Consider the following 144,179-nt stretch of genomic DNA (forward strand, 5'->3'; position numbering starts at 1 on the left):
TGGCCAGGCTCTATGGCGGAGGAGTCAGGATTCCTAAGCCAATCCTGCCGGGAAGTGGGGCCCCCATGCCCCACGGAAGAGGAGGTGGGGCTATGTACCACAGATGAGAGGAGGTGGGGGCCTGAATCCAGTGTGAGAGGACGGGCCAATGCGTCCTACAGGCTGGTAGAAGAGGTGGGGCCACAGAGCCCTGTTTTAGAGGAGTCAGGGTCCCTTGCCCAGATTGAGAAGAGGTTTAGCCCATGCAACCCACCCCCCGCCCACCGCTAGAGCAGGCGGGACTACCGCACCATGCAAGAGAGGAGGTGGGATGGTCACGCCCTATGGGGCAGCACCCTGGACCCCTGAGAGAATCCTGGGTGGAGGTGGGGTCCCATGCCCTGCAGAAGAGGAGGTTGGGCCCTGTACCCTATATGAGAGGAATTGGGGGCCCGAATCTAGTGTGAGAGTAGGTGTGCCTGCTGTGCCCTGCTTGAGAGGAGGAAGGGCCATTGCGTCCCACCCACTGTTAGAGAAGGTGGGGCCCCTTTGGCAGAGTGAGAAGAGGTTTAGCCAATGCACCCCCACACTGTTAGAACAGGCGGGGCTGCCGCGCCCTGCATGACGGGAGGTGGGATGGCCACACCCTAGGGGGAAGGGTTTGGGAATCCTGAGCCAATAGTGGGAGGAAGTGGGGCCCCCATGCCCCCCGGAAGAGGAGGTGCGGCCCTGTACCGTACATGACAGGATGTGGGGGCCCGAATCCAGGCTTAGAGGAGGTGGGCCTGCCGTGTCCTGCGTGAGAGGAGGCGGGGCCCCTTGCCCAGAGTGACAGGCGATTTAGGCAATGCACCCTCCCCACCATAAGAGCAAGTTGGAGTGCCGGTCCTTGTTGAGAGGAGGTGGGATGGCCACGGCCTCTAGGGGAGGAGCCAGGACTCCTGAGCAATCCTGGGACAAAGTCTGGCTCCTATGCCCCGCGGAAGAGGAGGTGGGGCCTCGTACCGTACACAAGAGGAGGTTGGGACCCGTATTCAGGTGAGAGCAGGTGTGGCTGTTCTTCCCTGCATGAGAGGAGGAGGGGCCATTGCGTCCCACCCACTGTTAGAGGAGGTGGGGCCACTACAATCTCTTTGGGAGGAGGCAGGGCCCCTTGCCCAGAGTGAGAGGAGGTTTAGCCAATGCAATCTCACACCGTTAGACCAGGCGGGGCTGCCACGCCCTGCATGAGGGAAGGTGGGATGGCCACGCCATAGGGGGGAGAGTTTGGGACTCCTGAGCCAATAGTGGGAGGAAGTGGGGCCCCCATGCCACACGGCAGAGGAGGTGCGGCCCCATACCGTACATGACAGGATGTGGGGGCCCGAATCCAGCCTGAGAGGAGGTGGGCCTGTCGTGTCCTGAATGAGAGGAGGCGGGGCCCCTTGCCCAGAGTGAGAGGAGGTTTAGCCAATGCATCCGCACACCGTTGTTAGAATAGGCGGGGCTGCCGCGCCCTGCATGAGGGGAGGTGGGATGGCTACACCATAGGGGGGAGGGTTTGGGACTCCTGAGCCAATAGTGAAAGGAAGTGGAGCCCCCATGCCCCACAGAAGAGAAGGTGGGGCCCCTTGCCCTACATGAGAGTAGGTGGGGGCTCAAATGCAGCGTGAGAGGAGGTGGGGCTTCCGTGCCCTACCTGATAGTAGGGGGGGCCCCTAGCCCACAGTGAGAGGAGTTTAAGCGAGTGCACCCACCCCACTTCTAGAGCAGATGGTGCTGTTGCGCCCTGGATGAGCGGAGGTGGAATGGCTATGCCCTATGAGGGACCACCCCGTCATGTGGGCTCTGGGCTTGTCACATGGCTGGTCACCTGGGCCCTGGGCTGGTCACGTTCCTGGTAACATGGGCTGGTTATGTAGTCACGTGGCTGCTAAGGTGATGGTTACCCAGCAGTAATGATTGTCAGGTGAAGATCATGTGATCATCACGTGGCTGCTCACCTCGGCTAGTTACATGGTCACGTGATTGTCACATAGCTGGTCATGTGCAGGTCATGGGATGATCATGTGGTGGTCACCTGAAGGTCACGAGGAGGTGACGTGGAGGGCACAAGATGGTCACGTGGCAGTCATGTGATGGCCTCCTGAAGGTCACGTGATCATCGTGTGGCAGTTACAGGGCAGTCACGTGATGGTCATGTGGCCGGTCCTGTAGCGATCGTGTGGCAGTCACGTGATAATCAGGTTATGGTTACAGGGCCAGTCACGTGGGCAGGTCACGTGACCTCAACATGACCATCACGTGACATCAACGTCATTGCTACGTAACCTCCACGAGACTACCACGTGATCACCAGGTGACCTCGACTTGACAGCCACGTGATTGCCACGTGACTGGCCACGGGAGCATCCCGTGACCACCAGGTGACCCTGATGTGAACAACATGTGACCGCCAAGTAACCATCACGTGGCCACATAACCAGCCCATGTAAGCAGCCCACGTGACCGTTACTTGACCAGGTGACCTCCCACGTGACAATTCCACAGCCATTGACCTTGACCCAACCCTAACTGTAACCGTAGCCCTAATCCTAGCCTTAACCCTAAACCATAACCCTAAACCACAGGCCACGTGACCAGCCACCTGACCAGCCCACAGCCAACATAACCAGCCATGTGACCAGCCCACAGCCCACATGACCGGGTGGTCCCTCATACGGCATAGCCATCCCACCTCCCCTTGTGCAGGGCGGGACAGCACCCTCTGCTCTAGCAGTGGGGGGGGTGCATTGGCTTTACCTCCTCTCACTGTAGGCAAGGGACCTCCCATCCTCTCACGGAGGGCACGGCAGCCCCCCCCTCCTGTCACTCTGGATTTGAGCACCCACTTCCTCTAATGTAGGGCAAAGGGCCCCACCTCCTCTTCCGGGGGGGATGGGGGCCCCACTTCCTTTCACGATTGCCTCAGAAGTTCCGGCTCCTCCTCCATAGGGCGTGGCCATCCCACCTCCTCTCATGCAGGGCGCAGCAGCCTCACCTGCTCTAACAGTGTTGAGACTGCATTGGCTAAATCTCCTCTTACTCTGCACAAGAGGCCCTGCCTCTTCTCAAACAGGTCATAGTGGCCCTACCTCTTCAAATAGTGGAAGGGACGCAATGGCCCCTCCTCCTCTCACGCAGGGCACGGCAGCCACACCTGCTCTCACGCTGGATTCAGGGCCACACCTCCTCTCATATAGGGTATAGGGCCCGATTTCTTCCTCCAAGGGAAATGGGGACCCATTTCCTCCCAGGATTGGCTAAGGAGTCCCAGGTGCTCCCCTATAGGGCGTGGCCATCCCACCTCCCCTCATGCACGGAGCGAAAGCCCCACCAACTATATGGTGGGGAGGTGCATTGGCTAAAGCTCCTCTCACTCTGGGCAAGGGGCCCTGCCTCCTCTCACGCATGGCACAGGAGGTCCACCTCATCTTACGCTGCATTTGTGCCCGCACCTCCTCTCCTGTATGGTTCAGGTCCCACCTCATTTTCCGTGGGGCATGGGGGCCACACTTTCTCCCAGGATTCGCTAAGGAGTCGGCTCCTTCCCCCATAGGGCGTGGCCATCCCACCTCCCCTTAGGCAGGACGCGACAGCCCCACCTCTCTAACGGTGGAGGGGTGGGTAAAACCTCCTGTCACTCTGGGCAAGGGGCCCTGACTCCTCCCACGCTGCATTTCGGCCCCACCTACTCTCATGTAGGGTACGGGGCCACACCTCCTCTTCCATGGGGCATGGGTGCCTCACTTCCTCCCAGGCTTGGCTCAGGAGTCCCGGCACCTCCATCATGGGGCGTGGCCATGCCACCTCCCTTTATGCAGGGTGTGACAGCCCCGCCTGCTCTAACGGTGGGGGTGGTGCATTGAGTAAACCTCCTCTCACTCTGGGCAAGGGGCCCTGCCTCGTCTCAAACAGGGCGTTGTGACCCCACATCCCTCTAACAGTGGGTAGAAAGCATTGGCCCCTCCTCCTCTCACGCAGGAAATGGCAACCCCACTTCCTCTCATGTAGGGTATGGGGCCCCACCTCCTCTTTCGCTCGGCATCGGGGCCCCACCTCCTCCCAGGATTGGCTCAGGAGTCCTGGCTCCTCCCTCATAGGACGTGGCCATCCCACCTCCCCTCAGGCAGGGCCCAGCAGCCCCGCCTGCTCTAACGCTGGTGGCGTGCTTTGAACAAACCTCCTCTCACTCTGGTCAAGGGGCCCTGGCTCCTCTCAAGCAAGGCGTTGTGGCACCACCTCCTCTAAGAGTTGGTGGGAGGCATTGCCCCTCCTCCTGTCACGCAGTGCACGGCAGCCCAACTTCCTCTCATGCTGGATTCCGGCCCCCATCTCCTCTCACATAGGCTATGGGGCCCCACCTCTTCTTCCGCGGGGCAAGGGAGCCACACTTCCTCCCAGGATTGGCTAAGGGGTCCTGGGTGCTCCCCCATAGGGCACGCCCATCCCACCTCCCCTCATGCAGGGAGTGAAAGCCCCGCCGACTATAACCGTGGGGGGTGGTGCATTGGTTAAACCTCCTCTCATTCTGGGTAAGGGGCCCCGCCTCCTCTCACGCAGGGTACAGCAGGCCCACCTCCTCTTACGCTACATTTGTGCCTGCACCTCCTCTCATGTATGGTTCAGGTCCCACCTCCTCTTCCGTGGGGCATGGGGGCCCCACTTCCTCCAAGGATTGGCTAAGGATGCCCAGCGCCTCCACCATAGGGCATGGCCATGCCACCTCCCTTCATGCAGGGTGTGACAGCCCTGCCTGCTCTAATGGTGCATGGTGTGCATTGACTAAACCTCCTCTCCTTCTGGCCAAGGGGCCCTGCCTCCTCTCAAGCAGGGCTTTGTGGCCCCACATCCTCTAACAGTGGGTGGGAAGCATTGGCCCTCCTCCTCTCACGCAGGAAATGGGAACCGAACCTCCTCTCATATAGGGTACGGGGCCCCACCTCCTCTTCCGAGGGGCAAGGAGGCCACACTTCCTCCCAGGATTAGTCAGGAGTCCCAGCGCCTCCCCATAGGGCGTGGCCATCCCACCTCCCCTCATGCAGGGCGCGAAAACCGCACCTACTCTAATGGTGGGAGTGTGCATTGCCTAAAACTCCTCTGACTCTAGGCAAGGGGCCCGGCCTCCTCTCACGCAGGGCAAAGCAGCCCCACCTCCCCTCACGTTGGATTTGGGCCCTCACCTCCTCTTATGTAGGGGACGGGGACCCATGTTTTCTTCCGCAGGCATGGGGACCCCACTTGCTCCCAAGATTGGCTCAGGAGTCCCAGCGAATCCCCCAAAAGGCATGGCCATATCACCTCCCCTCATGCAGGGCGCGACAGCCCCGCCTGCTCTAACGCTGGGGCGGTGCATTGTCTAAACCTCCTCTCACTCTGGGAAAGGGGCGCGGCCTCCTCTCATGCAGGGCACAGCAGGCCCACCTCCTGTTATGCTGCATTTGCGCCCGCACCTCCTCTCATGTATGGTTCGGGCCCCAGCTCCTCGGGCCCCACCTCCTCTTCCGTGGGGTATGGGGGCCCCACTTCCTCCCAGAATTCGCTCAAGAGTCCCGGCTCCTCCCCCATAGGGCATGGCCATGTCACCTCCCCTCATGCAGGGCAGAACAGCACCTCCTGCTCTAACAGTCGGGGAGGGGCGGTGGATGGCATAAACCTCCTCTCAGTCTGAGCAAGGGGCCCCACGTCTCTTCCGGGGGGTCATGGGGGCCCCACTTCCTCCCACTATTGACTCAGGAGTCCCTGCACCTCCCACATAGGGCGTGGTAATCCCACCTCCCCTCATGCAGGGTGCGGCAGCCCCGCCTGCTGTAACGCTAAAGGGGTGTATTGGCTAAACCTCCTCTAACTGTGGGCAAGGGGCCCCGCCTCCTCTCACGCAGGGCACGGCAGCCCCACCTCCACTCAGGCTGGGTTCGTGTCCCCACGTCTTCTCATGTAAGGTATGGGGCCCCACTTCTTCCGAGGATTGGCTCAGGAGTCCCGGCTCCTACCCCCATAGGGCGTGGCCATCCCACCTCCCCATATGCAGGGTTCGGTAGCCCCGCCTGCTCTAACGCCGCGGGTTGCATGGGATAAACCTCTTCTGACACTGCGCAAGGGACCCCCGCCTCGTCTCACAGAGGGCACAGCTAGCCGACCTCCTCTCATGCCGCATTTGGGCCCCCACCTCCTCTTCCGTGGGGCATGGGTCGCACTGCCTCCCAGGATTGGCTCAAGAGTCTGGGCTCCTCCCCCATAGGGCGTGGCCATCCCACCTCCCCTCACCCACAGCGCGGCATCCCCGCCTGCTCTAATGGTAGGGGGATGCATTCGCTAAACCTTCTCTTACTTTGGGCAAGGGGACCCACCTCCTCTAACAGTGGGTGGGACGCATAAGCCCCTCCTCCTCTTACACAGGGCATGGCAGCTGCACCTCCTCTAACGCTACATTCGGACCCCAACCTCCTGTCATGTAGGGTACGGGGCCCCACCTCATCTTTCCTGGGGCATGGGGGAGGGCCTACTTCCTCCCAGGATTGTCTCAGGAGTCCCGGCTCCTCCCACATAGGGCGGGGCCATCCCACATTCCCTTATGCAGCCTGAGGCAGCCCCACCTGCTCTAACGGTAGGGGTATGCATTGCCTAAACCTCCTCTCACTATGGGCAAGGGGCCCCGCCTCCATCACGCAGGGCATGGCAGGCCCCCATCCTCTCACGCTATATTTGGGACCACACTACCTCTCATGTAGGGTACAAGGCCCCACTTCCACTTCAGTGGAGCAAGGGGATCCCCACTTCCTCCAAGGATAGGCTCGGGAGTCCGGGCTTCTCCCCCACAGGGCGTGGCCACCCCACCTCCCATCATGCAGGGCGCAACAACCCCACCTGCTCTAACTGTGGGGGTGTTGCATGGCCTAAACCTCCTCTCCCTCCGGGCAAGGGGCCCCGCCTCCTCTAATAGTGGGTGGGACACATTAGTCCCACCTCCTCTCACGCTGCATTTGGTACCCCATTGCCTCCCAGGATTGGCTCAGGAGTCCCGGCTCCTCCCCCATAGGACGTGGCAATCCCACCTCCCCTCACGCACAGCAGGGCATCGCCGCCTGCTCCAATGGTGGGGGAATGCATAAGCTAAACCCCCTCTAACTGTGGACAAGTGCCTCTCACGCAGGGCACGGCAGGCCCACCTCTTCTCACACTGCATTTGGGTCCCCACGTTCTCTTCCGTGGGACATGGGTCCCCTCTGCCTTTCAGGATGGGCTCAGGAGTCCTGGCTCCTTCCCCATAGGGCATGACCATCCACCTCCCCTCATGCAGGGCGCGACAGCCCCGTCTGCTCTAAGGGTGTGTGTGTGTGGGGGGGGTGCATTGGCAAAACCTCCTCTCACTCTGAACAAGGGGCCCCGCCCTTTCTAACAGTGGGTGGGATGCATTGGCCCCACCTCCTCCCACGCAGGACACAGGGGGCCGACTCCTGTCAAGCAGGGCGTTGGTGCGTCGTCGTCTCCTTTCACAGAGGGCAGAGTCCCCGCCCTCCTCTGATGCAGGGCACGGGTCCCCTCCTCTTCTGTAGGGGGGGCGCCTTGGCCCCTCCTCCTCTCACGCAGGGCACAACCACCCCACCTCCTCTCACGCAGGGCACGGAGAGCTGCCTTCTGTCAAGCACGGCCCAGGTGCCCCGCGTCCTGTCACGCAGGGCTTGGCGGCACCGCCTCCTCTGATGCAGGGCATGAGGCCCCTCTTCTTCTGTGCGGGAAGGCACATTGGCCCCTCCTCTCCTCACGCAGTACACAGCAACCCCACCTTCTCTCACGCAGGACACGGTGGGCGGCCTCATATCAACCAGTTTGCAGGTGCCACACCCCCTCTGATGCAGGCACAGGGCTCCCCCTCCTCTCAAACGTGATTCAAGCCCCCGCCTCCTCGTATATAGGGGACGGGGAACCACCTCCTCTCCAGTCGGGCATGGTGGCCCCAATTCCTCCCAGGCATGGCTCAGGAATCCTGGCTCCTCCCCCATAGGGCGTGGCCATCATACCTCCCCTCAAGCATGGCGCAACAGCCCCGCCTGCTCTAACGATTGGGGGGTGCATTAGGTAAACCTCCTCTCACTCTGGGCAAGGGGCCCTGCCTCCTCTCAAGCAAGGCGTTGTGACCTCGCCCTTCTAATAGTGGGTGCGACACATTGACCCCTGCTCCCCTCAGGCAGGGCACAGAGGGCCGCTTCCTGTCAAGCAGGGCGCAGGTGCGTCGCATCCTCTCACACAGGGCATGATGGCACCGCCTCCTATGATACAGGGCAAGGGGCCCCTCCTCTTCTTTCAGGGGAGGCGCATTGGCCCCTCCTCCCCTCACACAGGACACAACCACCTAACGTCCTCTCACGCAGGGAATCGAGGGCCGCCTCATGTCAAGCAAGGCGCAGGTATCCAGCCTCCCGTCATGCAGGGCATGGAGGGACCGCCTCCTCTGATGCAGGGCACGGGGCCACTCGTCTTCTTTGGGGGCAGGCACATTGGTCCCTCCTCTCCTCATGCAGGACACAGCAACCCCACCTCCTCTCACACAGGGTAGGGAGGGCCGCCTCACATCAACAAGTTCCAAGGTGCCACACCCCCTCTGATGCAGGCACAGGGCTCGCCTTCCTCTCACACGTGATTCAGGTCCCCACACCCTCATGCAGGGTATGGGGAACCACCTCCTCTCCTGTCGGGCATGGGGGCCCCAGTTCCTCCCGGGCATGGCTCAGGAGCCACCGCTCCTCCCCGATAGGGCATGGCCGTCACACCGCCCCCCATGCAGGACGCAGCAGCCCCACCTGCTCCAACGGTGTTGAGAGTGCATTGCCTAAACCTCCTCTCACTCGTGGCAAGAGGCCCCGCCTTCCCTCAAGCACGGCGTTGTGTCCCCGCCTCTTCTAACAGTGGGTGGGATGTGTTGGCCTCTTCCACCCTCACGCAAGTCACGGGCTACCCCTCCTCTCACACACGATTCGGGCCTTCACCTCGTCTCATGCAGTATATGGGGCCCCACCTTCTTTCCGCGGGGAATCGGTGCCCCACTTACTCCCAGGATTGGCTCAGGAGCCCTGGCTCCTCCCCCATAGGGCGTGGCCATCCCACCTCCCCCATGTAGGCTGCGACAGCACCGCCTGCTCTAAGGGTGTTGAGAGTGCATTGCTTAAAACGTCTCTCACTCTGGGCAAGGGTCCCTGTCTCCTCTCAAGCACCGTGTTGTGGCCCCACCTCTTTTAACAGTGGGTGGGACATGTTAGCCCCTCCTTCCCTCAAGCAGGGAATGCGTCCCCACTCCTCACGCAGGACACGGCAGCCCCACCAAAGCTCATCTGTTGGCTGTCCAACGTTCTCTAAATCCCAGAGGTGGGAACTGACCTACAGAACAGGGCTCATCTGTGCGCTGTGTCAGGTTCTCTAAGTCCCTGGAAGGGACCAGCTGAAGACCAGGGCTCATCTCTGGGCCATATCAGGTTCTGTAAATCCCTTGGGGACTGGTGTACAGACCAGGGCTAAACTGTTGGGATGTCCCAGATTCCCTAAATCCCTGGGGGGACAGGCCTCCAGGCCAGGACTCATCTGTGGGATGTCCCAGGTTCCCTAAATCCCAGGGGGGCCTGGCCAATAGAACAGGGCTCATCTGTACACTGTTCCCTAAATCTTGAGGGGACTGGCCTACAGACCGGGGCTCATTCTTGGGATATCCTAGGTTCCCTAAATCCCTGGGGGGACTGGCCTACAGACCAGGACTCATCTGTTGGCTGTCCCACATTTTGTAAATGCCAGGAGGGGGGACTGGCCTACAAAACAGGGCTCATCTCGGCAGTCTCAGGTTCCCTAAATCCCTGGGGGCCTGGCTTACCACCAGGGATCCTCTGTGGGCTGTCCCAGGTTCCCTAAATTACTGGGGGGACGGGGATATAGAACAGGGTCATTTGTGGGCCATCCCAGGTTGCCTAAATTCAAGGGGGGACAGGTCTACAGGCCAGGGCTCCGGTGTGGCCTGTCCCAGCTTGCGCAAAACCCTTGAGGACTGATTTATACACCAAGGTTCACCTGTGGGCTCTCCCAGTTCCCTAAATCCCTGGGGCAGACTGGCCTAAAGACAAAGGCTCATATGTGGGATGTCCCAGGTTCCCTGAATCACTGGGGGGAGTGGTCCACGGACCAGAGCTGTCCCAGGTTCCCTAAATACATGGGGGGACTGGCCAAAAGACAAGGTCTCATCTACAGGATATCCCATGTTCCCTAATTTCCTCAGGGTCTGGCCTACACACCAGGGCTCATCTGTGGTATGTCCCACGTTCCCTAAATCCAAAGGCGCAACTGGCCTACATACCAGGGCTCATCTGTCGGATGTCCCAGGTCTTTAAATACCTGGGGGGACTGATCTACAGAACAGGGCTCATCTGTCGGTGGTCCCAGGGTCCCTAAATCCCTGTTGGGGAGTGGCCTACAGCCCAGGGCTGCTCTGTGGGAGGTCCAAGATTCCCTAAATATCTGGATAGGACAGGCCTATAAACCAGGGCTCATTTGTGGGATGTTCCAGGTTCTGTAAATCACAGATGGGGAGGAGTGGCGTACAGACAAAGGCTCAACTGTGGGATGTCCCAGGTTGCCCAAATCCCTTGGGGACTGATTTACAGATCAGGGCTCATCTGTGGGCTGTCCCAGTGCCCTAAAACCCTGGGGACTTACCCACCAGGGCTCATCTGTGTGATTTCCCAGGTTCCCTAAATCCCTGGGGTGGACTGACTTGGAGAGCAGGGCTCTTCCGTAGGCTGTCCCAGGTTCCCTAAATCCCTGGGTGGGAACTGTCCTACACATCAGGGCTCACCTGTGGGATATCCCAGGTCCTTCAATCCCTCAGTGTACTGATCTAGAGATGAGGGCTCATCTATGGGCTGTCCCAGGTTCCCTAAATCCCTGTTGGAGAGTGGCTTACAAACTAGAGCTTATCTGAGGGCTGTGCTAGTTTCCTTAAATCACTGAGGGGACTAGCCTACAGACCAGGGCTCATCTGTGGGCTGTGCCAGGTTCTGTAAATCCCTGGGGGAAACTGGCCTACAGACCAGGTTCATCTGTTGGCTGTTCTAGGTTCCCTAAATCCCAAGGAGGGACTGGTCTATTAGCCAGGGCTCATCTGTGGGCTGTCCCAGGATCCCTAAATCCCTGGGGAGACTGTCTGCAGACCAGGGCTCATCTGTGTGATGTCCCAGGTTCCCTAAATACTTGGAGAGAATGGCCTTATGACCAGGGCTCATCTGTGGGCTGTTCCAGTTTCTGTAAATCCTTGGCAGTGAACAGACCTACACACCAGAGCTAATCTGTGGGCTGTCCCAGGTTCCTTAAATCCCTGGGGGGACTGTATAGACCAGGGCTCATTTGTGGCATGTCCCAGGTTCCTTATATCACTGGGGGGACTGCCCTACAGACCAGGGCTCTTCTGTGGGCTGTGCCAGGTTCCCTGAATCCCAGGGGGGAACTGGCATGCACAACAAGGCTCAACTGTGGTATGTCCCAGGTTGCCCAAATCCCTTGAGGACTCATTTACAGACCAGGGCACATCCGTAGGCTGTTCCAGTGCCAGAAATCCCTGGGACAGACTGGGCTACAGACCACGGCTCATCTCAGTGATGTCCAAAATCTCTAAATCTCTGGGGGGACTAGCCTACAGACCAGAACTGTCCCAGGTTCCTCAATCCCTGGCAAGACTGGGTTACAGAGCACAGCTCCCCTATGGGCGGTCCCAGGTTCCCTAAATCCCTGGGGGTGGGACTGGGCTACAGACCAGGGCTCATCTGTGGGCCATCCCAGGTTCCCAGAATCCCTCCCATACTGGCTTAAAGACTAGGGCATAATTCTTGGATGTCCCATGTTCCCTAAATCCCTGTGGGTCTGTCTTACACACCACGTCTCATCTGCAGGATGTCCCATGACCCTAAATCCCTGGGGGGAACTTGTCTACAGACCAGGGCTCATCTGTGGGTCTACCAGGTTCCCTAAATCCAACAGGGGACTGGCCGGTAGGCCAGTCTGTAGACCAGGGCTCATCTGTGGGATGTCTCATGTTCCCTACATCCCAAGGAAAACTGGCCTACAGACCAAGGCTCATCTATTGGCTGTCCCAGGTACCCTAAATACTTGCGGGGTCTGACCTACACACCAGCGCTCATCTGTGGGCTGTCCCAGGTTGCTGAAATCATTGTGGGACTGTCTACAGACCAGGGCTCATCGGTGGGCTTTCCCAGGCTCCCTAAAACCCAGGGGGGTCTGGCCTACGCACCAGGGCCTATCTGTGGAATGTTTGAGGTTCCCTACATTCCAAAGGGGACTGGCCTAGAGACAGGGCTCATCTGTGGTCTGTCCCAGGTTCCCTAAATCCTTGGGGAGGGACAGCCATACACACCAGAGCTCATCTGTGGACTGTCCCAGGTTTTCTAAATCCCTGGGTGGACTGTCTATAGACCACGGCTGATATGTGTGATATCCCACGTTCCCTAAATCGCAGAGGAGACTGGTCTACAGACCACGGCTCCTCTATTGAAATGTCCTAGGTTTCCTGAATCTCTGGGATACCGGCCTACAGACCAGGCCTCAACTATGGGATGTCCCACGTCCCGTAAATCCCTTGGGGGGCTGGCCTACACACAAGGGCTCATCTGTGGGATTTCCCAGGTTCCCTAATAATTCCCTGGGGAGGACTAGCCTAAGAACAGGACTCATCTGTGGGAAGTCTCAGGTCCGTAAATCCCTTGGAGTACTGATCTACAGACCAGGGCTCATCTGTGGGCTGTCCCAGGTTCCCTAAATCCCTGGAGAGACTGTCTGTAGACCAGGACTCATCTGTGGCCTGTCACAGGTTCCCTAAGTCCCTGGGGTGACTGTTCTACAAAACAGGGCTCATCTGTGCAGTGTCCCAGGTTGCCAAAATCGCTGGTGGATTGTGTACAGGCCAAAGATCATCTGTGGGCTCTCCCAAGTTGCCTAAATCCCTGGAGGGAGGACTACAAACCATGGATCATGTGTGGTATGTCCCATGTTCCCTAAATCACATGGGGGCCTGGTCTGCAGACCAGGGCTCATCTGTGGACTGTCCCAGGTTCCCTAAATCCCTGAGGTGACTAGACTACAGACCAGAGTTGTCCCAGGTTTCCTAATGCCCAGGGGGCATGGGCCTACCCACCAGGGCTTATCTTTGGGATGTCCCAGGTTAACTAAATCCCTGGGGTGGACTGACTTGGAGAGCAGGGCTCCTCGGTGGGCTGTCCCAGGTTCCCTAAATCCCATTGAGGGACTGCCCTACAGACCAGGGCTTATTTGTGCGCTGTCCTACGTTCCCTAAATCTGTGAGGGGGTACCAACATACACAACAGAGCTCATTTATCGGCTGTCCCAGGTTCCCTAAATCCCTGGAGGGACTGGCCTTATGACCAGGGCTCATCTATTTGGATATCCCAGGTTCACTGAATCTCTGGGGTACTGGCCTATAAATCAGGCCTTAACTCTGAGATGTTTCATGTTCCCTAAATCCCTGGGAGTACTGGCCTACAGACCAGGGCTCATCTGTGGGATTTCCCATGTTCCCTAAATGCCTCGGGGAACTGGCCTACACACCAGGGCTCATCTTGAGATGTCCCAGGTTCCCTGAATCCCTGGTGTACTGGCCTACAAATCAGGGCTTACCACTGGGATGTTCCAAGTTGCCTAAATCCCTGGGAGGTCTGGCATACAGACTAGGGCTCATCTCTAGGATTTCCTATGTACCCTAAATTCCTTGGGGCAGTGACCTACTCACCAGGGCTCATGTTGTAATGTCCCAGGCTCCCTAAATCCCTGGAGGGACTGGCCTGCACACGAGGACTCATCTGTGAAATGTCCCAGGTCACTAAATTCCTGGTCAGAATGATCCAGAGACCAGGGCACACCTGTGGGATGTCCCAGGTTCCCTAAATCCTTGGGGGTACCTGTATACAGACCAGGGCTCATCTCTGGGCTGCTAAGTTTCCCTAAATCTCTTGGGGGCACTGGCCTAAGGACCAGGGCTCATCTGTGGGCTGGACCAGGTTCCCTAAATCCCTGGGGGTACCTCTATACAGATCTGGGCTCATCTCTAGGCTGTTGAAGTTCCCTAAATCTCCTGGGGGCACTGGCCTAAGGACCAGAGCTCATCTGTGGGCTGTCCCAGGTTCCCTAAATCCCTGGGGGGACTGGTCTACAGACCACGGCTCATCTATGCAAATTATCAGGTTTCCTAAATCACCTTGGTGGAACTGGGACACTGAGGGACAGTCTCAGAAACACTTCCAGAAAAAGAAAACTGGAACCGAAGGGAAAGACACATTTTTCTCCCAGTTGGGGATGGTGGTGAAGTGGGCCTGGTGGATCGGACTGTCAGGGAGAAAGGTGTATTTCCTGATTTGGGGTTAACGGTGATGACCTGGGAGCGTGTGGCTGCTGCAAAACACATGGTAAAACACACGGGAGTACTTACCGTGAAGTAGCAGACCTCACACAGCAATGACGCTGGAGACTCTGAAGGAGGGATACAGAGGACTTTGCCCTGCGAAGGCACGTTGCCTGGAAGGATGAAATTCCTGTAGGGAAACTACGTTTGTGAACAACCACCTGAACACCCTACCAGTAAAACAGAGATGACAACGAACTCCCTCACAGAGGCTGAGCCAGACCCACATCCAGCTCAGAGTATGATACCCTATTAGGGTGGAGAGGCCACCGCGTGGACGTCAGACCCGTGGCCACCACGTCCTGGGCGTGGGGGACCTCAGTGTCGTGACAACTGTGGGTTCCCCATTTCCAAATGTCCACACGGAGCCCCTCCCGGGTCTTTGAGGACTGGCCGCCCCTCAGCAGGCAGCTGCGGACAGGAAGGCGGTGCCCGTGGGGCTCGGACAGGAAGGTTGAACTCACCCTGGGGGCCTCACGTCTGAGTGAGGACAAGGAGGTCGCACTCGCTTCGGGTCTGAGGCCCGGCCAGCAAGCGGCAGATGGCTAGTACTGGGAAAGCTAACATGGCGGCACTGCGTCCTCTCACGCCACCTGTAATGCCGCATGCAAAGCCGCGGGGCATGACGGGCGCTCCGCCCCCTGCCAGCCGGCACCGGCCCTGCAGCCCTCGGTGCTCATGAGGGGGGGGCGGTGGAGAGCACTCCCTCCTGGCCTTGCTGGAGAACCAGTTAAAATCCAAGTTCAGCATCTTCGGAGCCAGGATCTGGAAATTCAAACTCAGATGGGCTCACTGTCCTGTGTCTTTCAGGAAAATGGGGAGGCCCCTGGGAGGGGCTTGTGCTGAAAGGGCCCCACCTAAAAGGGGTCTCACCTGGGAGGGGGATCACCTTTAACAGTCTCATCAGAAAGGGGCCTTATGTAAAAGAGGCCTCTGCTGAAAGGACCCTCAGCTGGAAGGGCCTCACCTAAAGGGGACTCACCTGACGGAGACCTGCACTGAAAGTGTTCTCGGGTGAGTGGGTCTCACCTGAGAGGAGCCTCACCTGGGGGGGGGGGGTCCTCAGCTTAAAGGGCCTCACCTGTAAGGCACCTCTTCTCTTCTCGGAGATCCCTCACCTGAGAGGCCCCTCAGCTGAAAGGGCTTCAGCTGAAAAGGGTCTCGGCTGAGAGCGTCCCTCAGCTGAAAAGGACATCACCTGACAGGGTCCCCAACTGAGAGGGGCCTCACCTGGGAAGGGCCTCAGCATAAAAGGGCCTCAACTGAGAGGTGTCACACCTGAAAGGGGCCCTCAGCTGTGAGTGCCTCAGCTGACGTAGCTACTGAGAGGACCTCACCTGAGCAGGCTTCACTGAGAGGCCTCACCTAAAGGAGCCTCATCGGAGAGGTGACTCACCTGAAAGCGGCCAAAGTTGAAGGGGCCTTACCTGAAAAGGACTGAAAGGGGCCTCACCTGACAGGGCCTCAGCTGGAGGGACCTAGCTAACAGGGCCTCACCTGAAAAGGACTTCACCTGAGGGGGCCCCAGCTGACAGCAGCCTCACCTGAGAGTGGCCTCAGCTGAAAGGGCCTCACCTGAAATGGCCTTTCCTGAGAGGGTCCGAAGGGACCTTGGCATTGCAGACAACCACGTGGCCATGGCAGATTCAGCGGCTGCCGATGCTGATGTCCTTGGTGCCGTAATAATACTGCACTGCAGGCCCCTGAGCGCCAGGGCCCAGGCTCACCCACCCGCGTCCCAGGACCTCAGGTCCCGGCTGCCCCCCAGAGCCGGCTCCCCCCCCATCCGCCAGGGGCTGCCCCACATGCTAGACAGGGTGGGCTCACCCAGTGCATGACTGTGGGGTCCCGCAGCGCCTTGCCCATGAGGTGACCCAGCAGTGTGTTGGTGCGCAGGAAACGTAGGCGGACGTTGGTGGCTTTGGTGAAGTTGCGCAGCAGTGGCGAGTAGGAGTAGTTCATGGCCCCTGGGCACTCATTCACCAGGGACACCATGATCTGCAGAAGGTGTGGACGGTGAGGCCAGGTGTGGCCGCCAGGAGCAGACCGGCAGAACCCACCACTACGCTGTCCTCGGACTCACCTCGCCATTCTCCAGGGACACTATGCGTGAGTACTCAGTGGTGCAGATGGCGTCGTCATCCCACGTGACCGCGGCCCAAACCGCTCCAGGCAGCCCCTCTTGGAGGCTGCAGGAAAGGGCTGGAAAAGGAGTGCTGAGGCCACCAGAAAAGCCCGTGGGCCAAGAGGCGGGGCCCCTGGGCTCCCTGACTTCCCTGAGCCTGAGCATCTGGAAGACTGCCTCTTGGACTGGTCACCTGAGCCTGAGCCCGGCCACCTCATCTTGAGGTGGGAATGCTGTGCCCTCGACAGGTCACCCAGCCAAGGCTCCACCAGCCAGTGGGACTTGGGGAAAAGGTCACTGAACCCTGCTGAAGGAGGAGCTCCTGCCCCGCCGGCCACGCTGGGTGTGCACAGCTGCACCGGCTCACCACCTACACCCCTGCACCCCTCTCCCTGGGACATGTCTAGACAGCAAGTATCTCCCGCTCCCCTTGGAGGACTGTCTTCATGTCCTTCCTTGGGGCAGTCCCCCACTGCCTGTCAGAGAACTGCCCCTCCTCCACTCTCGGGCCAGGGAGTTTTGGGGGACACGTGACCAGGCCGCCAAACTGGAGCATCCCCATCCTGCCAACCTGACCCATCAGGGTGGCAGGTGGCCAAAGGCAGCCGGTGAGTGAGTTCCAGGACCCGGCTCTCCTGACACAGGCAGCTGAGCTGGGAGGAAGCCAGCTGGGAGCCACCAGGGACCTGTGTCACCACCACAGGGAGCTGTCAAACATGAAGGCAGCGCAGAAGGAGCCAGGAGATGGCACCGAGATTCCTGCCACCACCAGCCCCTGGGCCTAGCTGTGCTGAAAGTCGGGGGTGACCTGATGAATTCCCCTTTGCTTCTCGGTCCTCACACAGATGGTCCTGACCCACACAGGGGTTGGGCATGAGGGCCGGGCTGGTGACCGAGACCTCAAGAAACCATGGTCACAGCGGCCCCGCTGCCCAAGTTTGCAAACTTGATGAGCACATAGGCCACGTGGAAAACTTGTGGGGACCGAGGGTATCAAGGTGCCCCTGCCAATCGGGAGGGCCACAGCAGGTGATGCAAGACACAGGTGCCCCACAGGGGCATATGTGGATTTGCCTGCCAGGGGCAGAAGGACCCAGGGGACAGGCCTGCACTGTGGACAGTGATGAAGATAGTTACCATCCCTCTGAGAAATCCCCTCCCGAGCCTGGGGTGTGTTGGCCGGAAGCTCGGGGTCACACTGATCCTTCAGGCTCTGTGGTTGCAGACAGAGCTCACTGGGGGAGGTCCCAGGCAGTGGGCCTGGCCAAGGTGGAGACACAAGCACATTCCAGTGTCCCCACAGCATGATGTCTGGCCAGGACAGGTGGCCAGACAGTGCCCCCACCACCAAGCAAGTCCAGCCCCCAGAACATCTGACAGTCAGTGCCGTCCCAGGACGGGCTCTGTCCTGTCACCCACTGACTGGCCCCCAGCCACTGAGTCCCGGGCCAGGTGGAATGAAGCAAGTTGGGACCCAGTGCTGCCATCAGAGCCCTGGGGGGAGACAGATTGGCAAATGGGCCCTTCTAGTGCTGAGCCAAGCTGGGAGGCCTCACTAGCCCAGGACTGGGGGCTGCAGCTTCCCTGTGGCCCTGGGCTCATGGGATAGCCCTGGCCCAGGGCAAAGGGAAACTGTTCCTCAAGATGCACCTGGAACCCCCAGGCCCTGCCCAAGGGGCCTGGGCCACCTCTCCTGCTTTCTCCCCATGTTGGCCCTGCCTGATCCCAGGGAGGTGCCCGTAGCCTTATTTCTCATTGTTCTAGCTGGAGGACCACATCTTGGGCCATCTCCTATGCCTGTGCCTGGGACTTAGTAGGGTCATTCCTCAGCACAGCCTTCGTAGGGCACTTTGGACACTGCCTCCGGGAAGCCCTCCCTGACTGCAGCCCATCCACCCCACCCTCGGCCCTGGGCATCCTCTCGCTGGTCATCACTGCCCCAAATGGGCATCTGCACACACCCATGATTGTCCCACTGGCCCCATGCCTACATCCAAGGCGCACATGCGCCCATCAGCCCAACAGTGTATGCTGGGCCCAGCTCGTCAGATCACCCAGGCCTGTTGGGACGAGCCCCTGAAGCAGCAGAGGCTCTTGGGGGCTGAGGGTCCTTCTGGGCTGGGGGCTGGGGGTGAGCTCATGCTGCCACAGGTGCCCCCCAAAGCCCCCAGGGACTTAGCACTGGGCAGGTCCACCCCCACCCACCACAGTAGTGGCTCCCTGCGGGTGAAGGCTATAGCCCCCCAGGAGAGGTCTCTGGCCCCTGAAAACCATCAAGGGCGACAGGCTGACCATGGAGTAGGGTAGGGGGGCACAGAGATCCTCCCAGGAGAGGACGAGTGCCTTGGTGGGACCCCACCGTCACAACCCCGGTGTGCATGTCCCATGTAGATGTCCCCACGTCCCATCCACCTGGGGGGCAGCCAGTGTCTAGGCTCAGCCCCCACATGACAATGAGGAGGGGGTGTAGTTTCCAGGGAGGGTGACAGGGCCCTACACACACACACACACTGCAGTGCAGGAAACAAAGGGGAAAAGGCCCCGGGGGCCTGCCGGGAGGTCCCTCCATCTGCCCCCCATCTGCATAAGAACCCAGCTCCCAACAGGAGTGGGGGGCTCCCGACACAGGGCAGAATCTCAGCTGGCGCGGACCCCTGCTCACAGGTGGGCTCTGAGCTGCCCGCCAGGCCTCTGAGGGTGACTTCAGACCCCAGGGTCCCCCGGCACCTTCTGTTCCAGGGGATTTCTCTGCATAGGTGCTGCCGGGGACCTGGAGGTGCTGTTGGCCTATGGGTCTGCAGGAGAGAGTGGGGGTCCCTCCAGGGCTGCTCAAGGCCCGCAGTCACCCTTCCCAGACTGAGTTGGCTTGCGGCTGCTGTGCTGTCCCCTATGGAAGGACCACAGGCCCCTTATGGCTCCAGCCCTTGAGGGGCACATGCTGCCCAGAGTCCAGGCAGGACAGGGTTCCAGGACCCCAAGACACACCAGGCCTGAGTCCTGCTGGGAAATCTTGGCATTGCAGGGACACCGAGTGGAACCCAGCGTGGCCCCCAGGGGGTGGGGGTGGGGGCACAGCTTATTCACCCGCTGCTAGGCTCTGAGGTCATCCTCCCCTCCCCCATGGGTGGGGACAGAGGGACCAGCACTGTCCGGCCAGGCAGGGCTTCCAGTGTCTTCGGGAACCAACCCTACACCCAGCCTCACACCTTGGGCTCAGCAGACCCCTGTGGGCCCAATGCAAAGGCACTCCAGGAAGCCCGCACGCTGGGGCATTGACACAGCCTGTTCCTGGGGAACTGGCAGCACAGCCCCCCACCAAAGTCTCCCTAGGAGAAGGAAGGACCCCGCGGGCCCTGGGACCTGCCCCTGTCTTTTCCTGAGCACTGGGAAGGCTGCACCCTCCGATGTCCCTCCCCTCGCCTTTCCTGCAGGCTGGTGGCATTTTTCCCAGCTGAGAGCACTTGCACAAAGATTGACTGGCAGACACCGATCAATTGGCAGGGAAGGGCAGCATGGAAACTTTGCCCCCACACTGCTGGGATCCCGGCATGGGAGTACAAATACTTGTTAGAATTCTTGCTTTCACTTCTTTTGGGTATATACTCAGAAGTAGAATTGTTGGATTATATATTAATGCCATGTTAATGTTTTGAGCTACTGCCATATTGTTTTCCACAGCAGTGGTGCTATCTCACATTACCACCAGCAATGCACAAAGCTTCCAGTTTCTCCATAACATTATTATCTTCTCTTTTTTGGGTAATAGCCATCCTAATGCCTAGGAAGTGGTATCTCAGTGTATGTGTGTGTGTGTGTGTGTGTGTGTGTGTGTGTGTGTTTTGAGATGGGGTCTTGGTATGTTATCTACGCTGGTCTTGAATTCCTGAGCTCAAGCAATCCTCCTGAGTAGCTAGGACTACAGGAGCATGCCACAGCGCCTGGCTTCTCATTGTGGTTTTTTTTTTTTTTTTTTTTTTTTTGAGACAGAGTCTCATTTTATTGCCCAGGCTAGAGTGAGTGCTGTGGCATTAGCCTGGCTCACAGCAACCTCAAACTCCTGGGCTTAAGCGATCCTACTGCCTCAGCCTCCCGAGTAGCTGGGACTAAAGGCATGCGCCACCATGCCCGGCTAATTGTTTTTCTATATATACTTTTAGTTGTCCAGATAATTTATTTCTATTTTTAGTAGAGACGGGGTCTCGCTCAGGCTGGTCTTGAACTCCTGACCTCGAGCGATCCACCCACCTCGGCCTCCCAGAGGGCTAGGATTACAGGTGTGAGCCACCGCGCCCGGTCCTCATTGTGGTTTTGACTGCTTTTCCCTAATAAGTAGTAATATTGAACACCTTTTTGTGTGCTTATTGGCAACTTGTGTATCTTCTTTGGAGAAATATCTACTCAGATCCTTTGCCCATTTTTTATTTCGGTGATTTTCTTGTTGAGTTGTAGTTCTTTACATATTCTGAGTATCAATCCCTTATCAGATACATTTAAGTCATTAAATATGAAATGTCTGACTTTTTAATCAAAAGTATTGTTTATTATATCTTAAACAAGAAGTAGTACAATTAATCAAAGTATGTGCCTAAACTACTGACACAGTTTTGCCATCTTAATGGTAGCTTCTTTATGCCAGCAACGAAGAAGCCTGGAGAGCAAATGGCAATGAAATCTCAAAAGGTGTTTTCCATAGCTTGTTGAGAATTGAGTATTTTTCCTCACAAGATGTGGTCCAAACCCTGAAAGTGGTAGTCAGTTGGTACAAGGTCTGGTGAATACGGTGGATGACAGAGTTTCCAAGTCCAGCCTCTGCAGTTATAGCAGTGTTGTTTGTGCAATGTGTGGTTGAGCATTGTCTTGCAAGAGGACTGGCCTGTCTCTATCAACCAATATCACTGCTTAATTTCAAGCATCCTCATCATTTCATCCAATTGGCTGCAGTAGACATCCACTGTAATCCACTGACCAGGCTTCATGAAGCTGTAGTGGATAATACCAGCGCTGGACACCAAACAGGCACCATTAGCTTTTTTTGATGAATATTCAGTTTTGGACTGTGTTTTGGCACTGCATCTTTATCCAACCATTGTGCCAAATGCTTGCAATTGTCAAAAATAATACATTTTCCATCACACATAACAATATGGTGTAAAAATGGCTCATCTTTATGTTGTGACAGCAAAGAAAAGCAAGCTTTGGGGTGATTTCTCTCCTGACACTCATTTAATTCATGCAGAACCCATTTATCCAGCTTCTTTACCTTGCCAATTTGTTTCAAATGATCCAATGCCACTGGAACAGTAACAGCAAACCTTGCTGCTGGCTCATTCACGCATCCATTGAGATGGATTCGTTACCACTACAACTTTTAGCTCATCATTATCCACCTTGGTCTCAAGTTGCCCACGTGGCTCATTAGCAAGTCCTAAGAAATTTGAGTTGGTCTTTATTATACAAAGAAAGTAGGAGAAAGGGTATTACAAGAAACTTCTTATGGACATATTTTAGAGTAGGACTATACTTGTTTTTCACATATAGGATTTATAAAGTTTTACATACTCAAATTTATCAGTCTTTGTGTGCGTGTGATTTTTTTCCCCATTGCTTTAGGGCTTTGGATATTCTTCTCCATGCTCAATCTTACAAACAGGTGCCTATATTTTCTTATAGCTTTTGAAAAAAATCTTGTGTTTTTACAGTTGTATTACTTAAGTGATTTGGACTTTGTAAAAAGAGTGTAGTGTAATGTAAGGATATATTTAATTTTTACAGAGACAAATTTTCCACTCCAGTTTGTTGACTGATCCATGCTTTCTCTATTTATATAACATTTCTCAATGCAGAATCTGGAGAAGTGGTATACTGGTCAGGTGTTATGAAACACAGAGAGTGTTCGTTGGGGCAAGGAAGAATTTGGAGGGCCATGCCTAGGGGTCCTTCCCTAGGTGGTCCCGGCTCTGAAACTAGTTGATGAAAAACCATACCTCATGCCCCATTACTCTCCCTTTCCCTTCCTTCCCCTCACCACCTTAGTCTCTTGCCCTCTCTTCACAATCTAGTAGATAAATTCATAAATTCAACCTAATCCGAATTAGGTTGCATGGAAATAACTCTTTTGGTCTTCTGGACTTCCCCCCAACCTCCAGCCCCTGGCCACCAGACCCACACACACATTCACTCAGCTGAAGGACAAAAGAGATAAATAGAACCATTGTAAAGGGAAAACAGAGCCAAGGGTTAAATGCTAGGCAAAACCATTTAGAAATTCATAGATAAGTTACCTAATTTACATTAGGTTGAATGAGAGATGGTATGTGGGTACAAAAATTGAAATGATGCCCACAAAGTATAAGAGGAGAAAAATGTGCAGTTATGCAGCCACTACTTTCCTACACATATATGATGCTGTCTTACTCGAGTGGTCTCTGTGAAATATTAATATATAGAACCATACAGTCCTCTATTTTATAAATTAAGTACCAGACTTAAAAAAAAAGAAAGGCGATTCACTTAAAGCTTTTCATTGTTGGAAGTCCAATGTTCAAACCAGTTATGGCTTGCTTTTCTTCTCACATTCTTTAACCTCTCTACTAAATTTTAATGGCATATATTTATCCTTAAAATCAAAATAAGTTAAAATTATTTTGTGATGGTCTTTGAGATAGACAAAAACTCTGGGATGTATGAGAACAAGGGCTGTGAATGGTTTGAAAGATCATGTTTGACTGATGTACATCATAGACCTATTCAAGTACCACCTGTTTCTAAGTTCTAACTTAATCTTAGAGACCAGCAATGAAAGCTAATTGATAAATTGGATTAGATTCCCAAAATTTCTAGAACAGTCTCTTTCTGATGATTCTCAGGTATAGTGGTCCCCCCTTAAGCTGTAGGGGTTCCAAGACCCCCTGTGGACGCCTGAAACCAGGATACTATCAAACCTTACTTATACTATGATTTTTTCCTACACATACATGTTTATGATAAAGTTTAATTCATAGATTAGGCACAATAAGAGATTTACAACAATAATAATAAAATGGAAGAGTTATAACAAAATACTATAACAAAAGTTATGTGACTGTGGTCTCTCTCAAAATATCTTACTGTACTGTACTCGCCTATTTTCAGACCTCACTTGACTGCTGGTAACTGGAACTAAGTATAGGTGCACGTGCCCACTGATGACGAGAGCAAGACGTCTTAGCCAAAATGTCTTCCTTCCAAACTCCTGGGAGAAAGGACAAGAGGGAAAATATGCGAGCATTATAAAAGTATGCCTATCGCTGATACTTTCTTAAACCACAGGTGTGCGGGGTCTCCTCCCGTTAGATGTCAGATGCAGACTGACTGACTGATAGACAACCTACTTGGAACGCAAATTTGCGGTGCTCTTGCCAAATTGGCAAGGGCTGGTCCTGTTCTTGTTGAGGTGCTGCTTGCCTGTGCACGGAACGGGAGTGCAGCACCTGTCTGCAATTCCTCCTGACGACGGATTAAAAAGATGCTAGAACCAGGTGGCCGGTTTTGTGGCTGCAGAACCAGCGGCGCTGGGACCGCGGAGCCGGCTGCCCCTCGGCGCGCGTGCGGACGGAGGGCGCGTGCGGCTGCGCGGGAACGCGCTGAAGCGGCTGCGGGCAGCGCGCAGGAGCCGGGACGGAGCGGAGGTAGGAGCGGCGCGCGGGGCTCTGGCGGGCACAGCCCGGCCGGGCGGCAGGGACGGGCGGCCCGCGGGGACGCCAACCTTTCCGGCGACGGCGCCGAACTTCCTGCCTGGCCGCGGCCACCGCTCGGAGGACACACAGACAGTGCGGACGCGCTGCCAACATGGCGCCCCCCGCGCCCGCCTGGCGCCGGCTCAGGCCCCAGAGGCGCCGGGCGGCGGGAACCGGCGGCTCCGGAGGGAGGGCCGGGCGTGGCGGCGGCGGAGCCGGAGTATAATGGTGGGGAAAGCTCGGCGGCGCGGGGCGGAGGCCCGGGAGGACGGCGCGGGGCCTGGTCGGGCCGGGAAGCTGCATAGTCGCGTGATCACGTCCGCCGGGCCCCAAGCCGCCCGCCCGGCCAGGCCTCCGGCCGTGCGCGGTGGGGCCGGCGGCAGCGCGGGCCCGGCGTGTGGACGGCGGAGAGGAGAGGACGCTTCGCAGTCTCCGGGCGCCGTGGGCGGTGGGAGCCGCGGCGCAGGGTTGGGCCGAGGCCAGGCGGGGGTCCGTGCCTGTCCCGGGGGCTGCGGGCGATCCCGGGGGTGAGGCCGCCGCTGCCTCAACGGGTCCTCGCAGGCCTCCGGGACTGTCCCGTGGGGTCCGCCGCCCTCCTCCCGCCGGAGCTCTGGGGAGAAGCTGCCGGGCCGCGCTGGGACGAGGGGGCTCCTTGGGGACGGCCGGGCCGCGAACTGTCCTTTGCTCTGTCCTCCCTCGCGGTTTTCTTCAGAGCCAGGCTGTGGAGGCGCTTTGCGGTGTGTGCACAGCACCTGGTGTTTTACACGGCGTCCTGTGCGGGGTTGTATGTGGTGTGTACTCAGAGTCATGCTGTGTGTGCACGGCATCCTTGTCCTTAAGCTGTGTATGCAGTACCGAGTGTCATATAGAGTATTACACAGTACCCAATGCCATGTACAGTGTGTTCATAGTACCTAGTGTTCTGTACTGTGTGTACACACTGTCCTTGTCACGCTGTGTATGCAAGCGCTACCGGTTGTCTCATACAGTGTATACGAAGTACTTGGTGTCATATACAACAGTGTATACATAGTTCCGCATGTCATACATGGTGTGTAGGGAGTATTCTCGTCACTTATGCTGTGCATACGGTACTCAGTGTCATAAATAGAGTATATACATAGTACTTGGTATCATGGGGTATGTACATAGTGCCAAGTGTCATATAACGTGTAGATGGTATCCCTGTCAGGCTGAGTACGCAGTATACAATGTATCGTATATAGCATATACATAGGACTGCTGTGTATGCAGTATCTTTGTCATGCTGGGTACACAGTACTCGGTGTCATATACATTATATACATAGCATCTGGCATCACATACAATGTGTACATAGTACTTGGTGTTATATACAGTGTGTACACAGTATCCTTGTCACTTTTGCTGTGTACCCAGTTCCCATTGTCATATACGGTGTGTATGCAGGACCCACTATCCTATACATTGTATATGTAATAAGTGTTGTCATATATGGTGTGTACAGTATCCTTGTCACTTCTGCTGTGTACCCTGTGTACATAACCAGTGTTATATACAGTGTATGTGCAGCATCTGGTGTTCTATGCTGTACACATACAGTACCAGTGTGCATGCAGTACCCAGTGTCATATACAGTGTGTATGCGGTACCTGATGCTCTATGCAGTGTGTACAAGGTACCCTGCTGTCATGTACAGTATGTATGCAATACTCAGTGTCATACAGTGTGTACCTAGTACAGTACCTGGTGTCACATATAGTGTGTCTGTAGTACCTGATGTCATATTTGGTGTGTATGTAGTATCCTTGTCACATAAGCTGTGTACCCAGCACCCACTGTCAGATGCAGTGTGTACACAGTCCCCAGTGTCCTATCCTGAGTATGTAGTACCCTATGTCATACAAAGTGTAAACATTGTCCCTGGTAATAAGGATGTTTGTGAGGTTGGAAGTGATGCCCAGGTGGCCCCCTCAAGGAGCGGGCATCCTACAGGCAGGCTGGGTTTTTAGGAAGGTCCTGGGTCCTTGCTCTGCCTCACTGTGGCATTCTGCACCCCACAGTCGCTGTGTCTCATGAGGCAAGACAATTCTTAAAAATAATCTAATTTGTTTGTCCACAGGCAGAAAATTAATGTTTACTTGTTTACTTTTAAACTGAGAAGCACGGTAGTATCAGCTTACTAATAATGGAACGTTTAAACTTTTCAGATTTTGGGGTCATTGGTTCTAATTAATGGTCTGAAGTTATCAGAGAGAGAATGTTGGTTGTACTTTAAAAGTTTAAAGGTTTGAGTGCTTTCTGGTAGGCAAGGTCATATTTGTAATTCTTCTGAATGTCTGATTTGTACATGCAGGAGATAAAATACGATTTTCTGTACAGGCATATTATTTTACTTGTCTTTGACTAATTGATGCAGATTACATTACAGTCATTATTTTTGGTTGACTCATCTTTATAAGATGAACAGGATACAGAATCAGATCAGAAGATATAGTTTGTAATTATGACAGAATCAAAATATTTTTCTTATTTAAGTATGAGATTAAGAGGATTTCTGTATTTTACAATGTCTTTGTTTTCTGTAGAAATTGCTGATGTGAAAACTGAATCTCCCTTTTACATTCTCTAAATTGGGCACCTTATTTTTGCAATTACCATTTGTGAGGTATTTAAATAAGCATACATGTCCTTCCAGCTTTACAAAGAAAAATCAATTAAAATGTTAAAATTTAGCTCTTTAGTTCATACTACACATTCCTAGGATGTGGTTATGTTGGTGCTTTGAATAGATATCATCTTGCATGCTTCAGTAAATGACATATGTTTGTTTGAACTCTTACCGTTTTGTAACCCCCCCTTTTTTCTTTTTAGGGTTGCTCAGATAATGTATAATATGGGCATTCATACCCTTTGGCATACCTTAATTGAGACACTAATTGGAGCGAACTAAGAATTTTAACATTTGTAATAGAAGTATGAAATGCTGCTCTAACTTGCTTACTTAAAGCCCTAATGCTCTGATGTCAGATTGTCTTTGTCTTCCTTGTCCTTCAATTGAATTCTACACAGAGACCATCATTACATTTAAGCAAAGAGGCTGTGTCTTAAAAAAAAAAAAATGGAGAAAATAGTCTTATCCTTGATAGTTAAAAACTTTTCACTGTTTGCAAACCTTAACTTGGATTTACTATTTAATTTTTTTTACAGGGTGATAGGGGTTTTTTTGTTCGTTTGGCTTTTTTTTTTTTTTTCCTTTGTCATTAGAGGTAGCATGGCAAAATGATGAAGAGCACAGACTTTGAGACACAACAGCTCAGGTTTGAATCTCTCCTCTGTCCTTTACTAGCACAGTGACCTTGGGCAAATCACTTTAACTTGCCATGCCTTGTCTCAGTTTCCTTATAGGAAAAACAAGGGGGATAGTAATTGCAGCAAACTCATAGGGTTATTGTGAAGATTAGATGAGGTACCATTTTTAAAGCACCTGAAACAGTGCCTGGCTCATAATGAGCACAGCAAAGATAGGTAAACACAAGTTGAGCTCCTTCTTACAATACATTAATTTCAAGTTGATTTAGGAAACACAGATCCTCAACCTGTAGTCTCAATAAAGGTATTTCTGTACTGTGTTCTGATATAGGCTGTCTTGTGTTCCCAGTGACAGTCTAACCTTAAGAATTCTTTCTAAATTTGTTTTTTCTTCATTCTACTAGGAGAAGGAATATGTGTAATGCATGCCCGTCACTATTTTTTAAAAGCTGCCAGTATAAAAGTTGCCTATTAGAAATGGTAGTTTTAGTATTTGGAGCTCAAGTACCATGTACCTTAGGTTTTGAAACCTCATGTGCCCAAAGCATGGATTTAAATGAAATTCATAAATAACCTAAAACCTCATTCATCATTGATTTTGACTGTTGTTTCCTATGATAGAAGTTAGACAGTTTCTGTGTTTAGTTTGCTTTGTTTCTGCTTTGCTTTTCCTAGTGTGCTCTTATTATTTTTTTATAAGTCATATTAAGAATAGAAGGAAGAAGAAAATGGACTGTCACATACATAGAAGGTACTCAAGGTGGTTTATGAGTCAAATCTAATTCAGGAAAATAGTAATTAAACTAGTGTGGAAAGGGATGAGATCTGAAATTATGGTATGATATATTCACATACGATATGCCTTGTCTTATTAATTTGTATTTAACTCTCATGACATACATCTGAATCTCTGCTTTTGCACAGTAGTTATCTCAGAATGTTGGAAAATAAGCATTCCTTACACTCCTGAGGGCTTGTTTACCTGAAGCAATTTTAATGTTTTTTATCATGACTCAATCTTTGACGAATAATACAAATATCTGAAATACGCATTGTGAGAGTTCTTATTTTAACCATTAGTTTTAAATTAATATTTCCCCCCACATCTGTCACCCTGTCTGTAATTGTTTCAGGTTGTATGTTTTATATTTGTTTGAAACAGACTTTTTGAATAAAGAAAATCTTTGTCACCTCTTCATTTGATCGTCCTTAATCCCTTACCAACATTTTTACTAGGAATTTTCACAAGAAGTAAAAAGTAACTGATTTGAGTTCAGTGTCTACCTGTATCTGTCATGTAATAACTTTGAGTTAGTTACTTGCAGTACCACTGTCACATTTCAAAACAAGTATGAATCTGCTTTGGTGCAGAGACTTTGTGCAGAGGTTGCACTGCAGGTTATCAGTGTTTTGCCCCCCAGTAGTCTTGGTTTTTGAAATGTTTTGGTGTCTACAATTTTATAACACAGATGAGTTATAATGATATATATTAATATCATGTATTGTCCATCTACTGTATGTCAGCCACTGTGCAATTATTTACATACATTATCTCACTTAAAACCCTTATGTATTATCATCTTAAAAGCATAGCAGTCCTCCTTTAAGTTATGGAAGGTTCACCTTGTAGCACACCCCTCATCCCCTCCCATTGCAGGACAAACAGAAAAACACACAAGCAGAAGAGAAGTGGGTGAATCAGATGTTTTGAGAGAGAATGTGATCCATGTCACATGAAAGTTTGAGAATCCCTGGAATAAGAGGTAAATGATAGAAATGAAGATAATGGGAGGGACATAAGACTCTAAATCTAAATACTCAATAAAATAGTCTTTTTGAGTAATCACGGCTTAACTTTAATTTTTAAAACATACAGAAATGAATTATTGCTTTAAAGAAAGAGCTTATGTGTGTGTAGGTACCTGCTGTTATGTTTTTTCTGTAGGAAATTCATAAAAAGTTATTTAGTTTGTATTGTGAAAATGCTATATAAGCTTTAATATCAAAATTAGTTACAAATGGAAAGAAATAGTCTATAAAATAAAAATTATTTGGAATTTTTTTTAGTACTTGTATAATCCATTACATATTTTAGGAGGGAAATTTAGCAAATTAGATATTTAACTCAATTCAACAAATTATTTAGATATTTAGTTAATCTTTGTTTTTTGTATATTTTCTATTTCAGAGTAGTATTCTGATTTTTAACACAGGTTTCTTTTAGGGGAAATTTAGCATCTTGGAATGTATTTTCACAATTAAGGTGCAGGGTAAGATCTTTTAAATGTGTTTGATCAGATAGCAGTAGAAATACCCTTATGTGCAAACACTGAAGTAATTTATTCACACTATTAAGTCATTGGAAAGTTACGTTTGCACTGGGTATGTGGCAGATTGCACTTAAAGTTGGTAACATCAGCAATTGTCCAGAGTGTTTGCTCCATAAATGGCTAAAAGTTTGTCTTTATGTAAAATTAAAAAGAGAAATGATGAGGGTAATAGAATACTGTTGCATCAGAGTTTTAAAGGAGTCATATAGACTCTTATCTATGTGTTCTTCAGAGATGAGAGTGATATATTTCCAGATCACATTATCTTATACATTAGTTGGAAAATGTGTTGCTGAAAACTTGTACACAAAGTTTTATTTTTTAAACTGAATAATAAGTATAGTAGCTAAGCTAGTTTTATTTTAAATAAATGCTTTTATAGTTCAAGTTGCTTCATAATTAAATCTTTCATAAAATCACATTAAAAATTGCATTTTTGTACAAGTAGAATATATGCAATTTTAATGTCTTAACTTCATTTATTAATACATTGGTATTTATTGGAACTCTGCTATGTGCCATACACTTGCTAGGTGCTGAGGTGAACAAGATAAGAGAGTTCTTGCCATTGCAGAGTTTATAGTTCAGAGTAACACAATTACTGAAGGAAGCACAATAAAGTGTAACAAAAGAGAGTAAGTGCAGGGTACTGTGGAACAGAATCTGAAGTAAGATACATTGTATTTGAGTTAAGATTATTTGTGAGGTGTTACCACTGATGACTTAAAATTTATTCTAATTTGTAACTTTGAGATTTTACCGTATTAACCACCTGCGGGTTTTTTTTTTTTGTTTTTTTTTTTTTTTTTTTTGAGACAGAGTCTCACTCTGTTGCCCGGGCTAGAGTGAGTGCCCTGGCGTCAGCCTAGCTCACAGCAACCTCAAACTCCTGGGCTTAAGCGATCCTACTGCCTCAGCCTCCCGAGTAGCTGGGACTACAGGCATGCGCCACCATGCCCGGCTAAATTTTTATATATATATTTTTAGTTGGCCAGATAATTTCTTTCAATTTTTAGTAGAGACGGGGGTCTCACTCTTGCTCAGGCTGGTCTCGAACTCCTGACCTTGAGCGATCCACCCGCCTCGGCCTCCAAGAGGGCTAGGATTACAGGCGTGAGCCACTGTGCCCGGCCCACCTGCGGGTTTTTAAAAGCAACTTTCTTTCTTTCTTTCTTTCTTTTTTTTTTTTTTTTGAGACAGAGTGTCACTCTGTTGCCCTGGCTACAGTGTTCTGGCATCAGCCTGGCTCACAGCAACCTCAAACTCCTGGGCTCAAGCAAACCTACTGCTTTAGCCTCCCAAGGAGGTGGGGCTACAGGCATGTGCCACCATGCCCAGCTAATTTTTTCTATATATTTTTAGTTATCCAGATCATTTCTTTCTATTTTTAGTAGATCCGGGGTCTCGCTCTTGCTCAGGGTGGTCTCGAACTCCTGACCTCTAGCAGTCCATCTATCTCAGCCTCCCAGAGTGCTAGGATTACAGGCATGAGCCACCACTCCAAGCCTAAAAGCAACTTTCTTATGTTAATTTTTTACAGTACTCTGTTAAAAAGTAGACCTGTATTAAATATCAAACATATGTTCTCCAGATATTATCTGAGCATTTAAGTGAAACATAGACCCATTTAAAAGTTTTAGTGCTTTTTTTTCCAGTTTGGTCAGCTTGTATGTTAAATAAATTTAAAATATAATTCAAAGAATGTAGGATCTTCTTTCTTAGTTTAAGCATTTATCATATGGACATAAAAGCAAGATATACAAATATTTTTCAATGGATTTCTGTTGAGAGTTTGTCACATTCTCATAAGTGGAATTAAAAATACTATTTAAAAAAATTCAGTTAGATACGATGGTTTATAGCAAGAGAATCTGACTTATATACATTTTAATTTGACCATGCACATTAGATCACTTTGCAAGTCCACTTTGCAAGCAGTTTCTAGCAAGCTAAGTTTTATCACAAACAGTGCCTGTGGCACTACGGTCTTTTTTTAAAGATGTCCATCATTGAGCATCTTCCATACTAGGCAATGTATATTTTCCATTTAGTCTTCACAACAGCATCATGAAGGGAATGTTGTTACAACGATTTTACAATAAGGGAAGAGACACAGTTAAATTGCTGGCACCCAAGTTCACACAGAGATAATCAAATTGGTTTCAATCCATGTGTATGATGACTACCAAACCTGTAGTATGTTATGCTACTCTGTCTCCCTAAAACCCATCAACCTCTTGGGTCTTTGTACTGATATGCCTTCATCTTCCCAATGTATCTTTATAAGTCTGCAAAAGTATGTAATATTAACAAAATGTAAAAACTATGCTCATTCTACCTACAGAAGCAGAAGGTGGAAAGGCAGGGATATTAGGAAACTCCTGATAATCAAAACATTCCTCACATAAAATTCTGGTTAATTCCAGTTTCACTGGTGATGATAGCTGGCAATCTAAGAACAAGTGTGGGTAATTGGCTCATTTTCTTGCTGTCACTATGGTAGCTCATGTTATAAAGATAACTTGAGGCAGGAGCAGTGGAGGTGGGGAGACCTATGATCTTTATTTTAATACTTATGTAATGGAGAAAAATGTTTGAAAACACTTGGAATTAACTCCAACATTAAAGCATTCTTGTCTTCAAAGGGGAAGTCATTGTCTTGAGGAATCTTTTAACATGCCTTCTACTGGATAAGTTCAATTTAGATTGAAATAGCTAATTTCTTGAAAGCTGCGGTAAATGCTAAGGCTTCAGAATTCCATTAGGTGTGCACTGTCATCTAAAATAAAATACCCTTTCATGAGAAGCATGTGGTGAAGAGAGTAACAGACCAAGTGAGTTATAGCATCCACAGATCCAGAGCATCCTGACAGCCATCAATAGCAATGTTCCAGTGGGTTATTAAATGATTTTCTCATATTTGATAGCTATGGAAAGATTTTTAAAAAGAAATTTTTTAACAAAGGCTAAGTATAGAGAAGCTCTCTGAACTTGAAAGCTATTATGAATTTTTTACTTTTCTCTTTTTGTAGATTCTTGATTTACTTGCTTATTGTTTGTTTTTTGTATCTCAAAAGTGCATCTGAAAAATGCTGTTTGAGAGAGCAAGTCCTTAATTTTCAAATGAATTTTGACATGGGGCACTTCCCCAATTAATATAAAATATGCCCGTTTTAACTTTCCAGTCAAAAAATAAGAATAATTTATTTGGGGTTTCCATTGATGGCAAATTTAATAGGTTTTGGGAGGAGGTGTATTTACCATTAGAGATGTTGTCTTTTTAAATTATAGACAATATAAAGTCTAAAGTAATTTTTTTCTACTGTACTTATAATTTATCATTTCTCTTATATGTTTGGAAATACCAAGTTTAATATCACTTAATATCAACATACCTGAAATGTTTCTTTTGAAATACCTACTTATTTACCACTCTTCACATATATGTTCTACACAATCTTAAGAAGCCTCTTACTTGTGATTAATATTCATGTTGGTTTGTTTCAGGCAAGAAACTGCCATTTCAATCATTTGAAAGTTAAATTTTATTTTTTTTAAGGACTATTCAAATAAAATTAGTTTTAGTCCTAGTTACTTTGTTTTTTTTTTTGTTTTTTTTTTTTTTTTTTTGAGACAGAGTCTCACTTTGTTGCCCAGGCTAGAGTGAGTGCCCTGGCGTCAGCCTAGCTCACAGCAACCTCAAACTCCTGGGCTTAAGCGATCCTACTGCCTCAGCCTCCTGAGTAGCTGGGGCTACAGGCATGTGCCACCATGCCAGGCTAATTTTTTTTCTATATATATTTTTAGTTGTCCAGATAATTTTTATTTCTATTTTTAGTAGAGACGAGGTCTCACTCAGGCTGGTCTCGAACTCCTGACCTTGAACAATCCACCCTCCTCGGCCTCCCAGAGGCCTAGGATTACAGGTGTGAGCCACCACGCCCGGCCAGTCCCAGTTACTTTCAAGTGACTTAAAAGCCAAATGACCAGCACTCTAACATAAAGTTAGACTTTCTCTTGGTTCATCTGCATTTTCAGACAAATGCTGATTAAAAATGTACTATTGTAAGCCTTAGTTACAGTAGTATTTGTACCGTATTGTTTTAAATGAATTCTTTGGGATTTTAGGTGACAGTGCTACACAAGTCACATTAGGAAGAAACAATATTTAGCATGCTGGTTCTCAATCATGAGTAAGCATCTAAATTGCTTTTTAAATTCTGTTTTATAAAAACATTAAACCAGAATCTCTGGGGATGGATCTAAGCTCTAAGTTTTAAAAGTTACACTTTTTTAAATGTTTACATTTCAAATTTTTTATTTTTCTAAGTGGTATTCATGCTTTCTTTTTAAATATTTCTTTTTGGAATATATTATAGAAAATGGTGTACCCTGGGACCTTTAGCTCTAAATCTCAGAAATTCTCTTTCAAGAATCAGATCAATTAAGTTTCCTAGGGAAAAAAAGACGATAATCAAAACAACCTGGGGGGAAAAAACACAACCTGAAAAATAAGTGCATCCTGGAAGAAAGCCTTAAGTCTTTTCAGGTTCCTCGGAAATGCTACTGTGTTGCTAGGTAAGATGGATAGCAAAAGTATCATTGACTGATGTTCCCTGATGGGCTCAGATATAGCTATAATCACAGGTAAATACGTACCATATCTTGAGGTAGGTAATATTCAGGAGATAGGCTGACATCCAGTTTGAATGTCTGGGCATTCCAGTAATTGGACTGAAAAGCAGCAGTGTGGTGTTCCTGCCCCTTCTGCCCTCAGTGCTCTGGATTCCTCATAATCCTGTACGAAAATCAGAAAAGCTTGAAAGCCTTTCCCTAGGGCAGTCAGACCAGCCGTCTTGGGGTCACATCTGCAGTCCATGATGAGACAACCTCAGAAAGTTTTCCAGGCTCTGCCCTGCTCTCTGGCTAGCCCCCTCTTTTCCCTGGCGTTTGTCTGGGTTTCAGATGATTCTTCCTGTCCCTTCAGATTGGGGGTGGCATTTCCACCTACAGGTGGTTCAGTGGGTATGGCCATACAGAGGAGGAGACTCAAAGTCTTTCAGCTGAGCTCTAGAAGATTACTTACTTCCTTTGCCCTGGGAAGAAGTCCTTGAGCTGCAAGACTTACTGTGGCTTCAGCCACTACTGGACAATATCTGTGTTCACTCCTCACTAACTATTTCTCATACAAGCATTTTGAGGCTTCATAGTGATCCTAGGACCTAGACAGTTGTGATAATTTCCACAGGTTTCTTTAATTCCTCTTTAATATAGGTTCATAATTCTCCACCAGTTTCACAAAGTCAAGGTGCATGGCAGATGGGTTTTAAAGGAGGAGGGACATCTGGGAAGTGACAGGGAAGCCTCCCTGGGCTGGCACTGTTGACAGGGTGTTCAGCAGAGTCTGGTCCATGTTCTTTATTTGCTTCTCCCACTGCATGACATGGCCCTTCCCCAGGTGGCTGGATTCCCAGTGGTGTTAGTGTTCTGTCTTCTCAGTTTTTATAAAATTTGATCTTGAACAGAGTAGAAAATGTTAGGTGGCTATACTATTGTGAGTCAGTATTCTTAAGTAGGTACCATTTCATAGAATTATCCTAAATATTGTAAATAATAGGAAAGCAAAAGAATCTGAAGTATTAATCATAGAAAATAATTGGCTTTGAAAAATCTGAATTCTCTGAAAAAAGGCTAAACTGAAAATTGGCCACTTCAGTCTCTGGTCTCTGTCTCTGCAACTCAGTCCTCAGACTCCTTTTGGATTCTCTGTGCCTGCACTGTGGCCTGAGAACTGCTTCAAGGCAGTAAACTGGTTATTATTTTAAAAATATAGTTTACATTTGGAAGAGCAACACACTAGTAAAGTATAACTAAATATATTCAGTTACCTTACATTTTAAATATTTGTACTCTACATTCTGGGTATGTTTTAGTGTATATGGGGATGGATTTTATACTTTATCAAGCCTTACCCTTTAACTAGACATTATATCACTTAGGAGAATGGCACTTTATTGTGAGAAAGGACAAAAGCTGAAACAGTCTAATGACGTGCATTGTTTTCACTCTTTCACTTCCTTTTTTATGGAACCCTGCTCCTTAGGTGATGTAATGGTCACTAGTTACCTTGCCCATCCTATCTTCAAAGATAGTGAAGGGGAAATTTGAGAAATGTCATTGTGAGTGAAGGAAATAGTTTGCCAGAATTCACCCAAAGTTAGCCTGAAAGTGTTACATGACTGGCCCAGCACCATCCTGGCAGGTTTGAGTGATTAGCCATGCCTCAGGCTGTGGCCTGGGTCTTGGCAATTTCAGGAAAATAATTTAGATTTAAAATACATGGCACATGTTAATGAACTATTGTAGCACAAAAGGCTTATATAATTCTCTCTACTTTTGTGCTTGAAAAATGTCCATAACAGATACTTTTAAAAGTTAATGGTAACAGTAACAATGATGAAAACTTTCCTAGAGGGTGGGGGAAAGTCGCAAAGGAAGGGGAGACACATGGAAAAATCAGGAATCATTGAAAATTCTTTGTAAATTGATAATTTTAAATAGAAGCTACAAAAATAATCCTCTGCTCACTCCCCACTTGAACAAAGTGACATGTAAATTGGCTCCAGTGACTTTTTTCTTTAAATATACAGTTCAGTGGTTTCTAGTATATTTACAAGGTTTTGCAGCTGTTACTAGTATCTGATTTTAGAACATTTTCACTGCCCCCAAAAGAAACCCCAGATGCAATATCAGTCGTCTCCCATTCTCTTCTCACCCCAGCCCCTGGCACTCACTATTCTACTATTTGTCTCTGGATTTGTCTATTCTGGACATTTTATATGTGTGAAATCATATAATATATGGCCTTTTGTGTCTGGTTTCTTTTACTTAGAACGTTTTCAAGGTTCATCCATGTTGTAGCATGTATCACTATTTCATTCCTTTTTATGGCCGAATAATGTTTCATTGTGTCAATAATATTCCATCTGATGTAACACATTTTGTTTATCCATTCATCAGTTGATGGACATTTGAGTTTTTCCCACTTTTTGGCTATTATGAATAATAATGCTATGAATATACATGTACCTGTTTCTGTGTGGACATATATTTTCAGTTCTTTTGGGCATATATATAGAAGTGGAATTGCTGTGGTCACGTGTCAACTCTGTTTTCTTTTTGAGGAACTGCTGAACTGCTTTTGAAAGCAGCTGTACCATTTTACATTCCTACCAGCAATGTATGAGAATACCAGTTTCTCCTCATCTTTGTCAGCACTTGTTATTGTCCGGATTTCCTGACTATAGCTACCCTGGTGGTTGGGAATGGCATCTCATTGTGATTTTCATTTGCATTTCTCTAATGACTAATGATGTTGAGCATCCTTGTGCTTATTGGCTGTTTGTTGATCTTCTTTGAATAAATGTCTGTTCACATCGTTTGTCCATGTTTTAGTTGGGTTGTCTTTATATTGAATTGTAAAAACCTTTTATGTGTTTTGAGTAGAAGTCTTTTATCAGATGTAGGATTTGCAGGTCTTTTTGACCATTCTTTGGCTGTCACTTTCTTGATGGTGTCCTTTGAAGCACAAAAGTTTTTAATATTGACGTAGCCCATTTTATCCATTAAATTTTTTCTTTGGTTGCCTTTTGACATGATATGATCTCTTTTTTCTAGTTTGTTTGCATTCCACTGTGTAGATGCCTTGCACTGTATTCCACCAGTTCCTTGTGGATTTACTATTACAAATACTGCCATAAGACATGAATGTGTATGTATATCATTTTGTGATTTTGCCAGTGGGATTGCTGGGTCAAAGAGAAAATGCATATGTAATTTTGGTGGTTATTGCCACATTCCCCTCCATAAACATTGGGACATTTTCTGTTCCCACCACTGCTATATGAGAATCCCTGTTTATAGTTTTGCTAGTCTGATAGGTATTAAATAGAAATGCTATATTAGATGTAGTTTAGAAATTGGTCTTCTCTAAGAGAAATTGTCTTTCCATAACTTGACCTTTTGTGTTGTGTTTTCTGTTTGTATCTTTTGCTCATTTTTTTCATTGGGTTTTTGGGGCTTTTTCTGAAATTTTAGAAGTTTCTTTCTTTCTTTTTTTTTTTTTTTAACATACCAAGGATACTAACCCTTAATTCATAATTTAACTTGCAAAAATTTCTTTTACTTTTACCTATCCCATTTGTCATGCATATTTTTGCGTTGTTTATGGTGTATTTTGGACATGTAAAAGGTTTTAATTTTGCTTGTTTGTTTTTAGGTTTTGTGGGTTTTCTTTGTGTTTTTGTGTGTATGTGGTGGTAGTCCCATTTTTCAGCCTTTCGCTTGCTTTGTTTCTGGATTTTGAGTCATAGGAAAGGGTGAAGCAGGAGGATCTCTTGAGGTCAGGAGTTTAAGACCAGCCTCAGCCACATAGCAAGACCCTGTCTCTATAAAAAATAGAAAAATTATCTGGGTGGGGTGGCATGTGCCTGTAGTCTAAGCTACTTAACAGGCTAAGGCAGAAGGATGGCTTGAGCCCAGGAGTTTGAGGTTGCAGTGAGCTATGATGATGTCGCTACACTCTAGCTCAGGAAAGAGTGCAAGACCCTGTCTCCAAAAAAAAAAAAAAAACTGAGTCTGTCTTCTCAAGCCCTGCTACTGCTTTATCAATTAAATTTATTAAATCCTTTGTTGTCATTTAAATGATGTTCACTGTGTCTTCACCAGGAGTAGATTCTATTTCAAGAAACCACTTTCTTTGCTCATTCATAAGAAGCAACTTCTCATGTGTTAAAGTTTTATCCTGTGATTGTGGCAATTGAGTCACATCTTCATCTTCCACTTCTGTTTTTTTTTTTAATTTAAAAGGCATTCTCCATGATTTTCTAGCTTCCAGGTTGCTACTGAGAAATCTGATACCAGTTTGTTTTATGACCTCTCCTGTCACCCACCCTGCGGAGCCTTTTACCTCCTCTTCGTACCACCAGTGTTTGACTTTCCAGGTGGATGTGCTTTGCGCTTCCTTCCATTCATATGCTGGGCATTTCATGGTCTTTGTCCATTTGCAGATGCCTATTTTTCATTGGTAGGTACTTTTCTTGAATAATTTTTCCCGTTTTCATTCTGTAACTCTTGTTATTCAGATATTGTATCGCAAAGTTTTTTTCTCTTATCTCCTATTTGTGTATTTCTTGTCTTTTGTTTCTACTTTGTGTAAGATTGCCTCAATTTTATTTTCTAACCCTTTTACTGAATTTGTTTATCATATTTAAAGTTTTTTGAATATTTCTATTTAGCGTATCCTATTTATGGTTTATACGTGCAATTCCATTTCTTACTTTTCCATGATATCAATTATATGTATTCTGTTTGCTCCATGTGGCCTCTTTCTCTCTTTTGTGGAGAAGCTGGTCTCAAATGTCTGGTGATTCCTGGCTGTCTGTTTGTATTTATGAGTGAGACATTGGGAAGCTAGTTGGACATTCTTTGTGTGGGTTTTACTGTTGGGATGTCAGGTGGTCAGATGGCTTTTTCTTTAGGTTCCTTCAAATGTCAGTGTCTGAAAATTCTTTCTCTGGGATCATTTAATTTCTCCAGAAAGGTGCTGTTTGGTCTCTTGTCTGCGCCTGAGATCAGGCAACTGGAATTTGGTGGTAGAAAGGGACTTTACCTGTTCATGATTCATTAGGTAGCTTTTCCCTTAAAAGCCCCCCGATGCCCATCCCACCCACTCCAGCTTAAAATCCCCACCTTGCTCACCTATCAAAATGGTATTAAGCCCAAGCTGCCCACAGTCTGCCTTCAATCCTGCATGGCCTGATCTGAGTACAGTTCTCCACCTCCTTCATACTGATTCTCCTTATTCGCCACACTCCCGCCACTGTCCTTTCTCAGTTATGTCTTTGCATGTGTTTTCCCCTTGGCTCTTTTTCATCATTTAAGTTTTACTTCATTTATGATCTCCCTAACTTTCTATGATAGGCAGGATTGGTTAGGTTGTGCTCCAAAACAAGCAACCTCAAACCTCAGTGGTTCAAAAAATGGGTCATGCTCATTCTACCCATCCATCATGGGTTAGTGGGAGCTCTGCCTCGAATGGTCCTCATTCTGGTAGGAGGCTGACAGCAGCCACCATTGGGGCATTGCCATTGCCCGTGGTATATAGAAAAAGCGTAGCAAATCAGAGTAAGATTCATGAATCTTCAAATGCCAAGTGTCATAAATCACTTTTTTAGGGTTGTGGGGAAGTGTGACAACCCAAATAGGTGGCCAGGCAAAGATCTCAATCAGTGGAGGGTTACGAAGCCAAAGTTCAAGGACAAACCACAGAAGCACCTGTGCTATCTGAAGAGGGATTTGGAAACTCAGTATTTAAAGAGTGAGGGCATATAGAAAGAAAAAAGGGGAGAGGGTGGGCCATGATGCAAATGGTGACATTCTTGTGTTAGTGCCAGGAAATCTTCATTTTACACAAGATTAGGTAAATGTTTGAAGAGAAAAGGGAGTAAAGGAAGAATCAGTTATGCAGATGTCCCTGGGTAGCTGGAAGAAAGAATGATCTTGTCTCTGTTCTGCACTTGGGAAGATAAACTTGTAATCCACATTATTAGTGTGGAATCAAAGTGGACTTTAGTTTTAGGAGCTAGAGTTAGCCTGCAGACCTGGAAGTTACAATTTGCATGTCCTCATTGATGGGCGGCCAGCAAACAGTGTCCTTATGGATGATCTGTGGGAACTGTCCATGTAGATGCCTGAAGCCCTTTACCTTTCTGTGGCAATCTGGCCAGCAGTGTTAGTAACAGCTATTCATTTGCAAGAGGGTGTTGCATGACTCAGCATCTGGGCTTGACCTTCCCTTTTGGCATAAGGAGTTGGAGGGTCCTGAGGTTTTGATTTTCCTTTACAAGTGCAATACTGCTGTTGCTTAGGACAACTAGAAGTATTTAGTGAACAACACTGATGACCACCACAGCAACCTTGACCACCCAATCTAAAGTGGCACTCCCCATTGCCTGCTGTTTTTTTCCTTTTCTTTTCTTTTTTTCACAGGACTTGTCACTATCTGAAATCATCTTTTTGTTTTCACATTTATTGTCTGTTCCCCCAATAGCCTCAAATATTAACACTAAGCCATATAAGTATAGGAACCTTTCTGAATCATTCACCACTATATCCTGAGTACCTAGAGCAGTGCTTAGCAAATAGTAGGTGCTCAAAAACATTGGATGAATGATTCTAGGTTAATTTTTGAAATAAGCAAAATTTTACACTTCCCACTAACGGGAATACGCACTTTAATAGAACTGGGCCCTTTTCCTATTTTCTTTAATGTCCATTAAACAAAATTAGGTGTGCTTTTGTTATGAATTGCTATAGACAACTCAGTAATTTTCTTTGATAGTAATAGTTATTTTTTAAGTATTCAAAAACATTTTAGGAAAAGTCTTTAGAAATGACCATCATTAATCAATACAAACCAGAAAGTTATCGCAAAAATACAATGTATTATGCTTATAATTCCATAAACTTCCAATTGCAGTATTGATTTAGATCACTGGTAAAAAACTTTGCTGGCCCAACAACGTGGAGTGCAAAATGATGCAAAATTAGTAGTGTTGTCTAACAGCAAATATTTTCAGCTCTTAGCTATATTTTTATGAGAATACTTGTTTATCTTTGCTGAATAGGGAGATATTTATGTTATATTTAATCGTAATTTTACATGACAAGATGTAAAAAAAAAAACACCTTTTAACTTCCTTCTAGTTCTTTCTGTCCCTGCAGAAATGAATAGTCACTAATAATTATTACTCCCTTTTGCTTGTAAATGACATTCTTCCTTATGAAAGAGTTTTTCCTTCCTGTGAATAAAGAATTTTTTACATTTTGAAATTTTAGCTTTATATACTTATAGGCTGCTTTCTATTAGAAGTGTAAAATATTGGAGTTTTTAATGGAGGAAGTTTGTAACTTAATATTTGTTAGGTTTGGACACATAACCCACTTTGGATAAAACCAAAATAATTTATAGCAAGTAGAGAAACTAACAGCCTAGGTTTCATAATGTAGTTCTAAAATTTTTAGATTAACGTGATATACTCATCTTTTTAATGTAGTAAATTGTTGATAAGCTATTACAACTCAAATCTCTTCCATAATTTATGATTTTTTGTAGACTTCCATTTTTATGGAGAAATGTGTAGACAGCAAACTGCTTTAGGTCATTTTTGTATGTGATAGTGTTTTTGACATGTTCAGAATGCAAAAATTTGGCTCACACCTGTAATCTTTGCACTCTGGGAGGCTGAGGTGGGAGAATTGTTTGAGGCCAGGAGTTCAAGACCATCCTGAGAAAGAGCGAGATCCTGTCTCTACAAAAAATAGAAAAATTAGCCAGGTGTAGTGGTACACGCCTGTAGTCCCAGCGACTCAGGAGGCTGGGGCAGGAGAATCGCTGGAGGCCAGTAGTCTGAGGTTGCAGTGGGCTGTGATGACACCACTGTACACTGGCCCAGGCCACATAGTGAGACTCTGTTTCAAAAAAAAAGAAAGAAAGCAAAAATTTGAATTATGCAATCTGCACCCAAAATTTCTGTTTATATAGATTTATTTGCTTCCCCAGGATACAGTGTTGTACAGTGTTTTGGAATTATTAAATTCAGACTTTTCCATGTTAAGCTTGGATCCCATGCTGAATGGTGTAGGGTCTCTGTCCCACAGAATGTAAAGAAAGTGTCAAAACAAACTAACTCTTATGGGAACTGTGCTGTGCTCTGGCAGGTACAGTGCAGGTTGTATAGGTACAGAGGACATTTTTATGCATCAAATACTTGAGGCTAACAGAGAAGCCCTTTATAGTTCTCCACTCTTTATGATTAAGCAGGAGAAAATTGAATACTTTCTTTTCACTATTCTTTTATATTGATTTCAATAATTTTATGGCATATTCCTGAATTTCTATTTAGGAGAAGATAATTATTTTCCTTAGGATTCTTTAGATTTATAAATATTAATAAATTTTTTCAAATATGGCCAAAGTTATTAATTTGCATGTGATATACTTTTTTTGTTCTTATTAAAAACTATGTTTTCTCTGGCTTGAATTTGATCTTCTGGCTTTAAAAAAAGTTTATGTATGTCTTTCCTCTCTTATATAGTCAACCTCATCCTCTCAACTGAATCTTTTTATAGGATCTCAAGCATTTTGAAGCCTTTAGTATTTGAAATGAATCCTTTGTTGAAACATGATTAACTGAATGTGCATTCTTTCCTGAAACCCTATTGAAATGAGTGTTGGTGTGTGTGTGTGTGTGTGTGTGTGTGTGTGTGTGTGTGTGTGTGTGTGAATCCATATATAGAGACAAAAAGAATGAGATAGACTAGAGTGTAGAAAAGATGACATTTTGGAAACTGGAAAGAAAGTGGTGGAAGTGTCTTTTGATTTAGCAGGAAAGGTAAGTGCCTGAGAGGGAAGGCCAAGGAACATGCCAGTTTGAGCCTCAAAGCCATGGAAATCTCAAGAATTAGAGGCACCAGGTCCCTCTGGGGGTGGGGAAGTGAAGGGGCTGAGAATGGGGTGATTTCTCCCAGTCTGTGGTAGTTACATGCGCAGAGTCCTTCCCTAGCACCTGCAGCCAGCTCGCTACCTTTTTCTATACTGCAAAAGCCTTGAGGTGTGTTTTCTGAAAAGGGCAAATGAGAACAGTTCTCATTTAGACTGTCTTGAAAGTGGGTGATGCCCTTCTAGAAACAGGGGTACTAGGAGACAGTCTAGACTTCTACTTCTGGCCATGGCAGAGCAACTGCTAATGGACTTACATTCCCACCCTCCATGATGAAACTGGGTAAAATACACGAGGCTATTGTTTTCCGGCACTGGGCAATAGGCAGTATAAGACTGCAGTCCCGAGAGGAAGTAAATAGAGGAGATGAGCCCACAGTTGCCCTGCTCTGTGTCTGGGGAAATGTCTTGACTGGGTCTTGGAGCACTGGAGATGCGATAAGGGTTCAGAGCAGTTGTGAGTGTCAGCACGTAGTCCTGGTAATTAAAACAGTGAATGCTGGGCCGGGCGCGGTGGCTCACGCCTGTAATCCCAGCCCTCTGGGAGGCCGAGGCAGGTGGATGACTCAAGGTCAGGAGTTCGAGACCGGCCTGAGCAAGAGCGAGACCCCCATCTCTACTAAAAATAGAAATAAATGATCTGGCCAACTAAAAGTATATATATAAAAATTAGCTGGGCATGGTGGCGCATGCCTGTAGTCCCAGCTGCTCGGGAGGCTGAGGCAGTAGGATCGCTTAAGCCCAGGAGTTGGAGATTGCTGTGAGCTAGGCTGACGCCAGGGCACTCACTCTAGCCCGGGCAACAAAGCGAGACTCTGTCAATAAATAAATAAATAAATAAATGATAAATAAAAACAGTGAATGCTGGTTTAATTAGAAAGTCGGGTATGACTTTATTGAGAAGATAAGAGGAAGGATAGTGTATGTGCATTTTTGTTGGGGGTGGGTGTATGTGGAAGAGATTAATTGACTTGAGGTAGGACGTCAGTAGGTAAGGGTAGGGCTTATAAATACAGAGGTAAGTACCAAAAACCAAAACTAAAATAGAGGGCAGGGATTGCCATAGGTTAGCAGCAATAGAGGTACAGGGTTTAGGATTGTTTGATTTTTGAAAAATCATATGTACGTATTTGAATTAAAATGAGGATAAAATTTGCATAACCATAGACCTTCCTGTGCCTTCTCATCTCTTTCCAGGTCCTTTCCCATCTGCCTCCTCCCTTTGTTCAGTCTGTCTTCTGGGAAGAGCTCTATTTCTGTTTCAGTTTCGCCACCTGTCACTCACTCCTTCACCCACCCTGATCTGATTTGGAACAATATTATTTCAACAAAATAATATTACTCTTGCTAAAGTCACCAGTGACCAACAGTTTGCTAAATCTAGTGGACTTTTCAGTTCCTTTTGCTTTTTGACTTTTCAGTGATACTCTGCACTTTTTGAAACCCTATCTTCACTGGATTTCTATAGGATAGCTCTCCTGGATTTGCTCTTAGTTCTTCGGGCCTAGGTCTCTTTCTGCCATATTCTATCCTAGGGAAGTCAAATCTGCAGTTATGGTTTTGGTTACTATTCTTGGGTGTCTCACAGATCTTCAGCATGTGCTCTCCTGAACTCCCCAGCTGTATCTCCACATAGCTGCTTGGCATCTTCCCTTGGATTTCTAAAAGGCATCTGAACTTGGTCTGCCCCAAACTGAACTCAGCACACACACGCACACACCACTGCCTTCTGCAAACTTAGTCTTCATCCCACAGTCCTTACTTCAGTACCCCGTGTAAGCCAGAAATGGAAGCTTTGTCCTTGAGACTTGCCTCTCCCTCGTTCCCCATCCAAAATTAAGTCCTGGTGATGTTTTCTCTAGGCTTTTTTTTTTTTTTTTTTTTTGTAAGGCAAGCATGGAAATGAGGTTTATTGAGGAGAGAAAGATAGGATTATAGGGCAAGAGCAAGATACAGGTTTACAGAGTGTGATACATATGCCACAGATGACAACCAGACACATTGTCACAGCAGAAAAAGAGAGCTAGGCTTTTTTTTGCTTGACTTGTTTTATGACGAAATAAAATAAAAACCTTATATGAGTTAACTCCAGAAGAACTCTCTGATACATAATCCTCTTGGGATCATTGTACTTTATTCTTGATCCTAATATAAAAATATATGAAGAAAAGACCTCTTAGGACTTTTCTGGCCCCCCATGGCTCTTTAACAGTAAAATTTAGTATGTAATTAAAAAATAGCATCCAAGATTCATAGGTCTTAATATATTTAGTAACTCTTATCTATTTATCTTTATCAATTCTCTTCCTTTGTGCATGACTTATTTCTTATTAGCTTCATGCTCTTATTTTATACTGATCTTGAATTAAATTGCTGAAGGGGATGTTACAATAGGGTTATTAAAAATATTTCAAAACTGTTAAAGTGGAAATAATTAAACTCTTCAAAACAGTTTCAAGAACAGTACAAAGATATCCTGTGTTCCCTCAGCCTGATTTCCCAGTTGTTAGAAATTTACCATATCTGCCTTATCACTCTCTCTTTCTCTGTAGATACAAGTCATTTTTTTTGGAACCATTTGACAGTAAGTCACAGATATGATGTCACAGGACCCCTCAATACTTCAATGTCTGTTTCCTAAAAAATAGAGACACTTTTCTATATGAATCACATTATGCCCATCAAAATCAGGAAATTAATACAATAGCACATTCTAATCCACAAACCTCATTCAAATTTTACTGATTTTCTCCAATAAAGTCTTTTATAGATCCAGGATCCAATATAGGATCACATGTTGCATTTAACTGTCATGTCTCATTAGTTTCCTTCTATCTTGAACAGTTCTGAGTCTCTCCTTCCTTTCATGACCTTGATATTTTGGAGAGGACAGGCCAATTACTTTGCAGAATGTCTATCAGTATGTGTTTGCCTGATGTTTCCTCATGACTGGATTTAGGACATGCATTTTGAAAGGCAGCTGTGCTCACCACTATACCACCAATGTACTCAGGACATACATTTTTGGCAGGAATACCACAGAAGTGATGCTGTGTTCTTCTCAATGCATCCTATCAGAAGGCACATGATGTTGATTTGTCCCATTGCTGATGACATTTACTTTTATCATTTGGTAAGATGATATCTGCCAGACTTTGCAATGGAAAGTTAATGAATAAATATTGTCTGGAGATATTTTGAGACTATGTAAAAATCCTGTTCCTGATCACACTTTCACCCATTTATATTAGTATCCAGTTTTGCTCCTTGACCAAAACAATTATTATAAGGGTTACCAAATGGTAATCATCCCTTCCATCATCGTTCTACATTTATTAGTTGACCTTGTATTGTAAGGGAAAGCTTTCCTGCCTCTGTATCCACCCCCCATTTATTTATTAATTGATATCAGTATGGGCTCCTAGGTTCCTATTTTATTCAATGGGTTATAGACAATTGCTCTCATTATATCATTTCTTTGATGTTCAAATTGTCCCAGATTTAGCCAGTGGGAGCCCCTTGGTTAGCTCCAGTGTCATTTTGACATATCTCCATGATCTTTTGGGAATTTCCATACTTTATGGCACATGATGTTCTAGGCTTATTCAATACTTTCCCTGCCTGAGCCCTGAAATTAGCCATTTCTCTGGTTCCTTTTGAGGAGAATAGTATTTAGAAACCAAAGTCTGGATGTCTGGTATGCTCATTGCTGCTGGTATACTCATCTTTGTGTTTATGTGTATATGTATGTATGTGTGTGCATGTATACATACATACATACATATACATTTGTCCCTTGTTCCTTAGTGGGGGATTCGGTCCAGGACCTCCTATAGGTACCAAAATCCATGGATGCTCAAGTCCCTGATATAAAATGGTGTAGTATTTGCATATAACTTATGCACATCCTCTTATCTACTTTAAATCATATCTAGATTACTTATAATACCTATAATACCTAATGCAATGTAAATGTTATGCAAATAGTTGTTACATGGTTTAGGGAATAATGACAAGAGAAGAAAGTCTGTACATGTCCAGTACAGATACAATTTTTTTCTCAAATATTTTTGATCTACAGTTGGTTGAACTGTGGGGTTTACTTGGGTTTGTCAAGGAAAGGGAGGACTGAGGGGGCTGTGAAAGGAAGTGTGGAGGTGGGGAAAGAGGAGATTCACAGGGCTCAGTTGCAATCATGGAATACAGTGAAGTGCTGAGAATGAGCTTCCCTCGCTCATTTTCTTCCCTTATGGGACGGGAAAGGTCCGGGCAAGGAGATTTTAGGAATCCCAGAAGCTTTAATGTTTACTGTATTTTTAAGGCCTAGAATTTAAACAGTATTATAATCTGTAAGATTTAGAGATATGTTTCAGTTGTTCCCAAATGCTGGGGCTCATGATCTAACACAAGGTTCGTCATGAAGGTTTCCTAGGCTCATGCTGTTCCTAACAGACGAGTCCCTCCAAGCTGAGTCAGGAGAGGCCTCTTCTGTGAAACCCTCAGTCATCAGACACCCGAGTGTAGCCCCAGGGTTTTCCCCAGTCTTGCCAGACACAGGTGGAAAATCATCTGGAGGTCGGGTGACTATGTTCTTCTGTTAATCCAGAATACTGAAATTTGAATAAAATAGCAATGTTGTTTCTTAATAATGTAATAAATACCCCTGAAACTAACATCTATTCAAGAATATGATTGTTCCTAATAATTTGTGGCCCTCTGGTATCCTGTTTGCCAGCTTTTTCCATCTTACCCCAGAAGTAACTATTAATACTCTTTGCATTTTCTGTTCATGGTTTTATTTTATTGAAATGCTTTCATTTATCAATATATGCATATACAATTGGGTTTTTTAAGCCATGATTATAATAAACCAAAGTACAAACAATTAGGGCATTTAAATTCCATTTTCTATTGATCAAATTACAAACAATGCATTATTGATAAATGTTGTCTTGTAATATTTCTGTGCATTAGAATAAAACTTAAATTTATTTAAAAAAACATGTTGGCATAAGGTAGCCATTTGTTCTCCTTGGGAAAACCTTAACCTTTTCATTTTTAGACTCTCACTTTTTATGAAGTAACGAAGCAAATGGTAACTTGTATGAAGAAAGTGGTGAGGTGGATGGTAGGGAATGAGGCAGAAAGTTGGCAGAGCTACCTGCTACCTTGGTATGATCAGTAGTCAAGAGGCACTGATGATGTTACTCGCTTGTGTTAATAATAATTCAATTTGTAATCTTTTTTTCCCTTATGTTTTTATGTATTACTACAGCTAAAGAAGTAAACAGCTCATGGCACGTTTAACAAAAAGATGACAGGCGGATACAAAAGCTATCCAGCATCTTTGGGCAGCCATTGAGATTATACGGAACCAGAAGCAAATTGCCAACATTGACCGTATTACCAAGTAAGTAAATTTAAACAAACAAACAAAAAAATCCTTGTAAAATTTCATGTGAGATCTTGGGGGAAAAGTCCAAAAATACTTTATTATGCTAATCAACATATATTACAAAGGACTGAAGTCACTTTCTTTGCAGGAGTATATAGTTGTTAGAAAAACAAATATAGAAACATACACAAGCAACTTGTGTTTATAAAATAAATATTAGATAAGTAAAATATCAGTATGTACTATTTATAATAGTTTTGCAGTTATCAGAATTTTTAACTCTTGGTAACTTTATTTAGGTCTTTTATTAAAATGGATTTTAGTTAATCATTTGCTTTTATGTAGTGAAGCTGTCTAAAAATAGTATACTGTTCATTACTCATTGTAATACAGGACAAGCATGGTATGTGCAGTAAGTAAATAACATCTTGGCTGTGTGCTCATGCTTGTAATACTAGCACTTTGGGAGGCTGAGGCAGGAGGATATCACCTTAGCCCAGGAGTTGGAGGCTGCAGTGAGCTATGATGATGGCACTGTACTCTAACTGGGGCCACAGAGCCCCTCAAAGACCCTCAAAAGAAAACAAAGCAAAATTGTATTAGGTCATAGCCCACTGACAGCATTTTTAACAATTTCATTCTATATTTTAGAAATTATTAAATAAACCACTCGGTTTTGGTTTTTTTGTTTTTTGAGACAGAGTCTCACTCTGCTGCCCAGGCTAGAGTGCCGTGGCATCAGCCTAGCTCACAGCAACCTCAAACTCCTGGGCTCAAAGCAATCCTTCTGCCTCAGCCTCCCAAGTAGCTGGGACTACAGGCATGCACCACCATGCCCGGCTAATTTTTCTATATATATTTTTAGCTGTCCATATGATTTCCTTCTATTTTAGTAGAGACGGGTCTCGCTCTTGCTCAGGCTGGTCTCGAACTCCTGAGCTCAAACAATCCACTCGCCTTGGCCTCCCAGAGTGCTGGGATTACAGGCATGAGCCACTGCGCCTGGCCAAACCACTCAGTTTTTAAAAAGAAATTTCCTCCCCACCCCAGTTTGTAATGCTATTTATATTGGTACACAAAGATTCAAGATACAAAAAAAAAAAAATCAAACTAATTCATGACTCTTCTATTTACTTGTTATATACTAATTATAAGGATGTCTTAAAATAAGAACTTGGTTTTATTTTGTTTCTCTGGGTATTTTTAAAGGAATAAAGCCAAATTTATCCTAGCACTCTGGGAGGCCGAGGTGGGCAGATTGTTTGAGCTCAGGAGTTTGAGACCAGCCTCAGCAAGAGCAAGACCTGTCTCTACTAAAAATAGAAAGAAATTATATGGACAGCTAAATATATATATAGAAAAAATTAGCCGGACACGGCGGCGCATGCCTGTAGTCCCAGCTACTCGGGAGGCTGAGGCAGGAGGATTGTTTGAGCCCAGGAGTTTGAGGTTGCTGTGAGCTAGGCTGATGCCATGGCACTCTAGCCCGGGCAGCAGAGTGAGACTCTGTCTCCAAAAAAAAAAAGTCAAATTTATCTTTTTAAATGTTTGGAGGTTGGTTTTTTTGTTGTTGCTGTTAATTTAGATAAAATTTCTTTATACCTATTTCTCCATATTCTTTAAATGCTATTTGTAAAAATGGAAACAGATAATTTACAAAAGCTCACTTAAACACTTTTTGTTGGCTTTTGTTAATAAGTAACAAAATTGAATTCCATATATTTTTGTCCCTTCCCTGTATTCTGGTGAAGAAGATCATAAAATTACCTGCAAGGGAAGGAACAGAAGATGGAGAAAGTGTTCAGGCTCTGTGTGGCTCTGACTCTACACTCACCCTCAGAATACTTTGACGCTGACCATGTTCAACTCTTAGCTCCTGTAGGTTAGTGGAAGGAACAAAATAATACTGTATGAAAAGTAAGAATAAAATAAATAGTACATTGTTTTAATTATTATAGTTTTAATTAAAGCAAATAATTTGAGGTGTGGTAGCTAAATACAAATTACAGAGAGGTGATGTTGATAATAAAAACATTTAAAGAAATCTCAAAGAATAAAAAGTATTTTCTTATGGTTGAGACTTTTAAGAAAACAGTTTTTGTATATCAAATTGCTCATAGAAGACCGCTGAAATAAAATACTGTTCTTTGGATTTGTTTTTAAAAATTAAAATCATGTAAGCTTGACTGAAACATTTCAGTTTTTCAGACTATTCGTTTTTCTCACGTGTAGCATCTTTCTAGATCTCACGTGTAGCATCCTTCTAGAAGCTCTAGGGATGTTCCCTAGGAAGCTGTCAGACTCTCCTAGTAAATATTGCTGTTAGATTGTGACCACCTGCTGTGTGGGAGTCAGAGAATTAACCCCACAGTGCCGGGTGCAGACGTCTGTTGGATTATCGCAACACTTATGTGTGTACGTGTGTGCGCAAGTTAAACTGTGACAAAAGATGCGAAGGTTGTTAAACAGGATTGCACACACCTTCTCCTTTTGTATCGCGGCTTGTCATTAAGTGTTCCTTTCTCTCCTTGCTTCATCGGTATAGCCTTAAATGATGCCAAGGCTTATTTTCCTTCATGTTGTGAGGTCCATAGTTCCTAATTAAATATCAATAAATTTATTTTACCTAGTAAATAGTCTTAGTTTTATTAGTGTCATCTAAAGATAGATGAAAAGAAAGGAAGAAAATCGGAGGTTAAGTGCTCAGGAGGGGTTCCCCGTGTGTCCTCTGCCTCGTTCCCTCTGAGAGCTGTGTCATATTTCCCCCCATCGCAGTGGCTCACGTCTCAGCGTTCTGTGCTTTTTTCCCAACATCAGTCACAGTCGTAACTATTTCCCTGCTGGACAGTTGGCTCCAGGGGGGACTGTGCAGAGAACTGCCTGACCCAGTGCCTTTGCTTCTTGGTTAACGTCAACTTTCTTGCCTGTTGCGCTTGCCTGAGGTCAGTTAGGAAGTGGCCTGGGACGAGGACAGGCACTCTGATCTTTTGCTGTAAAGCCTGATATGCCTATTCTGCACTCTCAAGCCTTGGATTCATTTTAGGTCAGGTTGTTCTGCTTATTTACAGGTAAGTCTCAACATAGAGGTGTCTTTTAAACTTTAGAAATGGCTGAAGTTACAGAAGGCTGCAGAAGAATTATTGTTAGGATTGCATATGTAGTCATTAAGTTTCACTCTTTATTTTGACTGGTGACTCCATTTTAAAAAAAATTGAAAGCTACATAGTTTTAGTCATGCATTCAAAGTTATGGGAGTTGGTGTGACTCCCTCTTAGGCCATCCTGCATCCTAAACATTATCATTTACTTTGGTATAATGGCTTCATTCTGCTTGTTTCTGTTTTGATCTGTGGATTTCTCATCCATCTTTTTTGTTGTGGCTTTCATTTGGGATTTATTGATTGGGGAAACTGGGTCATTTGGTTTCTCATAGTCTGGCTTTTGAGGATCACAGCTCTGTGGTCCAGTTTGACCTGCTGCTCAGTCCTCTGTATTTCCCGGAAATTGATGGTTGGTCCAGAGGCTGTGGGGTGGGTCGAGGCTGTTGCACAGGCTGCGGAAAGTTGTGTTTTCAGGAGGCACACGTGTCAGTTATCTCGTTTTGTGATATATGTAGCTATTGATGCTAGATCCAGTAATTCATTAAGAATTGCAAAATGGTGGTAATCTAATTTTCTTTCCTTTGCTAACTGGAATGCCTCTGTAAGGACATAGGCTTCCCATTATCTGCTATTTGGTTATGCTGTGGTATGGTTCACGTGGGAAAAGTAGGAGAAGTGTTTAATTCCTTCTCTTTATGTACTTACCAGTTTTCAAAATAGCATCCTTCAGTGGTAACCAGCTAGGTTTTTTCTTTTAGTTGTCATTTTTTGACAAAATCCTTTCTGATGCTGAGGTTTTCCCATCTTTGACCAGTGGGGGCCTCTGTGTTGGATCCCAAAGTTTGTTCCTGCTTTCTCGGGTGACAGGGTTTAAGGCCCATTTTGTACACATCCTAAACCACTGCTTTCTTCCAAGGGCTCCGGTTTCTTTTAGTTTGAAATTGTATTTCAAGAGTACTTTCTGGCCACTCCGAGTTGCTACTGTGTTGTCTCTCTAGGCCTTGGAATGGACAGAGTTAGGAAATCAATATACTTTTAAAAGATAAAAACACCTCATTAATTCATACTGATATTTTCCATTGAAATTTATGGCTACTGGGTTTTATGTATCTCTTCTATCTAAAATCTTACCTCCTCTCTGACATGGTGAGAATTGTGGATATCATGAACAATAAAATTTTAGAATATCATATAATTAGTCAATATTTTATGCAACATTATATACACAGCTATCTGAGAATAAGAAACAAAATTATATATAGTTAAGATTATATTACTATTATATATATTTAGTTTATATTATTTGAGGCCTGTCTTAGTGTGTTCAGTCTTCTTTTCCTGTCTTCTGTTTGTAATTTTCAATTGAATTCTTTTCATCTTTTTTCTTTTTGATTTTTAATTTTTTCATTCTTTGCAACTTATGTTTATCTGATATTATCTGCTGTATAATCACTCTTGTGTAGCTTCTAGTTTAGACTTCACTTCTGAAGTGATTTCTTTTCCATTTACTTCAAATGTTTAACCCATTCCTGAGTTTTTCTAATTCTGATTTACAGCATTCCTATTATATCATTTTCTTAATGTCTTTTCTCATTTCTTGAAACAGTGGATCCTGGTTTTCTTCTGTTTTGCAGGCATATCTTTCTGACATGCCTTCATCTAAGGGTGTCACTCTGTCCTGTGAGCTGCAGTCCTTCCTGTTGTCATTCTGGTGTGAAAATCTGTTTTCCCAAACTTGTAGCAGGTAGAAGTGGGTCTGAATCCTTTTACTAGATTTATGGCTCTAATGCTCTTCTTATGCCAGTTTTGTGAAGTGCTAAAAATATGGCCTCATATTTCTTGAGATTTCCTAGGTTTTTCTCTATCTTTCCCCCATTTTTCCTTGAACCACCCTTTCTTATAGTAAAGGTCTTTTTAACTGACTCCAGTAGTATTTGATATTTTAATTCCTCACACTTATCTATAATGTGGGGCTTTGTCCTGGAAGGGAGCTTTGCCTAATTTTGGGTGTTCACAGGACTGTCGTGCTCCAGCTCCTGAGGACTTTACCATGGATCCGTGCGTTACTGTGAATCGTCTCACGTGAGGATGTCTCACCCTGTCCATTGCAGCTGCAAGGTTGGTCCTCCTGTACTCAGCTCCCCTAGATTCCCCACTGTGTCCCTCCTTGTCCTCCATAGCTGTCAGTACTGATTGCAGATCAGTAGCTCTTGCAGATTTGTCCTGACTGCTCAAATTTTGGGATTCACAGGACTCCTTATCACTTAATTTTTTTGGTACTGTATATGTTGTCCCAGGGCCTTTTGCTTTGTTTTGTTTGCTTCTCTTCCAGTAACTCTGTCTAGGAGGTTCAGGGGCGAGTTTAAAACTGTTACCTCCACCATCTTCCCAGCTGACAACAATCTTGTGATTTATCTTTAAAAAAAAAAAAATTTGTTGCTAAAGGCACTGGATATTTTCTGAAGTTCAAAAGCAGAGCTAAAAGCAATAAAAAAAAAAATGCCTTTTAGCAGAAACAAACCCAAGGCATGTTCTTCATGTTTGTATATAACACTGGACACCTCAAAATCCACAGCAATCTCATCATCAAATACAGGATCCTGAATGTTGTAAGACTTACATTGCAATTTTAAAAGGAAATTCCATGAGTAGAATTTGTGGCCTTTTAAAGTAGTTAAGCCTCAGATCCTCATAATTGATTGAACTCTTAGGAACTAGTAATAATCTTTTTGTTTTTTTTTTTTTAAGACAGAGTCTCACTGTGTTGCCTGGGCTAGAGTGAGTGCCGTGGTATCAGCCTAGCTCACAGCAACCTCAAACTCCTGGGCTTAAGCAATCCTACTGCCTCAGCTTCCCGAGTAGCTGGGACTACAGACATGCGCCACCATGCCCGGCTAATTGGAACTAATAATAATCTTCTTATCTCAATAAAAAAATAGGAGAATGTATCTGTGTTCATTCTAGATGTTTATTCCACCTAAGTATGATGATATCCAACATTCAGAGTTCATAGCAGTACCTGTCCATGATACCTCCCCAGGAAAGAGTGTTCTGAGTCCTTTTTACCATTTTCTTTTAATTTTCCTTTTTTAAAAGAACTGCTAGTGCTGTATCCAAGAAAGTAGGAAAGGTGCTGTAAGTTACAGAATCACTGCTGAGATTTATTCAATAATTCAAATCTTTAAAAATATATACCTAAGGGAAACTTCTTTCACAAGTTTTATTATTTTGCTATGGAAAGTATTTTTACTAAAAAGATCAATCTGAGCTCAAAATACATATCTGGGATTAAGTCTGATGTTTTGATTAATGGTGAAGCTGTCCCTCTGATTTACAGCTCATGTTTATAAATTAATGATAACATAAATTCTATAGATGACTTCATTTGGGAACTAAATAAGCATGAATTTTGGCCTCTCAGTAAAAACGTTTTACATTTCTAGAAATGGAAGGATGTCTTCTAATGTTTAATCATCGTAAAATTGAAACAATTGAGTCATTTTATTATTAAAAAAGGAAATACAGTAGTCAGTTGAGGGTTGTATGAAGATACGCATGATAATAGTAGTCCTCTTTTCAGTTTAAATGTCTGTAAACACTATAGTTGTCACATGAATTCATCACTTTTATGTAATTTGGATAGGTGTCATTAAAGCTTTGAAATACTCAGTTACTTAACATTTCTATTAAATATTTATAAAATATTTTTATGCTTCAGATGATGCCCTTGTTTTACAGATTTCCAATCAAGATGTAAAGGGTGAAGAATCAAAGAACAAAGAATCAGTAACAAGTGAAATTTAAGCCTTCAGTCATGCAGATTCCTAATATGATTCATAACTCATTGTCATGTTATTTCTCTAAATGCCATGTATAGTTTAATGTCCAATAAAATCAAGTTACATATATCACTTGCTTTTCTTTAAACCAAACAAATTATGCACATCTAATTTGGGTAATTATAACATGGCATTAGAAGTTTATAATTATTTTAAGTAATAGTTATAGTTTAAAGACATGCTTTTGAAACAGATATGGATTTTTTACTAGTCTCTGCTGGCATTATTAGCTAGGCAGTGTGATTGGGGAGGTTAACTTATTTTTTATTGACTACTGGGAAAAAGCAATCAAAATAGTCAACCTAGGTGTTTCCTTTCTGTCTTGAGTAACTTTGACTTTGTGTTTTTAGAGGTGATCACATTGTGACTAGCATGATTAGACTAACAGCGGATTGGTAGACTAGTCCCATTCAAGTTAATGTTTCAGAATAGGGCATCAATTAATTACATGTATTGCTTACTTTAGGGTAAAACCCAAGTTAGAAAATGTGACCTCTGACCTCTTGTGACATGTTTGGCATTGAAATTTCTGAGTTCTCCTGGAGTTCTTCCTGTTGCTACAGATATATATAAGCCCAAACTGTAAGTCCTCTTCGTGTGTAGCTTGACTTTGAAGTTGCAACTAGGTACATATTATTTCTTTTTTTATGTATTATAATTTCACTTGTTGAAGCCCAATTTCCAGAAACTGTTTATTTAAGTTAAAGTTTGCTATGTCTCTCTCTCTTAAAATTATTAGAGAGGAGGAGAATGGCCACTCCTAAATTACTTCTTTGTAAATAAGTTAGTTTGAAAAACTACTTGTTATTATGCTGCTTATGTAATTCCAAGGATTCTTCATGGAATTACTCATTGTATTCTCCTTTCAACCTATATTGATTTATTCTTCTTACATATCTTATTGTGAAAGTGGATTGGCAGGTATACTTTACCACTCTTATCATTACTATTTTATTTTACCTGATAGCCTTACAGAAGAAGTAGCTAATTCTGAATAACCAAAGTCCATGGTGAGTTTTTTCCAGGAAGCCAAAATCTTCTGACATTCATCTTGCCTTGGATTGTCTAGCTGCGGTCATGTGCTTGACATTTCTTTGCAGTTCTATGAAGGAAACATACAGACAAGGCACATAGAAATGTAAACAGCTGTTAAAGAATCATACAGTAGTACCTAGTAATAGGAGAGGGTTGTTACCACATGATGAGGGTTTATTAATTTACAACACTGGAGGCTTTCTTTGAGGGGAGAGGCACCAGGAGAGCTCGGAAGGCCTTGTGGGTGGCATGGAATTAGTCAGGCCTCAATCGTCAGATGGGGTTTGACATGGCAGAGAGGACAGTCCAAGTAGAGGGACCGTGGGGTGTAAGGAAAGTGGATAAAAAGGCAGAGAGGTCAGACTAGGAAGGCCTTGAATGCTAGCATTGACATTTTAATCCATAGGTAGAGGGGAATAGTGAGTGCTTTTTGAATAGAAAAATGGTAAAAAATAGAACATACTCATTTTTTTTCCCTCCCAGGCTAGACTGAATGGTCCCCTCAAATGTCTCTAGAGTCCATCTGCTCTTCCCTCTTCTGGGCTGAGTTTTCACTCTTGTGATTTCCTGCCTGTTCCTCCAGCCCCTGTTTTTCCACAACGTCATCTTCTCAGATCGCTCTACCATCGCAGGCCTTTCTCTCTTGCCCTTGAAGCCCACATTCCTGGGCAAAGGTGTCGCTGTCTTGGCCCGTGTCTTCCACATCACCTCCGCTGCCCCCACTCTGCTATGCTCCAGAAGCCGGAGATGCGCTTGGCAGGTCCTCAGGTCTGTGTCTCCCACACGCCACCTGGGATGACCTTCCCAGACTCTTCTTCCAAATGTCATCCCTGGGAAGTCTTTCCTGGCACTGTTAAGTCAACCTAATTTTACCAGTTATTTTTCTAAATTTTAGGTCTGATTGTGTTCTTTAATCCTCTTTTGATTTCCCTATTGTGCATAAAGTCCAAATAATGGGGCAGGGCATTTTTATAAAGCTCTTCACAATTAGATCATAATATTTCTTCTTTTTACAGCCAGCCTTTCCCCTCTCAGTGTTCCATCTGATGAGACAAGTCTCAATGGCCTGAGCACTCTATAGATTTTTTTTTTTAAGAGATGGGATCTCGCTAGGTTGCCCAGCCTGGACTCGAACTCTTGGATTCAAATGATCCTCCCACCTTACCCTCCTGAGTAGCTGGGATTACAAGCATGTGCCATCAGGCCTGGCTTGGATTTTTAATTTTGTATTTTTCCTTCATTAATGGACAAAATCATACCCAGTCTTTCAAGATCCAACTAAAATATCATCTCCTTTGAGATTTTGATACATTCCTCATTGTAACCAATCCTGTTCCCCTTTGTCTTTATTCTCATAGTAATAGATATAAAATTTGATTTTATTAGTTATTGTAGTCTCCTATGATCTTTGAAATATATTTCCATTTCTTTTATTGACTGTGAGAACCTTAAGGGTAGGGAATGTCTTTTCTATTTTTGTATCTTAATGTGAAACAGTGATTGAGACGTTAATAATAATATTCAGTTTCATTAACTGCAGAAGTGGTTTTAAGGAGGATTATAATAATTGGTAACATTAAATGAGCCATTATTTTGTGACAAGCACTGTGCTATACATAAGTTACTTATCTCATTTAATTTTCACAGCAACACAGGCATGTGGTCATTACCCCCACACTGCTGAGAAGGTACTGTAGTGAGAAGGTGAAGTAGTTGCCCAAAGTCATCCAGGTTGTCGGTGGCAGAGCTAAAATTTGAATATAGGTCTATCTAATGTTGGAGTTCAAGCTACTAAACATTTAAAATTTTTTCTTCTGGTATTTAAGGGGTTTATATTTATATCTTTGCAAACTTTGAAGTTTTCAAAACATGATCCATCTCCATGGTACTTACATATTATCTCATTTCATCCTCACAACTGTGAGTTAAAACTAGCCCCACTTCATAGGTGAAGAATGCAGCTCTCAGAGTAAATTACTTCTCCCAGGTTAAGTGTTAGAATTAAGAAGAACCTAGTGCTTCAGAATATATTCTAGAATTTTAAAATTAACTCCATTTGATAGAGAATCTATAAAGATGCTGTTTAGGTTTTGAAGTTTAACACTTTTTGTTCAATGCAATTTTAAAGTAAAATACTTGTTTGCCATGAAATATTACATTTCTAAAAGTAACATAACCATATAATAGGATACTCGGAAAATACAAAAACAGAAAAATAACCACCTATAATTTCTCTACCCAAATTCAACTAAGGTACTCATTTTGATGTTGTTCTTTCTAGTCATTTTCTGTATATGTATGTGTTGTCTCAGCATGGCTGAGTTGTCCTCCATGTTGTCGCGTGGCCACCGCAACATGTGATGGTGGCACGGGGCTCCCCCTGGTAAGACGGTGCCTCCCCATACCTGGGAGGGAGGAGAAGCGAGGTGAACGAGCACTTGTTATGAGGTTTGCATTATCTCATTTACCCGCAACACAGCCACATGGCACTGGCTTTAATGATTCTCTAGGTGCGCAGCTGGAGATGCGGGCGGGATGAGGGCTTGTCCTGCCATACAGCGGCTGCTGTGCACAGGGGACCCGCAGACTCCAGAGGCCTCGCCTCCCCCGGGCACTCACGTGGCCACTGCATCTTCTATTAAGTTCTCGTAACAAAGCTCCGTGCTCCAGCTGCACAAATAAATAGTGGGGTGAAAGCTCAGAGGGGTAACCTATACCAAGGAGCAGAAATTACTTTCGTAGGACTAAGGGCAAGGGACTGGGCACTTTACATGCATTACCTCATCTGGCTTTGTCTACAACCCTGAGGTGAGTGTCCTCTGCCTTTTTCATCACCGTGCTGTCACCATCGCATGCTAGGATAACCTGGGTGTTTTCACCATGCTCTGTGTCCCCTCGCATCACACCCTTGCCTCGTGCTTTGAATTATTTCCCTACCATGGACAAGCAGGCGAGTGTCTCTGGCTTCCCTCCAGCCCAGATGACTGTGCATTGCCCCAGCTCTTCACGGCCACTCACTGCGATGTACGTCCAGAAAGAATTCCTCCGTGGTGATGCCATGTGCATATGGGTACTTAATTTGACTAAGCTCTTAAGAAAGGATGCCTCAGTCTACAAGTTTGGTAGCGCCGTGCACATTGAGTTTTGTTTTCCTGTACATCTGCATATACTTGACGTTCACTTGCCCAAATTTTGTCATTCAGAGGGATGTTTTAATTTGCATTTCTGTATTTGGTTTAGGCAGCTCTTGGTGTTCTTATATGGTTCTGGGCTTCCTTTGCTGCGGGTGCCTGTTACTGCCTTCTGCCCATTTCCCACTGGGATTGCTGTCTTTTCCTGTTGACTTGCAGAAGCTCTTGTTACACTGGACAATAATTCCTTTATAGGTTTTATGGTTTGTAAATCTTTTCTCTGTCATCTGTTTGTTAATTTTTTCCATAGTTTACTGAACAGAAAATTCTAATTTGGATGTGATCAAATTCAGTCTAGTTTGCCTACTGTTTTATGCTTTTGAAATTTTATTTAAGAAGTCCTTAAGGCAACAAGAATATTCCCTACATTTTCCTTTACTAACTTTATAGTTTTACCTTTCATAGTTAGGTCTTTAAACCATCTGTAGTTATCTTTTTATGTGTTAGGTAAGGATCTACCTTACTTTATTGTTTGTTGTGAGTCTACCTTGTTCTTTATACTTTAAACATAAAAGCCTTAAAAACTCTTGTGGGAGATACTTTAGGGGCCCCTGTAGCCGACCATATGGTTAAATTGCTTGTTGGCAGTGCCATAGTGTTCTTTGCCCTCTGCCGTGAAACCTCTTCCCACCGGTGTGTGGTCTCTGTGAGGTCGGGGTCTCTGTCGCATGTGGCTGGCATGTGGCCCTCACCCAGCTGTCTCCAGCAGTGTTTGTTACATGCTGGGTGCACGTGAGCTCTTTTCCTGCAGCCAGTTTGTCCTTCTGAGAGAAAGCTTGAAAATGTTAATAGACCAAGACTAATGCTAATATTGCTCTACTATTAACTGGCTGTTTTCTCGAGGAAGTCGTTTTTCTTACTTTGTCTGTAAATCGGTGCCTGTGTGTCTCCACCATCTCATTCAAGATACAGGTTCTCTGTGCTCCTGGGTGGCCAGCCCACCCTGCCCTCCAGCCCCACTCCATCACTGATTGGCTTTCTGTCACAGTGATGAGCTTTGCCTGCTTTGGAATTTTATATAAGTGGAATTATACAGTATATTACTTTCCATGATCGGCTTTTTTTATCAACATGTTTTGAGATTCATCTGCTTAAGGATGTTGGTGGTTCATTCTTTTTCATTGCTGAGTAGTAGTCCATTGTGTGCATATATATATACACCATGATTTTTTAAATCCATTTATCTGCTGAAGGGACATTTGGGGGTTATTATGACATAAGATAGAGTGTGCTTTTATGTACAGGTGTAGGCGTGTATTGGGATAAATATCTAAGAGTGGAATCACTAGGCCATATGATAAATGTATGTTTAACTTTATTAGAAACAGCACAACTGTTATCCAAAGTGAAGAGTTTACATTTCCACCAGCAGTATATGAGAATTCCAAGTTTTCCACACCTGGTATTGTCCATCTTATAAAATTTGTGTCATTCCAGTGGGTTTGTTAGTGGCATCTCACAAAGTTTAAGTTTGCATTTTCCTGATGTAAGCACCTTTTAATGTGACCAATGATATCTTCTTTCACAAAGTGTCTGTTCAGTTCCTTTGCCCATTTCCTAGTGAGTTGGTTTATTTCAGCATTCTTACTGAAGTGTTATAGAGTTCTTCATATGTGCTGGATACGAGTTCACTGACAGATCTACATATCTATGGTTCTAGAAGGAGATGATAGAGGAAATGAGGAAGAATCACTATTTATAGAGATATTGGGTAAAAGATACTAGTACTAAATCCAGGAAGCCCAGTGCAGAACAAATCAAAAGGATATCCACATTTAGCCATATTATAGTGAAAACTGCAGAATTTACTAGAGGGAAAGAGAAAACCTTAAATACAGACAATAGATTTTTGAAAAGACATCATTTATAAAGGTGTGGTAGTTAGACTCATGACTGACTTCTTAACTGTAGCACTGGAATTCAAATGACTGGAACAATAGCTTCAATATGTCTTGAGAGATATTAACTCTCAGCCTAGAATTACTTACCTTTCAAGTAAGAAATTGAAATAAAGGCTTTTTTAGACAAAGTCTGAGAGAAAAATTCTTAATGGTTTACATTAGGTAGGAAAAAAAATGATCCCAAATGAAAGTTCTGAAATGTAAGAATGAATAAAGAGCAAAGTTGATAAATGTGGTTAAAATTAAAGCATGAACTATAAAATATAACATTCAATTTGTGAAAAATATTTAGGCCAGAGCAACTGTAACACCAGCAGCAGAATATAGAAACAACAAAGGATCATTAGCTGCAGAACGGATAGTCATATGTTTATATAACAGGCTATTACACTACAATAAAAATAAACTGTTGCCTCACACATTAATATGGATTAATTGCAAAAATATAATGTGAAAGAAAGGAATCAAATTACAAAAGAATACTTGGAGAATGACTCCATTTCTGTAAAGCTCAAAAACCGGCAGCACAGAGCAACGTGTTTTTAAGGGATGCACATACACAGGACCCAACGGTATGAAGACAAAAACAGGGAGATTGTTAACACAGAATTAAGGACACTGGTGGTGGGGGCAGGAGCCAGCAGGAGGGGGCCTATCCAAGGAGCTTCTGCTCTTTCTGAGGCGAGGTGGTGGTTTCTCTGGTGTTTCTTTTATTCTTCAAACTGCACATATTTTAAAATACTTCCTTGTATGAGTAATTTCTAAATGAAAAATTTTAAAGAACGAGTAAGTGGATGGCACAGAAGCCTGTTGGGGAACGTGGATGATAAACAGGGGTCAGGAGGTGGGATATGTAATGAAAGGATTGATTATCCTGCCTGGTCGGATCACTGTTGTGTTGCCAGCAGAGCTTTCCTTCTGTTCCCAGATGTGCACATCTCAGTCACATTCAGGCATTGACAGCCTATTCTACTATGTTTTAGGGAACCGGTTCATTCAGTAGTAATCATCATCATTTAAGTCAACTGTTTCTTTTTAGGTATTTCTCTTTTCTTCCACTGAAGACTTTTCTATGCCAGATTATCAAACTGAAAATGATATCCTAATTACATGGAAACTACATTATTTGAATGCTGTGTGTTTTTGAACACTTGGCACTATAGAAAGAAGTGTATTTGGCTGAGTGTTGTTGTGAGTAGAATTCTATCAAGTGTTATCAAGAGAAATTTCATACAGAATTGAAAAAGAAGGCCTAGTATTTACCATTAATTATTTTTCTCTGACAAATGGACAAAGCATATAATTTTATTGTGACCTTTTTTTTAGTTTTTTTTTTTTATTTCAATAGATTTAGGGGGTGCAAGTATTTTGGGTTACATGGATGAGTTATATCATGGTGAGGTTAGGGCTTTTCAGGTACAATGTACATTATTATGATAATATTTTATAATTGAGTTTAAAATGAAAATAGAAGTTTTAAAAATGTATATGATTTAGAAAGATGTAATTTTCTAATTTTTAATTACATAATTTATTTTGAAAGAAAATCCATTCAATAAAATTAGTAGGTTATACATCATAAAGTTTGCTAATCATTGAAAGTTTGTCTTAGAGTTCTGTTAAAATAGATTGTGTACTAAGTGTTGTACAAAATACAGTTAGATTTGGTTTAGGGCTAGTAAATGTATATAATAAGAAAAACATATAACAAATATTTTCAATGGTGGAATTGGGCTTTAATGTAACATTTTGAAACATCCCATTTCATTATGAGACATTGATTAATTCCTATTCTCAACTGCTGAGGAATGGAGAAACAAAAGAGATGGGAATGTTTGCCACTGGCCAAGAGTGAGACTGGCGCTGTCACCAGTGCTGTCGGTGCAAGACGCAAGCCACACAGTGCAGGAAGCAGGGTCCCCATCATCCTGAAGGAAAAATAAAATTCGGTTGGCTTTTAATCCATGTGTGTGCGTGTGTGCACATTGTCCTCATGTGTATCAATCAGTATACACGATATATTTTATTAGAGCTTTTGTTCCAAAAATATTTTGAGGACAATTAGAAAAGAAGATACAGAGTAAGGCTATATATATTAGAAGGGGATGAGAAGGATGAGGAAAAGAGAAATGAAGTTTAGGATCTAAAATAGAGCCAGGAGGAAACCTAATACGAGAAAGTCTTCCATGAATTCCTACAGCTTGTTAAGGATGTGTCACAAATTTGGCTTTTGGTATAAAGAGCAAGCTCAACATTTTAGTGATGGTCATAAAGCAAATTTGTTGCCCAGGTGAATCGTAGCTTTTATTCACAATGCTAAAACCAGAAGGAAATTTATCCTGAGGGTTTTCAGAAAGGTAACCATTTTCTAATTGATGGCAGAGCATAGCCCTGTGTCTTGAGTAGTCAAGGTTGGGCTTTCGGGTGCGATTTTGACTAAACTGTCACTGGTTGTGTGATGAAGAGTGTCCCAGGACAGTCCTCTGCTGTTGCCTGTGCTCTTTTTCCCAACTACCAAGGAAATGGACTGTACAACTTACAGTATATTTTAGGCCTGGTGCAGTGGCTCGTGCCTATAATCCTAACACTTTGGGAGGCCAAGGAGGGAGGACTGGTTGAGGCCAGGAGTTCAAGACCAGTCTGAGCAAGAGCGAGACCCCATCTCTACTAAAATGGGAGGGGGGGAGAAAAGCCAGGTGTGGTGGCATGTGCCTGTAGTCCCAGCTACTGGAGTGCCTGAGGCAGAAGGATCACTTGAGCCTAGGAGTTTGAAGTTGCAGTGAGCTGTGGTAGTAACACTGTACTGTATCCCAGGTAACAGAGCGAGACCTTGTCTCCAAAAAAAGAAAAAGACACCTCCCCCTCCAAATTTACAATATGTTTAATCTTCAGATATGAAACAAGTACATTATTCTTGAACCTATGGTGAGTTTTGCATTGTTACACAGATATGTCATTTTCATCAGTTGTGTCATTGTTATAGACTGGTAAGTTTTTAAAAAGTTGGTAAAACTTGGGGATAGGTCCAATTTAATTGTGTAAAAAGATTAGAGCAAGCTATAAAATGTACAATTCATCATTACTGAAATCACAACTTAGAATTAAAAATATTTTTTATAAAATGGAACCAATGTTAATAATGTAAGTAGTGTATGTGTCACAGTAAAAACGGTTTATTTCTCCCAAATGAAAACTCTGCCTGTTATGGAAGGGATAGTTAAGTCTCTACTAGCTTTAAGATAAATAAATGTTTTACTTTTCTACTTTTAATTAATGTCACTGCATAAATAAGAGGTCAAAATCTAATGTAATTATTTGCAGTGTAACCTTTGGGACAATCATAATAGAGAAACTTTTTAAAGAGAAAGTATTTGTAATGCCTTCACTATTCATGAAAGATATAATGGAAAGAAAAGGGATTTTATTGGTTAGTTAATCCCCATAAAATCTACATAATCTTTCACATATATTTTTATTTCTCTTGGGTATACACCTAAGCGTGGAATGCTGGGTCCTACGGGAGGTAAACACTTAAGATATTGCCCAACTGTTTTCCAAAGTGGTGGTTCCATTTTACATTCCTACCAGCGGTGTATGAGAGCCCCACTTTCCCCCATCCTTGCTAACATGTTGAGTTGAGACTGGCTATATAATTTGCTGGGTCTTGGGCAAAATGAAAACGCCGGGCTCCCTGTTCTAAGATCATTAAGGATTTCAAGATGAAAACAGGAGGGCATGAAACAAGGCGCAGGGCCCTCTGTGCAGGGGTTCTGTGTCACTGCACAGGTCACAGGCCCGTGAAGTCAGCCCTGCGTGGCCCGCCAGTCTCTTTCTTTCAGCCACTCGGGCAGGTGCGCAGCAATTCTCACTGTGGTGCAAGTCGCAGTTCCCCCACAACTAATGACATTGAGCATACTTACATGTCTTCTGAGCATCTTCTTTGGTGAAGTATCTAGCCAGATTTTTTGCTTATTTTGTTATTGGGTTATTTTTTATTACTGAGTTTGAGACCTATTTACATATTCTGGATATAAGTCCTTTATCAGGTACAGGCTTTGCAAATATTTCCTGCCAGTCTATGGTTGGTATTTTCACTCTAACAGTGTCTTTGGAAGAATATAAGTTTAAAATCTTAGGCCGGGCGCGGTGGCTCACGCCTGTAATCCTAGCTCTGGGAGGCCAAGGCGGGTGGATCGCTCGAGGTCAGGAGTTCGAGACCAGCCTGAGCAAGAGTGAGACCCCTGTCTCTACTAAAAATAGAAAGAAATTGTCTGGCCAACTAAAAATATATATGCAAAAAAATTAGCCGGGCATGGTGGCTCATGCCTGTAGTCCCAGCTACTCAGGAGGCTGAGGCAGTAGGATCGCTTAAGCCCAGGAGTCTGAGGTTGCTGTGAGCTAGGCTGATGCCACGGCACTCACTCTAGCCCGGGCAACAAAGTGAGACTCTGTCTGAAAAAAAATAAAATAAAATAAAATCTTGATAAAATTCTGCGTGCTCTTTCAGAAAACCATGCTTCAGGTGTTATATGTAAGACGTCTTTGCCTAGCCCAAGATCACAAACATTTTCTATTTTCTTCTGGAAGTTTATAGTTTTACATTTATATTTATGGCCCATTTTAAGTTACTTTTCGTATATGTATGAGATGTGGAATGAGTTAAATTTTTTTTTTTGATACACGAGTAGCCACATTTTCCTGCACACTTTATTGAAAAGACAATCCTTTTTCCACTGCATGGCCTTTGCTCATCTGTAACACATCTGTTTTCCATGCTTGAGTGAGTCTATTTTCCTTTTTTTTTTTTGAGACAGAGGCTTGTTCAAGTCGCTGGGCTAGAGTGACATGGTGTCCGCCTAGCTCCCTGCAGCCTCTAGCTCCTGGGCTTGAGTGATCCTCCTGCCTCAGCCTCCTGAGTAGCTGGGACTGCGGGTGCCACCACCACACCTGGCTAATTTTTTTTTTCTATTTTTAGTAGAGATGGGGTCTCACTCTTGCTTAGGCTGGTCTCAAACTCCTGACCCCGAGTGATCCTCCCTCCTTGGCCTCCCAGAGTGCCGGGATTGCAGGAGTGAGCCACTGCACCCGGCCGTGAGTCTGTTTCTGAACTCTCTATTTCGTTCTATTGATCTATTTGTCTTTATACCACTGTCTTGATTACCATAGCTTTATTAATCTTGAAATTGAGTGGTATTAGTCCTTGAATTTTGTTCTTTTTTTTTCTGGAGGACTTATTCTATGTCATTTGCATGTCCACATGAATATTAGAATCAGCTTGACAATTTCTATAACAGAGAACACTTAGATGTTGACTGGGCTTGTGCTGAATCTGCAGATCAATTTGGTCCGAACTGATGTCTGAGTGTTTTTCTGACCTGCGAAGAAAGAGTATCTCTCCCTTTGCTAAGGTCTCCTTTATTTTTACTCTGCAATGTTTACAGTTTTTGTAGTACAGGTCTTTTGTAGTTTTGTCAGATTTACCTGTAAATATTTCTTTTTAAATGCTATGACAATCTAATGCCACCAGTGGTATGACAAGAGGTGGAGCCCAGGTGGCAATGTGAGCGATGGCTTCCTCCAGAGCAAATGTTCCAAGAGACAGACAGTGGAAGCTGCTGGTTTCATGAGTCCTGGGCCTGGAAGCTGATACCGTGTCATTTCCACCATGTTCCATTCACCAAAGACGTCCTGTATATTTTCTCTTCATCTCATCAGCTCTTTGCTCTGTTTTCTTTTATGACTTCATTTGCATTGAGTATTTTTTCATTCTTATTTCCTTTGTGGCCCATTAGCTATAACTTTTTGTTTTACTGTTTTAGTTATTTAGCTTTAGGGCATGGTTTCTCAACCTTACATTTTGGGTTGGATAGTTCTCTGTGGGGGCACCTGTCCTGTACAGCGCAGGATATGAAACAATACCGTTGGTTTCTACCTTCCAGTGATATGACACCACTTTCTGTGCTGCGTAAGAGCCATACAGAATGCTCCACACTTCCATCGCTTCCCCTCGGGTCTCTATGGTATTGTCATATATGTTACTTACACATGTGTTATACACCCCAATTTCATTATTGTTATTTTTGTTTAAAGAGTCAATTATCTTTTAAAGACGTTTTAAAAAGAAAACAAGTCACATACTACCCATTTGGTTACCATGGGCAGATCTCTAAACATAATCTCATCTGGTATCATTTTTCTCCTGCCTAAAGTACGTCTAACATTTCTTGCATTTTAAGAGTGTGTTGCTGATTGATTCTTTCAGCTTTTATGTATCTTAGAAAGTATTTCACTTTAAACCTATTTTTCTTCTGATATACACAATTTGCCACTGTAACCATTTGTAAGTGTAGTTCACTGGCGTTAAGTAAATTCACAATGCTGTGCAACCATCATCATTATATATTTCCAATTTTCTCATCATACGAACTGGAAGCTCTGTAACCATTAGGCGATAACTCCCATTTCCCCTGCCCTCAGCCCCGGGTAACCTCTAACATACTTTGTCTGTATGAATCTGCCTATTCTAGATATTTCACAGAAGTGGAATCATATGGTATTTGTCCTTTTGTGCCTGGCTTATTTCATTTATCATGATGTTTCCAAGATTCACCCATGCTGTAGCAGGTGTCATATAACTCCATTCCTTTTCATGGCTGAGTAATATTCCTCTTTGTGTACTTGCCACATTTTCTTTATCCATTTATCATCTGTTGATGGACATTGGGGTTGTTTCTGCCTTTTGGTTAGCGTGAATACAGTTGCTATGAACATTAGTATGCAAATGTAAGTTTGAATCTCTGTTCTGAATTCTTTTGGTTACACACCTGTAAGTGGACTTGCTGGGTCATACGGTAATTCTATGCTTAACCTTTTGAGGAACCACCAAAGTGTTTCAACAATAGCTGCACCATTTTTCACTCTCAGCAGCAATATATGCGGGTTCCAGTTTCTCACAGGCGAGGGGGATGGAGGGATGGGATGGAAGATGCCTGGGCTGGGAGTCGGTGCCCAGTGTTCCCTCCTGATCTTAGATCAGACTCCTCAGCTTCTTGGCCATCGGAGCAGGGCTGCTCCCCATACCCACTGTGGCAGTCCCCTGGAGTCCCCCAGGCTTCACCCAGCAGCACCCAGGTGACAGGTCCCCAACAACCCCCTTGGACACGCTCAGACACTCCAGGGCTTTCAACAATTAGAAGCCTGCCCTCTGCCGGCTGCTCAGTGACACAGACCCCAGGACCCAGCAACAGAAACAGGAACGCGCAGGCGCGGCTCTAGCGAGGTGGAGTCTGCGCTCCACTGCCGGCTGTGGTCGCGGCACTTCCGACTTCTGAGGGAAAGAGGCCAAGGCTGGGGCCGAGCCCGGAGCCCCAGCGCTGGATCAGCCTGGGGGCGGGCTCCGGTCCAGCCACCGGCGCACCCGGGGCAGAAGCTGCGCCCGAGGATCAGGCCGGCTCAGCCACGGTGAGGGAGCGGGGCCCACCCAAGCCACAGCCGCCGCCGCCGCCGCGTCCCCCGCGTGCCTGTTGCTCCCTGGCTCAGGTGTCCCCCTCAGGCTCCTGCCTTTGCCCAGAGCCCCTTGCTACCACCCACTCGGTTTCCAGTTCCCCCTTCCCCGTGCAGCCCATTCACCTGCTGGGGTAAAGCCCTGTAGGTGGCACCGCCTTAACCTCCCTTCTTCCCAGTGACAGCCTTTCCACGTTCTCTTTGCCACCGTCTCCCCGTCCTTTAACTCTGACCCTTTCTTCTTTTTCTCTTCCATTTTATCTTTCTCTCTCTTCTGTGATCCTCACTCCTTTCTCCCAGTTTTTTTGCTCTTCCTTCTCATCCCCCTCACTGTTTTATCTCCGCTGACCCCTCCTCTCCATGTCCCTTCTCCCGTCTGTCCCCTCATTGGACGTCCTTCCTCGCCCGCTGCCACACCTGTCCCCATCTCCTTCTCCAGGCTTCAGGGGTCTAGGCAGGAACAATTTGAGGACTGTCTCTTCCCAGGAACTGCAGGGTGGGCAGATGGGGATTTGTAGTTTTCGTCTTCCTTTTGTGTTTGGAGAAAGGGGAGCTTGGAGGCGTTGAAGAGAGCCTGGAAGCCTTGTTACCTACTGTTATGGCAAAACCCAAGAGATGGTGTGTTACAGCGTGATAAAGACAGGGCGGACATGCATACTGAGACCTTACAAAATATTTAGCTTTTTGACGAAAGTAGCTAAAAAAATATTTTGATTTATATTTTTTTTAATTTTGAGCATCTTTTAGTGAGGAGATACAGCTTCGGAAATTTAAAAATATTTATTTACAGGCTTGACTATTGTAACTTAGAAAAAAAATGATTTTTTTTTTTCTTTTGGAGGCAGAGACCAAGGGCATTTGAGGACTGACAATGACCTTGCTTCGCAGTCAGATTGTGACAGCCTCTTTAATACCTTCCAAAGGGTTCATATGTTTTGCCTTCTCTGCTTTAGTTGGGAAAACCTTATATTTGCAAATTTTCTCCTTCCTGTTTCAAAATAGCTTGAGATTTCAGTTGGTTTTTTTCATTGAGTTGGATTACACGTGGTTTGCAGTACATTTATTAAAAACATTGCTCCATAATACGCAACAAGCTAAATGTTGGTCTCCTAGAGGGACAGACATTCTAGTCAAAACTAAATCCCAATAATCATATTCTCATAGAATGTTAGTCGTTTCCTATTTTCCCTCCATCTGGTTCTTTAGGAAAATGGAGCTCACAGGTTATAGGCGGCGGCAACGGTGTGTGGGGGGGTGAGCCTCAAAATTTTATTTTAGTTGGCAAGTCCCCCCCTTTTGGCCAAGATATGTCAGAGAGATGGCATCTATGGCCAAACTTTTATGACCTTTAACTTTCACATCCACTTAACTTTTAATGACCATTGACATATTGAAGTTTAGTTTCAAAGATCAATGAATTAGACAAAATCATCTTTCACAAAATACTTATATCTTATGATATTTTCATTAAAAAATTTTGTATGGAATTATTTTCCTTTCATCCACAAGTTTTAATTACATACATACACAGATGATCACATCAACTCTTAGAAAAACCTAGAAAGTTAAAGTAACTTTGAACTGTTAGTCGCCCATTTTATTGGCATTCCTAAATACAAAAATAACAAGGTATAAGCTTTAAACTTATGTTTAAGAACCAATGTTGTAGTATTTTACCTTATAAATGATCCAAATATTTTATGATTATCTCTTTTAAATTAACATAATGACTTTAAGATTTTCAATTATAGGAAAATGTTATTCATTTATATTTACCTACTTTATCTTATCTATTCATTTACCTTAGCAGTTTACGTAGATTCCAGCTATTGATTTAAATTACTTTTCTGTTTGCCATTTTTGTACCCTGTAAATTAGATCTGTAACATGGAACAGGGATTAAAATATAGTTTAAGTTACTGGCTTTTCAATCTTAAACTCATAAATCTTACCGAGAAAAGCAAGTAAGTCTTTCAGTAAGACTTAGTAAACAAATATGACATCACTTTTAAATGCTATAAATGTAGTAGATGTTTTAGAACATCCCATTAGATCATTAGATCCTTCCAAAACGTAACGTCCTGAAATAGAATTTATTGACATCATAGGGATAAAAGTGTCTCTGGTCCCCTAAGTCTGGGAGCAAATGCCCCCAAAAGGTCCCCGTGAAGACCTGTTGAGAATTTACTGCCGTGAAGGTTACTAGGAGAAAGGATTAACACTTATGTATGGATATCTTCAGAACGAACACTCAAAGGTGCAGGGGAAACTGTCCACTATTTATGTGGAAAGCATGGACAGGGCAGTAGAAATGACTGGCCCAAAAGGGGGTGCGCTCATTCTAACAGGCCGAGTGGCAGAACCAGCAAGGCTTTTACATTGAGATTCTGCTTGCCCTCTCTCGAGTGTGCCTTCCTCCCTTCTGGGCCGCAGGGCAGCAAGGCCCTTTCTGGCACGGGGTTTTACAGTAAAACAAAGAACAAAGCAGGTCAGATAATTACTTCATGGCCATTTTACATAGACTAAGTTTGGGTTTTAAGTCTAGCTTTTGAAGAACAGGAGTTGTTTTAAAAAAAAAAGTGTGCTCTCCTTGATTCTAACGGATGCTAATTGCTTCTGTAAATATGGCTTGCTGACCTAGCTTAAGTGAAGCCGAGATGGACTTGACAGGCCGGGGGGAGATAACCACAAGTTACTTCCTGATAAAGGGCTGGAAAGTCCCTGGGCCTTCCAACCAATTAACCAGATAAGAAGAGCAAGGCGTAATCAGAAGCCTGTCCTGCAACTTAAAAACCAACCAATCAAAAGGCAGTCCCACGGCTTGAAAACCAACCAATCAGGAGCCAAGACAATCAGCCACTTTTGAAGGAGCAAATGAATTAAGGGAGGGAGGGGGGATGGCATACCCCGTGCATGTAATCTGCTGAAAAGTATAAAAGAAATTCACCCCCCGCTGTGCGGGATCCCTGCCCATGGAAAGAGACCACTGCGTTGGTGCTCCAGGCTTGGACCCCACCTCAAGCTAGTCAATAAAACTCCTTTGCCTTTTTGCAGCCTCAGTGACTCTGTCTTTCTGTTTCTGGGGACGGGGGGAACCAGCTTTAACACTTTCACAAAAAAGGGGTTCTGGGTTGTACGACCTGCCTTGGGTACAGGGATTCTGGTTTTTATGGCCGGCTTCAGGGAGGGATTGGTATAAGACGCAAGCAGATGAGGCAAGGTCAGAACATTTTTGTTCCTGAAGCATTCATTTTAAGTTAAGTTTTCTGAATCCCATATCAACATAAGATCACCTGAGTGTAGACTGAGAGGAAGAGACAGAGAGAGAGAAAAAAAAAATCTCAGTGCCAGTCCTCAGCACCTCAAACAATGCTACAAAGAAGTAGCATGCTTTTTCCGTGAGGATCAAGATTAAGCTGTCTAGAAAACAATCTAAATGGTTTCAGAACAATTTTTGGGGGGGGGTGGACTGTACACTTGAGTACATGAAATATTCATAAAGAGTAAGACTGTTTTCAGATTCTCTGGATTGTAATCATCATTCACTTTTCATCTTAAAATAAATTACTACACAAAAATTAATAATTTACAAACGTTTCCCCAGGCACAAACTTTGTTACAGCCACATAATGTACAAATAACCAGATCGCTTGTAAAGAGTGGGACAAAAATGGACAAGACCAAGGGAAAACTCAAGCTTTCAACTTAAGCTCTTCTAACCACAACTTCCAGGACAACTCTGAGTCCCTGACACTCCGGTTAACATTACATGACAGTGCGTTTAGAAACACCTTCTGTGTACCTCTCTATACACACTGAATCAGTGGAGGTAAACTCTATCTGCCTTTAGGGTTAAAAGACGAAAACCGAAATGTTTTTATACCCCTTTGACCAATAACTGGCATCAGGATCTTCAGGTGGCCTTTCCATTGTAAATGCCATAAACAGTGAGTTATCTGGACATCAACAGAAAAAGTTAGCAGGGTTTAGAGTACCCAGAAGAGAAGAGAGAGAAATAGCTCCAGACAGTTCAACTCTATAGCGCAGTATGTCGACCATTTCGGCTCCGAATTTTTCTGGATGTAATTTGCCCTTTCGTAAAAATTTGTGCACAAGCATTAGCTGTAACCAGCTGGAGCCCTAGCAACACCTGGCATGCCTTCCACTCTTTTCACTTCCAGAACTACTTGCAAGTTGAGGCACCACACACCAACTGTGGTGCCCCATGGGGGTCATTCTCCCTTGTCTTTCCTCCATTTTAAAGGATGTCCCATTTTTTCTTTAAAAGAAGCAACCGAACTGTTACACGGGGTTTGGTGTCGTGGATCAGAGTGTGCTGCTTGTGGGTGGGGCTCCTCAAGGTCTCACCACTGAGTGGCTCCCACCCTCTTAGGTGTCTCAGGTTTCTCTCTCGGAGGTCTAGCACCTCCGAGAGGGCTCCAAACGCCGAGTGATCAGCTCTTATATGCGTTTCCTGGAAGAGCCTTCTTTTAATTAACATGTGGGGGGGGTTCCCTATGGGGCCACTCGTGCCTTGGGGAAGCGCCCCAGGCAACTCCCACCTGGGACCCCGGTCGCCCAGGGCTCCCAAGGCTGGGAGGAGTAAGGTTGCCCCTTCTCTTCGGAGCTGAGGAACTCAGTCTCTCATTTATCTACCAACAAGACAGTTCAGTTTCCTCTTTCAAAAATGCACAGCAAAGCCAATTGAGATTAATTTTAGGATAAAAAGACAAGCGAGAAGACCCTTTAGGATGCACCTCCAAATCTAAGTTAGGATCCCAAACAACAATTCCTAGGAAAAGAACCGGCTCAGAGTAAACCAAGACCATCAACCAAAAATGGCGCTCGGGACGACCCACCAGTCCCACCAAAGGAGAAGCTCGGAGTCGGAGGGCCCAAAGGGGCCGTGCCAGTACCAGGCGCCGCGTTCGGCCTGCTCCTTCGGTGGTCCTGAGTTTTCCCCGAGCCCCACGCCCGGGCGTCAATCTCGTCAACGGAAAAGAAACCGAACTCCATAACATAATTTGAAAGAGATTTAATCTGAGCCAAATTTGAGACTCATGACCTTGAACCACGCCCAAGAGGCCTCTAGGTAAAGTCATAAATCAATACGTGGCAGGTACACATCCCTTTGGCCTGAAGAGGTGGGCCATCTGGAAGCAGGGGCTTGCAGGTTATAGGCAGCGGCGGCAGTGTTGGGGGAGGGTGAGCCTCAAAATTTTATTTTAGTTCGCAAGTGCCCCCCTTTGGCCAAGATATGTCAGAGAGACAGCATCTATGGCCAAACTTTTATGACCTTTAACTTTCACATCCACTTAATTTTTAATGACCATTGACATACTGAAGTTTAGTTTCAAAGATCAGTGAATTAGACAAAATCATCTTTTCACAAAATACTTTTATAGTATTTTCATTAAAAAGTTTTGTATGGAATTATTTTCCTTTTGTCTACAAGTTTTAATTACACACAAATACAGATGATCACCTCAACTCTTAGAAAAACCTAGGAAGTTAAAGTAACTTTGAAGTGTTTGTTAGTCGCCCATTTTATTGGCATTCCTAAATACAAAGAAAACAAGGCATAAGCTTTAAACTTATGTTTAAGAACCAATGTTGTAGTATTTTACCTTACAAACGAGCCAAACATTTTATGATTATCTCTTTTAAATTAACATAATGACTTTAAGATTTTCAATTATAGGAAAATTTTATTCATTTGTATTTACCTACTTTATCTTATCTATTCATTTACCTTAGCAGTTTACTTAGATTCCAGCTATTCGTTTAAGTTACATTTCTGTTTGCCATTTTTGTACCTGTAAATTAGATCTGTAACACGGAACAGGGATTAAAATATAGTTTAAGTTACTGGCTTTTCAATCTTTTTTTTTTTTGAGACAGAGTCTCACTTTGTTGCCCGGGCTAGAGTGAGTGTCATGGCATCAGCCTAGCTCACAGCAACCTCAAACTCCTGGGCTTAAGTGATCCTACTGCCTCAGCCTCCCGAGTAGCTGGGACTACAGCCATGTGCCACCATGCCCAGCTAATTTTTTCTATATATATTTTTAGTTGTCCAGATAATTTATTTCTATTTTTAGTAGAGACGGGGTCTCGCTCGGGCTGGTCTGGAACTCCTGACCTCGAGCGATCCACCCACCTCGGCCTCCCAGAGGGCGAGGATTACAGGCATGAGCCACCGCGCCCAGCCTTGGCTTTTCAATCTTAAACTCGTAAACCTTACTGAGAAAAGCAAGTAAGTACTTCAGTAAGACTTAGTAAACAAATAAGACATAATCTTTAAATGTTATGAACGTAGTAGACTTTTTAGAACATCCCATCATTTTGTTAGATCCTTCCAAAACGTCATGTCCCAAAACAGAATTTATTGATATCACAGGGATCAAAGTGTCTCTGGTTCCCAAAGTCTGGGAGCAAAGGCCCCCAAAAGGTCCCCATGAAGACCTGTTGAGAATTTACTGCCGTGAAGATAAACCAGGAGAAATGATTAAAACTTATGCATTCACACCTTCAGAACAAACACTCAAAGGTGCAGGGAAAACTGTCCACTATTTATGTTGAAACCATGGACAGTGCAGTAGAAATGACTGGCCCAAAAGGGGGTGCGCTCATTCGAACAGGCCGAGTGGCAGAACCAGCAAGGCTTTTACACTGAGATTCTGCTTGGCCTCTCTCCAGTGTGCCTTCCTCCCTTCCGGGCTGCAGGGCGGCAAGGCCCTTTCTGGCATGGGGTTTTAGGGTAAAACAAAGTAAGAACAAAGCAGGTCAGATAATTACTTCATGGCCATTTTACACAGACTAAGTTTGGGTTTTAAGGCTAACTTTCAGAAAAAAAGGGGTTCTGGGCTGTATGACCTGCCTTGGGTAGAGGGATTCTGGTTTTTATGGCCTGCTTCAGGGAGGGGTTGGTACAAGAGGCAGGCAGACGAGGCAAGGTCAGAACGTTTTTGCTACTGAAGCCATGGTTTTAAGTTTTCTGAATACCATATCAACATAAGATAACCTGAGTGTAGACTGAGAGAGAGAGAGACAGAGAGAGAGGGAAAAAAACAAAACATAACCTCTCAGCGCCAGTCCTCAGCACCTCAAACAATGATGAAAAGAAGCAGCATGCTTTCTCCGTGAGGATCAAGATTAAGCTGTCTGGAAAACCATCTAAATGGTCTCAGAACAATTTTTTGTTTGGGGGGGTATACACTTGAGTACACGCAATATTATAAAGAGTAAGACTGTTTTTTGATCCTCTGGATTGTAAACATCATTCACTTTTCATCTTAAATGACTACACAAAAATTAATAATTTACAAATGTTTTTCCCAGGCACAAACTTTGTCACAGCCACATAATGTACACATAACCGGATCACTTGTAAAGAGTGGGACAAAAATGGACAAGACCAAGGGAAAACCAAAGCTTTCAACTTAAGCTCTTCTAACCACAACTTCCAGGACAACTCTGAGTCCCTGACACTCTGGTTAACATTACATGACAGTGTGTTTAGAAACACCTTCTGTGTACCTCTCTATACACACTGAATCAGTGGAGGTAAACTCTATCTGTCTTTAGGGTTAAAAGACCAAAACCGAAATATTTTCATACCCCTTTGACCAATAACTGGCATCAGGATCTCCATGTAGCCTTTCCATTGTAAATTCCGTAAAGAATGAGTTATCTGGACATCAACAGAAAAAGTTAGCAGGGTTTAGAGTAGCCAGAAAAGGAGAGAGAGAAATAGCTCGAGACACTTCAACTCTATAGCATGGTAGGTCGACCGTTTCGGCTCTGAATTTTCCTGGATGTAATTTGCTCTTTCGTAAAAACTTGTGCACAAGCATTAGCTGTAACCAGCTGGAGCCCTACAAACACCTGGCATGCCTTCCACTCTTTTCATTTCCAGAACTACTTGCAAGTAGAGGCACCACACACCAACTGCGGTGCCCCATGGGGGTCATTCTCCCTTGTCTTTCCTCCATTTTAAAGGATGTCCCATTTTTTCTTTAAAAGAAGCAACCGAACTGTTACACGGGGTTTGGTGTCGTGGATCAGAGTGTGCTGCTTGTGGGTGGGGCTCCTCAAGGTCTCACCACTGAGTGGCTCCCACCCTCTTAGGTGTCTCAGGTTTCTCTCTCGGAGGTCTAGCACCTCCGAGAGGGCTCCAAATGCCGAGTGATCAGCTCTTATATGCGTTTCCTGGAAGAGCCTTCTTTTAATTAACATGTGGGGGGGGGTTCCCTATGGGGCCACTCGTGCCTCAGGGAATCGCCCCAGGCAACTCCCACCTGGGACCCCGGTCGCCCGGGGCTCCCAAGGCTGGGAGGAGTAAGGTTGCCCCTTCTCTTCGGAGCTGAGGAACTCAGTCTCTCATTTATCTACCAACAAGACAGTTCAGTTTCCTCTTTCAAAAATGCACAGCAAAGCCAATTGAGATTAATTTTAGGATAAAAAGACAAGCGAGAAGACCCTTTAGGATGCACCTCCAAATCTAAGTTAGGATCCCAAACAACAATTCCTAGGAAAAGAACCGGCTCAGAGTAAACCAAGACCATCAACCAAAAATGGCGCTCGGGACGACCCACCAGTCCCACCAAAGGAGAAGCTCGGAGTCGGAGGGCCCAAAGGGGCCATGCCAGTACCAGGTGCCGCGTTCGGCCTGCTCCTTCGGTGGTCCTGAGTCTTCCCCGAGCCCCACGCCCGGGCGTCAATCTCGTCAACGGAAAAGAAACCAAACTCCATAACATAATTTGAAGATTTAATCTGAGCCAAATTTGAGGCTCATGACTCCAAGGCACGCCCAAGAGGCCTTGAGGAAGTGGACTCGCTGTGGCTGATATGTTATAGCTTGGTTTTATGCATTTCAGGGAGACAGGGGTCATAGGTAAAGTCATAAATCAATACGTAAGAGGCACACATTGGTTTCGCCTGAAGAGGTGGGCCCTCTTGAAGCGGGCAGGGGCTCGCAGGTTATAGGCAACGGCGATGTGTGTGTATGGGGGGTGAGCCTCAAAATTTTATTTTAGTTCGCAAGTCCCCACTTTTGGCCAAGATATGTCAGAGAGACAGCATCTATGGCCAAACTTTTATGAGCTTTAACTTTTATATCCACTTAATTTCTAATGACCATTGACATACTGAAGTTTAGTTTCAAAGATCAGTGAATTAGACAAAATCATCTTTTCACAAAATACTGATATCTTATGATATTTTCATTAAAAAATTTTGTATGGAATTATTTTTCTTTCATCTACAAGTTTTACTTACACACATATACGGACAATCACGTCAACTCTTAGAAAAACCTAGGAAGTTAAAGTAACTTTGAAGTGTTTGTTAGTTGCCCATTTTATTGGCATTCCTAAATACAAATATAACAAGGTATAAGCTTTAAACTTATGTTTAAGAACCAATGTTGTAGTATTTTACCTTACAAACGAGCGAAACGTTTTATAATTCTCTCTTTTAAATTAACATAATGACTTTAAGATTTTCAATTATAGGAAAATTTTATTCATTTGTATTTACCTACTTTATCTTATCTATTCATTTACCTTAGCGGTTTACGTAGATTCCACCTACTCGTTTAAGTTACTTTTCTGTTTGCCATTTTTGTACCCTGTAAATTAGATCTGTAACATGGAACAGGGATTAAAATATACTTTATGTTATTGGCTTTTCATTCTTAAACTCATAAATCTTACCGAGAAAAGCAAGTAAGTACTGCAGTAAGACTTAGTAAACAAATATGACATCACTTTTAAATGTTATAAATGTAGTTGACGTTTTAGAACATCCCATTAGTTCGTTAGATCCTTCCAAGATGTCACGTCCCAAAACAGAATTTATTGACATCACAGGGATCAAAGTGTTTCTGGTCCCCAAACTCTGGGAGCAAAGGCCCCCAAAAGGTTCCCATGAAGACCTGTTGAGAATTTACTGCCGTGGACATTACTAGGAGAAATGATTACAACTTATGCATGCACACCTTCAGAACAAACACTCAAAGGTGCAGCGGAAACTGTCCATTATTTATGTTGAAAGCATGGACAGGGCAGTAGAAATGACTGGCCCAAAAGGGGGTGCGCTCATTCTAACAGGCCGAGTGTCAGAACCAGCAAGGCTTTTACATTGAGATTCTGCTCGGACTCTCTCCAGTGTGCCTTCTTCCCTTCTGGGCCACAGGGCAGCAAGGCCCTTTCTGGCACGGGGTTTTACGGTAAAACAAAGTAAGAACAAAGTAGGTCAGATAATTACTTCATGGCCATTTTACATAGACTAAGTTTGGGTTTTAAGGCTAGCTTTCAGAAAAAAAGGGGTTCTGAGCTGTACAGCCTGCCTTGGGTAGAGGGATTCTGGTTTTTATGGCCGGCTTCAGGGAGGGATTGGTACAAGAGGCAGGCAGACAAGGCAAGAACATTTTTGCTACTGAAGCCATGGTTTTAAGTTTTCTGAATCCCATATCAACATAAGATCACCTGAGTGTACACTTAGACAGAGAGAGAGACAGAGAGACAGAAGAAAAAAAAAAAAAACTCTCAGCGCCACTCCTCAGCACCTCAAACAATGATACAAAGAAGTAGCATGCTTTTTCCGTGAGGATCAAGACTAAGCTGTCTGGAAAAGAATCTAAATGTTCTCAGAACAATTTGGGGGGGGGGCTGTACACTTGAGTACATGCAATATTCATAAAGAGTAAGACTGTTTTGAGATTCTCTGGATTATAATCATCATTCACTTTTCATCTTAACATAAATTACTACACAAAAATTAATAATTTACAAATGTTTTTCCCAGGCACAAACTTTGTCACAGCCACATAATGTACACATAACCGGATCGCTTGTAAAGAGTGGGACAAAAATGGACAAGACCAAGGGAAAACCAAAGCTTTCAACTTAAGCTCTTCTAACCACAACTTCCAGGACAACTCTGAGTCCCTGACACTCTGGTTAACATTACATGACAGTGTGTTTAGAAACACCTTCTGTGTACCTCTCTATACACACTGAATCAGTGGAGGTAAACTCTATCTGCCTTTAGGGTTGAAAGACCAAAACGGAAATATTTTCATACCCCTTTGACCAATAACTGGCATCAGGATCTCCATGTAGCCTTTCCATTGTAAATGCCGTAAAGAATGAGTTATCTGGACATCAACAGAAAAAGTTAGCAGGGTTTAGAGTAGCCAGAAAAGAAGAGAGAGAAATAGCTCAAGACACTTCAACTCTATAGCGCGGTAGGTCGACCGTTTCGGCTCTGAATTTTCCTGGATGTCATTTGCCCTTTCGTAAAAACTTGTGCACAAGCATTAGCTATAACCAGCTGGAGCCCTACCAACACCTGCCATGCCTTCCACTCTTTTCATTTCCAGAACTACTTGCAAGTAGAGGCACCACACACCAACTGCGGTGCCCCATGGGGGGTCATTCTTTCTTGTCTTTCCTCCATTTTAAAGGATGTCCCATTTTTTCTTTAAAAGAAGCAACCGAACTGTAACACGGGGTTTGGTGTCGTGGATCAGAGTGTGCTGCTTGTGGGTGGGGCTCCTCAAGGTCTCACCACTGAGCCGCTCCCACCCTCTTAGGTGTCTCAGGTTTCTCTCTCGGAGGTCTAGCACCTCCGAGAGGGCTCCAAACGCCGAGTGATCAGCTCTTATATGCGTTTCCTGGAAGAGCCTTCTTTTAATTAACGTGTGTGGGGGTTCCCTATGGGGCCACTTGCGCCTCAGGGAATCGCCCCAGGCAACTCCCACCTGTGACCCCGGTTGCCGGGTCTCCCAAACTGGGAGGAGTAAGGTTGCCCCTTCTCTTCGGAGCTGAGGAACTCAGTCTCTCATTTATCTACCAACAAGACAGTTCAGTTTCCTCTTTCTAAAATGCACAGCAAAGCCAATTGAGATTAATTTTAGGATAAAAAGACAAGGGAGAAGACCCTTTAGGATGCACCTCCAAATCTAAGTTAGGATCCCAAACAACAATTCCTAGGAAAAGAACCGGCTCAGAGTAAACCAAGAACATCAACCAAAAACGGCGCTCGGGACGAACCACCAGTCCCACCAAAGGAGAAGCTCAGTGTCGGAGGGCCCAAAGGGGCCGTGCTGGTACCCGGGGCCACGTTCGGGCTGCTCCTTCAGTGGTCCTGAGTCTTCCCCGAGCGCCACGCCCAGGCGTCAATCTCGTCAATGGAAAAGAAACCAAACTCCGTAACATAACTTGAAAGAGATTTAATCTGAGCCAAATTTGAGACTCATGACCTCGAACCACGCCCAAGAGGCCTCTAGGTAAAGTCATAAATTAATACATGGCAGGTACACATCCCTTTGGCCTGAAGAGGTGGGCCATCTGGAAGCAGCGGCTTGCAGGTTATAGGCAGCTGCGGCACTATTGGGGGAGGGTGAGCCTCAAAATTTTACTTTAGTTCACAAGTCTCCCCTTTTGGCCAAGATATGTCAGAGAGATGGCATCTATGGCCAAACTTTTATGACCTGTAACTTTCACATCCACTTAATTTTTAATGACCATTGACATACTGAAGTTTACTTTCAAAGATCAGTGAATTAGACAAAATCATCTTTTCACAAAATACTTATATCTTATGATATTTTCATTAAAAAATTTTGTATGGAATTATTTTCCTTTCATCTACAAGTTTTAATTACACACATATACAGATGATCACGTCAACTCTTACAAAAACCTAAGAAGTTAAAGTAACTTTGAAGTGTTAGTCGCCCATTTTATTGGCATTCCTAAATACAAATATAACAAGGTATAAGCTTTAACCTTATGTTTAAGAACCAATGTTGTAGTCTTTTACCTTATAAATGATCCAAACATTTTATGAGTATCTCTTTTAAATTAACATAATGACTTCAAGATTTTGAAATATAGGAAAATTTTATTCATTTGTATTTACCTACTTTATCTTATCTATTCATTTACCTTAGCAGTTTACGTAGATTCCAGCTATTCGTTTAAGTTACTTTTCTGTTTGCCATTTTTGTACCCTGTAAATTAGATCTGTAACATGGAACAGGGATTAAAATATCGTTTAAGTTACTGGCTTTTCAATGTTAACCTCGTAAATTTTACCGAGAAAAGCAAGTAAGTCCTTCAGTAAGACTTAGTCAGCAAATATGACATCACTTTTAAATGTTATAAACGTAGTAGACATTTTATAACATCCCATCAGTTCGTTAGATCCTTCCAAAACGTCACGTCCCAAAATAGAATTTATTGACATCACAGGGATGAAAGTCTCTCTGGTCCCCAAAGTCGGGGAGCAAAGGCCCAAAAAGGTCCCTGTGAAGACCTGTTGAGAATTTACTGCTGAGAAGGTTACTAGGAAAAAGGAATAAAACTTATGCATGGACAACTTCAGAACGTACACTCAAAGGTGCAGGGGAAACTGCCCATTATTTATGTTGAAAGCATGGCCAGTGCAGTAGAAATGACTGGCCCAAAAGGGGGTGCGCTCACTCTAACAGGCCAAGTGGCAGAACCAGCAAGGCTTTTACATTTAGATTCTGCTTGGCCTCTCTCCAGTGTGCCTTCCTCCCTTCTGGGCTGCAGGGTGGCAAGGCCCTTTCTGGCATGGGGTTTTACAGTAAAACAAAGTAAGAACAAAGCAGGTCAGATAATTACTTCATGGCCATTTTACATAGACTAAGTTTGGGTTTTGAGGCTAGCTTTCAGAAAAACAGGGGTTCTGGGCTGTACAACCTGCCTTGGGTAGAGGGATTCTGGTTTTTATGGCTGGCTTCAGGGAGGGGTTGGTACAAGATGCAGGCAGACGAGGCAAGGTCAGAACATTTTTGCTCCTGAAGCCTTCGTTTTAAGTTAAGTTTTCTGAATCTGATATCAACATAAGATCACCTGAGTGTAGGCTCAGAGAGAGAGAGACAGAGAAAGAAAAAAAAAAAAAAACAACTCTAAGCGCCAGTCCTCAGCAACTCAAACAATGACACGAAAAAGTAGCATGCTTTCTCCGTGAGGATCAAGATTAAGCTGTCTGGAAACAATCTAAATGTTCTCAGAACAATTTTTTTTGGGGGGGGCTGTACACGAGTACACGCAATATTCATAAAGAGTAAGACTGTTTTCAGATTCTCTGGATTGCAATCATCATTCACTTTTCAGCTTAAAATAAATTACTACACAAAAATTAATAATTTACAAACATTTTCCCCAGGCACAAACTTTGTCACACCCACATAATGTACACATAACCTGCTCGCTTGTAAAGAGTGGGACAAAAATTGATGAGACGAAGGGAAAACCGAAGCTTTCACCTTAAGCTCTTCTAACCACAACTTCTAGGACAACTCTGAGTCCCTGACACTCCGGTTAACATTACATGACAGTGCGTTTAGAAACACCTCCTGTGTACCTCTCTATACACAGTGAATCAGTGGAGGTAAACTCTGTCTGCCTTTAGGGTTAAGAGACCAAAATGGAAATATTTTCATACCCCTTTGACCAATAACTGGCATCAGGATCTCCATGTAGCCTTTCCATTGTAAATGCCGTAAAGAATGAGTTATCTGGACATCAACAGAAAAACTTAGCAGGGTTGAGTAGCCAGAAAAGAAGAGAGAGAAATAGCTCAAGACACTTCAACTCTATAGGCGGTAGGTAGACCGTTTCAACTCTGAATTTTCCTGGATGTAATTTGCCCTTTCGTAAAAACTTGTGCACAAGCATTAGCTATAACCAGCTGGAGCCCTACCAACACCTGGCATGCCTTCCACTCTTTTCATTTCCGGAACTACTTGCAAGTAGAGGTACCACACACCAACTGCGGTGCCCCATGGGGGTCATTCTCCCTTGTCTTTCCTCGATTTTAAAGGATGTCCCATTTTTTCTTTAAAAGAAGCAACCGAACTGTAACACGGGGTTGGGTGTTGTGGATCAGAGTGTGCTGCTTGTGGGTGGGGCTCCTCAAGGTCTCACCACTGAGTGAGTCGCTCCCACCCTCTTAGGTGTCTCAGGTTTCTCTCTCTCGGAGGTCTAGCACCTCCGAGAGGGCTCCAAACGCCGAGTGATCAGCTCTTATATGCGTTTCCTGGAAGAGCCTTCTTTTAATTAATGTGTGGGGGGGGGGGGTTCCCTATGGGGCCACTCGCGCCTCAGGGATTCGCCCCAGGCAACTCCCACCCGGGACCCCGGTCGCCCGGGTCTCCCAAGGCTGGGAGGAGTAAGGTTGCCCCTTCTCTTCGGAGCTGAGGAGCTCAGTCTCTCATTTATCTACCAACAAGACAGTTCAGTTTCCTCTTTCAAAAATGCACAGCAAAGCCAACTGAGATTAATTTTAGGATAAAAAGACAAGGGAGAAGACCCTTTAGGATGCACCTCCAAATCTAAGTTAGGATCCCAAACAACAATTCCTAGGAAAAGAACCGGCTCAGAGTAAACCAAGACCATCAACCAAAAACGGCGCTCGGGACGACCCACCAGTCCAACCAAAGAAGCTCCGAGTCCGAGGGCCCAAAGGGGCCATGCTGGTACCCGGCGCCGCATTCGGGGTGCTCCTTTGGTGTTCCTCAAGCAAATTAATCTGTCAAACTGAAAATACTGTAGAGTCAGAATTCAGTAACACAAAGCCAAATGCGGGCAGAAAACTGTCATGTGCAGAGAGGAGGAGGAGAATGAACACACAGAGATGCAGAGGCAAGAAACCATATTAACTGGTACATGAGAAGGGAGAGGAGAAGCCACAGTTCCCAAACCTTCTGTTTAGGTCCCCATGTAACCTAATTGTACTTTCTTTCCTTCCTTCCTACTGTGGAAGGAAACAAAAAATTCACCCTCCATGTGAAGTGTCACTGAGATGAGACGAAAAGAGTTTCCAGAAAGAAATGACTAATTTAAAGAGGCCAAGGAGTCACGAAGGCAGATGGGGAAAGACCATTGAAAACGTCACCAGTGACAATGGAAAGAGGAGTTCAAGTGAAATTGTAAAGACTGAGGACAGATTATTAGGACAAACGAGAGAAGCAACCAAAGAAATTGAGACATTGGATATAAATCACTTCATTGAGAAGTCTGGCAATAAGAACACAAGACAGATAAGGAGAGTAACGTCAAAGGAATGCAAAGTCAAGTGAAAATCCTGTCGGGATAAAGAAGGGCTATGCCTGACTGAGAGTAGAGACAAAGGTCTGTGAATGGAAACGGTAATGCTATAGAAAAGGAATGTGATAACTCCAGGAATTAGGAAAGGATTGGAAAACAGACAAAGTTGAAAGAGATCCCTTTAATCTTACTAAGGGAAAAATTTAGATTCATTTATTCAACGAATATTTTTCTTTCATCCATTTATTAAAAAGGGATTTGTGCTGATCTGTAAATTCAAAGTAACTCCAGTAAAAATCCAAGTAAGATTTTTGTTGTAGATAGACAAGTTGAATTATAAAATTTATATAGCAAGACAAAACAGACTAGAACAGCCACAATTTTAAAAAATAATAAAGTTAGAGGACTCATTCCACCTGATTTCAAGAGTTACTATAAAGCTACAGTAATCAAGGCCATGTAGTATGGGTGGAAAAATAGATAGAGTTAAATGGAACTGTCACAGTCTAGAAATAGATCCACACAAATGGGGCAACTGATATTTGGCCAAGGTGCAAAGGTAATTCAATGGACATTAGACAGTCTCCTCAACAAATGACACTGGCACAATTCCATACGCAAAATAGAAACAAATACAAAGAATCAAAACCACCACAATTCAACCTCAAACAATTTATAAAAATTAACTCAAAACCTTTGTGACCTTGAATTATGCTAAGAGCTCTTAGCTACAACACTAAAAAGTTACAAAAGCAAAATTGATAGTTTATACTTTATGAAAATTAAAAACCCCTGCTAAGAAAGACACTGTTAAGATGAAAAGACAAGGCACAAGCTGAGAAAAATTATTTGCAAATCACATATCTATCTGATAAAGAATTCAAAAGTCAGTAAGAAAATAACTGAATAAAAATGAGGAATACTTGAACAGGAATGAAGTACTTACACACACAACAGCATGGATCAACGTCAAGTGCATTAAGCTAAGTAAAAGAAGCCAGACTACTGGGGATACATAGTATGGTTTCATTGACATGACATTCTGAAATAGGTAAAATTTTAAGAATAGGAAATATATCAGAGCATGAGAGAATTTTCTGGAATGAGGAAACTGTTCTGTATCTTGATTATGGTGGAGGTTACTTGCCCGTATGCCTTCATCTAAAGTCATGGACACCAAAATGTGCATTTTACTACATGTACATTGAAAAGAAAGGTCTGTGGATGCCTACGGGATCCCAGGCATTTTGCTGAGAAGTGGAAAGAGTGAACAAAGCAAACTTCCATCATTTTCCACATCGTGTTTAAAATTTCAGTGAGGTAAAGATGAGGGCATAAAAAAATAAAATGACTGCATTTTATGGTTTCAACAATTATGAGATAACGTTAGCTACAAAAAGTGATGAAAGTATAATAATTAGTCACTTATAGAGTAGCACTATTCAAGAATAAAGAATTAAAAAAAAGACTGTAAAGCAGCAGTCCCCCACCTTTTTGGCATCATTCCTTTCACAGCCATCTTTACATCACTGTTTTTTTTTTTTTTTTTTTGGAAAGCAAGAGATGCATATCTAAAATACAAAAGCAGAAAACCAAAAGATTTTTCATTAATGACTTTAAATTACCTCAAACTTAATTTTGTAACCACTGGCTCATATATAGTTTTCAAAATAATAAATGCTCTTATAAAGGATGATATACTAAGCTGGGCAGGGTGGCTCACGCCTGTAATCCTAGCACTCTGGGAGGCCAAGGTGGGTGGATCGTTCAAGGTCAGGAGTTCGAGACCAGCCTGAGCAAGAGCGAGACCTGTTTCTACTAAAAATAGAAAGAAATTATCTGCCCAACTAAAAATATATGTAGAAAAAATTAGCCAGGCATGGTGGCACACGCCTGTAATCCCAGCTACTCGGAAGGCTGAGGCAGTAGGATTGCTTAAGCCCAGGAGTTTGAGGTTGCTGTGAGCTAGACTGATTCCAGGGCACTCTAGCCCGGGCAACAGAGTGAGACTCTGTCTCCCAAAAAAAAAAAAATGGTTGATATACTTAGCTTGAAATCAGGAAGAATGTTTATTTAGGATAACTAAATAAAAACCAAATTAAAGATGACAAATAAAAGATAGTAAGCATTTCTCATGAATTATCTCCTATTAATTTTATATTAAAATTTAACATAAAACATTTGCAAAGCTGATGTATGATAAAGTTGCAGAGACTAGCAATCTGGGGACTATTTATACTAAAAAAATTAAAATTAATTCCTATGTTCAAACATAACCTCCAGATGACCCAAAGGCCTGCAATGTGAAAGTCAAAATTTAAAACATTTACCAGAATATTTAAGAGAATATCTTTATGGCCTTGTTGTGGGGAAATATGTAGACCAAAAAAAGAGCTGGAATATCTAATCAGAATTTTAGCCATATAATTGAGGCAGTCAAGCAAGAGCTATTCCTATAAAAGCACAGACCTAGACAGTGGCAGGATACATACCAAATCTAAAAAGTGGTTGTTTTCAAATGATGCGACTATGGATAATTTTTTATAACCTCCTTGTATTTTTGCATTTAATTGTATTTCCTAAATTTCCACACAGTATGTATAATAATTAAGAAAAAAAAACCCACAGTTTGTTTTAAGGATTCAACAAGATATTGAAAGAATCTTTCACATCAGGTAATACTAGAATTATAATACTACTTTACTATAATGAAATGTATTAATACCACATTAATGAGTAAAATTTAAAAAGCACATACTCTTAGGTGACTCCATTAAATAAAATTAAACACCTATTTTTTAACAAATTTCAACCCCAACTACAAACAGGATTCTCTTAATTGATAAAGATTTTCATATTTGAAATGAACAGCCAGCACTTTTTATCAGAAGATAGTAAAGGTATTTCCATCACCACTGTGATTTGAATGATCTGAGAATGTCACAAAATAGAAAGTACCAATGTATATATTGGAAGAGATTATATATAGATGATGTAGCTATCTACCTAAAAAGTATATAAGTGTCATCTAAAAAGCAATTAAAATTAGAAATAATAGAATACAATTTTCTGCGCATCTACTATGTGCTAGGCTTTACTCCTAGTGCTTTACATACTTAACTCATAGTTTCACAACAACGCTATGACAGTACTATTAACCTCACTTTATAGACAAAGAGAAGGCTGAGGTACAAAAAGATTAAGTAAATTGCCCAAATTTATTCATAAAGTTGCTAACAGACCTGGGAATTGAGCCAAAGTTATCTATTTCTGGAGCCCATTCTCCTTAACTAAGGCACTCTAATGACAAGCTACAAAGTATAATCAAAGAAAGATCTGATTAAGAACAGCACAAACTAATGACTGCAGCTATTTGTCTATAATGACTGCAACTATTTGTCTACGTGTCCCCCTATACTAGCCTGGGACACTCCTGTGGGAATGGCCTTTGACTTTATCACCACTGTGGCTGATGTCTGCTACAGAACCTCTAGTGAACAGCAGGCACACAGTAATGCACATTTGACTGAATTTGGGAAACACACCTGTAATTAGTAGAAGAATCATAAATTGAAATTTCAGAAACTTGGTATTTCTGGAAATGAGACCTTCAATCAGCATAAAAAAAGAGAAATAACTTTGTGAAAAGTAGAAACACAACAAATGATCATAATATGAACAATTAACAAACTTAAAAATGAAGTTCAAAAAAGAAATCTTGGCATACCTCAGATACCGAAGGACAGAGACCACCAATATGTACCAAATAACCTTTATCTCTTCGTAAGGGTTCGGCATTCATTTCTGCTTGTAGAAAAACACAATATACCACAGAAATGATCATTATTGTATTGAGAAGTTTAAGAGAAAATGAAAAATTGCTAAATATTTCATGGTTTCTTTTTACTATCACAAAGCTTATTATAAAGTTATCAGCAAATATCAGCAAGACCAGACTAAAGACCAAAAGCCTGGAGTACAGTGCTAAGATTTCTGGGCCTTAATCATATCTTAAAAAATAAATGGGTTGGATTAGTTAATATTAAGTCTCTCATAGCTCAAATGAATAAATTACATCTAAAAGGAGTAATCAGTTACACCTGTCCCTTGGTATCCCTGGGGGACTGGTTCTAGGACTCCCTGCAGATACCAAGATCTGAGGATGCTCAAATCCCTTATATAAAATCGCATAGTATTTGCAATATAATCCACACCCATCTTCCTGTATACTTTAAATCATCTCTAGATTATTTATACTACCTAATACAATGTAAATTCTATGTAAATAATTGTTATGCTGCATTGTTTAGCAAATAATGACAAGAAAGTTGGTTGAATCCATGACTACAGAACCCATGGGCTGACTGTACATCACGACTAAAAAAGTCTGTCATTTGTCCTTGGTTCAGAGAAGTGCTATGAGAACACTGGATGTACACAGGATCTTAACTCCTTAGTGTCAGCACTGGCTAGAGCTAGTGGTTTCAGAGACCTCTTTACACACATTCCTTTGCTGGGGAAATAGCGCACCAAGAAAACCTTTCAATCAGACAAATATCAACAGCAGGTATTATATAGCTTGTGATAATGTTAAGAGCACATACAAAAAAGAGACAAATAACTTGAGTTAGTATGATTTTGGAAACCACAAATACGAGGATTATAGATAATTTTTTTCTTGCTTGACAAAAAAAATTGAAAATTCTTAGACTGCAATCTCATAGTCAATATTGTGAAGGGAACCTGGTCTGAAATCAAAAAAGATTCAGTAAATTGAGATTTGATGGCCGGGCGCGGTGGCTCATGCCTGTAATCCTAGCACTCTGGGAGGCCAAGGAGGGCAGATTGTTTGAGCTCAGGAGTTTGAGAGCAGCCTGAGGAAGAGAAAGACCCCGTCTCTACTAAAAACAGAAAGAAATGACTTGGACAGCTAAAAATCTATATAGAAAAAAATTAGCCGGGCATGGTGGCACATGCCTGTAGTCCCAGCTATTCGGGAGGCTGAGGCAGAAGGATTGCTTGAGCCCAGGAGTTTGAGGTTGCTGTGAGGTAGGTTGACACCACGGCACTCACTCTAGGCTGGGCAACAGAGTAAGACACTGTCTCAAAAAAAAAAAAAAAACATATCCACACAAAAAAACCCGTACATGAATTTTCATAGCAGCGTTGTTCATCATAGTTGTTTGGGTTCACTCACTCACTATCTATTCATTAGTGAATACATAAGTCAAATGTTGTATATCCTACAATGGAATAATATTTAGCCATAAAAGAGAATGATGTACTATTGATATACACTGTCCAGATCACACTTGAAACATTATGCAAAATGAAAAAAAGCCAGTTGGCCACACAGCATATAATTCCATTTATATCACATGTCCAAAGAGGCGAATCTAGAAAGATGAAATATGTTAGTGGTTGCCAGGGACTGAGGAGAGGGAAGAACGGGGAACGACTACTAATTTCTTTTTTTGGGGGGGCGGGGTGATGAAAATATTGTAAAATTAGATAGTGGCAAGGGCTGTATAACTCTGACTTATGTACTTTAAAAAGGTGTTTATGTTATGTGAATAATCTCAATAAGGCTGTTACAGTAAAAAAATTATTTCTCCCCTCACTCCCGCAAAACAGAAAAATTGGTTACTTAGGATGTACTCGCAGAAGTACTAAGTTCTGCTCTGTGACATTGCCAAAGTGCTTCTGCAACAGGTTCCACAGATTTGTGCTCCCTCCAGCACTGCATTTAGCACCTGTGTCACTGTGCGCACGTCTCAATCAGCAGCATCTCTTAAATCTGATAAAAAAAATTTTATTATTGGTTAAACACTTTCTTCTCCTATTTTCATCATATATTTCTTTTCAAAGGGTCAGTTCTTAGCCTTTAAAATTTACCATCTTTATGCATACAGCACAAATGCTTCAATTTCTCAGGAAATGTAGAAATAGTTACTTTCTTGCCATTTTGGTCAGCAATAATTAACTCATCCCAATGGGTTCCATTTCAGCTTTTAACAATAAAACCTGACTTGAAGTCAAATATTTTGAACAGTTATAAGAACCACTCTGCTTCTCAGACAGGGAAATTAAGAGGGTCACTACAATATGAGTCCACCTGGGTTATGTCTATTTCCAGTTTCCTGGCTGCAATTCACTTTCAAGTGAAATGTCCAAGTGGCTCCCAAGATATTTTAAAACCATAAGGTGTAGCAGAAAGGAAATGAAACATTTATCGGCATCTTCTACAAGCCAAGTGCTTTATGTGTATTACTTCATTTAATCTTAATAAGCCTATTACCCTCACTTAAATGAAAAGAAAAATAAAAATCACCACGGGTAAGAACTTGCCATGCAGCAAATATGTGCCAGAGTTAGGGACCAAACTGAGGTGTGTCTAACTCCAAAGTCCATATTCTTTCTGCCACTGTACAGCACTTCCCAAGCTTACTGACTCTGAAAAATCAGAAAAGACTTCAAATGTGAGTTCTGCCACTTACTGTGTGACTAGTTTCTAAGCTTCTTTAGAACAGTTTACAAAAACAAAATAAATGTAAAAAGAGGAGGCTAAAAACTCACTGTGGAATGAAACTTTTTAAAAAATAACACTTTTTTAAAACAGCAAACTGTATGGAATAATTCTAAACACTTTTCTCGAATTTATCTCAAGATTCACTTTACCTTCCAACAAACAGAGACACCTGCATATCCATTCACAAACATATAATGTGGATGAAAAACATTTTTTAGTGACTACACTGCCAGTCTCTAAACAAGAAATACATCATTTCTCAGTAAAAAAAATCCACATTGACTACACTGCTTTTTATTTTTCTTTACCATGTGAGAAGTGCTTTCCACAACACATGCACCGACCAGGATGTAGCATTGCGGGGTAAGAGAAATGGCTACTGAACAGAAAATGACTACAAGAGCTTGCGAGCAAGCAGTAATACAACACAGAAAATGACATAGCTAAAAACAAGGCAAAACATCAACAGCCTACTTCTACCCTAGGTAACAGGTACCTTTCCTGTGGCAAAGGAAAAAAACATTTAAATTATAAAACCCTTAAAGGATATTTGATTGGCTTTAAAAATTGCTACTTCAGGCCCAGCACAGTGGCTCGTGCCTGTAAGCCTAGCACTCTGGGAGGCCGAAGGGGGAGAATCCCTTCAGCTCAGGAGTTCAAGACCAGCTTGAGCATGAGTGAGACCCCATCTCTACCACAAACAGAAAAAAGTAGCCGGGCACGGTGGCCCATTCCTGTAGTCCCAACTACTTGGAAGGCTGCGGCACGAGGATCACTTGAGCCGAGAAGTAGGAGGTTGCAGAGAGATATAACGACTCCATCAGCACTCTAGCCCCAGCAACTGAGTAAGAGCTGTCTCAAAAAAAAATTGCTGGCCGGGCACGGTGGCTCATGCCTGTAATCCTAGCACTCTGGGAGGCCGAGGCGCACGGATCGTTTGAACTCAGGAGTTTGAGACCAGTCTGAGCAAGAGCAAGACCCCGTCTCTACTAAACATAGAAAGAACTTATACGGACAGCTAAAAATATATATAGAAAAATTAGCCGAGCATGGTGGTGCATGCCTGTAGTCCCAGCTACTCAGGAGGCTGAGGCAGGAGGATTGCCTGAGCCCAGGAGTCTGAGGTTGCTGTGAGCAAGGTTGACGCCAGGGCACTCTAGCCCAGGCAACAGACTAAGACTCTGTCTCAAAAAAAAAAAAAAAAAAAAAAATTGCTACCTTAAGACCTAAACAATTACTTGACAAGATTGGGACTGGTAATTTCCAAGAATGCAATACACCAATACATATCAGCAATTCTTCCACAAGAATTTTCAGTCATAAAACAAAAGTCAAATCAGACATTAACATAAGAATTCTTACATGCTAAATTTTCTTTTTCTAAAAACTCCCTCACTCTGACACACAAAAAGGGTAGCAATATCTAATAAAACTGTCATACTACACATAGATGAAGGATGTCAAAAAAACACATTTTTCTTCTAGAAGTTTTTAATATTAAGACATCAGTAGGACTTGGGCAGTCTAAAAAATATGAACATATTTACAGGCCCATATTTCACCATATGGCTATTTAAAATAATTCTACTTTACATAGAGTCAGGAACGGTTTTTGTTAGCTAGTATAAAACAATCAGGCTATTGTACAATGGTGAGAGAGCTCCTAAGAAAACAATTACTGCTTAAGTAATTCTCATCTCCAGTTGACTCTGCCACATTCTGCTCTCCATAAACACCATTGTTTTTAATCACAACTTTACTGACAGCTTTACCCTTGTCAAACAAAATTTTCACTTTCCAATAAGACCCTTTCAAACTGAAGTAATAAAAAGCAATGCTTATATGATCATAACATTTGCTAAGGCAAAATGTTATAGAATAGTATGTATAATAAGATCCTACTTTTGTGAAAAAGCATATATTCACTGATTTATCTGGAAGGACACTCAGCAAAATATTACCAGCGGTTGGTTATCTTGCGGTGGTAGGCGTAAAGGTTTCTTCTTTACCTTATATGTACTTTCTGATGCTCTATATTAAACACTTTTTTTTCATATGCACATAAGAGAACAATTTGAGTTAAAGGATAGGAAATGTGGGTGTCATATTTTATAACAATTCAATACCACCAGTTCAAATCCACTTATTCAGAATTAACATAAAGCAAATGTTGCTCAAGAAATACCAATAAATTCCCCTGAGCCAACAAAGTTCAATTTTCAAACAATAAACTTCCTCAGATAAGAAAATGATGCCTGTAATTTCATGTCTCTTTACTGGAGAGCTGGGGGGAGGGTTGGAAATGGGCTGGAATGTCCAGGTAACCACAGGAAAGATAACAGGAAAAAACTCGAGAAACAAGACAAAATCATTTCATTGATTTAGTGACATTTATTTGTAGAAGAAATCATGGAGTAGCAAAAGTAAATGATCAGAAAATGTAAGCAAGCGCTTCAAGAGTAATAATGGGCAAAAGAAGAAAAAAGCCAGAAAAAAAAAAAAAAAACCAAAGAATTGAACTCGGACATATTTATGTAAATCATGCTGGGGGGAAAAAAAGGGTAGATAATGCCGTATCACTAACTGAATCGGATCTGCTTTCTTGACTAGAAAAGGAACACCTTTCAAAAGGCTTAGTTACTGCTCAGTAGCAAAACCAAGAACATTCTCAGAGGAATCTGAAGATCTTTCGTGCCTGCTTTGGAATAAGCTAAACTATTAGATATACAGTTAAATAACATACAAACATATAAATAGCTAATTTTATGCATTAAATGAATTTCAACTAATCATCAGATGTGAAGGGAACATAATTTTGAAAAAGAAAGAAAGTAAAGCACTGAGGTAATTTCACTAACTCCTATGAAGAAATTATCTTTAAACCAAACCAACTAACTACTAGGTTAAAACATAAGACATTGCCAATATTCAAGCAAAAACCAGCAATTTCACATGGGCCCACCCAGTGGTCTCCTGATAAATACTGAACCACCACCTCTTTTGAAAGACAGAGCCCTGATCTGCAGCTTTTGCCCACTCCCGTGTTGTAACTGTCCCCCCACGGCCAGTCCAAGCTGCAGACGAGGCACCGGGCGCGGACTCGGAGCGAGAGGCACAGGCACCCACCGACGTCAGCACCACTGGCTCCACGGGACACGCTGAGGACCAGAGCAGGTCCCAGACTGTCTCACCCTTTTCTAAAACCAGGCTTTTGTCTGACTGATCCAGTTTCTGTCTTCCCCAGGTCAGAAGAAATGTGCTGTTGACAGTTTAAAATACTAGTACACTAAAATCATTCATAACAGAACAGCTGAGACTGGTACCCGGTTTCATCCATTCAACACTTCACTGCACACCTGTTTGGTGCCAGGTAGCGTTCTGGGCATTGTGGACAGCAGGGAACAAGACAAAGGAGGTCCCTGCTCTCATAAGAAATATACATAAAAATACATAATTTCAAGGACTGAGAAATGCCATGAAGAAATTAAAACAGTAATGGGGAAGCTATTTTAAACGGAGTGGTGACTTAGGTGATATTTAAGCTGAGACCTTAAAGTTAAGGGGCCAGGCTCCAGATCTGGGAAAGACCATTCAGACAAAGGAAACGACTAGTGTAAAAGTCCTAAGGCAAGACCAAGCATGGCATGTTTGAGAAATTGAACAGACTAACTTGGATAGAGTGTAATGAGCAAAGGTGAGATTGTCTGAGAGGTTGTCAGAGGCAGGAAGATCTCCTGAGCCCAGGAATTCAAGACCAGCCTGGGCAACACAGCAAGACCCCATCTCTAAAAAAAAAAAAAAAATTCTGCTCAGCTGGGCACGGTGGTACACGCCTGTAGTCCCAGCTACTCAAGAGGCAATGGCAGGAGATTGCCAATGTAAAAACCTCCAATAGAAGTCTCATAGTTTTAGGGAGGGATTTTCAGTGTACAAAAATGTATTGGTATACCTGTCCTCTTGGTACTGTACTGCCTATGTAGTCCCCCCTTAAAAAAGGAGAGGAATATAAGTACATTTATTGTTCTGCATGGCAAATTAGTAGCTAGCTACAACAATCCCAGGAGTTATGATCACACCACTAGACTCCAGCCTGGGCAACAGAGCAAAACTATGTCTCTTTAAAAAAAAAAAAAAAAAACTGTGACTACAGCTGAAATAAACTTAGTGGTAGGACTACACACCAGCTCAGAAATAAGGATCTTATTAACCCAAGATGGTTACTTCATACGTGAAATGCTAACATATGAATTCAAGTACATCAATGTTGAATTCTAATGAAGATGACCTAATTAGTCTATAAAATAAATTCACTATGTTGTTCAGGCTAGGATTATTTCAAAACCATAGGCAAACACTTCTAGTGTATCATCCAAAATCATTTTATTTGGTATGTAAATAGACTTTTTAAGAATTATAAAGGTCATGTTTATTTTAAAGTGAAAGAAAAATATAACACCAAATCCGATTTTTGTTCAAATTAGTGCTCAGGAGTTAAAGTAAAATATCAGCATATCAGTCTAAATTACATGTTCATATTACAAAAACTGTAAAGAAATACACACATATACACCCACACTCCCTATAGCCATGAAAACCAAGTCCACATTATGGCCGCATAAAAGTCCCCCAAGTCAATAAAGACAAATTTTTGCATATTACACAAAAATAGGAAACTGTGGAGACTGGTTTAAGGAGAATTTATACTTGCACATAAAATTATTTATTCATTCAGGAACTACTGAGCTACTCATTTCAACAATTTATCTAAAAGATTTTTTTTTTTTTAATCAACCAACAGGAAATGAGACCTACAGCTCAGGGAAAAAGGTTAAAAGAAAAAAATCTTGTCTTAGCAGAAGGAAATACTAAAAATCTGCATATCATTAATTCCCCTTGCACTCTCATTTCCCAACTAAATATCAGTTGAACTGCATTTTTAGACTATGCATTTAAGTCTGTACAAGCATTTTTCTTTTTTTTTCATTTAAGAGCACAAATAAGTATATGCATTTAATGCTACTCAATAAACTTGTGATTATTGTAGCTAGCTGCTAGTTTACCGTGCAAAACAATAAATGTACTTATATTCCTCTCCTTTTTTAAGGGGGGACTAAATAGGCGGCACAGTACCAAGAGGACAGGCATACCAATACATTTTTGTACACTGAAATCTCTCCCTAAAACTATGAGACTTCTATTGGAGGTTTCTACAAAAAAAATAAAAACTGCTAAGAATACCATTAGGCTTTGTCAGTAATTTCTCCTTTTCTTTAACAAAAAGAGTTGAGCAAAACACAGAAGAACAATGAAGTTTTGGCTTCTAATCTCACCTGAGCCTACATCCCTGATAAAAAGAAGGGTATCATATAGTCCAACTTGAAGTGTCTAGTCCATGAAAATCACCAACACTCAGAACTCAAGAAATGGAACTTAAAAGAAATACGGGGCAACCAAAAAATACATTTTTTACACGTTGTCACCCTATTTCCAAACCAGGTTTTCCTCTTCTTTATTTCATTTGCCTTAGCTCTCTTCATTCCTTTCCCATCTCCTCTGTTCCTTACCATTTCACTGTGTATTTTCACTTCCCATACACAAAAATTGACTTAAAACTTACTTTATATTCTTGTATCTAAATTTGTTTCTACTTAATTCTTACAGGACTATACAGTTTTAGGTGAAGTTCAAATACTTTTGTTACAGAAACATGCATATAGGCTGTAACCAGAATCATGAGTAACAAGACAAGCAGCCATTCATTCAGGAACTGTGAGTGCCCATCAAGAGGCCACGGTCCTGGGGACTCTGCAGTGAATAAAACAATGCTCTATCCCTGAGGGCATGAAAGCAAGCCTGCGCTTGGCAGGTTCAAGAAACCTGGAGGATGCCTGGGGGCCAGAGTATAGGAAGCCAAGTAGAAACCTGATTGTGTAGGACACAAAACCAGAAAGGCAGGAGGTATAGATCAACAGAGGCTCTTATAGGCACAGTAAATATTCTGGCTTTTACTCTCAAGGATATAGAAAGCCACTGAATGGTTTGAACACAAGAGTAAAATAATCAGACTTTCATGTTAAAAGGATCACCCTGGTTGCTGGGTTGAGAATAGAAAAGTACAGAAGCAGCGGGGAGACTAGTGACTATGAAAATAACACAAGCAAGAGATTATGGTTGCTTACAGGGGTGGCAGCAAATTGTCATTCCATTTATAGTTATGGCAGCATTTAAAGTACACAAAGAATGTACTTTCATGATAATTATTTGAATTAGACGTGGGAGTATCAGAAGGAAAGCAGTCAAGATGTCTATGAGGTTTGGGGCCAGAGATACTGCAAGAGCGAGTGGACATTTAAAAGATGAGGAAGAATGGAATGGAAACTATTATTGGAGGGGGTGGGAGAGAAGAAGGAGGCAACGAGTTGCTCAGTTGTGACATGTTAAATTTGGGATCTAGATGTCTAGTTAAATTAGACATCTAGCTGAAAATGTTGAGTACGCAGACGAACATACAAGTCTGGAGATTAGGAAAGAAATTCAGACTAAAGATAAAATTTTTAGTTAGAAATATATAATTCTAGCTACATGAGATCAGAAGAGGTCTAAATATATATACCTGGAACACTGCCTCATTTTTTAGAAGCTGGAGTGATGAAAAGGAACCAGCAAAAGAAACTGAAAATAAGCAGTAATATCACAGAAGCAAAGGGAAGAAGGTTTCAAACAAGAGAACATTATCAACCACATCAAATGCTGTTATTGCTGCTATATTCACTGACATTAGAATTCACCAAAGAGGTCACTAGTAACCTCAAAAAAGAGCTGCTATGGTAGAATGGAAGAGAAAAAAAAACTCACTGTAGTGGATTCAAGAGAGAGAGGGAGTACTGAAGACCACAAATATCAACTTTTCTGGAGAGTAGTAACTAAAGAAAGATGTGAACAAGGTTTTTTAAAGATGGGAGATAGCAGTATCTATATGCATATATATCTATACGCTGACAGAAACGATCCAGCAACTATTATAAGCATTGACAAGTCAAAAGGGTCCACCAAAATTCAAAAGCTAACTGCAAAAAAAATAGTAATCTACATTATTTTGTAAAGATCAAGATTGGCTTTGGAGTGCATTAACTCAGACTTCTTGAAGAGGCCAAATATTGTTTTTAAACATATATAAATAAAATAATAATAGGCAATGCAACCTTAGAATAAATGCAATACTAAAAATTTCATCCTCTTTTTAATAAGCAGTTCTATCAGTTGTAAAACTATAAAGTCCATATATGGAACCACAAATTATTACTAATAATCGTTCTAATTTCAGCATTATCAAGTTAATCCTGTGTTTGTAAATAGTAAAGAAAAGGACAAAATAAAATTCCTGAAATGGTGCTTTAATTAAAAACGTTCCTTATGGAAAACGAATCCAATGTTTATCATCACTGATTTTTAAACACAGAAAATATTGTTGTTGTAAAGATTATTTACAGAACACAGAACCAGAAGTACAAGACCTTTCAATAAATATGCTGTCCTAAAATCTTCTTGTAAGACAGAGATAATAAAAACACCAGTTTGTTAAATCTCTTCCTCCCTTCTTTTTAAAATGTAGATAGATTTTACTAAACAGACAATAGGAAAGTGTAACCCAATGATCTTAGCCCTTTTAAGTTACTTATTAACTTTTAAATAGACTGTTAGGAATTTACAGTTCCTGCAGTTCACCTGCCATCTTTCCCAACTTAAAGCAGGCACTAGGCGTTTAAGACAGCCTCCACTTGCAACATCGATTATAAGAACTTTATGCTCATTTTAAGAAAGGATTATTGTGAGTTTTGTTCATTCCCAGAAACAGCACTCAACACAGATCTCAGCACATAATAGATGTTTAATGAATATCTGTTGAGTAAATGGTAATGTTTAATTGTATTAGTGCAACATTAGGTTTTTTTTTCTCTCCTTCAATTTACAGTTCTCCCTTGTAGAAAAGGAAACTCAAGACCATAGCAGTCCCTCAAAAACACATAAACAACTTTACTCACAATGAAAAATAAAGCTGGGTCTCAAAATACAATCCCAGCGCCTCTTTATGTTCTCCATTATTTTTAAAGAAAATGGGACATAAAGCCTGTTTTTAAGAAATAGATAATGTATACCAACTTTGCTCAAAATAAAAAATTCACATTTCAAACTTATTTTCTATGTTAGTAGCACTGAGAGTAACAACTGATTTTCCAAAGTATGCACATATTGGGTAAAAATCAAAAATAAGCATGTAAACAAAACTACATGTTTTTTGCCGTTTTTTCCGTAATGTTAGGCAAAAGGGTATGTGCCTAAATTTTACTAGATGTGAGACCCACCTTGTCTGATGTTTCCAGATTCATTCGTTCAACAAATATGTTAAGGAGCATCTACTGCATTCCAAGCCCTTTAACGTTTAAATTTTGTAAGCTGCACACCACCACCAAATTCCTCTACGAAGCCTCATCATTTAAAATAATTGCAAGGTAATAAGGAATCTCAACACTGTTTCTTGCACATATTTAAGTCAGTGGATTGGGGCGCTTTTTCAGCTGTTAAAGCAGCAGAGCGCGCCGCTACCCACCACGCCAGGGACCAAAGTCACAACCCGCAGCCACAGCCGGTGACCCACCTGCGGGAGTCGCCCGCGCTCCTCCGACGAGGCGGCGGGACTTTCGCTCCGAGCCCAGCGAGCTCCGCGGCGGGACCCGCGGGCGGGACGCGCCGGGCGCCTCGGGCGACAGTCGGGGCTCCGGAGCCCGGGTCCCCGCCCCGCCAACCCGCACCTGGAGACCCCGGGCGTCCCCGCCCGCCCCTCGCACCACCCTCGCGACCGCCAGACCCGCCAAGTGGGGGAGGGGCCCGCACTCCCGGGTCCCCGCGCGGGCGCTCGGCCGCCTCAGTGCCCGCCTGCCTGAATTCCGAGCTGAGCTCGCGTCGGTTCCTCAGAGAGAACGGAGGAAACCCAAAGGGCAGTCCTCGGGGAGGACACCTCGCCCAAACCTGGAAGCGGAGCCCCAGGCGCAGCCCGCAGCCCACAGCGCATGGCTGGCAGGGCCGGGCCGCGCTCATCGCGGAGCCCTCAGGGACCAGGGTTCTGGGCTTCAGGCCACCGCGCAAGGGCCCGAGAGGGCGAGGCGCGGGGCCAGCGCTGCACTCACCGTCGCCTTTGCCTCGGCCGCCCGCTCCGGCAGCCCCGCTCTCGGGCCGGCTCCGCAGCTCCTGTCGCCCCCACGCCCACAGCTGCGCTCCAGGCGCGCTCGCCGCTCCCGCTTCCCAGCTCCCTTCGCCCCGCCCAGACTCGTGCGCAGGCGCAGCCAGAGACGACGCACGTTCCGAGACTGGCGGGAGGGCGGGGCTTCGTGACGCAACCGCCTCGGCCGCCATGACGGCCCCGCCCTGGCCAGGCCCCGCCCCGGCCCCGCCCCAGCCGGGCCCCGCCTCGGGATGGGCGGCGGCGGCTCCTCCACCCCCGCGACGCCCAGCCGCCTCGGAGGCGAGCCGCCGGCCAGCAGCAGGGGGTGGAGCCTGCGCGGGAAAGCGCGTGCGGAAGATGGCGACCGAGCCTGGGCGGGAGCACGCGGGAGCCTCTTCCCCGCCCGGCCTGCAGGCGGCTGCGGCTGGCGTCTGCGCGCGGTGTGGGCCGTGGCCGCGCCCTGACGAGGAAGTGGGGTGCCGGGCTGGCGGGGGGCGAGGTGTCTGTCGGTGGCAGGTGAGACCTCGAGGTCCTGAAACCCTCCGACCACTTTTTTTCAATGTAACAGAATCGTTTTGTCATTCACTGGCTTCAGGCCCAGCCCCAGCTGGCATTTGAAATGCGAAAACCGTTGGAGCCTCAGACCTCTGTGACTCCTCTGGCCCGATCCCATAGGTCCCAGAAGTCGGGACACGTGACAGTGTCCCAGTCTAGTGGCCAGTACTCCACCAAAGTACCCGCAAAACTCTGCCTGTGGTCAAAAGGACAGAGAGAGCCAGGTGCTGATGTCAGGGCATCCTTCCAGCTGCTCAGGCCACAGACTTTGGCGTCATCCTTGGTTCCTCTCACACTCTCATTTTCACTTCCAATCTGCCAAGAAAGCTCCTTGGTTGTACTTCCAAAATAAATCAGATTAGTTCTCACCTGCACTACTTCCAGCATCTCGATTATACCTCAGTGGCCTACTAAACTACAGGGCCTCCCTGCCCATCATCTACTCTGTTCATTGTCGAAACAGCAGCCGGAATATCCTCTCACAAGGAAATGTGACTTAGCGTTGATACTTAGCCTGAGCCAGGTATTTAAAATTACAACCGCCAGACACCAATGCTCCATCCCCCCTACCTCATTCTTTTTCTTTTCTTCCCATGACACTTCACACCTGGCAGCAATCTCTATGGTCAGCTTTCCGGATCTGTGGTTAGGCATTGACAGATTCAACTAAATGCAGATCAAAAATATTCGGGGGAAAAAAATTTAAATAACACAAAAAATACAGTATAACAACTATTTATATAGCATTTACATTGCATTTGGTATTGTAAGTAATCTAGAGATCATTTAAAGTATACAGGAGGATATATATAAGTTATGCGCAAATATTATGCCATTTTATATAAGGGACTTGAGCATCCACAGATTTTGGTATCGGTGAGGATCCTGGAACCAATCCCCTAAAGATACTGAGGTATGACTGTATTTATTTTGTATGTTTATCCTTTAGTATCTCTCTTGTCTTCACCGGTAGAAGCTGGGATTTTTGTCTGTTTTGTTCAACTGGTGTATCCCAAGTGCGTAGAATAAATGAATTTTTTTTCCCCCCCGGGGCCTCTAACATGGCTGTTCTCAGGGCTCGGATGAAAAATTTTTAAATTCCCTGAGATAATAAAAAGTGTAAAGCAACAAAAAATGACCCATTTTGTATTTTAAATTTCCTCTTGGTTTCCATTTCTATCAGTTAATTTGGTCAATATTATATTCATAACACTCTCTTTACGTATTTAATTTAGCCTTTAAGATTTAAAACAAAACAATTTAAAGCCACAGATTATACAATACACTTTGGATTTTTTTGTTTGTTTGATTCTTTCTTTCTTTGAGACAGCATCTTGCTCTGTCACCTGGGCTAGAGTGCAGTGGTGTCATAATAGCTATCTGCAACCTCCAACTCCTGGGCTCCAGCGATCCTCCTGCCTCAGCCTCCTGAGTAGCTGGGACTACAGGTACACGCCACCACACCTGGCTAATTTTCCTTTCTAGTTTTTGTCGAGACTGGGTCTCACTCTTGCTCAGGTTGGTCTCAAACTCCTGACCTCAAGTGATCCTCCTGCCTCAGCCTCCTAGAGTGCTAAGATTACAGGCATGAGCCACCATGCTTGGCCCTGGATTTTTTAAATAGACTTCATTTTTTGTTATTCAGATATTGTATCACAAAGTTTTTTTCTACTGTCTCCTATGTACTACACCATATTAGCATAATGAAGGAAAAATATCACATCATCATATCCATTCTTACAGAAGGAGCTTTAAACAAAATACAACACCATTTTTTTATCTAAAAACCAAACAAGCTAGGTATAGAATGCAATTTTATTAGCATGATAAAAAGTATTTATGGAAAACACACAGTGAACATTATCTCAATAGTGGGGACTGAGAGCTTTTACCGCTAAGATCAGGGACAAAGCAAAGATGCTCACTTTCACCTCTGCATGCAACATTATACTGAACAACAAATCTGGAGGTATGACATTACGTGACATCAAATTATACTACAAGGCTACAGGAACCCAAACACCATGGTACTGGTGTAAAAAACGGAGACTAATCCAAGGGAACAAAATAGAGAACCCAGACATAAAACCATCTACCTAGCACCAACTGATTTTTGACAAAGCAGAAAACATACACTGAGGAAAGGAAGCCCTATTCAATAAATAGTGCTGGGAAAATTGGATATCCATATGCAGAAGAAGGAAACAGGATCCCTCTGTCACTATATACAAAAATCAATTCAAGATGGATTAAAGATTTAAATGAAAAGCATGAAACCATAAAAATTCTAGAAAAAAAGTAGGAAAAACTTTTGAGACTTCAGCCAAGTCAACGAATTTATGACTAAGACCCCAAAGAGAAATAGCAAAAGCAAAAATAAATAAATGGGACTTAATTAAATTAGAAAATTTGTACACAGCAAAGGAAATAACCAACACCCTGAATAGACAACCTACACGATGGGAGAAACACTCATAAACTATACATCTGACAAAAGACTCATATCCAGAATCTACAAAGAACTCAAACAAATAAGCAAGAACAAAATGAACACCCTCATCCGAGAATGGGCAAAAGACTGAAACAGACATTCTTGGAAAGAAGATAGACAAATGGCCAAGAAACATATGAAAACCTGCTCAACATCACTAATCATCGGAGAAATGCAAATTAAAATTACAATAACGTACCACCTTACCCCAATCAGAATAGCCATTATTAAAAAGTCAAAAAACAATAGATGCTGCCACAGATGCAGAGAGAAAGGAATGCTGATACACTGGTGGGACTGAAAATTAGTAGAAACTCTATGGAAAACAGAATGGAGAGTCCTCAAAGAAACAAATGTAGACCTACCATTCGATCTAGCAATCCCACTCCTGGGTATCTACTCAAAGGAAATGAAGTCATTTTTATCCTGCGCTCCAATGTTTATAGCAGAACAATTCACAGTTGCAAAGATGTGGAATCAACGTAAGTGTCCTTCAATTCATGAGGGGACAAAAATGTGTGTATATATGTGTGTGTGTGTGTGTGTGTGTGTGTGTGTGTATATATATATATATATATATGTATATAAATCATGAAGTACTATTCAGCCATAAAAAGGAGGGAAACACCAGCCAGAGCAAGAGTGAGACCCAGTCTCTAAAAAAAAAAGAAAAGAAAGAAAAAAGAAAAATAAGCCAGGCATGTTGTCATGTCCCCGTAGTCCCAGCTACTCAGGAGGCTGAAACAGGAGGATCACTTCAGCCCCAGAGTGTGAGGTTGCAGTGAGCTATGGTCATGCCATTGCCTTCTATCCCAGGAAACAGAGCAAGACCCTATCTCTAAAAAAAAAAAAAAAAAGGACTGAAATAATGTCATTTGCAGCAATGTGGAGGGAACTAGAAACCATTATTCTAAGTGAACTATCTCAGGAATGAAAAACCAAAAACCATATGTTCTCACTAACAAGTGGGAGCTACTAGATGGGTATACATGGGCACAAAGCGATATAAAGCACATGAAAAACCTATAAGGGGGGAGAGAGGGAGAGTTGTTGTAAGATAAAAACTTGCCCACAATGAACACTATTCTGGCGATGGACACACTGAAACCCCTGACTTCAGCATCATACAAGACATCCATGCAACAAAATCATTTGTACCACCTTAATTAGCATTTTGAAATAAAAAATAACATTGTACTGAAAGTTCTGTCCAGAACATTTACATAAGAACAGGAAATAAAAGGCATCCATATGTGAAAGGAAAGTAAAACTATTCACAGATTCCAAATCACATGATCTTAAGTATAGAAAATCCTAAGGAATTAAAAAAAATTATTTGAGCTAGCAAACAAATACAGCTTAGTCACAGAACAACATATCAATGCACAGAAATCTATTTTATTTCTTTACACTGGTAATCAACAACGGGGAACTAAAATTAAGAAATAAATTCCATTTGAATAACATCAACAACAATAATCCAGTTAGGAAAAAACTTAACCAAGGTGCAAACCTGTATGTCAAAAATTACAAAATGCTACTGAAAAAATTAAAGAATATCTAAATAAATGTAAAGACAGTCCATGCTCATGGACTGGAGACTGAATGTGTTTGAAGATGGCCATACTACACAAAGTGATCTCAAATTCAATGCAATTCCTACAAAAACCCAAAACAGCCTTTTGGCAGAAATGGGCAAACTGATCCTAACATTCAGATGGAATTTTAAGGGAACACAAATAACCAAAATCTTCTTGAAACAGAAAGACACACTTGGAGGCTCACACTTCTCAATTTTAAATCTTAAACCTTACTGCAAAGCAACAGCAATCAAAACAGGATGATACCTGCATGAGGGTACACATATAGATCAATGGAACTGAACTGACAGTCCAGAAATAATTCCATGCCTTTACGGTCAATTGATTGTTAACAAGGCCCGAGGTCACTAAATTCAACAAGTGACGTTAGAGAACTATCCACATGCACAGGAAGGAAACTGTACCCTTACATCACATCACACAGAAAAATTTAACTAAAAATGTTCCAAAGCCCTAAATGTAAGAGATAAAAACATAAACTCTAGAAGAAAACACGGAGATAAACCTTCATACCATTGGGTTTAACAATGGCTTCTTAGATCTGACACCATAAGCACAGCAAGTAAAGAAAAAATTTCCTCAAAATTAAAAACTTTTGGGAATCCAAACACACCACCAAGAAGTAAGATGACAACCCACAGAGGCATGTTATATATGTGATGACGGTCACACTTAAAGTGTTTTTTCTTAGGTTAAAATAAACTTTTATTAAATGTTAGAAGAGATTTATATATAATTCACAAATTCTTTACAAAGAATTGCCAATCCTTGTCCACTTTTGTAATAATTCCTGTACAGATTTAGAAATTTTGCTGTGAAATACGGTCTACAAAACATTTCTTTAGAAAGCATCATAATGCTAATTTTAGGCAAAATAATGTTTAAAAGTGAAATCTTTGCGTGAAACTGAGCCAAAACACCCTTATTCTTTATCTCAGTGACAAAATAATGGTAAAATAAACATTAAACTGAGGAAACCATAAGTATCATGTAAAGTCCTCAAATTCATCCAAAACATTTGATTACTTTCAGAACCAGTGCCATTACAAGGTATCAAAAATCATAGTATGTACTCAAATAAAATGAATGTTAATCAAATTAACATTCAAAGAATAAAGATATTGTCACAAAGAAGTACCCCTTATTGTAAGATATATTATAGAAGTCTTTGTACATTGAAGATTTATGGCAAGAGCCATAAACCCTACAGAAGATAGTCTCCTCACACCGAATAATGATAATTCATCCATTTTAGAAGTGAATAACATCTTCTTAGTAGTGCTGCTGGTATAAAAAAAGATACAAATTCAAAATAAGCTGGCAACATACAAAAGTAGCCAATGGTTTGGTCTTTGTCTAAGAGTACACTCTCTAGTTTAACAAAGTCTGGCTTTGAATCTCCCATTCAAAAGCACACGGTCACCACTTAAACATGGTGAAAATGGTGAATGCTATATGTATTTAATCATACAGAAAAAAGGAATGAAGTACTGATGTATATCGCAACATGGATGAACCTCGAAAATGTCCTAAGTGAAGGAAATCAGACACAAAAGGCCACATATTATATGAGTCCATTTGTATGAAATGTCCAGAGCAGGCAAATCCACGGCGATGAAAAATAGATTAGTGCTTGCCAGGGACTTGGGGGACAGGGAAAGGAAAGTGACTTTGTAATGGGCTCTGAGTTTCCTTCAGAGGAAGAAAAAAAACATCTGGAACTATTAATAAATACATGGTTGCACAACACGGCCAATGTATGACATCCATTGAATTATATATTCACAAGTGGTAAAAATGGTGAAATTTTAAAAGGTGCTTTCCAATATTTATATACATTGTCATAGTATGGACTAGGACTCAGCCGCACTCCAAACAGACTCAGCAGAATTGAGCAATCAGACTCAGCCTCACTGACCAAGCAGACTCAGCCGCATTGACCAATCAGGACTCAGCCTCACTGACCAATAAGGACTAAGCCTCACTGACCAATCAGACTCAACCACATTGACCAATTAGGACTCAGCCTCACTGACCAATCAGGACTCACCCTCACTGACATATCAGAGTCAGATGCACTGACGAATCAGGACGCAGCTGCACTGACCACTCAGGACTCAGCTGCACTGATCAAACAAGACTCAGCCACACCGACCAATGAGATTGAGCCGCATTGACCAATCAGGGCTCAGTCTAACTGACCAATCAGACTCAGCCGCATTGACAATTGACACTGAGCCACATTGACCAATCAGGACTCAGCCTCACTGACCAATCAGGACACAGCCACACTGACCAATCAGGACGCAGCTGCACTGTCCAGTCAGGACTAAGTTGCACCGACCAATCAGGATTCAGCCGCATTGACCAATCAGGACTCAGTCTCACTGACTAATCAGACTCAGCCACATTGACCAATCAGGACTCAACTTCCCTGACCAATCGGGATTCAGCCTCATTGACCAAGCAGACTCAGCCGCATTGACCAATAAGGAGACAGCCTCATTGACCAATCAGGACTCAGCCTCCCTGACCAACCACAGTCAGCTGCACTGACCAATCAGGAATCAGCTGCACTGACCAATCAGAAGTCAGATGTGCTGACGAATCAGGATTCTGCCGCACCGACCAATCAGGACCCAAGTACACTGACCAGTCAGGACTCAGTCGCACCAACCAATCAGATATAGCCGCATTGACCAATCAGGACTCAGTCTCACTGAGCAATCGGAATCAGCCGCACTGACCAAGCAGGACTCAGCCTCACTGACCAATCAGGACACAGCTGCATTGACCAATCAGGACTCAGCCTCACTGACCAATCAGGACACAGCTGCATTGACCAATCAGGACTCAGCCTCACTGACCAATAAGGACTCAGCTGCACTGACCAATCAGGACTCCGCTACATTGACCAATCAGGACTCCGCATCACTGACCAATCAGGACACAGCTGCATTGACCAATCAGGACTCAGCCTCACTGACCAATCAGACTCAGCCACATTGACCAATCAGACTCAACCCTATTAACCAATCAGGAGTCAGCCTGACTGACCAATCAGGACTCAGCCCCACTGACCAATCAGGACTCAGCCTCACTGACCAATCACTACTCAGACTCACTGACCAATCAGGACTCATCTGCACTGACCAATCAGGACTCAGCCTCACTGACCAATCAGACTCAGCTGCACTGACCAATCAGACTCAGCCGCATTGACCAATCAGGACTCAGCCTCACTGACCAATAGGACCAAGCCAGTGAATCCCTCATTTGTATAATGAACCTGACCGGAGCCTGGGCGGGAACTTCCGCTGTGTGACCTCAGCCTTCCCTGTGCTCTCTGGAACGGCCACCCTATCACACGGAAGGCGGGGTCTCTGGAATGAGTCTCTTTCCTTCAGACTCCTTTTTAGAGAACTTCTGTTCCAGGCATGGCGCGCGTCCAGCAGACCTTCCCCCAGCTGTCCATACTGCGGCCGGCCCGGCCCCGCCATGCACCCTCCCCAGACCTCCCGCTCAGGCTGCAGCTCATCCCTGCCGGGGCTGCACGGAAGCTACTGGAGCCCCGAGGGCACGGACCTCGCTCGCTCGGCAGTGGGCTGCATGGTCGCGGTGCCCGGCAGAGGCTGCCTGGCTCCCACGCATCACCTGGTTCTGGCAAGCAGTGGGGTCGCAGGGTGTGCTCCCTGGCGAAGGCTGTCATTGGGAGTGTGCAGATGTCCTGGGGACACCTGCTCCGGACACCAGCTCCGCCCTTTTCCTCTCACTTCCTCAGGAACAGTGAAGGAGACCTGCCGGGCTTCGTCCTTTCCAGCCTCCAGGTTGCCCGAAGGAAGGGCAGGCACACCTGGCACCCTTGCGGGGCTGGGGCAGCACTGGAGTCAGAGACCTCATCCCAGCGACCTTCTGGGCCAGTGAGTGGCCTGAGGCCGGGCACCTGGGCTGGGCTACAGCTCAGCAGCCCAGCCGTGCCTGGCCCCTGGGTGGCCTGTGCCCGCAGGGTGCGGGGACAGCGCTGTGGCTCACAGCGGCTCGAGCTTCTGTGGCTCCTGCTGGGTGTGCGGGGGAGGCACAGACAGCCAGTGCCGCTATGTGCCGCCCTGGGAAGGTCTCCCTGTCTGGGGCAGCGGCCGCAGCCACGACAAGTGGCCACTCACTTGGAGTGTCCCGAGGAGAGGCGGAGGGTTGCCCTGCTGTGACTGGAAACACGGACAACCGCCCCAGGGCCCCTGCGCTCAACTGGACTGTGACAGAAGAGCTGAGAACGCCCAGTGTGGGAGCTTGGTGCTGTCTGGGGCATCCACAGCCTCTGAACGGCCTTTGTTCCCCTGGGCCTGTTCACTCGGGCCCTAGGGACCCGGGAAGTGCTGGGCTCAGGGACGCAGCACAGGGAGGTGAGTTCTTCAGGGGTGCCGGCCACTTGCTCCCACCAAGGGCAGTAGGGAGCCTCCCTCCCCCAACTCCAGACTGCTGTGGTCTTTCCATTTCACTGTCCCCAGGCCTCACTGTGACCACCAGGGATCTCGAGAGCCCCGAGCAGCCATGGCCCAAGCGTGGCAGGCAGGTGCCTCCCCTTGCCCCAGGGCCCGGCCTCCCTCTCGGGTGCTGCAGCTGGCTTTGGACTTAGCTGGGGGCTGTTCCCCTCCTGTCCCCGTCTCCTCTCCCCTGCCCCATGTCAGCTTCCAGGGACCAGGCCATCATGGAGCCCAGGGCATGTTCTGGAGAGGCTGTCTGGGGCCCTGGCAGGACTTGCCTCCCTGGAGACCCGGAGGAGCCGGAGCTCCTTCCCTTTCCTCCTTTTCCTTCTGCCCACTCTGGGCTGGGCAGGCTGCCTCTGAGGGTCCAGTCGCGTCCTGCCAGGTGCAGAGCCTCCACAGGCATGTCCTTCACTCGGCTCTGAGTCTGAGGGCGATGGCTGGAGGGGCCCTGTCCCCAGGGCCTGGGCGAACCCATGGTCTATGCAGAGCCAGGCCTCGTCCGATCCTTGGGACGCCTCCGTCTCCAGGACGCACGGGCCATCCCTGCCTGCAGCGGTGGCAAGACGCCCGGTGTTGCCTGCCCAGGAGTGGGGTCTGTCTCAGCAGGTCCTCCCTCGGTCTGCGGCCACACCTGGTCATGGTGAGCAGCACGGGCTCAAGGTGTGCTCCGAGGTGAGGACACGATGTGAGGTGGCCCAGGAAGGGTCCAGGAACTCCGGGAGGGCTGCAGGCCGCTGCCCCTCTGGGTGGAGGGCAGTACCCTGGACAGGGCTTGGGATAGAGATTGGAAGGGTCCCAGCGGCACCACAGCCCCCAAGCCAGCCCTGCGGAGGCTGGAGCATTGAGGGGGAGAACCACGGATGGGCGTAGGAGCCGGCAGCCCCCAGAGGGGGGCGCCCAGCAGTGGCTCAGGAAGACCCGCTTTAGGAAGCCCTGCCCACCTGCAGGGCCTGGGGCTGTCACCAGCCGGGAGACACAAGCTCCTGCCAAGCACAGCAGCTGCCCAGCCGTTTCTCAATGGTCTGGCAACACAGCTTGGCCCGCACAGTTCCCTGGGCTACGGCACCCTCGAGGTGCTTGACGCTTTGCCCATAGACGGAAGAGGTCGATGAGAGGGGCCCAGGCCAGGGCACCCACACACAGGGTGCTGGTTGCTGCCAGGCAGAGACACGCAGGGCGAGCCGAGAACCTGAGTTATGAAGATTTAGGGGTAAAGGTCATGATGCCAAGGTCACAGAGTGTCTTCATCCGCAGGGATGGGTTATCCCCATGGGACAACCTGGTCCTAGTGACAGGCCCCTGGTCCTAGTGACAAGACTTTGTCCTAGTGATAGGAACCTGGTCCTGGTGACAGGCCTTTGGTCTTAGGGACAGGAACATGGCCCTAGGGACAGGAACGTGGTCCTGACAGAAACCTTGTCCTAGTGACAAGGACTTGGTCGTAGTGACAGGGACATGATCCTAGTAACAGAGACCTGGTCCTAGTGACAGAGACCTGGTCCTAGCGACAGGTCCCTGGTTCTAGTGACAAGACTTTGTCCTAGTGACAGGTCCCTCATCCTAGTGAAAGGCCCCTGGTCATAGTGACATACCCTGGTGCTGGTGACAGGAACCTGGCCCTGGTGACAGGCCCCTGGTCCTAGGGACAGGAACGTGGTCCTAGTGACAGACCTGGTCCTAGTGACAAGACTTAGTCCTAGTGACAGGAACTCAGATCTAATGACAGGAACCTGGTCCTAGTGATAGGCCCTTGGTCATGGTGACAGGTCCCTGGTCCTAGTGAAAGGGCCCTGGTCATAGTGACAGGCCCTTGGTGCTGGTGACAGGAACGTGGTCCTACGGACAGGACCTGACCCTGCTCACAGGCTCCTTGCCCAGGTTGCTGTCACCTCACTGGCACCCCAATTTCCAGTCCTTCTGTTGGTGTCTCTGCTCTGATGCTGCCATGGCAGCTGTCCCTCTGCCTGTGATGTGTTAGATCACATTTCTACAGGTTTTGTTTCAGGCAGGTGAGTGGCCAGGAAGGTCCAGGGAGATTCATTTTGGGCTGTGGGTTCCATGGGGCCTATTCTGAGCAGGGAAGGCCCGTGAGCTGGTGGGTAAGGACAGTTCAGGTGTCTGAGCCCAGTGGGGACGAGGGCAGCAGTGTCCAGGCCTGTGGCACTGCGGGAGGGCACTTGCTCCCCCACAGCGTGACATCGATTACCTGTGCGTTTGCACCTGTGCTCCCGCCAGAAGGCAATCCTCACGAGGGCAGGACTTGCACCTGCGCTCGGTCCTCACTCCTCACTTTGCCCTGAAGGCCGATCTCTGAGCGGGCTCAGGCATCCTGCGTGATTGCCCAGGGCTGGCTCGAGAGCCAGACTCAGCCACATTGACCAGTGAGGACTCAGCTGCACTCCAATCAGACTAAACTGCATTGGCCAATCAGGCCTCAGCTGCACTGACCAATGAAGACACAGCCACACTGATGAATCAGTACTCCGCAGCACTGACCAATCACGATACAGCTGCACCGACCAATCAGGACCCAGCTGCACTGACCAGTGAGGACTTAGTTGCAACGCCCAGATACAGCCGCATTTACCAATCAGGAAGCAGTCTCACTGACCAATCGTACTCAGCTGCACTGACCAATTAGGACTCAGTCTCACTGACGAATCAGACTCAGACGCACTAACCAATCAGACTCAGCCGCATTGACCAATCAGGACTAGGCTGCACTGACCAATCAGGACTCCACTACATTGACCAATCAGGACACAGGCGCATGGACCAATCAAGATTCAGCCTCACTGACCAATCATGACTCAGCCTCACTGACCAATCAGCACTCAGACAAACTGACCAATCAGACTCAGCGACACTGATGAATCAGACTCAGCTGCACTGACCAATCAGAACTCAGCTGCACTGACCAATCAGACACAACCATATTGACCAATCAGGACGCAGCAGCACTGCCCAATCAGAACTCAGCCTTACTGACCAATCAGGACTAACCTGCACTGACCAATCAGAACTCAGCCTCACTGACCAATCAGGACAGAACTGCACAGACCAATCAGGACTCAGCTGCACTGACCAATCAGAATTCAGTCGCACTGACCAATCAGGACACAACTGCACTGACCAATCAGGACTCAGCTGCACTGACCAATCAGACTCAACCGTATTGACCAATCAGGACACAGCAGCACTGACCAATCAGAACTCAGCATTACTGACCAATCAGGACTCACCTGCACTGACCAATCAGAACTCAGCCTCACTGACAAATCAGGCCACAACTGCACTGACCAATCAGGACTCAGCTGCACTGACCAATCAGAATTCAGTCACACTGACAAATGAGGACACAACCGCACTGGCCAATCGGGACTCAGCTGCACTGGCCAATCAGGACTCACCTGCACTGACCAATCAGAACTCAGCTCCACTGACTAATGAGGACACAACTGCACTGACCAATCAGGACTCAGCTGCACTGTCCAGGTGCTCTGTCCAGCCCTCGCTCCCGTCTGCCCGGACCCCCATCATGGTGTGGAGGGCGCCCCCCTGCCCCGCGGGAGGGGAAGGGACCCGCAGTGCCGCCAGCCAGGGTGGCCTCTGCGCACCTGGCTGAGGCATCAGCACCCAGGCGGGCCCTGGGGAGGCCTCGGGAGGGGCCTGCCATACCCTGACCTTTGTTCCTAGTTAACCGAGGCTGCACAGGAAAGGAGCAGACACATGACGCCAGAGGTGAACAGGCGAGTCATCCTTCCAATGTCACAGAGCACATGATGGGGACTCCTGGGACTGCAGGACACGGTCTGCCATAAGTGTCCAGGGTGACAGGGTCAGACGATCGGGGGAAGGCATCTTATTTCCAAACTCCTTTTACTTGGGGGACCAGAGAGCAGGCTGTCAACACCCCGATACATTATTAAGACTGCGTCACCCCCACCAGGAGGCTGCCAGGGCATTCAGAAGGGGTGGCAGGTCCCTCAGGCATGGGGAGGCGGGGGGGGGGGCCAGTGCTCTTGGCCCATTTGCTATTTTAAAAACTACCCGTGAGAGGAGCCCCCACAGCAGAGCTGCACCCCTCCCTCCGCTCTCCTGCAGAGAGACTCGCCCAGGGCCCACGGGGGTCTGCAGGTGATCCAGAGGCCGGGTCTGCCAGTCACCCCGCGCTCTCCTTGCAGAAACTGCTGCGGGACCCTGGTCCCCCTTCCCTGGGTGGGCGCTGGGTCTGGAAACCAGCTTGGGTTAGAACTGGGCGTGAAAAAGTCATTTTCGGCCGGGCGTGGTGGCTCACGCTTGTAATCCTAGCCCTCTGGGAGGCCGAGGCGGGTGGATCGCTCCAGGTCAGGAGTTCGAGACCAGCCTGAGGGAGACTCTGGCTCTACTAAAAATAGAAATAAATTATCTGGCCAACTAAAAATATATATAGAAAAAATTAGCCGGGCATGGTGGCTCATGCCTGTAGTCCCAGCTACTCGGGAGGCTGAGGCAGTAGGATCGCTTAAGCCCAGGAGTTTGAGGTTACTGTGAGCTAGGCTGATGCCACGGCACTCACTCTAGCCCGGGCAACAAAGTGAGACTCTGTCTCAAACAAAAAAAAAAAAAAAGAAAAAGTCATTTTCCGCTTGCCCCCACCAAGGCCACCTCGGGCAGAAGAGCGGTGACGTCCTTTTGTTCTCAGATGTGGGCCCCAGGGTGCCCTCACTCTCCCCAGCTCTGCACCACCTTTTCTTCCTTGTCTACGGCGGTACCACCCTGATTGCGCCCGGTCTTGGCTCATCTCGGACGCTAAGCAGGGTCAGGCCTGGTTAGTACATGGTGACCCCACCAACCCCAGCCTTCTGTAAAGGCTGCAGTTGCCCCGCCCTGTGGGCGGAAGTCCTGTGCCAACCTCACATCCACAGCCCTCGCTGCGCTCCCTGACTGCACCTGGACAGACCCAGGGCCGGTCCTGGGGCAGGACCCCAGGCACAGGCTCTCTGAATCATCTCTGGGTGTCTGGAATAGGTTCTCTGCTCCGACCTCCAGGGCATTCACACCCTGCTTCCCGAGGTCCTGGGTGCTCCTTGCCCACAGGACCGGCAAATAGTGGCAAAGTACTGAAATTGTCACCTACAGGCACATCTGTAGTCAAGTGTGGGAGGCGAGTAAGTAGCTGCTTCTAAGCGTGTTGCAGAACTTGGGGGGAAAGGGGAAAGCCCCCAGTTTAGCACCAAAGGGCCCGGGCAAACTGGGACAGTTGCCATACCAGATGGAGACACTGCTCCAAGACCAGGGAAGCAGGCTTGGAGCGCCCGAGTCCCAGCCCCTGTTGGTCTCCTGCACAGAGGTGCAAAGTCTCCGGGCCCCAAGCAGCCCGGGGAAGGAAATCCCTGCACCTCCTCTGCAGCCAGGCCTCTGGCCCAGGGGGTGTGACCCTCAGTTCTCTTAGGCAAGGGACCTCCAGCCAGCCTGTGGCAGGGATCAGGCCAAAGCTCTGCCCACCCCGCTCCCCGCAAGGACTCCTTTGGCCTCTGTCGCCTCACCGAACGCTGCAGATGGAGCAGCCTCTGCCAACCAGGGAGGGCTGCATGTTCCCGGGAGGGGAGGGCACTGTCCCAGGCCAGGGCCTGCCTCCCCACCTGAAGGACCGCAGGGCCAGCACGGATCCCATCCCCAGGGTACAGGGGTACCAACCTGGCCCTGACTCCAGCCCTGCAACGGGCACACACGTGGCCATTTAGGGCTGCACTGGCTCTTGTCCCCAGCAGCGACAGAAGCTGTGATCGAAGCTCTCGCCAGACCCGTCCAAGGCACCCAAAGCCCGGGCTCAGTCTCAAGCTCTGGGTGGACTTGGCTGACCCTGAGCAGGCCGAGCCCCCGTCACTAGGAGATTTACCTAAAATCAGGAACTTGCTCACCACTTTGAGTCCCCTCGACGTTGGCTAAACTAATAGTAATTGCATTTAAAAACGTGTCTGCCTTTACTCTTACCTGAGACTTTGACATTCAAAGCGTCTGTCAGCTCAGTCGTCAAGAGTAGTTCCTGCTGTGTCACATTTAGGTGGGTCTAAGCTGACATTCGGGCCAGACGAGGGTCTGGCGAGGGCTGGGTGAGGGCTCAGGCCCAGCTCTGGTTTGTGCTGTCCAGGGTTTGAGTCCCAGTCCCGCTTTGGCCTCTTCACTGGTTTGTGTGTCTCAGTTTCCCCACGAGGACGACCAGAATAGCTAGTGCGTGTTAGCGCTGTCCCCGCGAACCACGAGCACGCGCTGCACGATCTGTTTCCGCCAGCCACGTTCAGCGACTCATCACAACGACCGTCACGATGCTGCTCGCGGGGAGTGTCAGGCTTGGCCCGCCCGGGACCGCGGGGTGCCCCGGCCCGGACCCCACTCCTCTCCCCTGTCCGCCCCGGCCCCGCCCCTCCCGTCCGCGCCCACCCCCCAGCCCCGCGCCGCGGCTCCGCTCGTCCCCCCGCGGCCACACGGGGGCGCAGCCGGACAGCGGGCGAGGGCGGGGTGGGACGGCGCGGGAGGACCGGGATGGGGAGAGGACGGAGAGGGGCGGGGAAGGCGGCGCCGGGGAGGCGGGGGTCTGCCGTGTGGCGGCGCAGGTGGGGGATGGGAGGGGTGAGGGGTGGACGGGCAGGTGGAGGATGGGGCGGGAGGCAGGCCTCCGGCGAAACATGGGGAGAAGGCCTGAGGGGTCACCGGGAGCGGAGCCTTCAGCCCCGCGGCATTTCCCTGCCAGGGCTAGGGGTGCGCTGGGCCCCACAGCCCCCTGGAAGGGGTGCGGGGTCTCGGGAGCTCCTGCCAAGGCTGCCCCGCCCCGGGCCGCGGGCAGAGGGTCCCAGAGCCGGCCGTGCAGCTGGGGGCGCCCGGCCCACCTGGGAAAGCCCAGGCAGCGCCGGAAAGTGGGAGGCGGGGCCTTTCCCTCCTCCGCGTTTAAGGCTTCAGGTGGCCCTGTGGCCTGGGGGGCCGTGGAAGGCGGTGGAGGTGGGTGTGGTGGCCCCTGCCGGGCACCAGCCGCTCCTCCCAGGCCCAGCGCGCGCCAGGCCCCACCCCAGCGCCTGGCCGGGTGCAGGCAGGTGCGCTGCCGTCTGCCCAGCCCCCACCCCGCTAGGTCCGTGGCTCAGGGCAGATTCCCACACCTACCCCATGATGAGGGCAGCTGCTGCCACACTGCACTGGCTGGTGAGAGGGCGGGGACGTAGGCTCCTTCCTGGGGACCGTCTCCAGCCTGTCTGCCCAGTGCACGCCCGGTGAGGGATGCCACCTGGTGTCTCCCCCAGTGCCCCTTAAGCAACGTGGGCCCCGTCGGGCTGGCACGGCGTCTCCATCTGAGCCGACCCCGCAACGGCAGCAGCAGCCCCCTCCTCGCTATGACTCAGCACACACACCTGTGCGGTTCAGGCCAGCCCAACAGGTAGAATCTTCTCTCGACAAAGGATGAAGGTTTCCCTCTGCACAGCAAGGCTTCCCAAGTCCCTCAGCAGACCTCAGGGTCACCCACATCTCGGACCCGCGGTCTGAGTCTTGGGGCCGGCCCTGCCCCAGGAGAGAAGGGAAAGGATGGCAGGACACGGCTGTGGCTCTGGTCAGGTCCCTGCCTGGCTGGGACACTATGTTTCCCCAGCTGCACTGACCAATCAGAACTCAGCCGCACTGACCAATCAGGAAACAACCCCATGGACCAATCAGGACTCAGCTGCACTGACCAATCAGGACTCAGCTGTATCGACCAATCAGGACCCAGCTGCACTGACCAATCAGAACTCAGCTGCACTGACCAATCAGACTCAACCGTATTGACCAATCAGGATGCAACAGCACTAACCAATCAGAGCTCAGCCTTACTGACCAATCAGGACTCACCTGCACTGACCAATCAGAACTCAGCCTCACTGACCAATCAGGACCCAACTGCACTGACCAATGAGGAATCAGCTGCACTGACCAATCAGAATTCAGTCACACAGACCAATCAATACACAACTGCACTGACCAATCAGAAATCAGCTGCACTGACCAATCAGAACTCAGCTGTATAGACCAATCAGAACTCAGCCTTACTGACCAGTCAGGACTCACCAGAACTGACCAATCAGAACTCAGCCTCACTGACCAATCAGGACTCAGCTGCACTGACCAATCAGCATTCAGATGCACTAACCAATCAGGACAAACTGCTCTGACCAATCAGGACGCAGCTGCACTGACCAATCAGAATTCAGCCACATTGACCAATCAGGACTCAGCTGCACTGACCAATCAGAACTCAGCCTCACTGACCAATCAGGACTCAGCCACACTGACCGATCCAGACACAACTGCACGGACCAATCAGGACTCAGCTGCACTGACCAATGACCATTCAGATGCACTAACCAATCAGGACAAACTGCTCTGACCAACCAGGACGCAGCTGTATTCACCAATCAGGACTCGGCTGCACTGACCAATCAGAACTCAGCCACACTGACCAATCAGGACACGGCAGCACTGACCAATCAGAATTCAGCCGCACTGACCAGTCAGGGCACAACTGCACTGACCTATCAGGACTCAGCTGCACTGTCCAGGTGCTCTGTCCAGCCCTCGCTCCCGTCTGCCCGGACCCCCATCATGGTGTGGAGGGCGCCCCCCTGCCCCGCGGGAGGGAAAGGGACACACAGTGCCGCCGGCCAGGGTGGCCTCTGCGCACCTGGCTGAGGCATCAGCACCCAGGCGGGCTCTGGGGAGGCCTCGGGAGGGGCCTGCCATACCCTGACCTTCGTTCCTATGTCACTGAGGCTGCACAGGAAAGGAGCAGACACATGACGCCAGAGGGGAGCAGGCGAGTCATCCTTCCAATGTCACAGAGCACATGATGGGGACTCCTGGGACTGCAGGACACGGTCTGCCATAAGTGTCCAGGGTGACAGGGTCAGACGATCGGGGGAAGGCATCTTATTTCCAAACTCCTTTTACTTGGGGGACCAGAGAGCAGGCTGTCAACACCCCGATACATTATGAAGAATGTGTCACCCCCACCAGGAGGCTGCCAGGGCCTTGAGAAGGGGTGGCAGGTCCTTCAGGCGTGGGGAGGCGGCGTGGGTGCCCGTGCTCATGGCCCATTTGCTATTTTAAAAACTACCCGCGAGAGGAGCCCCCACAGCAGAGCTGCACCCCTCCCACCGCTCTCCTGCAGAGAGACTCGCCCAGGGCCCACGGGGGTCCGCAGTTGATCCAGGGGCCGGGTCTGCCAGTCACCCCGCGCTCTCCTTGCAGAAACTGCTGCGGGACCCTGGTCCCCCTTCCCTGGGTGGGCTCTGGGTCTGGAAACCAGCTTGGGTTAGAACTGGGCGTGAAAAAGTCATTTTCCGCTTGCCCCCACCAAGGCCACCTCGGGCAGAAGAGCGGTGAAGTCCTTTTGTTCTCAGATGTGGGCCCCAGGGTGCCCTCACTCTCCCCAGCTCTGCACCACCTTTTCTTCCTTGTCTACGGCGGTACCACCCTGATTGCGCCCGGTCTTGGCTCATCTCGGACGCTAAGCAGGGTCAGGCCTGGTTAGTACATGGTGACCCCACCAACCCCAGCCTTCTGTAAAGGCTGCAGTTGCCCCGCCCTGTGGGCGGAAGTCCTGTGCCAACCCCACATCCACAGCCCTCGCTGCGCTCCCTGACTGCACCTGGACAGACCCAGGGCCGGTCCTGGGGCAGGACCCCAGGCACAGGCTCTCTGAATCATCTCTGGGTGTCTGGAATAGGTTCTCTGCTCCGACCTCCAGGGCATTCACACCCTGCTTCCCGAGGTCCTGGGTGCTCATTGCCCACAGGACCGGCAAATAGTGGCAAAATACTGAAATTGTCACCTACAGGCACATCTGTAGTCAAGTGTGGGAGGCGAGTAAGTAGCTGCTTCTAAGCGTGTTGCAGAACTTGGGGGGAAAGGGGAAAGCCCCCAGTTTAGCACCAAAGGGCCCGGGCAAACTGGGACAGTTGCCATACCAGATGGAGACACTGCTCCAAGACCAGGGAAGCAGGCTGGGAGCGCCCGAGTCCCAGCCCCTGTTGGTCTCCTGCACAGAGGTGCAAAGTCTCCGGGCCCCAAGCAGCCCGGGGAAGGAAATCCCTGCACCTCCTCTGCAGCCAGGCCTCTGGCCCAGGGGGTGTGACCCTCAGTTCTCTTAGGCAAGGGACCTCCAGCCAGCCTGTGGCAGGGATCAGGCCAAAGCTCTGCCCACCCCGCTCCCCGCAAGGACTCCTTTGGCCTCTGTCGCCTCACCGAACGCTGCAGATGGAGCAGCCTCTGCCAACCAGGGAGGGCTGCATGTTCCCGGGAGGGGAGGGCACTGTCCCAGGCCAGGGCCTGCCTCCCCACCTGAAGGACCGCAGGGCCAGCATGGATCCCATCCCCAGGGTACAGGGGTACCAACCTGGCCCTGACTCCAGCTCTGCAACGGGCACACACGTGGGCATTTAGGGCTGCACTGGCTCTTGTCCCCAGCAGCGACAGAAGCTGTGATCGAAGCTCTCGCCAGACCCGTCCAAGGCACCCAAAGCCCGGGCTCAGTCTCAAGCTCTGGGTGGACTTGGCTGACCCTGAGCAGGCCGAGCCCCCGTCACTAGGAGATTTACCTAAAATCAGGGACTTGCTCACCACTTTGAGTCCCCTCGACGTTGGCTAAACTAATAGTAATTGCATTTAAAAACGTGTCTGCCTTTACTCTTACCTGAGACTTTGACATTCAAAGTGTCTGTCAGTTCAGTCGTCAAGAGTAGTTCCTGCTGTGTCACATTTAGGTGGGTCTAACCTGACATTCGGGCCAGACGAGGGTCAGGCGAGGGCTGGGTGAGGGCTCAGGCCCAGCTCTGGCTTGTGCTGTCCAGGGTTGGAGTCCCAGTCCCGCTTTGGCCTTTTCACTGGTTTGTGTGTCTCAGTTTCCTGACGAGGACGACCAGAATAGGTAGTGCGTGTTAGCGCTGTCCCTGCGGACCACGAGCACGCGCTGCACGATCTGTTTCCGCCAGCCACGTTCAGCGACTCATGACAACGACCGTCACGATGCTGCTCGCGGGGAGTGTCAGGCTTGGCCCGCCGGGGACCGCGGGGTGCCCCGGCCCCGACCCCACTCCTCTCCCCTGTCCTCCCCGGCCCCGCCCCTCCCGTCCGCGCCCACCCCCCAGCCCCGCGCCGCGGCTCCGCTCGTCCCCCCGCGGCCACACGGGGGCGCAGCCGGACAGCGGGCGAGGGCGGGGCGGGGCGGGAGGACCGGGATGGGGAGAGGACGGAGAGGGGCGGGGAAGGCGGCGCCGGGGAGGCGGGGGTCTGGCGTGTGGCGGGGCAGATGGGGGATGGGAGGGGTGGGGGGTGGACGGGCAGGTGGAGGATGGGGCGGGAGGCGGGCCCAGGAGGTCGGCCCTCGGGCGAAACTTGGGGGGCAAGCCCTCAGGGGTCCCAGGGAGCGCAGCCTTCAGCCCGCCTCCTTTCCCTCCCAGGGATGGGGGTGCGCTGGGCCCCACGGCCCCCTGGAAGGGGTGCGGGCTCTCGGGAGCTCCTGCCAAGGCTGCCCCGCCCCGGGCCGCGGGCAGAGGGTCCCAGAGCCGGCCGTGCAGCTGGGGGCGCCCGGCCCACCTGGGAAAGCCCAGGCAGCGCCGGAAAGTGGGAGGCGGGGCCTTTCCCTCCTCCGCGTTTAAGGCTTCAGGTGGCCCTGTGGCCTGGCGGGCCGTGGAAGGCGGAGGAGGCGGGTGTGGTGGCCCCTGCCGGGCACCAGGTGCTCCTCCCAGGCCCAGCGCGCGCCAGGCCCCACCCCAGCGCCTGGCCGGGTGCAGACGGGTGGGCTGCTGTCTGCCCAGCCCCCACCCCGCTAGGTCCGTGGCTCAGGGCACATTCCCAAACCTACCCCAGGATGAGGGCAGCTGCTGCCACACTGCACCGGCTGGTCAGAGGGCGGGGACGTAGGCTCCTTCCTGGGCACCGTCTCCAGCCTGTCTGCCCAGTGCACGCCCGGTGAGGGATGCAACCCGGTGTCTTCCCCAGTGCCCCGTAAGCAGGGTGGGCCCCGTCGGGCTGGCACGGCGTCTCCGTCTGAGCCGACCCCGCAACGGTAGGAGCAGCCCCCTCCCCGCTATGACTCAGCACACACACCTGTGCGGTTCAGGCCAGCCCAACAGGTAGAATCTTCTCTTCTCTCGACAAAGGATGAAGGTTTCCCTCTGCAGAGCGAGGCTTCCCAAGTCCTTCAGCAGACCTCAGGGTCACCCACATCTCGGACCCGGGGTCTGCGCCTTGGGCCAGGCCCTGCCCCGGGAGAGAAGGGGCAGGATGGCAGGACACGGCTGTGGCCCTGGTCAGCTCCCTGCCTGGCTGGGACAGTATGTTTCCCCAGCTGCACTGACCAATCAGACTCAACCGTATTGACCAATCAGGATGCAGCAGCACTGACCAATCAGAACGTAGCCTGACTGACCAATCGGGACTCACCTGCACTGACCAATCAAAACTCAGCCTCACTGACCAATCAGGACCCAACTGCACTGACCAATGAGGAATCAGCTGCACTGACCAATCAGAATTCAGTCACACTGACCAATCAGGACACAACTGCACTGACCAATCAGGACTCAGCTGCACTGACCAATCAGGACTCAGCTGCAATGACCAATGAGAACTAGGCTGTATTGACCAATCAGGGTTCAGCTGCACTGACCAATCAGACTCAACTGTGTTGTCCAATCAGGACGCAGCAGCACTGACCAATCAGAACTCAGTCTTACTGACCAATCAGGACTCATGTGCTCTGACCAATCGGAACTCGGCCTCACTGACCAATCAGGACGCAGCAGCACTGACCAGTCAGAACTCAGTCTTACTGACCAATCAGGACTCACGTGCTCTAACCAATCAGAACTCGGCCTCACTGACCAATCAGGACACGACTGCACTGACCAATCAGGACTCAGCCGTACTAACCAATCAGAATTCAGCCACCCTGACCAATCAGGACTCAGCTGTACTGACCAATCAGGACTCAGCTGCACTGACCAATAGGAACTCAGCTGTATTGACCAATCAGGACTCAGCTGCACTGACCAATCAGAATTCAGCCACACTGACCATTCAGGACACAGCTGCTCTGACCAATCAGGACGCAGCTGTATTCACCAATCAGGACTCAGCTGCACTGACCAATCAGAACTCAGCTGTATTGACCAATCAGGACTCAGCTGCACTGAGCAGTCAGAATTCAGCCACACTGACCATTCAAGACACAGCTGCTCTGATCAATCAGGACGCAGCTGTATTCACCAATCAGGACTCAGCTGCACTGACCAATCAGAACTCAGCCGCACTGACCAATCAGGGCACAACTGCACTGACCAATCAGGACTCAGCTGTACTGTCCAGGTGCTCTGTCCAGCCCTCGCTCCCGTCTGCCCGGACCCCCCATCATGGTGTGGAGGGCGCCCCCCCCTGCCCCCCGGGAGGGGAAGGGACCCGCAGTGCCGCCGGCCAGGGTGGCCTCTGCGCACCTGGCTGAGGCATCAGCACCCAGGCGGGCTCTGGGGAGGCCTCGGGAGGGTCCTGCCATACCCTGACCTTCGTTCCTATGTCACCGAGGCCGCACAGGAAAGCAGCAGACACATGACGCCAGAGGTGAACAGGCCAGTCACCCTTCCAATGTCACAGAGCACATGATGGGGACTCCTGGGACTGCAGGACACGGTCTGCCATAAGTGTCCAGGGTGACAGGGTCAGACAGTCGGGGGAAGGCATCTTATTTCCAAACTCCTTTTACTTGGGGGACCAGAGAGCAGGCTGTCAACACCCCGATACATTATGAAGAATGTGTCACCCCCACCAGGAGGCTGCCAGGGTCTTCAGAAGGGGTGGCAGGTCCTTCAGGCGTGGGGAGGCAGCGTGGGTGCCCGTGCTCATGGCCCATTTGCTATTTTAAAAACTACCCGCGAGAGGAGCCCCCACAGCAGAGCTGCACCCCTCCCACCGCTCTCCTGCAGAGAGACTCGCCCAGGGCCCACGGGGGTCCGCAGTTGATCCAGGGGCCGGGTCTACCAGTCACCCCGCGCTCCTCTTGCAGAAACTGCTGCGGGACCCTGGTCCCCCTTCCCTGGGTGGGCTCTGGGTCTGGAAACCAGCTTGGGTTAGAACTGGGCGTGAAAAAGTCATTTTCCGCTTGCCCCCACCAAGGCCACCTCAGGCAGAAGAGCGGTGACGTCCTTTTGTTCTCAGATGTGGGCCCCAGGGTGCCCTCACTCTCCCCAGCTCTGCACCACCTTTTCTTCCTTGTCTACGGCGGTACCACCCTGATTGCGCCCGGTCTTGGCTCATCTCGGACGCTAAGCAGGGTCAGGCCTGGTTAGTACATGGTGACCCCACCAACCCCAGCCTTCTGTAAAGGCTGCAGTTGCCCCGCCCTGTGGGCGGAAGTCCTGTGCCAACCCCACATCCACAGCCCTCGCTGCGCGCCCTGACTGCACCTGGACAGACCCAGGGCCGGTCCTGGGGCAGGACCCCAGGCACAGGCTCTCTGAATCATCTCTGGGTGTCTGGAATAGGTTCTCTGCTCCGACCTCCAGGGCATTCACACCCTGCTTCCCGAGGTCCTGGGTGCTCCTTGCCCACAGGACCGGCAAATAGTGGCAAAATACTGAAATTGTCACCTACAGGCACATCTGTAGTCAAGTGTGGGAGGCGAGTAAGTAGCTGCTTCTAAGCGTGTTGCAGAACTTGGGGGGAAAGGGGAAAGCCCCCAGTTTAGCACCAAAGGGCCCATGCAAACTGGGACAGTTGCCATACCAGATGGAGACACTGCTTCAAGACCAGGGAAGCAGGCTGGGAGCGCCCGAGTCCCAGCCCCTGTTGGTCTCCTGCACAGAGGTGCAAAGTCTCCGGGCCCCAAGCAGCCCGGGGAAGGAAATCCCTGCACCTCCTCTGCAGCCAGGCCTCTGGCCCAGGGGGTGTGACCCTCAGTTCTCTTAGGCAAGGGACCTCCAGCCAGCCTGTGGCAGGGATCAGGCCAAAGCTCTGCCCACCCCGCTCCCCGCAAGGACTCCTTTGGCCTCTGTCGCCTCACCGAACGCTGCAGATGGAGCAGCCTCTGCCAACCAGGGAGGGCTGCATGTTCCCGGGAGGGGAGGGCACTGTCCCAGGCCAGGGCCTGCCTCCCCACCTGAAGGACCGCAGGGCCAGCACGGATCCCATCCCCAGGGTACAGGGGTACCAACCTGGCCCTGACTCCAGCCCTGCAACGGGCACACACGTGGGCATTTAGGGCTGCACTGGCTCTTCTGCCCAGCAGCGACAGAAGCTGTGATCGAAGCTCTCGCCAGACCCGTCCAAGGCACCCAAAGCCCGGGCTCAGTCTCAAGCTCTGGGTGGACTTGGCTGACCCTGGGCAGGCCGAGCCCCCGTCACTAGGAGATTTACCTAAAATCAGGAACTTGCTCACCACTTTGAGTCCCCTCGACGTTGGCTAAACTAATAGTAATTGCATTTAAAAACGTGTCTGCCTTCACTCTTACCTGAGACTTTGACATTCAAAGCGTCTGTCAGCTCAGTCGTCAAGAGTAGTTACTGCTGTGTCACATTTAGGTGGGTCTAAGCTGACATTCGGGCCAGACGAGGGTCTGACGAGGGCTGGGTGAGGGCTCAGGCCCAGCTCTGGTTTGTGCTGTCCAGGGTTTGAGTCCCAGGCCCGCTTTGGCCTTTTCACTGGTTTGTGTGTCTCAGTTTCCCCACGAGGACGACCAGAATAGCTAGTGCGTGTTAGCGCTGTCCCCGCGGACCACGAGCACGCGCTGCACGATCTGTTTCCGCCAGCCACGTTCAGCGACTCATGACAACGACCGTCACGATGCTGCTCGCGGGGAGTGTCAGGCTTGGCCCGCCGGGGACCGCGGGGTGCCCCGGCCCCGACCCCACTCCTCTCCCCTGTCCTCCCCGGCCCCGCCCCTCCCGTCCGCGCCCACCCCCCAGCCCCGCGCCGCGGCTCCGCTCGTCCCCCCGCGGCCACACGGGGGCGCAGCCGGACAGCGGGCGAGGGCGGGGCGGGGCGGGGCAGGAGGACCGGGATGGGGAGAGGACGGAGAGGGGCGGGGAAGCGGGCGCCGGGGAGGCGGGGGTCTGGCGTGTGGCGGCGCAGGTGGGGGGTGGACGGGCAGGTGGAGGATGGGGCGGGAGGCGGGCCCAGGAGGTCGGGCCTCGGGCGAAACATGGGGAGAAGGCCTGAGGGGTCACCGGGAGCGGAGCCTTCAGCCCCGCGGCGTTTCCCTGCCAGGGCTGGGGGTGCGCTGGGCCCCACGGCCCCCTGGAAGGGGTGCGGGCTCTCGGGAGCTCCTGCCAAGGCTGCCCCGCCCCGGGCCGCGGGCAGAGGGTCCCAGAGCCGGCCGTGCAGCTGGGGGCGCCCGGCCCACCTGGGAAAGCCCAGGCAGCGCCGGAAAGTGGGAGGCGGGGCCTTTCCCTCCTCCGCGTTTAAGGCTTCAGGTGGCCCTGTGGCCTGGCGGGCCGTTGAAGGCGGAGGAGGCGGCTGTGGTGGCCCCTGCCGGGCACCAGGTGCTCCTCCCAGGCCCAGCGCGCGCCAGGCCCCACCCCAGCGCCTGGCCGGGTGCAGACGGGTGCGCTGCCGTCTGCCCAGCCCCCACCCCGCTAGGTCCGTGGCTCAGGGCAGATTCCCAAACCTACCCCAGGATGAGGGCAGCTGCTGCCACACTGCACTGGCTGGTCAGAGGGCGGGGACGTAGGCTCCTTCCTGGGCACCGTCTCCAGCCTGTCTGCCCAGTGCACGCCCGGTGAGGGATGCAACCCGGTGTCTCCCCCAGTGCCCCGTAAGCAGGGGGGGCCCTGTCGGGCTGGCATGGCGTCTCCGTCTGAGCCGACCCCGCAACGGCAGGAGCAGCCCCCTCCCCGCTATGACTCAGCACACACACCTGTGCGGTTCAGGCCAGCCCAACAGGTAGAATCTTCTCTTCTCTCGACAAAGGATGAAGGTTTCCCTCTGCAGAGCGAGGCTTCCCAAGTCCCTCAGCAGACCTCAAGGTCACCCACATCTCGGACCCGGGTTTTAGCCTTGGGGCAGGCCCTGCCCCGGGAGAGAAGGGACAGGATGTCAGGACACGGCTGTGGCTCTGGCCAGGTCCCTGCCTGGCTGGGACAGTATGTTTCCCCAGCTGCACTGACCAATCAGAACTCAGCCGCACTGACCAATCAGGACACAACCCCATGGACCAATCAGGACTCAGCTGCGCTGACCAATCAGGACTCGGCTGCCCTGACCAATCAGACATCAGCTGCATTGACCAATCAGACTCAACCGTATTGACCAATCAGGATGCAACAGCACTGACCAATCAGAATTCAGCCTTACTGACCAATCAGGACTCACCTGCACTGACCCATCAGAACACAGCCTCACTGACCTATCAGGACACAATTGCACTGACCAATCAGGACTCAGCTGCACTGACCAATCAGAATTCAGTCACACAGACCAATCAGGACACAACTGCACTGACCAATCAGGACTCAGCTGCACCGACCAATCAGAACACAGCTGCACTGACCAATCAGAACTCAGCCTTACTGACCAATCAGGACTCAGCTGCACTGACCAATCAGAACTCAGCTGTATACACCAATCAGAGCTCAGCTGTACTGACCAATCAGAACTCAGCCTTACTGACCAATCAGGACTCACCTGCACTGACCAATCAGAACTCAGCCGCACTGACCAATCATGACACAACTGCACTGACCAATCAGGACTCACCTGCACTGACCAATAAGCACGCAGCTGTATTGACCAATCAGGCCTCGGCTGCACTGACCAATCAGAACTCGGCTCTATTGACCAATGAGGACTCAGCTGCACTGACCAATCGGAACTCAGCCGCACTGACCAATCAGGACACAGCAGCACTGACCAATCAGAATTCAGCCGCACTAACCAGTCAGGGCACAACTGCACTGACCTATCAGGACTCAGCCGCACTGACCAATCAGAACTCAGCCGCACAGACTAATCAGGACACAACTGCACTGACCAATCAGGACTCAGCTGCACTGTCCAGGTGCTCTGTCCAGCCCTCGCTCCCGTCTGCCCGGACCCCCATCATGGTGTGGAGGGGAAGGGACCCGCAGTGCCGCCGGCCAGGGTGGCCTCTGCACACCTGGCTGAGGCATCAGCACCCAGGCGGGCTCTGGGGAGGCCTTGGGAGGGGCCTGCCATACCCTGACCTTCGTTCCTATGTCACCGAGGCTGCACAGGAAAGGAGCAGACACATGACGCCAGAGGTGAACAGGCGAGTCGTCCTTCCAATGTCACAGAGCACATGCTGGGGACTCCTGGGACTGCAGGGCATGGTCTGCCACAAGTGTCCAGGGTGACAGGGTCAGACAATCGGGGGAAGGCATCTTATTTCCAAACTCCTTTTACTTGGGGGACCAGAGAGCAGGCTGTCAACACCCCGATACATTATTAAGAATGTGTCACCCCCACCAGGAGGCTGCCAGGGCCTTGAGAAGGGGTGGCAGGTCCTTCAGGCGTGGGGAGGCGGCGTGGGTGCCCGTGCTCATGGCCCATTTGCTATTTTAAAAACTGCCCGTGAGAGGAGCCCCCACAGCAGAGCTGCACCCCTCCCACCGCTCTCCTTCAGAGAGACTCGCCCAGGGCCCACGGGGGTCCGCAGGTCACCCAGGGGCGGGGTCTGCCAGTCACCCCGCGCTCTCCTTGCAGAAACTGCTGCGGGACCCTGGTCCCCCTTCCCTGGGTGGGCTCTGGGTCTGGAAACGAGCTTGGGTTAGAACTGGGCGTGAAAAAGTCATTTTCCACTTGCCCCCACCAAGGCCACCTCGGGCAGAAGAGCGGTGACGTCCTTTTGCTCTCAGATGTGGGCCCCAGGGTGCCCTCACTCTCCCCAGCTCTGCACCACCTTTTCTTCCTTGTCTACGGCGGTACCACCCTGAACGCGCCTGGTCTTGGCTGATCTCGGACGCTAAGCAGGGTCAGGCCTGGTTAGTACTTGGTGACCCCAGCAACCCCAGCCTTCTGTAAAGGCTGCAGTTGCCCCGCCCTGTGGGCGGAAGTCCTGTGCCAACCCCACATCCGCAGCCCTCGCTGCGCTCCCTGACTGCACCTGGACAGACCCAGGGCCGCTCCTGGGGCAGGACCCCAGGCACAGGCTCTCTGAATCATCTCTGGGTGTCCGGAATAGGTTCTCTGCTCCGACCTGCAGGGCATTCACACCCTGCTTCCCGAGGTCCTGGGTGCTCATTGCCCACAGGACTGGCAAATAGTGGCAAAATACTAAAATTGTCACCTACAGTTACATCTGTAGTCAAGTGTCGGAGGCGAGTAAGTAGCTGCTTCTAAGCGTGTTGCAGAACTTGGGGGAAGAGGGGAAAGCCCCCAGTTTAGCAGCAAAGGTCCCGGGCAAACTGGGACAGTTGCCATAACAGATGGAGACGCTGCTCCAAGACCGGGGAAGCAGGCCGCGGGCGCCCGAGTCCCAGCCCCTGTTGGTCTCCTGCACAGAGGTGCAAAGTCTCCGGGCCCCAAGCAGCCCGGGGAAGGAAATCCCTGCACCTCCTCTGCAGCCAGGCCTCTGGCCCAGGGGGTGTGACCCTCAGTTCTCTTAGGCAAGGGACCTCCAGCCAGCCTGTGGCAGGGATCAGGCCAAAGCTCTGCCCACCCCGCTGCCCGCAAGGACTTATTTGGCCTCTGTCACCTCACCGAACGCTGCAGATGGAGCAGCCTCTGCCAACCAGGGAGGGCTGCATGTTCCCGGGAGGGGAGGGCACTGTCCCAGGCCAGGGCCTGCCTCCCCACCTGAAGGACCGCAGGGCCAGCACGGATCCCAACCCCAGGGTACAGGGGTACCAACCTGGCCCTGACTCCAGCCCTGCAACGGGCACACACGTGGGCATTTAGGGCTGCACTGGCTCTTGTCCCCAGCAGCGACAGAAGCTGTGATCGAAGCTCTCGCCAGACCCGTCCAAGGCACCCAAAGCCCGGGCTCAGTCTCAAGCTCTGGGTGGACTTGGCTGACCCTGAGCAGGCTGAGCCCCCGTCACTAGGAAATTTACCTAAAATCAGGAACTTGCTCACCACCACTTTGAGTCCCCTCGACGTTGGCTAAACTAATAGTAATTGCATTGAAAAACGTGTCTGCCTTTACTCTTACCTGAGACTTTGACATTCAAAGCGTCCGTCAGTTCAGTCGTCAAGAGTAGTTACTGCTGTGTCACATTTAGGTGGGTCTAAGCTGACATTCAGGCCAGGCGAGGGTCTGGCGAGGGCTGGGTGAGGGCTCGGGCCCAGCTCTGGTTTGTGCTGTCCAGGGTTTGAGTCCCAGGCCCGCTTTGGCCTTTTCACTGGTTTGTGTGTCTCAGTTTCCCCACGAGGACGCCCAGAATAGCTAGTGCGTGTTAGCGCTGTCCCCGCGGACCACGAGCACGCGCTGCACGATCTGTTTCCGCCAGCCACGTTCAGCGACTCATGACAACGACCGTCACGATGCTGTTGGCGGGGAGTGTCAGGCTTGGCCCGCCCGGGACCGCGGGGTGCCCCGGCCCCGACCCCGACCCCACTCCTCTCCCCTGTCCGCCCCGGCCCCGCCCCTCCCGTCCGCGCCCACCCCCCAGCCCCGCGCCGCGGCTCCGCTCGTCCCCCCGCGGCCACACGGGGGCGCAGCCGGACAGCGGGCGAGGGCGGGGCGGGGCGGGAGGACCGGGATGGGGAGAGGACGGAGAGGGGCGGGGAAGGCGGCGCCGGGGAGGCGGGGGTCTGGCGTGTGGCGGGGCAGATGGGGGATGGGAGGGGTGGGGGGTGGACGGGCAGGTGGAGGATGGGGCGGGAGGCGGGCCCAGGAGGTCGGCCCTCGGGCGAAACTTGGGGGGCAAGCCCTCAGGGGTCCCAGGGAGCGCAGCCTTCAGCCCGCCTCCTTTCCCTCCCAGGGATGGGGGTGCGCTGGGCCCCACGGCCCCCTGGAAGGGGTGCGGGCTCTCGGGAGCTCCTGCCAAGGCTGCCCCGCCCCGGGCCGCGGGCAGAGGGTCCCAGAGCCGGCCGTGCAGCTGGGGGCGCCCGGCCCACCTGGGAAAGCCCAGGCAGCGCCGGAAAGTGGGAGGCGGGGCCTTTCCCTCCTCCGCGTTTAAGGCTTCAGGTGGCCCTGTGGCCTGGCGGGCCGTGGAAGGCGGAGGAGGCGGGTGTGGTGGCCCCTGCCGGGCACCAGGTGCTCCTCCCAGGCCCAGCGCGCGCCAGGCCCCACCCCAGCGCCTGGCCGGGTGCAGACGGGTGCGCTGCCGTCTGCCCAGCCCCCACCCCGCTAGGTCCGTGGCTCAGGGCAGATTCCCAAACCTACCCCAGGATGAGGGCAGCTGCTGCCACACTGCACCAGCTGGTCAGAGGGCGGGGACGTAGGCTCCTTCCTGGGCACCGTCTCCAGCCTGTCTGCCCAGTGCACGCCCGGTGAGGGATGCAACCCGGTGTCTCCCCCAGTGCCCCGTAAGCAGGGTGGGCCCCGTCGGGCTGGCACGGCGTCTCCATCTGAGCCAACTCCGCAACGGCAGCAGCAGCCCCCTCCCCGCTATGACTCAGCACACACACCTGTGCGGTTCAGGCCAGCCCAACAGGTAGAATCTTCTCTTCTCTCGACAAAGGATGAAGGTTTCCCTCTGCAGAGCGAGGCTTCCCAAGTCCCTCAGCAGACCTCAAGGTCACCCACATCTCGGACCCGGGTTTTAGCCTTGGGGCAGGCCCTGCCCCGGGAGAGAAGGGACAGGGTCGCAGGACACGGCTGTGGCTCTGGTCAGGTCCCTGCCTGGCTGGGACAGCATGTTTCCCCAGCTGCACTGACCAATCGGGACACATCTGCACTGTCCAATCAGACTCAGCTGCACCGACCAATCAGGACTCAGCTGCACTGAAAAATAAGACTCAGCTGTAATGACCAATCAGGCCTCAGCTACACTGACCAATCAGAACTCAGCCACACTGACCAATCAGGACACAACTCCACTGACCAATCAGGACTCAGCTGCACTGACCAATCAGGACTCAGCTGCACTGACCAATCAGACTCAACCCTATCGACCAATCAGGATGCAGGAGCACTGACCAATCAGAACTCAGCCTTACTGACCAATCAGGACTCACCTGCACTGACCAATCAGAACTCAGCCTCACTGACCAATCAGGACACAACTGCACCGACCAATCAGGACTCAGCTGCACTGACCAATCAGGATTCGGCCACACTGACCAATAAGAACTCTCCTGTATTGACCAATCAGGACTCAGCTGCACTGACCAATCAGAACTAAGCCACACTGACCAATCAGGACACGGCTTCACTGACCAATCATGACACGGCTGCCCTGACCAATCAGAAATCAGCCTCACTGAGCAATCGGGACACAACTGCACTGACCTATCAGGACTCAGCTGCACTGAACAATCAGATCTCAGCTGCACTGACTAATCAGGACACAACTGCACCGTCCAGGGGCTCTGTCCAGCCCTCGCTCCCGTCTGCCCGGACCCCCATCATGGTGTGGAGGGCGCCCCCCTGCTCCCCGGGAGGGGAAGGGACCCGCAGTGCCGCCGGCCAGGGTGGCCTCTGCGCACCTGGCTGAGGCATCAGCAGCCAGCCGGGCTCTGGGGAGGCCTCGGGAGGGTCCTGCCATACCCTGACCTTCGTCCCTATGTCACCGAGGCTGCGCAGGAAAGGAGCAGACACATGACGCCAGAGGTGAACAGGCGAGTCATCCTTCCAACGTCACCGAGCACATGATGGGGACTCCTGGGACTGCAGGACACGGTCTGCCATAAGTGTCCAGGATGACAGGGTCAGACAATCGGGGGAAGGCATCTTATTTCCAAACTCCTTTTACTTGGGGGACCAGACAGCAGGCTGTCAACACCCCGATACATTATTATTTTTTTTTTCTCTCTTTTTTTTTTTTTTTTTATTTCAGCTCATCATGGGGGTACATAAGTTTAGGTCATATACATTGTCCATGTCCCGCCCATCCCCCCGAGTCAGAGTCCCAAGCGCGTCCGTTCTCATTCTCCAGACAGTGCGCCTGGTACTCATCATGCAGTCATACCTCCATCCCCTCCCCCCCCAACACCCCGATACATTACTAAGAATGTGTCACCCCCACCAGGAGGCTGCCAGGGCCTTGAGAAGGGGTGGCAGGTCCTTCAGGCGTGGGGAGGCGGCGTGGGTGCCCGTGCTCATGGCCCATTTGCTATTTTAAAAACTACCCGTGAGAGGAGCCCCCACAGCAGAGCTGCACCCCTCCCACCGCTCTCCTGCAGAGAGACTCGCCCAGGGCCCACGGGGGTCCGCAGGTCACCCAGGGGCGGGGTCTGCCAGTCACCCCGCGCTCTCCTTGCAGAAACTGCTGCGGGACCCTGGTCCCCCTTCCCTGGGTGGGCTCTGGGTCTGGAAACGAGCTTGGGTTAGAACTGGGCGTGAAAAAGTCATTTTCCACTTGCCCCCACCAAGGCCACCTCGGGCAGAAGAGCGGTGACGTCCTTTTGCTCTCAGATGTGGGCCCCAGGGTGCCCTCACTCTCCCCAGCTCTGCACCACCTTTTCTTCCTTGTCTACGGCGGTACCACCCTGAACGCGCCTGGTCTTGGCTGATCTCGGACGCTAAGCAGGGTCAGGCCTGGTTAGTACTTGGTGACCCCAGCAACCCCAGCCTTCTGTAAAGGCTGCAGTTGCCCCGCCCTGTGGGCGGAAGTCCTGTGCCAACCCCACATCCGCAGCCCTCGCTGCGCTCCCTGACTGCACCTGGACAGACCCAGGGCCGCTCCTGGGGCAGGACCCCAGGCACAGGCTCTCTGAATCATCTCTGGGTGTCCGGAATAGGTTCTCTGCTCCGACCTGCAGGGCATTCACACCCTGCTTCCCGAGGTCCTGGGTGCTCATTGCCCACAGGACTGGCAAATAGTGGCAAAATACTAAAATTGTCACCTACAGTTACATCTGTAGTCAAGTGTCGGAGGCGAGTAAGTAGCTGCTTCTAAGCGTGTTGCAGAACTTGGGGGAAGAGGGGAAAGCCCCCAGTTTAGCAGCAAAGGTCCCGGGCAAACTGGGACAGTTGCCATAACAGATGGAGACGCTGCTCCAAGACCGGGGAAGCAGGCCGCGGGCGCCCGAGTCCCAGCCCCTGTTGGTCTCCTGCACAGAGGTGCAAAGTCTCCGGGCCCCAAGCAGCCCGGGGAAGGAAATCCCTGCACCTCCTCTGCAGCCAGGCCTCTGGCCCAGGGGGTGTGACCCTCAGTTCTCTTAGGCAAGGGACCTCCAGCCAGCCTGTGGCAGGGATCAGGCCAAAGCTCTGCCCACCCCGCTGCCCGCAAGGACTTATTTGGCCTCTGTCACCTCACCGAACGCTGCAGATGGAGCAGCCTCTGCCAACCAGGGAGGGCTGCATGTTCCCGGGAGGAGAGGGCACTGTCCCAGGCCAGGGCCTGCCTCCCCACCTGAAGGACCGCAGGGCCAGCACGGATCCCATCCCCAGGGTACAGGGGTACCAACCTGGCCCTGACTCCAGCCCTGCAACGGGCACACACGTGGGCATTTAGGGCTGCACTGGCTCTTGTCCCCAGCAGCGACAGAAGCTGTGATCGAAGCTCTCGCCAGACCCGTCCAAGGCACCCAAAGCCCGGGCTCAGTCTCAAGCTCTGGGTGGACTTGGCTGACCCTGAGCAGGCTGAGCCCCCGTCACTAGGAAATTTACCTAAAATCAGGAACTTGCTCACCACCACTTTGAGTCCCCTCGACGTTGGCTAAACTAATAGTAATTGCATTGAAAAACGTGTCTGCCTTTACTCTTACCTGAGACTTTGACATTCAAAGCGTCCGTCAGTTCAGTCGTCAAGAGTAGTTACTGCTGTGTCACATTTAGGTGGGTCTAAGCTGACATTCAGGCCAGGCGAGGGTCTGGCGAGGGCTGGGTGAGGGCTCGGGCCCAGCTCTGGTTTGTGCTGTCCAGGGTTTGAGTCCCAGGCCCGCTTTGGCCTTTTCACTGGTTTGTGTGTCTCAGTTTCCCCACGAGGACGCCCAGAATAGCTAGTGCGTGTTAGCGCTGTCCCCGCGGACCACGAGCACGCGCTGCACGATCTGTTTCCGCCAGCCACGTTCAGCGACTCATGACAACGACCGTCACGATGCTGTTGGCGGGGAGTGTCAGGCTTGGCCCGCCCGGGACCGCGGGGTGCCCCGGCCCCGACCCCGACCCCACTCCTCTCCCCTGTCCGCCCCGGCCCCGCCCCTCCCGTCCGCGCCCACCCCCCAGCCCCGCGCCGCGGCTCCGCTCGTCCCCCCGCGGCCACACGGGGGCGCAGCCGGACAGCGGGCGAGGGCGGGGCGGGGCGGGAGGACCGGGATGGGGAGAGGACGGAGAGGGGCGGGGAAGGCGGCGCCGGGGAGGCGGGGGTCTGGCGTGTGGCGGGGCAGATGGGGGATGGGAGGGGTGGGGGGTGGACGGGCAGGTGGAGGATGGGGCGGGAGGCGGGCCCAGGAGGTCGGCCCTCGGGCGAAACTTGGGGGGCAAGCCCTCAGGGGTCCCAGGGAGCGCAGCCTTCAGCCCGCCTCCTTTCCCTCCCAGGGATGGGGGTGCGCTGGGCCCCACGGCCCCCTGGAAGGGGTGCGGGCTCTCGGGAGCTCCTGCCAAGGCTGCCCCGCCCCGGGCCGCGGGCAGAGGGTCCCAGAGCCGGCCGTGCAGCTGGGGGCGCCCGGCCCACCTGGGAAAGCCCAGGCAGCGCCGGAAAGTGGGAGGCGGGGCCTTTCCCTCCTCCGCGTTTAAGGCTTCAGGTGGCCCTGTGGCCTGGCGGGCCGTGGAAGGCGGAGGAGGCGGGTGTGGTGGCCCCTGCCGGGCACCAGGTGCTCCTCCCAGGCCCAGCGCGCGCCAGGCCCCACCCCAGCGCCTGGCCGGGTGCAGACGGGTGCGCTGCCGTCTGCCCAGCCCCCACCCCGCTAGGTCCGTGGCTCAGGGCAGATTCCCAAACCTACCCCAGGATGAGGGCAGCTGCTGCCACACTGCACCGGCTGGTCAGAGGGCGGGGACGTAGGCTCCTTCCTGGGCACCGTCTCCAGCCTGTCTGCCCAGTGCACGCCCGGTGAGGGATGCAACCCGGTGTCTCCCCCAGTGCCCCGTAAGCAGGGTGGGCCCCGTCGGGCTGGCACGGCGTCTCCATCTGAGCCAACTCCGCAACGGCAGCAGCAGCCCCCTCCCCGCTATGACTCAGCACACACACCTGTGCGGTTCAGGCCAGCCCAACAGGTAGAATCTTCTCTTCTCTCGACAAAGGATGAAGGTTTCCCTCTGCAGAGCGAGGCTTCCCAAGTCCCTCAGCAGACCTCAAGGTCACCCACATCTCGGACCCGGGTTTTAGCCTTGGGGCAGGCCCTGCCCCGGGAGAGAAGGGACAGGGTCGCAGGACACGGCTGTGGCTCTGGTCAGGTCCCTGCCTGGCTGGGACAGCATGTTTCCCCAGCTGCACTGACCAATCGGGACACATCTGCACTGTCCAATCAGACTCAGCTGCACCGACCAATCAGGACTCAGCTGCACTGAAAAATAAGACTCAGCTGTAATGACCAATCAGGCCTCAGCTACACTGACCAATCAGAACTCAGCCGCACTGACCAATCAGGACACAACTCCACTGACCAATCAGGACTCAGCTGCACTGACCAATCAGGACTCAGCTGCACTGACCAATCAGACTCAACCCTATCGACCAATCAGGATGCAGGAGCACTGACCAATCAGAACTCAGCCTTACTGACCAATCAGGACTCACCTGCACTGACCAATCAGAACTCAGCCTCACTGACCAATCAGGACACAACTGCACCGACCAATCAGGACTCAGCTGCACTGACCAATCAGGATTCGGCCACACTGACCAATCAGGACTCAGCTGTATTGACCAATCGGGACTCAGCTGCACTGACCAATCAGAACTAAGCCACACTGACCAATCAGGACACGGCTTCACTGACCAATCATGACACGGCTGCCCTGACCAATCAGAAATCAGCCTCACTGAGCAATCGGGACACAACTGCACTGACCTATCAGGACTCAGCTGCACTGAACAATCAGATCTCAGCTGCACTGACTAATCAGGACACAACTGCACCGTCCAGGGGCTCTGTCCAGCCCTCGCTCCCGTCTGCCCGGACCCCCATCATGGTGTGGAGGGCGCCCCCCTGCTCCCCGGGAGGGGAAGGGACCCGCAGTGCCGCCGGCCAGGGTGGCCTCTGCGCACCTGGCTGAGGCATCAGCAGCCAGCCGGGCTCTGGGGAGGCCTCGGGAGGGTCCTGCCATACCCTGACCTTCGTCCCTATGTCACCGAGGCTGCGCAGGAAAGGAGCAGACACATGACGCCAGAGGTGAACAGGCGAGTCATCCTTCCAACGTCACCGAGCACATGATGGGGACTCCTGGGACTGCAGGACACGGTCTGCCATAAGTGTCCAGGATGACAGGGTCAGACAATCGGGGGAAGGCATCTTATTTCCAAACTCCTTTTACTTGGGGGACCAGACAGCAGGCTGTCAACACCCCGATACATTATTATTTTTTTTTTCTCTCTTTTTTTTTTTTTTTTTTATTTCAGCTCATCATGGGGGTACATAAGTTTAGGTCATATACATTGTCCATGTCCCGCCCATCCCCCCGAGTCAGAGTCCCAAGCGCGTCCGTTCTCATTCTCCAGACAGTGCGCCTGGTACTCATCATGCAGTCATACCTCCATCCCCTCCCCCCCCAACACCCCGATACATTATTAAGAATGTGTCACCCCCACCAGGAGGCTGCCAGGGCCTTGAGAAGGGGTGGCAGGTCCTTCAGGCGTGGGGAGGCGGCGTGGGTGCCCGTGCTCATGGCCCATTTGCTATTTTAAAAACTACCCGTGAGAGGAGCCCCCACAGCAGAGCTGCACCCCTCCCACCGCTCTCCTGCAGAGAGACTCGCCCAGGGCCCACGGGGGTCCGCAGGTCACCCAGGGGCGGGGTCTGCCAGTCACCCCGCACTCTCCTTGCAGAAACTGCTGCGGGACCCTGGTCCCCCTTCCCTGGGTGGGCTCTGGGTCTGGAAACGAGCTTGGGTTAGAACTGGGCGTGAAAAAGTCATTTTCCACTTGCCCCCACCAAGGCCACCTCGGGCAGAAGAGCGGTGACGTCCTTTTGCTCTCAGATGTGGGCCCCAGGGTGCCCTCACTCTCCCCAGCTCTGCACCACCTTTTCTTCCTTGTCTACGGCGGTACCACCCTGAACGCGCCTGGTCTTGGCTGATCTCGGACGCTAAGCAGGGTCAGGCCTGGTTAGTACTTGGTGACCCCAGCAACCCCAGCCTTCTGTAAAGGCTGCAGTTGCCCCGCCCTGTGGGCGGAAGTCCTGTGCCAACCCCACATCCGCAGCCCTCGCTGCGCTCCCTGACTGCACCTGGACAGACCCAGGGCCGCTCCTGGGGCAGGACCCCAGGCACAGGCTCTCTGAATCATCTCTGGGTGTCCGGAATAGGTTCTCTGCTCCGACCTGCAGGGCATTCACACCCTGCTTCCCGAGGTCCTGGGTGCTCATTGCCCACAGGACTGGCAAATAGTGGCAAAATACTAAAATTGTCACCTACAGTTACATCTGTAGTCAAGTGTCGGAGGCGAGTAAGTAGCTGCTTCTAAGCGTGTTGCAGAACTTGGGGGAAGAGGGGAAAGCCCCCAGTTTAGCAGCAAAGGTCCCGGGCAAACTGGGACAGTTGCCATAACAGATGGAGACGCTGCTCCAAGACCGGGGAAGCAGGCCGCGGGCGCCCGAGTCCCAGCCCCTGTTGGTCTCCTGCACAGAGGTGCAAAGTCTCCGGGCCCCAAGCAGCCCGGGGAAGGAAATCCCTGCACCTCCTCTGCAGCCAGGCCTCTGGCCCAGGGGGTGTGACCCTCAGTTCTCTTAGGCAAGGGACCTCCAGCCAGCCTGTGGCAGGGATCAGGCCAAAGCTCTGCCCACCCCGCTGCCCGCAAGGACTTATTTGGCCTCTGTCACCTCACCGAACGCTGCAGATGGAGCAGCCTCTGCCAACCAGGGAGGGCTGCATGTTCCCGGGAGGAGAGGGCACTGTCCCAGGCCAGGGCCTGCCTCCCCACCTGAAGGACCGCAGGGCCAGCACGGATCCCATCCCCAGGGTACAGGGGTACCAACCTGGCCCTGACTCCAGCCCTGCAACGGGCACACACGTGGGCATTTAGGGCTGCACTGGCTCTTGTCCCCAGCAGCGACAGAAGCTGTGATCGAAGCTCTCGCCAGACCCGTCCAAGGCACCCAAAGCCCGGGCTCAGTCTCAAGCTCTGGGTGGACTTGGCTGACCCTGAGCAGGCTGAGCCCCCGTCACTAGGAAATTTACCTAAAATCAGGAACTTGCTCACCACCACTTTGAGTCCCCTCGACGTTGGCTAAACTAATAGTAATTGCATTGAAAAACGTGTCTGCCTTTACTCTTACCTGAGACTTTGACATTCAAAGCGTCCGTCAGTTCAGTCGTCAAGAGTAGTTACTGCTGTGTCACATTTAGGTGGGTCTAAGCTGACATTCAGGCCAGGCGAGGGTCTGGCGAGGGCTGGGTGAGGGCTCGGGCCCAGCTCTGGTTTGTGCTGTCCAGGGTTTGAGTCCCAGGCCCGCTTTGGCCTTTTCACTGGTTTGTGTGTCTCAGTTTCCCCACGAGGACGCCCAGAATAGCTAGTGCGTGTTAGCGCTGTCCCCGCGGACCACGAGCACGCGCTGCACGATCTGTTTCCGCCAGCCACGTTCAGCGACTCATGACAACGACCGTCACGATGCTGTTGGCGGGGAGTGTCAGGCTTGGCCCGCCCGGGACCGCGGGGTGCCCCGGCCCCGACCCCGACCCCACTCCTCTCCCCTGTCCGCCCCGGCCCCGCCCCTCCCGTCCGCGCCCACCCCCCAGCCCCGCGCCGCGGCTCCGCTCGTCCCCCCGCGGCCACACGGGGGCGCAGCCGGACAGCGGGCGAGGGCGGGGCGGGGCGGGAGGACCGGGATGGGGAGAGGACGGAGAGGGGCGGGGAAGGCGGCGCCGGGGAGGCGGGGGTCTGGCGTGTGGCGGGGCAGATGGGGGATGGGAGGGGTGGGGGGTGGACGGGCAGGTGGAGGATGGGGCGGGAGGCGGGCCCAGGAGGTCGGCCCTCGGGCGAAACTTGGGGGGCAAGCCCTCAGGGGTCCCAGGGAGCGCAGCCTTCAGCCCGCCTCCTTTCCCTCCCAGGGATGGGGGTGCGCTGGGCCCCACGGCCCCCTGGAAGGGGTGCGGGCTCTCGGGAGCTCCTGCCAAGGCTGCCCCGCCCCGGGCCGCGGGCAGAGGGTCCCAGAGCCGGCCGTGCAGCTGGGGGCGCCCGGCCCACCTGGGAAAGCCCAGGCAGCGCCGGAAAGTGGGAGGCGGGGCCTTTCCCTCCTCCGCGTTTAAGGCTTCAGGTGGCCCTGTGGCCTGGCGGGCCGTGGAAGGCGGAGGAGGCGGGTGTGGTGGCCCCTGCCGGGCACCAGGTGCTCCTCCCAGGCCCAGCGCGCGCCAGGCCCCACCCCAGCGCCTGGCCGGGTGCAGACGGGTGCGCTGCCGTCTGCCCAGCCCCCACCCCGCTAGGTCCGTGGCTCAGGGCAGATTCCCAAACCTACCCCAGGATGAGGGCAGCTGCTGCCACACTGCACCGGCTGGTCAGAGGGCGGGGACGTAGGCTCCTTCCTGGGCACCGTCTCCAGCCTGTCTGCCCAGTGCACGCCCGGTGAGGGATGCAACCCGGTGTCTCCCCCAGTGCCCCGTAAGCAGGGTGGGCCCCGTCGGGCTGGCACGGCGTCTCCATCTGAGCCAACTCCGCAACGGCAGCAGCAGCCCCCTCCCCGCTATGACTCAGCACACACACCTGTGCGGTTCAGGCCAGCCCAACAGGTAGAATCTTCTCTTCTCTCGACAAAGGATGAAGGTTTCCCTCTGCAGAGCGAGGCTTCCCAAGTCCCTCAGCAGACCTCAAGGTCACCCACATCTCGGACCCGGGTTTTAGCCTTGGGGCAGGCCCTGCCCCGGGAGAGAAGGGACAGGGTCGCAGGACACGGCTGTGGCTCTGGTCAGGTCCCTGCCTGGCTGGGACAGCATGTTTCCCCAGCTGCACTGACCAATCGGGACACATCTGCACTGTCCAATCAGACTCAGCTGCACCGACCAATCAGGACTCAGCTGCACTGAAAAATAAGACTCAGCTGTAATGACCAATCAGGCCTCAGCTACACTGACCAATCAGAACTCAGCCACACTGACCAATCAGGACACAACTCCACTGACCAATCAGGACTCAGCTGCACTGACCAATCAGGACTCAGCTGCACTGACCAATCAGACTCAACCCTATCGACCAATCAGGATGCAGGAGCACTGACCAATCAGAACTCAGCCTTACTGACCAATCAGGACTCACCTGCACTGACCAATCAGAACTCAGCCTCACTGACCAATCAGGACACAACTGCACCGACCAATCAGGACTCAGCTGCACTGACCAATCAGGATTCGGCCACACTGACCAATAAGAACTCTCCTGTATTGACCAATCAGGACTCAGCTGCACTGACCAATCAGAACTAAGCCACACTGACCAATCAGGACACGGCTTCACTGACCAATCATGACACGGCTGCCCTGACCAATCAGAAATCAGCCTCACTGAGCAATCGGGACACAACTGCACTGACCTATCAGGACTCAGCTGCACTGAACAATCAGATCTCAGCTGCACTGACTAATCAGGACACAACTGCACCGTCCAGGGGCTCTGTCCAGCCCTCGCTCCCGTCTGCCCGGACCCCCATCATGGTGTGGAGGGCGCCCCCCTGCTCCCCGGGAGGGGAAGGGACCCGCAGTGCCGCCGGCCAGGGTGGCCTCTGCGCACCTGGCTGAGGCATCAGCAGCCAGCCGGGCTCTGGGGAGGCCTCGGGAGGGTCCTGCCATACCCTGACCTTCGTCCCTATGTCACCGAGGCTGCGCAGGAAAGGAGCAGACACATGACGCCAGAGGTGAACAGGCGAGTCATCCTTCCAACGTCACCGAGCACATGATGGGGACTCCTGGGACTGCAGGACACGGTCTGCCATAAGTGTCCAGGATGACAGGGTCAGACAATCGGGGGAAGGCATCTTATTTCCAAACTCCTTTTACTTGGGGGACCAGACAGCAGGCTGTCAACACCCCGATACATTATTATTTTTTTTTTCTCTCTTTTTTTTTTTTTTTTTATTTCAGCTCATCATGGGGGTACATAAGTTTAGGTCATATACATTGTCCATGTCCCGCCCATCCCCCCGAGTCAGAGTCCCAAGCGCGTCCGTTCTCATTCTCCAGACAGTGCGCCTGGTACTCATCATGCAGTCATACCTCCATCCCCTCCCCCCCCAACACCCCGATACATTACTAAGAATGTGTCACCCCCACCAGGAGGCTGCCAGGGCCTTGAGAAGGGGTGGCAGGTCCTTCAGGCGTGGGGAGGCGGCGTGGGTGCCCGTGCTCATGGCCCATTTGCTATTTTAAAAACTACCCGTGAGAGGAGCCCCCACAGCAGAGCTGCACCCCTCCCACCGCTCTCCTGCAGAGAGACTCGCCCAGGGCCCACGGGGGTCCGCAGGTCACCCAGGGGCGGGGTCTGCCAGTCACCCCGCGCTCTCCTTGCAGAAACTGCTGCGGGACCCTGGTCCCCCTTCCCTGGGTGGGCTCTGGGTCTGGAAACGAGCTTGGGTTAGAACTGGGCGTGAAAAAGTCATTTTCCACTTGCCCCCACCAAGGCCACCTCGGGCAGAAGAGCGGTGACGTCCTTTTGCTCTCAGATGTGGGCCCCAGGGTGCCCTCACTCTCCCCAGCTCTGCACCACCTTTTCTTCCTTGTCTACGGCGGTACCACCCTGAACGCGCCTGGTCTTGGCTGATCTCGGACGCTAAGCAGGGTCAGGCCTGGTTAGTACTTGGTGACCCCAGCAACCCCAGCCTTCTGTAAAGGCTGCAGTTGCCCCGCCCTGTGGGCGGAAGTCCTGTGCCAACCCCACATCCGCAGCCCTCGCTGCGCTCCCTGACTGCACCTGGACAGACCCAGGGCCGCTCCTGGGGCAGGACCCCAGGCACAGGCTCTCTGAATCATCTCTGGGTGTCCGGAATAGGTTCTCTGCTCCGACCTGCAGGGCATTCACACCCTGCTTCCCGAGGTCCTGGGTGCTCATTGCCCACAGGACTGGCAAATAGTGGCAAAATACTAAAATTGTCACCTACAGTTACATCTGTAGTCAAGTGTCGGAGGCGAGTAAGTAGCTGCTTCTAAGCGTGTTGCAGAACTTGGGGGAAGAGGGGAAAGCCCCCAGTTTAGCAGCAAAGGTCCCGGGCAAACTGGGACAGTTGCCATAACAGATGGAGACGCTGCTCCAAGACCGGGGAAGCAGGCCGCGGGCGCCCGAGTCCCAGCCCCTGTTGGTCTCCTGCACAGAGGTGCAAAGTCTCCGGGCCCCAAGCAGCCCGGGGAAGGAAATCCCTGCACCTCCTCTGCAGCCAGGCCTCTGGCCCAGGGGGTGTGACCCTCAGTTCTCTTAGGCAAGGGACCTCCAGCCAGCCTGTGGCAGGGATCAGGCCAAAGCTCTGCCCACCCCGCTGCCCGCAAGGACTTATTTGGCCTCTGTCACCTCACCGAACGCTGCAGATGGAGCAGCCTCTGCCAACCAGGGAGGGCTGCATGTTCCCGGGAGGAGAG

At 48.0% G+C, this 144,179-nt stretch overlaps 2 long non-coding RNA genes across 14 annotated transcripts; one reads left to right on the plus strand and one right to left on the minus strand.

Moving 5' to 3' along the window:
• The first annotated feature begins 23,834 nt into the window (after nt 1-23,834).
• On the plus strand, nt 23,835-55,889 carry LOC123645050. Of its 11 annotated transcripts, XR_006737376.1 has the most exons (5): nt 27,529-27,600; nt 38,925-39,007; nt 48,759-48,893; nt 53,996-54,096; nt 55,717-55,889. It is a non-coding gene; the product is annotated as an uncharacterized LOC123645050 (long non-coding RNA). The 11 variants fall into 11 exon arrangements; XR_006737384.1 differs by lacking the exons at nt 27,529-27,600; nt 38,925-39,007 and adding an exon at nt 23,835-23,860; XR_006737385.1 differs by lacking the exons at nt 27,529-27,600; nt 38,925-39,007; nt 55,717-55,889 and adding exons at nt 23,872-24,253; nt 54,731-54,770.
• Nucleotides 47,520-101,375, minus strand: LOC123645051. Of its 3 annotated transcripts, XR_006737387.1 has the most exons (8): nt 101,247-101,375; nt 89,260-89,336; nt 89,078-89,140; nt 87,023-87,103; nt 69,865-70,040; nt 59,321-59,522; nt 56,778-56,919; nt 50,822-51,475 (listed from the first exon to the last, which is right to left on the minus strand). It is a non-coding gene; the product is annotated as an uncharacterized LOC123645051 (long non-coding RNA). The 3 variants fall into 3 exon arrangements; XR_006737388.1 differs by lacking the exons at nt 59,321-59,522; nt 69,865-70,040 and adding an exon at nt 47,520-48,093 and having other exon boundaries at nt 50,646-51,475; XR_006737386.1 differs by lacking the exons at nt 59,321-59,522; nt 69,865-70,040; nt 89,078-89,140.
• Nucleotides 101,376-144,179: the final 42,804 nt, after the last annotated feature.

The sequence above is a fragment of the Lemur catta genome, chromosome 9, assembly GCF_020740605.2.
Source record: "Lemur catta isolate mLemCat1 chromosome 9, mLemCat1.pri, whole genome shotgun sequence".
Lineage (NCBI taxonomy): Eukaryota > Metazoa > Chordata > Mammalia > Primates > Lemuridae > Lemur > Lemur catta.